Source organism: Sphaeramia orbicularis, chromosome 12 (assembly GCF_902148855.1).
Source record: "Sphaeramia orbicularis chromosome 12, fSphaOr1.1, whole genome shotgun sequence".
Classification (NCBI taxonomy): domain Eukaryota; kingdom Metazoa; phylum Chordata; class Actinopteri; order Kurtiformes; family Apogonidae; genus Sphaeramia; species Sphaeramia orbicularis.
In genome coordinates this window covers 41224208-41348492 of record NC_043968.1, presented here as the reverse complement: position 1 = coordinate 41348492, position 124285 = coordinate 41224208, and the positions used below count along the sequence as shown (strand labels likewise).

The following is a 124285-nucleotide window of genomic DNA, read 5'->3' as shown; positions in this document are numbered from 1 at the left end:
TACAAAAAATGTTTGCAATAACTGTGTAACAGCACAACAGAAAAGAGAAAAACTAAGGATCAGGCTCTGAGGTTCTGTGACACTGCGCTCTCATTGGCTGACGTTCTGTGACGCTACGCTCTGATCGGTTGATGTTCTGTGACGCTGCGCTCTCATTGGCTGGTGTTCTGTGACACTGCGCTCTGATTGGCTGACGTTCCGTGACACTGCACTCTTATTGGCTAGCATTCTGTGATGCTGCGCTCTGATTGGTTGATGTTCTGTGACGCTGCGATCTTATTGGCCGGCGTTCTGTGACGCAGCGCTCTCATTGGCCGGCATTCTGTGACGCTCCACTCTCATTGGCTGATGTTCTGTGACGCTGCGCTCTGATTGGCTGACATTCTGTGACGCAGCACTCTCATTTGTTGACGTTCTGTGACGCAGCGCTCTCATTGGCTGACGTTCTGTGACGCTGCGCTCTCATTGGCTGATGTTCTGTGACGCTCCGCTCTAATTGGCTGGCGTTCTGTGACACTGCGCTCTTATTGGCTGACGTTCTGTGACGCTACGCTCTTATTGGCTGGCGTTCTGTGACGCTGCGCTCTCATTGGCTGATGTTCTGTGACGCTCCACTCTCATTGGCTGGCGTTCTGTGACGCTGCACACTGATTGGCTGATATTCTGTGACGCTACGCTCTTATTGGCTGGCGTTCTGTGACACTCCGCTCTCATTGGCTGACACTCTGTGACGCAGCGCTCTCATTGGCTGATGTTCTGTGACGCTCCACTCTCATTGGCTGACGTTCTGTGACGCTGCGCTCTCATTGGCTTACGTTCTGTGACGCTGCGCTCTCATTGGCTGACGTTCTGTGACGCTCCGCTGTCATTGGCTGACATTCTGTGATGCTGCGCTCTCATTGGCTGACGTTCTGTAACTCTGCGCTCTGATTGGCTGGCGTTCTGTGACGCTGCGCTCTCATTGGCTGGTGTTCTGTGACGCTACGCTCTTATTGGCTGGCGTTCTGTGACGCTGCGCTCTCATTGGCTGACATTCTGTGACGCTCCGCTCTCATTGGCTGGCGTTCTGTGATGCTGCACACTGATTGGTTGATGTTCTGTGACGCTGCACTCTCATTGGCTGGCGTTCTGTAACGCTGCGCTCTCATTGGCTGATGTTCTGTGACGCTCCACTCTCCTTGGCTGGCATTCTGTGATGCTCCACTCGGATTGGCTGACGCTCTGTGACGCTCTGCTCTGATTGGCTGGCGTTCTGTGACGCAGCGCTCTCTTTGGCTGCTCAAAACAAATAAATGAATGAATGAAAAAAAGCCTGTTTTGTTTAAAAGCATGGCTTCCTGGTGCTTTTTAAGGTTAAAAGCTGTTCTGTTCTAGGTAATTTGCAAATGCCCATGTTCCTGTGACTTTAATAAAAGAAGCCTCAAATCATCACAACTTTCACCACAATTCTTTTGAAAAACTGCCACAAAATCAGGCATTTTAGGCCGCAACAATCCACAATAAAATCCCGTGAAATCCTGGAGGGACTGAGTATAAAATCGTACAGTACACAATAGTACATAATATAAAGGAGAATATATTTTAGAGCCAATTTTTTTCAATCTAGTTAGTCAAGTTAGTTAATATCAGAACGACTCATCTCAGAAAAATATTAATGAAACTTAGAAGAACACAATACTTTGTTATAGTATGCCATTCATACAACAAAAGAAACACAAGCTATTGTAGCAAAAGGAGTGGAATCTATGACTAAAGAAGCTGACTTTAATCTTGTCAATCATTATCAATTGTTTATGTTGAATTCATTTTCATTTGTGAAGTGGTATTTCACTGTTCATTGTACAAGAGACTGAGTTGTAAATCTTAAACAGCTTTTCCATATGAATTTTGATAAGATCTTAAAAGACCCATGAATAAGTAAAAATCCATTTTTATTTTTAGGACTGTGAAATTAGTGTTCCATTTTCAAGTTCACAATGTCATCCAAATAAATTTTAAAGTGTTCCTGTTTTGGCTGTAAACAGATAAGAGCAAAATACTTCTCCACAGGCCTGCATTCCTGGTTGGACTTATCTTATCAGCAGGGGCAATAGCAGAGACCCGAATGCCATCTTGTGGCCAGCATGATAGCCTGAATAATAACCTTGTCATTAAATGCACAGTAAAATAAGTATGTTTTGTGACTTTGAATACTGCAGTACTGAGGTGCATTATATATGTGAAGGAAGAAGAAGAAGAAGAAGAAGAAGAAGAAGAAGAAGAAGAAGACCTAAAAACAATAAGACAAAAACATTAATGCAAAAAAAAAATATCCAGGGCTTTTGAAGTCCATGGGATATATCTTGCATACATCTTTATTGAAAGTAAAAAAAACAAACAAACAAAAAAAAACTAATGTTTTTATGTTCATAAGGATCAGGTCTTTAAAAATTCCATAATTATTTAATTACGTAAAGTATCACATATCAATAAATGATGAATAAATAATTAATAAATGACTGAATATTCTAAAATGTCAGCTAGATAACAACCACTATCTAATTAGCTAAACAATAATAAAATGAGCTTATTCAAAACTTGTTTTGATTCTGTTCTTTTTATCAAGTTGAGATAATCATGACAGATATTTCTTTTCTGCCGATAAATCAAATTTTATAAGGAAAATAACAAATTGTATTTGTGTCAACTGAGTTACCTTTTACAAAAACGCCTCTCAACGAAGTGTGTTATTTCCAGATCACATGACCTGCTGAACATGATGTCATTTCCTCCTGAAGAAAACACTGGCAAGACTCCAAGACATGTTCCTTCTCCTCTTTCTTAGTTATTTAATATAAAGTAGTGTGTGAGTCAAGTGTGTATTTATCACACTCTTTTGCAAGATCTCGCAAAACTGTTTACATTAAGAGCAATGTTCTTGGGGTCATCCATGCTCAGAGCAGGAACAAAACAGACATGACAATAGAGTGGGAGAAGTTTATTGAGTTTTATTTGACCTGGGCCTAAAATACAAAGATATTAAAGCAGTGGCTGGCAGTAGACATGGGTTTGATGTTAGTGAGAGACATCTAAAAAGATTCTTCAGTGAGAGAGGACTGTCTCGCTGCAAAGTGCATTTGGATCTTGCGGTCCTGGTTGATTTCATTAAGAACCAAATGGACAGCTTCACGGGTATAGATGGATGTATGTGAAATGCAGAGAATGAGGACTATGGGTGAGGGAAGAGGATGTGACATTGGTATTAAAGGAACTGTACATCCATCTATACCCATGAAACTCCCAATCTATTGTCGTGTCTGTTTTGTTTCCGTTCTGAGCATGAATGACCCAGAAGAACATTGCTTTTAATGGGCCCTTTTCCACCGCAGGAACTTTTGCAGGAACTTTGAGCATTACCCTGAAATTTCAAAGACCCAGGTGCGTTTGCACCAACAATTACCCGGGTAAATAACTTTCCCCAGGCCCCCTACTTTCCCTGAAGAAGTTCTTGGTAGGGAGGTAGTACTTTCCAGATTACCAGGAGCTCTTAGGGGTGGGGCTGTGTGCTGCAGAACACTGAGTGGTGGACTACACTGACAGCGTTTCTGCATTCCATTCACCCACGCAATTTAATTCATTCATTTAATTTCCACAAGCTTTGTATTTTGATAATTTGTAAAAGTGACCAAAAGAAAAGCTACAACAAGTGGACGAACAACGAAGTCCAGGATCTTTTGAGCGTTTTTGCAGAGGAGGAAATTCAGACAGACTTTGAAACACAGACACGAAATGATTGAGGTTCGAGTAAAAGCTGTCGGAGCCAAATACATGTAAGACACAAGCCTAAAAGAAATATGAGAAAAGCCAAAGAAACTTATGCAGAATTAAAAGAAACTGAAGGACCACAACGGTCGCAGTGGATCCGACTGTCGAACAAACCAATGTTATGTGTATGACAGAAATATTCACTGTTTAGTTGGTTCCATGCTGTAACAGTAGTCAGCAGCACATCAGCTGTTTAGTCAAAAGTCCGGTTAACCTAATGCTAACTGGTCAACAGTCTGACACTAAACCTAAATCAGAGAACTGGATGTATTTGTGTTGTCGCTGTGAGCGGAACACTGATTTATTCTGTATGTTTGTGATTTCCACCTGAAATGGACTGGACGGACTCGCCTCTTTCTCCGAACCTGCGGCTCGTTTGTGTCCTGGTCCAACATCTACTGCTGTTTACAATGGTTCAGGAAAGACATTTGACATGTCACATCACGCTGGTAGGAATCTGTCATCATGTGTTCTATTGTTCATTTTTGCATTTTTATTACTTTTCATGTAGGAAAGTGAAAGAGGGAGCGGGACCATGGAGTTCCAGACCTGCTGTCCTGGACCAGCTGGTCCAGACCCTGGTGTAGAAGCCTGAACCTTTCACACGTTTATTTCCCTTTTAATCTCAAGGCACCTTGGTTTTTTAATTTTGCACCTTTTGCTTTGTTTCAATTTTTAATTAAAAAAAAAAAAAAAAAAAAATCTAACCTAATATTGTCTGTTCATTTACAAGGCATCAAAATATAAGTGGAGTATAAGTACTTTTAAAAGTAATATGCAGTCAAATTAAATGCAGGCATTTGAGTAAATCTGTCTGACTTTAGGGTTGAACCTGGACTATATCTGTAAAACAACAGAAATGAAACAGAACCATCCATCACACTTAAAGTTCGATGTGATTTAGTTTAAGGAATGAGAAGTTGAAAATATATGTTCTACCATTTTTAAATAGAAATTATTGATTCAACAACCAGTAAAATGTTAAACCCAAACCGTCCACTTACAGCACTGTGTCATTGTATTGAACTAGAGCTTAGTTTGTGAATGTACATGAACTGTCCTGCAGTTTCGTTTACTGCTCCCCCATACATCATCAACCTGATCTGAATAAATTACCCTGAACTTTGGGGTGTGATGGAAACGCAATTACCAGGAATTCTTTTACCCATATAAGTTCCTGGTAATAAAGTTCCTGGGCTTTTGGTGGAAAAGGGCCTAATGTAAACAGTTCCGCAAGATCTTGCAAAAGTTCGTCTTTTTTAAAATTTATTTATTTTTCCACTCGTCATTTTTTCCCCCTCCAATACCCCTTAGCTTACATGTGTCTGTGAGAGAAAACAGTCCATTTTTCAAAACAATAAAGTATGACATTAGATTGTGACATAGAGAACATTTCTCAGTTATGACTCAAAAGGTGACCTGTTTACCTTGATACACTGGTGTTGATGGACCACAGGAATGCGTGGGTTGTCCGTGTGTATATTAAGCATTGAACATAATTATAATCATATTATGGCGGCTTTGTTTATTACTTACAAGTCTGGCAAATCTTAAAATAAAACTGTCACTCTGATATTTAAGTATCTTGATATTTAGGTGTTACATGTAATTCCAGGACAAGCGTCCCCAGTAGGAAGATCATAAAGTTCCCTCTTTGTCCTGAAGGCAGCTGTAGTCTACACACACAAACACACAAAAACACTGAAGTCACATCCGTAAACAAAGACGTCCCACGTGAAGCCTTGGGGAGCGTACCATTTCAGAGAAGGGTAGTTACACTTAGAGTATCATTTTACAATACCATAATACCTTCTATTCGCCGAATGTTGCAATTCAGTAATTATACATATCTACTTAATATGAATAGGCTAGATTAAAAAAACTCTAATCCTTGATCGTAAAGCTGAACTGTGTGTTTGCACGGATGTCCTCCACCTCCTGCCGTGTGAAATAGTCTCGCCTGTGTCTCCTCTCAGAGCTCAGAGACGAAGGACCTTTAAACAGACTTACCAACACAGGACGGCAGCGGCGAACCTTCAGCCCATACCTGAGCTATTTTTGTCGTCAGTCTCCTTTACCGGAGACTCGAAAGAGGTAAAACACACCTTTGTTAGCATCTCACATCCCTTATGTATTTTGAAGTTATTCAGCTGGCTTTGTTGGTAACTTTATCGCAATTCATGTGTAGCTTTGTTGCGGAGCGGAAACTTCAGGTTAAGTGGTCGGATGTGGAAACGAGTATGACATTTGGAGCACAAATTCTCACAGTTCCGTAAAAACGACCAGTTAATGTTTTACTTTGTGGCTGCTGTATTTACATCGTTTGTTCATGTAACAAGGACGGCATGATCTTTAAATGTGTCAACAACGACAGAGGAGTCTGTGACAGCGAGGCTTAAACCACCTCTGCAAGTAGTAGAATATATACATGTGTTCAGTGAATTTGTTTTGTTTTGTGATCTGCATTTGACACAGGTGTTAAATGCACTGTCTTGCATTTGCACGGAGTTGTTGTTTTGGTCTGTACTGGTGCAGATCACGTGTACGTACTTCTTACGCGTGTGTGGATATTTTTTTATCCATGTGCACAGCCATGTAACCAAAGAGTTTCCATATAGGGATGACGGACAAGGAACTGCGACCAATAAGGATCGTCTCTGCGTGCTTAGTCCCACCTCCCTGATCCACTGCTTTGTTTACATTATACTGCAGTGAAATCTGGACATCAGACGGCTGTCTTTGTTCTGCAGAGTTATAGTATTATGATGTACAGTCTGTGTCCACTCAGTTTGTGGATTATGTTCACGTGTCATTCATCCTATGCATTCTCCTAAGAAATATGAAGACAAAATGCTAAAAATTCAGTTGCTGGTTGACATACTGGTTGTACAACAGAGACTGCATTTCAGATGAATGAAGCAAGGCATGCAGAATGTACACATCAGTGAAACTATCTATGTCATGTTGTCGTACCTTGGATTATAGGCCTGTTTTTAAAAATAGTACAGTACATTTTATTCTGCCTAACATTCTGACTGCTTAAAGAGGATTTCTTTCAATGAAGCGGCAGATGACAGAGTAGATTTAATCCGTAATCAGTTTTGTGGACTGCATTGCTCTAGATAATCTCTACAAATTGGCTGGCTGTGACCTAGCTGTGAAGTCTAGCAGATGATGTAATGAATGAAGTTCTATGGGCCCAGCAGGGGTACAGGAAGTCACACACTCTCTTTGTGCACCCTCACCCCCTGAGCTATCTTTAAACTGAAGGATCAGCAAGGGAGTGTGCATTCATTTTTGGCAGCAGATAAGTGAGACCAGGGACAGGAACACCCAAGGGTCATCCTGCCTGTACTGTATGTCTTAGATAATTTTAGAAAGGCAAGGCTTTTTTGGTAGTATGTTTTTACAGTTGTCAAGGTATGTTTCAGAGTTTTATCCAGATATGTGTGTGTTTGTAATTGACACTGTACACACATTTCTGAGTGACAGCTCCCTCAGTGTTTTTACCTTGAATTTCTGAAAACATTTAGTTAGATTTTCTGTGTTTGTATAACAGCTATGTATTTCTTTTCTTATGCTAATATATCATGTTTGCATTCAGAGATCGGTGTAACAGGATCGCACTGACAGTTGAGAAGCTGTCTGTTGTCCTTTGTTGCCCTGGAGACAATTGATCTCAGATAGGCCTGGACCCAGTGTCTCTTTTATCCTCAGAGAACACTAGATTTTTTGTTAATAACAGGTGTGAAGTAACTAAGTAGTAACCCTTTGTTACCGTACATGAGTACAGTTTTCAGGTATCTGCAGCTTAATCAGGTAAATAATGTGTGTACTTTTATACCTAAATATGGAAAAGGGTCTTTTCAACCTCTATACCAACAAACATGCACAGAACATAAAGGTCTTTTGCCAAAATAGTTCATGTACCTTCAGGAGTTTGATAAGATGTTGATACAATGTAGCAAGGCTGTTATCTTTGTTTCCATGGTGACTGACCCACCAGCTGTTGTGTGTGACTGGTGTTTTTGTTGCACTCTGTTAACTGCCTAAACAAGTGAATGAATGCCTTTTATCAGTCACTGGTGTCACATGTTCTTTCCTTCTGACTCACACATATGGAAAGTTGGTACTGCTTACCGCGATTCTGTGAAAGTCAAAAATACTAAACTAAAGAACTGATCAACATTTTTAATTTTTAAAAATGGTTTCTGTTTCCTAAAGGAGTAGTAAAATCCCTTTTACTCATTATTTTGCAACTTGTTGAACTGAATCATTGTGTCACAAAGGTGGTAAAAGGAGTGGACTCAAATGCACAGTGCTGAAGGGAAAAAACGGTTTTATTAACACAAATCAAAACTTAAACAAGGGATAAACAAAAAACCTGGGTTGTAGTTAGAGTCTGTAGGAGTGGGTTGAATGTCCAGGTTATGGTGCAGGTGAAGAGGACAGTGGACCAGTGCCGCATGACTGCAGGACCAAGCCTTAAATAAGATTAATGATGATGCTCTGCAGCCGTGTGGTGCACAACAAGTGGGTCTGATAATGGATGAAATGAGAGGGAGGAGTCGGTGGTAACACCGGCACAGACCGGGACAATCATCTATTATCTGAAGTATTTTATTCAGCACTGTAAGAATTTCCACTTTTCTTCTGCAGCTGAAATCCAAGATGCCTCAAAATGATGAGCGACCTGTGTCTACATCCAGTGGTGAAGACCAAGGCAGTGATGTGGAATCATCATCTGAGCGCTGTGATAGCATGACATCAACCAGTGACCTGGACTGCACCCGTGAAAGTTTCACCAGTGACTGCTCCAGCAAACATTGCACACCTTCCTGTGAGTTTTCCCTATTTACCCCTTTTCTGCTTTCTGTATACACCAACTAGATAACATTTGAGTTACTGCTCTCTTGTTTTTGTAGTATTTTCTGGTGTGTATATGCAGTAATACTGTTTAAAAGGGCAGCATTTGTGAAGTTATGCCATTAGTAGTATTTAGTTGTTTTACTTCAGCAATCCTGTCTTAATACAACCCTCCAGTCTAGTTTAAGCTCTTTCTTGTTTTCTTATGAAACAACTTTTTCAAAATATGATTCCCACAGCAAGCCCACCTAAAACCATAACCCTGGATGAAGTCATGGAATCTACCAGAGACCTATTCAATCTCAGCCTTGGGCACGAGATTACTGTGAATCCCAACCTCCGTTTTGAGCCACACAGCCCACCTCAGGGCAGGTAAAGCTGCACTATTTCCATACATCATGATAACACTCATTATTTCTCTGTTCAGCAAAATTTTTGTTGATTGTCAATGCATTTGAATTTGGTAGAAGGCTCCTTACAGTATTTTGACTTGTATGTATAGTACATCTATACATATACTTCATAAAAATAAATGAGCGGAAAAAAAAAAAACACAGTGATTTATGTACTTTTTTTCTCAGTTTATTTAAGGTAGTGAGAGATACCCTTCACAAAGCCTACTGGGATATCCTGGAGTCTGAACTGAACGATGACCCACCTGAATATGAACATGCCATCAAACTACTGGAGGAAATCAAAGAGGTCAGCTTTGCCAATCTCACTGTTTATTGCTTCTGTAAACGTGATTTCATTTGCGTAACCTTATAAAATAAAGCAATATTTTATTCATGTTTGTCTGTCTTGAATTTTTCTCACTGGACAGATTTTGCTGTCATTCCTCAACCCGGGTGCCAACCGGATGCGGACTCAGATCATGGAGGTGCTGGACATCGACCTAATTCGTCAGCAGGCTGACAATGATGCTGTAGACATACAAGGCCTTGCTTCATACATTATCAATACCATGGGCAAAATGTGTGCACCAGTAAGGGATGAGGAAATCAAGAATCTCCGGGAAAGCACAGATAACACGGTGACACTGTTCAGGTATGCTGATATGGCCTGCAGCAACTGTAAAATCTTTGGTTGTCTCTTCACAGCTTCTGTCTAATTATTACTTAGCAAGTCAACAGAAACATGTCTGTACATGTAGTTATCACGATGAGACCAAATCTGTATTACCACAGACAACATTATTGTAGCACTGACTGTGTTCAATAATGACAGTTTAAACTGTGTTCCCTGTAACAGAGAATAAATTAAGTTTATGAATTGTCTTTGTTAACTGTTAAATCAGTTCTCTTTTTCCTACACATCAGGGAGATCTTCCGTGTGCTGGACTTGATGAAGGCAGATGTGGTAAACTTCAAAATTGATCAAATGAGGACTGTAATGCAGAAGGAGGGTGTTGAGTATGAAAGGGCAACGTTCCAACGCATCCTGGACAGTACACCAGGTAAGTGAACAAGAACATGCTTTTCTGTGTCGTATTTGGTAGGTTTACCATTTTGGTGGTGTAGAGATCATTTCAAAATGCGTAATCTGCCACATTATAAAAGGCATAGTGAATATTTATCGTGAGAAATTTGTTGTTAAACCATATAACTGAAAATATTGTTGCATCATATATATATTCTTTCCTTATGAACAATTCATGACTTTAAATTTTTTTTTCTTCTGTCCACAAGAGCTCAACAGAGAATGGTTCAAAAACAGTTTTCTTTCCTAAAATTACATGTTGTATCTGTGTAGTATCAATAAACAACAACGATAACTTGCATTTCATAGGGTATCAGTGGGGTTTGTTTGTCTATGGCTTTCAAGTTTCATATTCAATCTTCTTCAGATGGTTTGAACAAGACCACCTCATGGATCAAATCAACAATAGAGGAGCTTCAGTCGGCTGCCATCCTCACAGAGCCGACTGAAGGTCAGGGGAAAGGACAACCAGCTGTGCTCGGGCCCTTTCAGATCCTAAATACTGCCTTCCTTCGTATCCTCACATGGGACTACAATAAAAACATACTACCTGAGGTAATTCTGTGTGTGTGTGTGTGTGTGTGTGTATTTCTCGCCTTTCCAAACTTCACTCCCAGAATATAGTAGGAAAGAAAATGTCCCTTAGTTCCAAAAATATTTTCTGTAAGTCTTTTGTCTTTTTTGTCATCTGTTAGACCCTGGCGACAGATGAGGCACGTTTTCAAGAGATTCAGGTGCAGCTCCAGAAGTGTCAGGCAGTGAATGAGGTGCTGCTCATTGTCTACAACACCGTTGGAGGACCTATCCAGGGTCTGGCTTCCCTGTCTGATCGTCTTAAGAGGATGACCACAGTGTTGCTGGATGGGATGCACAGACCGTGAGTTTTCTTTTCACAAGTTTATTTAAAACCCAATAGGTTATAGGCAGGGCCAGATTAACACGTAATTGTACCCTGGGCAACAATATTCAAGGGCCCCATCATCACAACCCCAGGATCCCTATAATCTGGCAAAATACAGAATAAGTTCCAGGAATATATGTAAATATACCCCATACTTCAATATCTAACTATCATCAAATGCATTTTGATGTACAAATGTGTAAATTCTCGTAGAACTACAAGTGCACCACTATAGCCTCTTGTCAAGGCCACTCACTTGCATATGATGATATAAAAACAAAACACATTAGCATCAGTATAATCTAAAATTTATCCACTACATTAGAAAGAGAGGGAAGTGTCCTCCATTTTCACAAAAAATAAATAAGAAACCATTTCCAAAGTATCCAGTATTTATTTAAGAACACTTTTTGCAGACAGTTTCATTTATAAGCAAAAGATAACCAGACATTTTTGTTATGCCCGAGCTACCCAGGGCCCTTCAGAGGTCGCGGGCCCCCGGGCAATTGCCCAGTTGCCCATATGGTTAATCCGGGCTTGGTTATAGGAGTACAGATATCCACATTTGTGCTGAGTTAGTACACATGTTCAGTATATTGTTATACCCTCCTGCGCCCCAGAAGGCGGGGATATAATGGTGATACCAGGAAGTCCATCCCTCCTTCCGTCTGGCTCTACAAGATTTTTGTCCATCCCATTTCTGACACTATTCACCCGATTCTTTTCAAATTTCACACACATGTTCTTTACATGTGCCTTTCTCTAATTATTGCATTTTGTATTTATTTTTGAAAAGTTTTTAAAAAGATTGAAAGTTAAATCTCAAAATGAATCTCTTGGAAGGCAGCATATCACTGAACAGGAGGGGCAAAGTGTTGTGCGACTGGGCGAAGGTATTAGTAAGCTCTGCTTACTTTTTCATTTGATATAGTTTTGAAATTACAGTTTTTCTTTTCAGTCTGTCAGTTTGGGTTTCTATTTCAGTTTAGTTTAAGTCTTGGGTGTACACATAAGTGGTTTTATTTTTGTTTTGAGAACTTGACTAGTTTTGACTAGATTTGTTTTTTGGTTTACTTCCTTCATTATTATGAGAAAAATCTTGATTCTTAGTCAAAACCATTGTTATTGATGGTTCCATACAGTGTAAACCCACTTGATTCTTGAAGACCATGAACCATTATCATTGCTCAATACAGAGCAGACTTTGGTAATAAGCTGCTGGAGATACCTCAAAAGCAAACCTGTAGTCTAAAATGAATAACACTTTAAACTGCTGTTTAGTTTTAATTGTGTTATAATGTTCCTTGTAGCTTTTATATACTCTTCATTATCTCAAAAACTTGCTTTTTCTATTCAGTTAATTAAATAGCTGCTCTTTTTTTTATTTTAGTCTTAGTTTTCATTAATAACAAATTAATCTGGGGACAAGAGCTAAAATTGGAAATGAACTTGATCTGTTTTTATTTTACCTAGGAACTTTAACCCACAAGAGGCACTAGAGGGCGTCAGTTCCCAGATCTGCTGTGAGCTCAACAAGTCTCTGACAGAGAGGAGCTACCCTCCGCTGACCCCGGCACTGCAGGGCACCCTTAAAGGCCAGATCACCAACATCACACGGAAGGACAATCCCATCCGCATTCTAGTTGGTAAGAAGACACAAGCAGGAATGACTCTGTTCTCATGTTTACTTGGATGAAGGATGTGCATTAGTGTAAGAAGACTGTTCACAATTTAAATCAAATGTAGAGGTGATTATGTATTTAAAAGCCTTCTAAGGATTCTTTTTTATTGACCCTTTTTTCATTCACTTAATTTCTTTGCAGAGGATCGTGTGCAGCAGTACTTCATGATGCTCATCAATGATCCCAAGCCCCAGACTAAACTTGAACATGTACCTGCTGGTCTGGCGATCATCAAGCATGAGCTTATGTTATTGGCTGAGAAGTTCCTGTCTCTGGTCAACTACAACAAGACTGTCTATGGACCTTTTTATGCCTCTATCATCAGGAAACTGATTTTTAGCAACAGCCCACCAGCAAAAAACCCTTCTCAGGACACCCCTCGGGACACTGTTGCCTCCAAATAAATCAAAATCCAACAATTATTATGTCTAAGGAGTTTTTGGCCACTGGACATTGGTGGACTTGAGGAACTATGAAAATAGCTTTGCAGTGCTACTGCTTTGCATAGCCACTATACTCTAGTAGTTGCAGTTGCATTGAACACATTACAAATGTAGTTTTTATGGCTACACTCAGCAGTAAAGTACATGCTGTCACAAGGCCCTATGCTCAGAACACGCATAGCTTTGAACCATCAAACCAGTGTTACAGTGATCTATTTCTTAACCTAATGGTGATCCTTACATTTTTAATGTTAAAACTATCAAACTTTGTAAAAAGGGCAAAAGGACAGAACATTGTGTCTTATGTGTGTATACAGAAAGCTTTTATGACAAAGAGGAAGATTACTCAACCCTATATATTTAGAATAGTGTTTCAGAGTCTTTGCATATTATTTATCTTCATTGAATGTGGAGTTTTATTCAGTTAACAACACCATTTAATTATTGTAAAACTGTACCAGTAGCAGTCATTATCTTTGAAACTAATGCAAAAAAAATGAGACAGTCCATTTCCTGTGGCATTTTAGTCTCTCCATTCCCTTTAACTTTTTCATCAGTAACGTTACAAATTTTTTTATTCTGACTGATATTGTTTAACAGAAAAATGGAAGTAAAAATAAAAGATCTGTTGTAGATTTTACTGGACTTGAAGACATAATGGTCATCTGCATGAGCAGTTTGTGGAGGTTTGTTGCTTTTAGTTTTTACTTGAGTAAGTTGTTGGAGTATTTGCTCCCATGTTGTATGTTTTATAAGTCTACTATTTTCTGCCAGTGGAATACTTGTTTATTAATTTAGTTTCTATGTTTGCTACATTGTGAGGTACTGTAATCTTTACAGTTTGGCTGTATGGGTTCAATCCATGAGAAAACAAAAGGTGCTCAACTGAAAAGATTTTGCTTATTTGTCCAAAATTTCCAGTGGACCCAAAGATGCACAAAAAGAAGCAGTTATGTACTTTGTCAAAGGTTTACACAAAATGTTGTATGCTGTTATACTAGTTTTATGTACTACCATTAATATAATAAAATTTGTAAAAAAAAAAAAAAAAAAAAAAAATTGCATAATTTAGAAGTTGTTGATTTATTGACTTATTGATTTATTCTTGAGGACAACTCATTTGACGTCCTAAAGAATGACATTTGGGTTATGTCGAAACACAGTATGCATTAGATCCTCAATACTAGAAACTATTTACACTATGTCTTCTTATACTTCATGTCGAATTGTAAAGCATGTTAAAGTACCTGTATAAGCAAAATCAGAGGAGCTGGGGAAAACACAGGTGGAGGGACACAGAGGCAAACCAAAAACAGTGGGCTGGAGTTCACAGTGACGAGATGCAAAGACGTCTGATTCGAGTAGTATCTCCTGGCAGATGGTGGTGGTCTGATCAGGCTTATATGGTGGAAGATGAGGACAAGTGGAGGCAGGTGTAGCTCATCAGCCTGCCTCCTCACACACTTGCAGGGGGAGAAATACAAAAGGAGGGGAAGGAAAGAAAATGGCAACATAGAAAACAGACCACCACAGACATTCTTTTCTTTTTTTTGGCATTATTTACTCGATAAAATTGATTTTTAAATAGTGCTATACAGTGATGTGAAGTATGCAGTTCTTTCAAATGCATATAGGAGGAACCCATACTGAGGTTAATGATCATTTATTTTTGTCCAAAGAATATTTAAATTATTTAATTTTTGTTTTGTATTTGCATATATTTGCAGATACGTTGCATTTAAAATTGTTAGATGGACTTTTTAAAAGCATTTGTGCAAGATATATTTACATTCATTTTTAACATTTTTAATAAAAATAAAAAAAGGCTAAGACGTACTTTAATTGTCAGCCTATTAGATTTTCCTTTTTGTCAAAAGAAACTGTGAATGGCTTGGACAAAGACAGAACAGATATGAGTTTTGTTTTGCAGACCAAAGGTTATCTAACTAATGCTACATCAGCAACCATGGCAAGGAAGACGATATGAAGCAAGTTTATTTGGTTATGTATTAGTTATAAGTTACTGATTAGTTGCAGAGTTAAAGGTTACTGAAGGAAGATGCAAGTGGCAAAATTCTCATGGATAGATTAATTTCAATCAATACATTTTGTTAGGTGTTTAAACAGTAATTTTATTTGGAAAGCTTGGAAACAGACACAGAGAGTTAAAGGAGGTATTTGCACAATGAACATATGCACAAGGTAAGATTATTGGAGGAAATCATTCTTCAGTACCTTTCTTAAGCAAAAAAGGAGCCAGAAAAACATATTTCCACAGTTGTTTGTGTTTACTTAGAGTTAGCCTCCATGTGTGGTTCCTAGAGGAGCTCTGGACAAAGTGCAGAGGGCTGTCTGTATGATGAACATCATCATCGCTGAAAACTGGGTTGATGTACACTAAACATGGTTTTATTTACTGGCATGTGCATGAGAAGATGGAGGAGGGTGTGAGTTCTTGGAGGCCCTGAGAGGACATGGCAACTCTGAGGAGGGTGAAGGAATGGACTGGTAGACATGAAATACATGCAGACAGCGAGCCACTCGTTAGAGCAGACACGGTTAATTACTGGATTCTGTAAACTTTCAGAACTGTTCAGTTATTAACTTTCTACTAAGAAGTAGGAATAGTAAATAGCTATCCAAAGCTATCCAAGCTATCTAAAGACACCTCTGGTTTCTAATGAATCACTACGTTTCCAGAGCTCTGTTTTCCAATGATAGTACTGTTTCATTAAAAGCAATATAGGCCTTTCAGGAGATGAATTGTCTACATTCAATACATTTAGATACAATGGTTGAGAAGTCTTGTGAATTCATTTTTCCTGATTGTCAGAGGGTATAACATTTTTTTTTTTTTTTTTTTGTTTTCAGATGTGTGAGTGTCAAAATCCTGCTGTGTAACTAATAGTCAACTTGGACTGGGTTATTTTAAGTTACAATGGTTGTTTGTGAAACTATTTACTACTACAGTAAGTAAAGTTGAAAAATCTTAAGACAGGCTGCCAAAACAAATTTTAAAGAAATATTAATGATGACAAGTTTTATTTATGAAAATATGGTAACACAAAATATTGGATGAAGAACTTAATTGCTAATATTTTTAAGTCAAAGAATTGATTATGAGCATCTCAATTTTCACTCAGTATCTTACATTTGTCATGTAAAATCAAAATGGTAATGGTGAAAATAAACTCAATCAAAACCATTTTAAAAGATTTTAACTTTAGGTTAACCTATTGTTTTTGGAGGCAGTCCCTTCACTTTCTAATGCTTTTAAGTGTGACTTTTACTTCATTTTGATGGAGAACAGATATTGTTTTTAACTAGGCAAGGAAGTTGAAATGTCAACAAAATGCTCAGGTGTTTAGTGCATTAAGTGTAGATCTATTTACAGCCAGTTATAATCGTATTATCAGCACATCACTGTAGTGTTTACTTGGCATGCTGTCATCGTTTGCTGTCACCAGGCAGTAATGCTGCCTTTACAGAAATCCAGAACGCGAACAACTATCATTTGCTAACAGGATAGAGAGTCGACATTTTTTGAAATAACATATATTTACCGAGACTTTGTTTCACACAGTTAAAATCTGACACAATGGTATCAGATTTGTTTTTCTTGTTTTTATGATTTAAGAATAATTGTCTGCAGGCGAAACTGACTTATTTACGTGCCGAAAATTAGTACTTGAACGTACCATCGGTTTGCCCAGTTACATCTATGACCTCATCAGTCACATGGTTTAAATCTCTCCACCCAATTGGCGGATTCACACCGGGGTAGTTGTTTTTGTTGTGAATCAGGAAGCTCCCTGTTTGAACATTGGGTGTGTAGTGTTACATTACGCGGAATAAATTGTGGTTTTATTCATTGGATTCTTTGTAAAAATTATTGCAACGCACAACGACAAAGAGTTCAACAAAGACGTTCTTCATAAAGGAAAAGGGGATATTTGTAAGTATATACTGGTGGTTCCTTTCTTTGTTTCACTATCAGTAAGTGAACTTGTCGAGGCTAGTACTGAGTACTGAAAGCCTCAGAATGACATTCTAGCGTTAAAAAAAAGGATAATAAAATACAGATACATTATATATGGAGCATATTATATAGGCTATATTCATGTCGTTTCTCGTCTGTACACATCTGTCAAGTGTAGTACTACTTGCAATCTATTTTGCTTACACTGCATGTTTTTGGTTTTTAGAAGAAAAAAAAAGGTGAACATGATCAACTCATCCAATCATCTAAAACAGACTTCAAAGCTATACTGTCTACTATAACTGCCTCTACTAATACAACTTTTACCCTACAGATCATCAATTAACTGTTAATAATAACATAGTGTTATTGAGACTGGTTGGATTGTTAGTTTGATTTTTATCACTTTATTCCTGTTCCTCTTCTTTTAGCAATTGCATAAGAGTTAGATGTGCATGACGTGTGTTTTGGGGTAATATTCATGTATTAACATGCTGTGCAATTTCCATTACTGCCCTCTTCAGGGAGGTTGACCTACCTTTCTCATGGTTATTAAATCTCCCATTGTCTTACAGTGTATCAGGATCCTGTATGGTTGGTTGGTGTCATGAGCAGAGATGGCACTGGAGGAAGGGGCCCGGAGTTGTTTGTTGCGCGTTCGCAACAGGCTGGAACAGGACATTAAGCCTAGTTATCTAATGGACCACATGATCAGTGATGGGGTATTGACAGTAGATGAGGAGGAGAAAATCAGAACTCAGGTGAACATGTGTGTTTTTGCATTGTTGAGTATGTACAGTAATATTTGAAATGTGTTTAAAATGAAACTGCCTGTTTCATTCTTTTATATATTCATATATATGCATCATATATACACATACAATACATATATATTAATTCTGGGTAATTGTTATAAATTACTTACATGTAGTACATAATATTTTTAAAAAAGACCAGTAGAACACCAGTGTTTAAAATTCACATAAACAAGTTTTCATGAATATCTCTCCCTAGTCAACCAGAAAAGATCAGGCTGTGGAATTGCTTGAGCTGTTGCTGAGGAAGGACAACCATGCCTACATATCATTTTACAATGCCTTGATTAAGGAGGCGTATGACGATTTAGCCAATCTGCTCCATGATGACTTACCGAACATCTCACCTAGTGTATACAAGAGCTTCCCTGATGGCTGCACACCTTATGGTAAGAAAAATGTGGAATGGGGGTTGATACAGTAGAAGTGGAAGGTTCTATTGTGCTGTGCATGTTGATGAAAGCTGAACAACTGTATTGTGCAGTTGCTGTTATATTTATATAACAACACCAGCATAAACATCCTCTTTTGAACACTAATTTTCTTTTCCTGATGTTTTTTTTTTTTTTCATGTTTGGAAGAGAGATTTATCCTCAGGGATTATAAAAAGATAAATACTAAATAAAAGACTTATAATGAATAAACAAGTAATGAACTCATTACACAGCAATACCCATAAAAATTAAAATAGCCACAAGATAATGTGAAAAAATTAACATAACACACTGGTTATGGAACAACACTCAGATGTGAAAACAACATCTGCAATAGCAGGGGATGTAAGCATGTACATGCAGTACATTTGCAGATTTCATTTTTATCAGTAATGAAAAACCAGGTTGTGATCATTTTGTTTGTAGCAGATGACACAGCTGTTTTTTATATTTTTATCCTGAACAGGGAAAAATATTATTGTTTTCATTTATAATCACTTTTATTTTTTTTTTATTAATTCTTTTATGTGTTTTTATTTGTATTTATGTCTGTGTACAGCACTTTGGCCAACTGTGTTGTTTTTAAAGTGCTTTATAAATAAAGTTGAGTTGAGAGAACAGTACATTTACATTTTTTTGTACGTGTCTATTGATGGTGACAAATGAAGCATTTTGTTTATCTAACAGTTCAGACGGTGCTGAGTGAAGGTGGTGTACCTCAGAGGCCTGTGGTGTTTGTTAGCAGACCAGAATTGGTCAACCGAATCCGAGAGAAGCTGTATCGACTCCAGAAGGAGCCTGGCTGGGTCACTGTCTTTGGAATGGCTGGCTCAGGCAAGTCTGTACTGGCTGCTGAGGCGGTTCGACACCATGGACTCATTGAAGGTGAATAAAATTTAGGACCATTGGTATGACATCATCCGTGCATCCCTGCCTTGCCTCACCTATGTAAAGTCACTTCTCTTTTCCTGCAATTCTCTACAGAGTGCTTTCCTGGAGGTGTCCATTGGCTGTCAATTGGCCAACTGGACAAACCAGACCTGCTGGCGAAGATCCAGTCATTGTGCTTCCGCTTGGAACAGAGCCTAGATTCCCAGTCCCTCCAACGACCACCAAACTCTCTGGATGAGGCCAAAGAGCGCCTGCGCTTCCTTATGCTCCGCAGATATCCAAGGTTGTCATCTTAAGATATATATAATTTTCTTCATACTTCTCAAAGAAGTGGCATCTAGATTGTACTAATATTTCAAGATAAAAGAATAAAATTAATAATTTAATCAAATTAAATTGAAACAGATAATTATGTGGTGGTGGTAGATGCTGACTAGGTCTTGTAGAAGTTATTTACTTACAATAAGAATAAGCACTTTGGCTGTTTTGAGGGTTAATAACTGCTGGAATGTTTGATGGTACATATCCATATTTCTCTCAGTGGTTACTGTGTGACTGATATTCTAAAACATTATAAAAAGAGTTGCAGCTTGATTATACGCATTGTGATAGTAATAGTGAGTAATAGTTCCTGTTCTTGTCTCTTAACTATTTCTGTCATTTAGATCTCTGCTGATTCTAGATGACATCTGGGACAGTACAGTACTGAAAGCACTTGATATCCATTGTCGAATACTGTTGACCACCAGAAATAGAAGCCTCACTGATTCAGTTAGTGGTAGGTTCCTCTCCTTTTTGTTTTACTTTTTCAACACTATTTTCCTCTGTAGTAGTTTTGCTCTTATATTGGAGTGATAATTTTAGAAATGCTGCAGCTGTTGACTTGTTTATATTTTAAAGGTGCAAAATATGAAGTGGAAGTAGAGAGTGGTCTTGAAGATAACAAGGGCCTGGAAATCCTTGCTTTGTACACCAAAACTAAACTTCAAGGACTACCTGAGGAGGCCCGCAGCATTGTCAGAGAATGCAAGGGTATGTTAATGCACACATAGGCATGTATTCAGTCTAAGTGAAAGCTGCTTCTCTGGTCTGTAAGGCAAGATTTAGTAACAAAACTGGTCAGCATAATAATAATAATAATAATAATAATAATAATAATAATAATAATAATAAACTTTATTTGTATAGCACCTTTCATACAGAAATTGTAGCCCAAAGTGCTTCACATTGATTGAAAAAAAAAAAAAAACAATATTAAAATACATTTAGATTTGATTAGAAATACAATAAAATAAAAATAAATATAAAAACAGCCCACATTAAAATATTTGATTATGCATAGAATTTTTGAAGTGCAAGAAATAAGATGAAATGTGAGAGAAATACAATAAAATAAAAATAAAAGCAGCGCACATTAAAATATTTGATTATACATAGAATTTTTGAAGTGCAAGAAATAAGATGAAATTTGAAATACAGTAAAATAAAAAATAAAAACAGAAATACAATAAAGTAAAATAAAAATGAAAAAACCGCACATTCCTGGTTCCTGAATTGTGACCCCATTTTTATCTCCTTTCAAAGGCTAATGAGAATAAAAATGTTTTTAATTTGGTTTTAAATATATTCAGTGAACTGGCTTCTCTAATGTCTTTTGGAATTGTATTCCATGACTTTGGTGCATAGTTAGTAAAGGCTGCGTCCCCCATTTTCTTTGTAATATTTCTGGGAGTCGCTAGTAACCCTGCGTTTGATGACCTCAGTGTTCTAGTTTGTACATAATTGATCAGTGAGTTTGCAATGTAACTTGGTCCGATTCCATTTAGAGCTTTATACGTGAGGAGTAGTATCTTAAAATCAATTCTGTAGGTTACCGGTAGCCAGTGCAGGGAAACCAGCACTGGAGTAATGTGCTCTCTCTTCTTGGTTTTGGTTAATAACCTAGCTGCAGAGTTCTGAATCAGCTGAAGTCTGTCTGTGCTGCTTTTTGGAAGACCTGTAAGGAGTGCATTACAGTAGTCCAGTCTGCTGGAGATAAAAGCATGGACCAGTTTTTCAGCATCCTTTCGATTTATAACCGGCATTACTTTGGCTATGTTTCTGAGGTGGAAGAATGACGTTTTAGTGACTTTCTTTATGTGGGACTTAAAGTTTAAGTCTGAGTCTATAATGACTCCCAGACTTGTCACTTCTGGTTTGATCCAGGAAGTGAGTTTGCCCATCCTACTCATCAGCATTTCCCTTTTTGCTTTTGGGCCAACAAGCAGGATTTCAGTTTTTTCCTCATTCAGTTTCAGAAAGTTCCTGCACATCCACTGATTCATTGCTGTGAGGCAGTTTGTAATGGAATGGATGGCTGTCACGTCATTGGGTTCTGCGGAGATGTATATTTGTGTGTCGTCCGCATAGCTATGGAAGCTAACATTATGTTTTCTGATGATATCTCCAAGTGGTAGCATATATAAGGAGAACAGTAGTGGACCCAGGCAGCTCCCTTGTGGAACCCCATAGCATGTATCATGTGTGTTTGACACGTGATCTCCAAGCCTGACGTAGTACTGTCTTCCCTTAATATACGTTTTGAACCACTGTAGTACACTGTCAGAGAAACCTACGAGCTTTTCTAGCCGATTAATCAGGATGTCATGATCAATTGTATCAAATGCTGCACTTAGGTCAAGGAGGACCAGGATTGAGACCTTGTTGGCATCAGAGTTGAGCCTGAGGTCACTGATTATTTTGGTGAGGGCGGTCTCAGTGCTATGACCAGCCCTGAAGCCTGATTGGAATTCCTCTAAGATGTTATTCTCTTTGAGATAGTGATTTATTTGAGCAGAGACTATCTTTTCCAGTACTTTGCCTATGAACGGGAGATTAGATATAGGACGAAAACTGGTCATGGCGTTACTGTCAAGGTTAGGTTTCTTTAGTAAGGGTTTGATAACAGCTGTTTTGAAGGCATCTGGAAAGATACCAGTATGAAGAGATTTGTTTATGATTTGGAGTAAATGATCTGAGACGCTGTCAAATATTCTCTTAAAGAATGCAGTGGGAATTGGATCGACACATGAGGTTGAGGAGTTACATTCCCTGACAGTTCGGTAGAGTTCTGCTGATGTTATGCAGGTGAATTTTCCCATGGTCACAGTACAGGGACTGCAGACAGCATCTGTTAATGTGGTGGAATTAATGCTGGGTCTGATTGAACTTATTCTGTCCTTGAAGAACACTGCAAGCTCCTCGCACTTGGATGTGGAGGGCTGTAGTGGGGTGGGGGGGGTGTTGAGCAGCTTGTCGATAGTGGAGAATAATATTTTGGAATTCCTTGCTTTGTACACCAAAACTAAACTTCAAGGACTACCTGAGGAGGCCCGCAGCATTGTCAGAGCATACAAATTAAAAGTTAGAAAAATGATCATTTGTGAATGTAACTATGTATTATATTGTGCAAACACTTGATTGTCCCCTATTTCACCCACTCAGGTTCACCTCTGGTGGTGTCCCTCATTGGGGCTTTGCTCAAAGATAAACCCAACCGTTGGCGTTATTACCTGTGCCAGCTGCAGCAGAAGCAGTTTAAACGTATAAGAAAGTCATCGTCATATGATTATGACGCTCTTGACCAGGCCATGGCTGCCAGTATTGAGGTATTACCTGATGAACATCGAGACCTCTACAAAGACCTCACTGTGCTGGAGAAGGACATCAAAATTCCTGCCAAGGTTTGGCTACACAACATGAATGAGTGTTCTATGGTTGTTAAGAAAACCAAACGGGTTTCACTCCGCTAATGTCCTCTCCCAGGTGCTGTCTGTCCTGTGGGACATGGAGCCGGAGGAGGTGGAGGACATTCTGGAGGAATTTGTCAACAAGTCTCTTCTTTATGTGGACTCGAACAACAAACCCTACCTTTATTATCTGCATGACCTCCAGCTGGACTTCCTGGTAGAGCAGAACCGGAATGAGCTTGAGGTCAGCTACACTGCAGTCAGTCTCACTCAAGTTTTTGAAGTGGATGGTTTTCTTATGCACAAAAACTTTATGTCAAAACATTACAAGTATAAAGATGTATTTGATTGTGTGCTACAAATGTTTATCGTCTTTTTCATTTGTTTGACTTTTCTTGTTATTTCCAACATTATATTCTATGCATGTGTGATACAGAGTCTTCACACTAAGGTGGTTCGTCAGTACCAGCAGCACTATAAAGATGGACATCCTACCTCGGGAGACGATGAGTGTCTCTACTGGATCAGATTCCTAACATATCACATGGCCAAGGCTAATCTTTCCCAGGTATTACACTCTCACAGTATTTTGATGAATTAAAATTATGTTGTTTAAGTTATTGACAGGGGGTATAGCATTAGTTGTAATATTTAAAAACCCTGGAGCTTATGGCAAATCACTCCCAGCTAAATTTGTTATGGTTATATTTATGTATCAATTACTGTAGTGTATAGTGATTCATATTTATCTACTTAAGCAGCTAGTACTTTGACTTAGGTCAAAATTTATCCAAATTCTAATAAAGTGAAAGCTGAAAGGCATGTTATATTTTAATTTCCAGCATGTATAATTTATTTTCATTGTCAAAACATTTGTGAAGAAGTGCGCATTTTTGATATTACTTAATTACTCAGCTGTCGACGTTCATCGGCTTTTGTGTCAGCCCCCCAGTTGATCTCCTGTGTATATGACAGAAAACTGAAACCATGGTGTTTTTTATTCTTTCTGTGTGTCTCTCTCTATCTGTCACTCTGTCCAGGAGCTCTATGCTTTAATGTTTTCTCTGGACTGGGTCAACATCAAAGCGCAGATCATGGGCCCAGCTCACCTCATCAATGACTATGTAGAATATGGACCTATTTTGGACAAAGAGGTATATCGGCAACAAAAACAAAGCACATTTAAATAATGCGTGTTAATGAATATAAAGGGTAAGCGTGTTGCTTAATTTACTTAAATTTGAGCAGTCTCACCAGTGTGTGGTGAATCTGCAGGAAACTGAAGGTTCAGAGGCTCATCAACCTACAAATGGGTTTTATTTGCACAGTTTCTTTTCCTAAGCATTTCTGACCAGCCAGTTTAGAATCATAGTGTTTTAAAACAAAGATTTTTTTCTGGCATTTGAAATCATTAATCTGTATTTAGCTGAGGGTTTTGTCTCTTCCTGTCCCCTCAGAACAGTGAGGTGCGCAGTCATTTCCAGGAGTTTCTGTCCCTGAATGGTCACCAGCTGGAGCAGCGTCCTTTCCCTGACGTGGTGCAGCTCGCTCTGTCTGAGCCCCACAACTCCGAAGTCTACAGACAGGCTCTGGTGAAGGCGCAGGAAGGGGCCAGCAGAGGAAAACTCTACATCGACTGGCTGTATGCAAGCAAGCATTTTTGTGTTTGGGTTTTTTAGATTAATTTTTCTAGATTAATATTGTCTAATGCAGTGGCCTATTCATCATCTATGAATCTGTAATTGTATGTCACCATTAATACATGTGCAAAAAAGATAATCTAATACTGCATCTACCTCTTGATTTTTCTTGTCTTGTGCTCAGAAATAAAAGCAGTGTAGAGAGTCTGTCCCTTCTGGTAATCCACCCTCATCAGGGTTCCATTTACTCTGCCTGCTTCTCCCATGATGGAACAAAGATTGCTTCCTGTGGAGCCAGCAAAATGCTAAAGGTACCAAAGCAAACATGTGCCTCTGAATTTAATTATTTAATTGTGTGTGTGTGTGTGTGTGTGTGTGTGTGTGTGTGTGTGTGTGTACAGTCATGAACAAAAAACAATTTCACCTGGGACGAAATACTTAATTGACATTTAATGACAAAATGAAAAGGTAAAAATGTGCTGTTGTTGTGCAACAAGGAGTCTTTACTTTGAATATTATGTCCTCTTTTGTAATTACTTTTCTCTGTGTCTTATCCTCAGAAATAGTAAGCATCAGTTAATCTTTAATGCGGGATATTTCTTTGAAATGCTTCAGATGTGGATTTTTAGGGAAAAGAGGATGTGGTCCTGATGGGTAATACCAGTATGAATTCTTATGTCACTGTTTTACTTTTGGGTTATTCTACTTGTGCACTCAGGTGTTTAAAAGCAAATCAGGTGAAAAGCTCATGGAGATTCAGGCCCATGATGAGGAGGTGCTCTGTTGTGCTTTCTCCCCTGACGACCGTTTGTTAGCTACCTGCTCAAGTGACAAGAAAGTGAAGGTGAGCAGATTAGATCTGTTATAACAAACTGAGTGACATTCAAGCAATAGTGTTTTTGTTTTTTTTTTTACATTTTATACTGTGCATGTCTTCAGGTGTGGAATGTGGAGCGAGCCATGCTTCTGAGGGTCTTTGAGGAGGAGCATGAAGAGCAGGTCAACCACTGTCAGTTCACTAACACAACACGGCGCCTCCTTCTGGCCACCTGCTCCAATGACAAGTTTTTAAATGTGAAGGTGGGCAGTGTATGACTTGTAAGCATATGCATGTGTTAATGTACTTATTTATACTCCTCTGTATGTCTCGGTTTCTAACAATAATTGACTATCCTGTGGCCATACATTGTAATAAAACTTTTTCAGTAGGGCATACAGATGTTATGTTTCATCTTTCTATGTCTTTGTTTCTTCTTTTACCAGCATTTTTCTCTTTATTTGTTTCTCTAGTTGTGGAACCTCAATAAGCCATCCTCCCAGAACACTGTGTTTGGCCACTTTGAGCCAGTCAACCACTGTTGTTTCTCTCCTGATGACAACTTTTTGTCCACTTCTTCCAATGACGGCACTGTTAAGGTGACATTAAACTGCTATTAAATTACATATGTCAAACTATACAAACTAATATGCAGTATAAGTACCTAACTTACTCCATAGTACATATTGCATTGATTTACCCAATGATTAAGTAAATGATCATTTATAAACTTTGCTATTGGTATGATAATTGTGTTATGTACCACACTGCCTTGACATAAACGAAAATAACAGAGTGTGCAGAAGGATTACTCTATGCTTTCTATTTTAATTAGCATTCTCACTATTTGTATTCATGTCAGATTTGACATTACTCCGTTACTTTATATTATTTGTGCAAATAAATGGATTACAATGGAAATTGATTATAAAACTCCTGCTGAGATCACATAAAACCCACATCTCTTCATTCTTGAAATTTTCTTAAAAAACCTGTATTTCCTGCAATGGCATACCTAATAATAAAAAGAGTTATTCCAGTATGATACTCCAGCCACTATGCTTTTGTGTTTTCTGCATCTCTGCAGCTGTTTCAGGTGTCATCTGCCAATGAATGGAAGACAATCAATGTGAGGGAAATGTTTACAGAGAGCGATGAAGAAGTGCTTGTCAAGTGCAGCACCTGGACTGCTGATGGCAAACGCATTATATGTGCTGCCAGAAATGATGTTTGGGTGAGACTTTTCTTTGTTTTATTTGTTTGTTTTCATATTTAAGTATTAACTATTAAAACTGTTTTGCTCTTGTTAGAGTCTACTGCAGAAAGTGTAATAAAGTGAGCATCACTGGTTTGGATCTGAATCTATCTTGTCATCAGTCTGTAGCTTGTTTGATTGAAATCCAACACCACATTCACATTGTCCTCCCTGCCCTTGTTATTAGTGTGTCATTTCATTGAAGGAGACAGGAAACGGAGGATGTTCATCTTGTAGAGAGTCCAAAGTGTGTGTGCCCTGGCTGTAAAGCAGAGCAGACCCCCCTCCCACTGTCTTTTGAGAAATCAAACAGTCTCGTCCAGTAATCAGTCTGTCTGTGTCCTCTACTTTTTCATTTGTTCCTGTTTTTGGAAACAAGCTGACCACTGCAGTGGTGTCTGAGCTTGTTTGTTTGACTTAAAGAATATGGAAAACAGAATTAAGCAATGACTGTTTGCAGTAGATTTCAATTTATGCAGATAATATAATGCAGAATCATTTGTACTAAATACTACATAATATTTTATTATTGAAAATACCTAGCTCATTATTTAAAATGCTAAGCATTATTATGACTGTGAGCAATTTAAATATACCTGAAAAAGGAAAATATTGCAGACTGTTAAGTGTTATCTGTTGCTCTTTCTCAGGTTTTTGATGTAGAGACGTCAGACATGCTGTTGGAGATCAGAACCAATCGGCTGAGTATGGTCCAATACTGTCATGCCTGTCCGACCAGTAACCTGCTCGCTATAGCATATTCAAACTACGCTGTGGAGGTACAATACAGATTTGCACACAATCCACTGTTTGTATATTTTCTGGTTAATAATGCCTACATGGTGATCCTTGATTTTAGAGAAAATCTACAAGAATCTTTAATTTTATAAATTGTAGGCCATATTTTCCTTAATATAAGTCAAATCACTTATGTATCTCCTGTTTTAGATGTTGCTTTGGTCTCCTTGTGAAGTCCTCAGGTGTCAGGATATTAATTTGTTTTATTTATTCATTTATTTATCAAGGACAATACCGTGAAATATAGTGGACATATAGAAAATAGAAGTGGTGTTCTGCACAAAGTGTATATGATGTAGTATATATTTTTAAAGCCATGTATGTAGTACAATAGTCAGTGTGGGTTTTCTCCAGCTGTGGGATCTGGGATCCAATAAGAAGATGGCGGACTGCAGTGGCCACCTGAGTTGGGTCCAGCGTGTCCAGTTCTCCCCTGATGGCTCACAGTTACTCTCCTGCTCCGATGACCAGACTGTCAGGGTAAGATTGTATTTGGCTTCTGTCAATAGAGTTCTAATTATTATTTCTGACTCTAAATTCAAAGACATGTAAAAAAAATTCTCATTTTAAGCTAAGTTATTTTATTATCTTTCATTTTTTTATTCTGCAGAAATGCAATTCTTGTAAATATAAACAAAGCGATAAAAACTGAATGTATCTCAGCTTTAATATACTGTACGTATGTGATAAAGCTTAAAGCTGGAGTTTTACTTATTTACAGTTGTGGCATTAACTTGCTTCAAGCCTGTTCCTATTATTGAAGTGAGATAAACATGGATTGTTTACTGATATGTCCTCAGGCTGTCATAAACCTAATAATATTTACCATAAATGGCCTGAAAATAAAGTCATTACATAAAATGTCACTGCTTTAGCCTTCCAGGATTGACTGTAAAACAATTCTGTGATGTTAATGTGGTAAAAACAGTGCATTTATTTGGACAATAAAAACTGAAGGCTGTAAGTGCACAAAAAGATCCCATTTAAGATTGCAAGGAAACATTTTATCGTTGTTATTTTAGTGGTATGAAGTCACTCTCCTAGTGCTGCAACAAAATTTTATGTGGACATGTCAGGAAGCCATTACGCTGCCCTGGCATTTCACTGCAAAAAAGTTTAATCAGACCTTGTTTGAAAAGTGAGTTTATTTTTTGCTGATAAGAATAGGAGAATAAGAGCATTTATCCTCACTTTGGCTTTGCTCTGCACTGCCAAATAAGCAAAGGAGAGATAATTCCTCTTAGTTTTTTGTGTCTTTTAATCGAATTCAGGTATTAAAGCTATCAGCAAAAATCATGAGTGAGACTTTGTACTCGCTGAAGTCTGTGTTCCACTTAATGCTGTTTCTTTATATGTACATTTTATTATCTAGTTATGGGAGACAAAGAAGGTGCACACCTCCTCGGCTGTCTGCCTGAAGAGAGACTCTGATGTTCTTTTCACTGACGAAGAAATCATTGTGTCGGCGGCAGACAACTGCAACAGACTGCAGGTAAGCTGAGAGAAAATGGAGAACAGCGTGTTTATGAGGAGGTGGATTGGCATTATTTATTGGAACAGGCACAGACTGCTAATCTCCACAAAACATAGGCAAATTCAATTTAATATATTTCGTAGGACATACTACACTCTTGAAAGGTTACATAAAATCGACAGCAACATTTTCTCTGGATGTCAGAGATGTAAAGGGATCGATGCAGATCTTCTACACATGCTATGGAATTGCCCAATGATAGAAGAATTTCAGAAACGTGCCTTTGAATTAACCTCAAGGGTAATAGAAATTCAAATTGAAAAGGATCCCAAACTGTGGATTCTGGGGGACACAAGCTCTTTTAATGTGACCTATTGTGAGAAATACTTTATTTTACTTGTAAGCACTACAGTGAAAAAAATTATTTTAATTAACTGGAAATCTGAAAATTCCCCATCAATAAGACACTGGATTAATGAGCTTGTGTCTTACTGCACACCTGAAAAGATATTATATAATGTGAAAGGGAAGCCTGCATCCTTTGGGAAAATCTGGGGCCCCTTCATAGACATTCTGCCCTCTCTGGACTTGGTTGCCCATAGTGGTGTGAGCCTTCCTGGACCGGCTTCAAATTATCCCCCTGTAGGCTCTTCTTGTATAACTTCCTCAATGATATATTTGTTGTGAGTAATGTGTTGATTATATACATATGAATGTGTACAGATGGGTGTAAGTATAAACTATGTACATAGACTGTGTAGGTATATAAATGAAAGGATGAAGAGCCATACGAGGGGGGGGTTGGAAACAAGTTGATGTAATATTTTTGTTGTGTTTTGATTAAAAAAAAATTTTTTTCTTCTTTTCTCTTCTGATGTGGTGCATCTGTTAGTGTATAAATTTATGTATGTTCCTTCTGTAAAATGCGCTTTATCTCACTGTAACAAACTGTAGATGTTTGCTAAACACCATAAACATCCTGTAAGAGCTTCTGTTAATGAACACGAATCTTTATAAAAAAAAATAAAAAAAAAAGGAAATGGAGAATAGTGGAATGAATAAAAGAAGGCTGGCTGGGTGGTTAAAGCAGGAGTGTAGAGTGAAGCTGAAATGTTCAGCTGAAGTATTACTGCTTTGTACATATCGATCTACCACGAAAACAATGTGTGTGTTTGTGTGTGTCAGGTGCGCGATGGCAGGAAAGGATCAGTGATGTTCCAGTCGGAGGAGAAGTCGTCCCGGATCCGTTGCACCTGTATGTGCAGGCAGCTCTCGGCTGTGGTCCTGGGTCAGGAGGACGGCACTGTACAGGTAGAAAACACATGGAAGTGCAGCACATACTGTGTGTTTGGTTGTGTGAATGTGTCACGGAGCTGTAAACACAATTAGACAATTCCGTCAGGGGTTTAAGTGATGAATGAAGTTTTTTTTAGTCAGTGTAAATGTAATACCTTTGTGAACTGTTAAAAAAGGGAAACATTTTTGAACATTACCATGTACTTTAGAAAGTTATTACAGGCATTTCTCTTTATTATTTCACAGTTTTGGAACAGCCAGTCAATTCATTAAAAAAAACAAACAAAATTCCAGCAACAATAAACTTATTTTAGACCTATATCACTACACATCATATTTTTACTGGTAGTATAAAAAATAATTTAATTTGTCTATAAATATGAGCATTTTTGCAGCAATTTTTTTTACTCGGCTGCTTTAACAAATTCTAAATAATAATAAAAGCTTCAACTGTATGGGTGTGAAAAGTACATTACACCAAACAAATAACATTTCTTTTTAGCATCAGCAACTTTAAATTCCTATATTGATGCCTGTGTATTTAGATAGCAGGTCTGTTTTGTCTATATGAGGCCTCCCTCTAGGTATATGTATACAAGCAAGGAAGGGATGAACATGTGAATATAAAGTTTGAGATGGTTACTTAAACACAAGCTGTAATTAAAAATAAAGTTGTCTTCTGAAGAGGGGGAGTGGTGGCGGGTTAAAGAAAAAAAGGAAAGATAGTAGGTCTGTGTGTATTTGTTTAAATCTCTGCTCTATGTTGCTGTTGGAGGTGTTTTTCAGACCACGTCAAGTCATGAGATCTGACATTAGCACTGTCACCCTTTTGTTTTTCTTCAAATCCATCCCTTCAGCTGTACATGAGGTCAACCCTGCCTGTCTTTTTCCCTGTGGTTTATATAATCCACAGTGCTCTGTCCGCTCTATCACATACAACTCACTTTATTTTATTCCCTCTTTTTTTCTACTTTTATTGCATTTGTCCCCATACTCTCCTTGCTCCACTGCTCTTTGTCTTGGTGATAAATTGTTGTTTGCAGGTAGACAATGAGCTCTGCTTTGTGGCAAGTGTGTGTTTCTATTTGGTTATAAACGTGTTTATTGCATGTTATGTACACAGTGGACATCCTCAGTAGTTTTTGTCCTATATTACATCACAGACGCACACCCAAACTCAGTCCCCAGACACGTCGGTGCTGTGTCTAGGTCACTCCCCCACAGCAGAGAGGAACTCTAATGAATTAAAAGGTCCTGCAGACTTAATGAATACGGCTGTTAATGATTTTAATTACAGCTCTTCTCTGGTTCTTCATGTGCCTCTCATCTTGTGTTCTGACTCCAGAGATATGAGAGGGATGTGAGGATTTAAAGAATTATGTTTAATCACCAATTTGAATTTGAGATCAAACCTACAGAGAAGGTCCCCGTAATTGAGTTAATCCTTAAAAAAAAGAAAAGCAGAAAAAACAGAAAAACTAGCTTCACACTTAAAATTCATCTACATTCCCTTTATTATATATTGCTGCTATAGAGTTAGTGGAGTTCCCCTAATGATGCATATTTGTTTATATTCTTATTGGCACACTGCTATATTTTATGGAAAACAATAAATCACTGTACATCTTAAAAATCATTTTACATCTGTTTTCCCATATTTGCAAAGCAGTGTTTTACTACTAGTAGTAATCTATTCACAGTTATTGCATGCAGTCATTTACAGATACATCTCAAGTGTTTCAATAGTAACTCTTACCACTTTTTATTCTTGCATATCCCCAAGTTAACACCGGGGGGAGCCCTGGTGTTAAGTCCTGTTGCCAGTAACTGCAGTGGAAGGCAATCATTTCCTCCTCCATCATCAGGACTTATTAATAATTAGTTTACTGGAGGAACATGCAGGTATAATCCAGTTTTATTAAAGAGAAAGTGATCCTGTTTTTATGGTAAAAGTATAGTGTGTGTGTGTGTGTGTGTGTGTGTGTGTGTGTGTGTGTGTTTCGTGCCAGGCAGCAGGGCTGACAGCTAGTCAGGTACTGAGGACAGTTGGCTGCAGGATCCGACGACTGCTGACCTCCTACAGGGGGTTGGTGTTGGCAGTCGGATTTTGCAAAGGGAGCGTGCAGGTAAATTAGGGACAGTGTAATGTATGTGTGTTTGGCACTGGAATTAGCTTTTATTATGTGTATTTGTTCCTCTGCTGTTTGTTTTCTTCTCATAAGTCAGAGTACATTATTCACTTAATAATACATGAAAGTTCTAAATACTGACTATCTTTTTTTCTGCACCATTTTCGTCTGTTTGGATTCCACATAAGTTATGCAGTCTGATGTTACAGCTTAAATATCTTGTTTACTCCATCTGCACTATTTAAAACAATTGAGCCTCATCTTTTGCTCTTCCATTAGCCTTCCTTTGTGTTTGTTTATTTTATTTTTTTAATACTTAGCACCTTCAGGCGTTTTCCTTTACGCACCATCCTAGCCTCCTTGAGCTGAATGTGTGAATCTCACCATCGTCTCTCAGGCTTTAAAACGTGTGTCCCAGTACACAGAGGTTGACAAACATGTTCATGGTGGCCTGAGGCTTGCTCTGCTTCGACATTTCAACCCCATCTTCATAGACATAAATATTTTAGTAGCCTGGTAAAATCCAAAGGGCCATGGGCCTTTTAATGTATACTTTAAAATTACAGGTACTAAATATTTTTAACATTTGTTCAATGTGTTTCACTGCTTTCTTCTCTGCTTTAATTTAAACCTGTATGGACCAATGATTTATTGCCTAGAAAAGTCAATTAGGTTTATCCAGTGAAAAAAAGCCTGTCTAAGGGATAATTAGGAAAACTGAGGCTTCTTAAATACCACAACAGATATGCCATTGTAAGCCTAGCCTTGTGGAACTTCATGATTTAGTCACTAGCTGACTTTATACTGTTAGTAGATGAGACATTTTCTAACAATAAATGTCCTTTTGCTCTCCTAATTTTTGTTGATCTTTCTGAGGACACTGACAGAATTTTCCATTTCTGTCAAAACGAACATTTCTTACTCAGTTAAAGTTTCCGTCTCATGGGTGTTGACATTATAGCTGGTGTAACCGCGTTTTATTCACTATCGGTGATCCAGTGATCGACCAAGATCTTTTGAGCATCAAAGTTTTTCTGTTCTCTGACTCCATCCGCAACGTCTGGAGAGTTGTCAGACCCTTGGCTGGCCACTGCGGTCTTGGCCAGACTGAGTGGTCGCACTCAAAGCTCACATCCCCCAACCCCCTCCCATTCCTCTTTTGATGTGCTTATCACCATCAGGCCAGCAGCAGCACTTCACCACCCTGCTTCACAACTACTCCCTCAGACTTTTGTCAAGAATTTTAGGAAACTTTATGGGACACTTAATAAAAACACTTGGGGATTCTAATTTTGTTTAACTTTGTGGTAGTTATTGATCAAAATGGTTTGTTTTTCATTGATATTCATTTAGTTGAGAGCAATTAAGAAGACCAACAATGAATATTTGGTTAAACGGATTACCATTTATAGTAACATCTTATTGTGATCGTTTACTGTAACTTCAACACAAATCTTTGCTGAAATGTGTTTTAGCGTTATATCAAATAAAGAAAGTGCAATTCAGTAAATTTTAAACAATATTTGTTGTCAGTTTTCACACTGAACTGGAGGTATTAGTGGTAAGTCAGTAAATAACTAAAGGTTGTTTCCTCATTTCAGTGTTGATAAGCTGTTAAACTCCTGTTACGGCACTAGATGAGGTTTCAGATCACTACAGAAAAAAGTGGCTGAAATATAGTACATGAAACATAGTACATTTTAAAATGAATTTAGTCTTATTTAATCAAATACAGATACAGCTCATGATAAAAATGTAATGAATATCAGATCCAATTATTGGTCATGTCCAAAAATCAGTTAATACAATTAGTCCCCACTTCTTAGTGCAGGGTGCCTGTGCAGGTCTTGAAAGTCTTAAAAAGTATGGATTTTTGAAACACTGTTTTCCAGACCAGAGAATAGTCTGGAATTTTGTGTGAAAGTCTTAATAAAGTATGGAAAAAAGTTTCTCTCATAGTTGAATTTAGCTCAAAGGCACATAATCTTGTAAGATCAGAAATACATGAGGATATAAAAAAAACTTATGATTTCACTAACTGGTCGGTACTGGAATGATTCTAGTGAAACTTGTTTGTGTAATATTCATGCACTTTTATTGATTTTCATATGTTTTGAATAGAGCTGCAACCAATTAATCGACTCAAAGTGATCCAAAAAAATCATTCAACCACAATTCTCCTGAATCAAGCTTTGTTTCCTTCATTTCTCTACTGTTAAACTTTGGTTCCACTGTTGTGTTTCACACGGACGCTTATTGTGATGCACAAAGAAGCTTCAATTCAAGAAAACTGCAATAGAATATCTCCCTTCAATCAATTCGAGTCGATTAGTCGAATTGGGACATTTTGCGTTGACTTCAAGCCCCTAGTTGATTAATCGGTTGCAGCTCTAGTTTTGAAAACACATTTCTGTCAGTAAATATAGTTTACTGCGAATTATGCATTCATAGATTTATTAAAATTAACTTTTCTACTACACACAACAGGTACAATCTCAACCAAAGAAGTCTGCACGCAAGTATAAAAGTACATAAAGTCAAGGTCTTGGGGGAAAAAAAAAGCAGTTTTGAAAAAGTCTGGAATTTTTATTTGGATAAAGAGCAAGCACCCTGTACCAGTACAGAGGTCTCAATAAATACACATAAATACATCATGTACACTGTTTATTGTTTAGGTAGACGTTTGTGGTGCTAATATTTCTCTGTATTCTCCTTCCAGGTGTTGGAGGTTCCCTCTGGGAGGCTCCTGGCTACTCTGCTGGGACACACCAAGACAGTGCTGCACTGCCAGTTCAGCCAGAACGGCCAGACGCTCATCACATCCTCTGAGGACACCACCATCCGGGTTAGCTGGACCCCTCTCCCCGTTTGCTGCTCTTATCTTCTCGTTGAAGCTTTTCTTTTTCTGCTTGATATTTCTGTTTGTCTTGCTCCCATTAATCACTCCCTCCCTCAACTTCACCTTTTTCTCTTGCCTAATGCATGGTGGTGTTCTTTCACCTCCTCCCTCAACCTGCTTCACATTTTTCTTCTCTGCTATTGATTACCCCCTCCATCCCTATTCCTCACCTTGACAAAAAGTGCCTGCTATGCTGAATCGCTCATCCACACAGTATTTGAGGTCTATGTGGTGCTTTCACCTTCCCCCTACCTGTTACACTCTACCAGCTTTTGTGTCAGCCTCTTCACCTCTCCATTCCTAATCTCCCCTTTTGCTTCTTCTCTTGCTGTCTCTCTACTTTTGTCTACACTGCTCTGTATAACACTTTATCTCTTTTCCGCTCTTGTGTTGATTGTGTGTAACTATCTGTGTGTGTGAGTGTGTGTTTGTGTGTATTTTAGGCCGTTATGCTTCACCAACCACCGTCGTTCATGCTCTGTTGCTTGTTTCCCCTTTCCTCTCCTCCTGTCTCATCTTCTCCTCCTCCATCTTTTCTTTTTGAGAGACCTGTCCACTGCAGCACTTCCTTTCTCTCTGACAGTGCAGTGTCTTGCTCTGTATTCATGCAGCTGCTCCCTGTATCATCACTATTCTCTGACGGTATTCAGATGCATGCTATTTGACATGTGCTCTCAAGGAGATGGAAGTATGTATTTAGATTTTAATGCAGATGCCGAGTGAATGTAGAGAAAAGTAATGATGCTGATGTTAAGTGATGGATTCTAACCTTTGGAGCTATGACAGATTTTCATATAGAAGGAGAGAGCGTGCAACAGTGCCCACAAGTGCATGATTGATAGGATGATCTGGATGATTCTGACTTTCTTGGCCTCATCTTTAAGCTCAGTTGAATTCCTGTCTCTACTCATTTACTTTACTTCACTCAGCAATAAAACAAACACTCTAGACAGATACACAGCCCCAACATTTTAACTCACCAGTAGCATAAGCAAAAAGTGAGCATATGTAAGCATGGATATATAAATATGCAAAAACCTGACACACAGAAGAGCATGAAATACCGTGGCTCATTTACAGTGTTGTACAGTTGTGTGTGTGTGTGGGGGGGGTGTTCTTTAAAAAAAAAAAAATCAATAATTTATTGAAAAAAAAATTACCAGATCATCATCATCATCATATTTTTGCACAAAAATTTGGAAAAGCTGGAGAAGATTATAAGTTAACATCCAAAATGTTGATTTAAATAATGTGGTTCCAAAATGTCTTTGCTACTTTATCTATATACATACAGTATATAATAGTAAGGAAAAACCTTGAATACTGATAATTGCATCCCTCTACATTTTAATGGCTCAGAAGGCTATTCTAAATACTCCACTGGCTCCATCTGAGTTCAGTGAAATGAAAATAATAAAAACTTAAATCCATTTTTTTTTTTCAGCATTATAGACAATTCATGTAACACTGTATTACCTATAACTACCTCTGTTTGGCATCATTATATTGTTGTCAGTGGCTGCTGAGGTACTTGTTAAGCTTGTTGTTGATCAGCCAAGCTCACACATGCAGGTGTCTCCAAATAAAAGCTGACTGCAATAATTACGGTGTAATTACATCGATACATTCACTATACCTCCACTTGTCTTTTATTTGTATAATGTTATATGTTGCTGTCTTTCTGTCCTTTACTTTCAGCAGATCTTATGCACAGACCGAAATAGCTTCACTGTGAAATCAAAAGTGACAATAACTGTCATCCACAAAGTCAGGAAAAAAAGAAATTGTTTCCTCTACCGTAGCTCAGAGAACTAAAAATGCACAGACTTTACCTTATGGGCATAATTAGATACACTGTATAAGTCAAGAAATGTTTCATGTGGAATGTAGCAGCAAACCAAGAGACATTTCACTGGTCTACATATTTCACTTGGCACTATAAAATCAGAATGCACTAGTCACTGAAAATGTCCCTTTCCCTGTTTGTCTCTGTATGGATCTGTGTAGGTGTGGAGGTGGCAGTCAGGCGAGTGTAAAGTACTACAGGGCCATAAGGAGCAGGTCAGATGCTTCTCTTTGCTTTCCAAGTCACCTACTGAAACAACACTGCTGTCCTGGTCCTTTGATGGCACAGTGAAGGTAGCACTCACTCATATGCATATTCACAGAACAGTTAACATCAGAATTACACACTGAATAATTTTGTTGTATTCTTGTTCATTTAAAGGTGTGGGACATTGACAGTGGAGAGAAGCTGCAGGACATAGAGGCTCACCGTGAAGCCATTCTGTCTTGTCATGTCTCACCAGACGGATGCTTCTTCGCCACCACCTCTGCTGACAAGATGATTAAGGTTCAGCACTCACCCAAACACGCACACGTGCATAGTCATGGATGAGACATTTCTGTTCATCCGCCAGTAACAATGTGGCCTATTACACATCAGTGTTTTCCCCCAAACCTCTTTACAAACTACTTTGAGTATACACATGGATGCATTGCTCTAAGTGATACTGGAGGCTTAGTTTCTGCAGCAGAGAAGTGAGGGCCCTCAGAGATTAGCACACAGCAGATGGCCCCAGGCCTGGTGAGTTAGCTGCAGGTCAGTCTGTCCTCGTACGCCCACGCCCAGTGATCATTTACTTTGACTGCAGCCTGTGGACCTACTGACCCACCAGCCTGGCAGGCTGGCTAGCCCACAACGCACCCACCTCCCTGTCTGACCGTAGTTTTTGCCAGGCTCCCGTTTACTAACAGCGCTGTGCTCGACTTTGGCCTGACTTTGACTTACTCAGTGGGCTGCGGATGTGGATTTCAACCTTTTCCGACAGCAGCTTTAAAATTATTGCTTTTTCTCATCACCTATAAAGAAGTGAGCTGCACTGCTACTGCATGCTGAACTGTACTAAGACTGCATACGCTTTTGACATTGGCCCTCTCTCTTTCATTTTCTTTGATTGGAAATTATTGGTTTGGGGTGACAGTTTGATGTTTATGCTTTTCCATCCAATATACATCCATGGATGACAACTGGTGTTTCTGAGGGTCCAGCATTAGAGGCAAAGAAAAGCCTCTTTCTCGGGCATTTGTTAAAGCAGTTGATCTAAAGCCACTGCCACCAAGTTTCACACGGGAATTTGGATTTGGTCAGTGCTTACTGTAGAGAATGACCACTGGGTTGGCAGCCAAGCTGGCTTTAGTCAGTGGATGGCAGTGAGGGGAATGTGTGTTTTATGGATTTGGCAAAGATGATAATTGAGGTGTGTGTGCTATGGAGTTGGTTAGCAGTCAAGCACATAGTCCTTGCTCTCCAGACCAAGTAGAGGCTTTGGTTGCCCTCGACAAACAGTGCAGACAGTCCCTGCTCTCCATCAATTTGGATGTTAAACCTAAAGCAGAGCCATAAGTGTCTTTGTTGATGACCACAAAAAAGATGAAGGAGGGTGTTTGACCATGCTCACTCCATTCCTTCATCGTTCCTTCTCTGTTCCTGCTCTTTGTTTTTCTTTGTTTTGCTCCTGACATTTAGATGAATGGGACTCTGTGGGCAGACATATTTAGCTGCCTGCCAAATGAAGTGTCTAATTATGAGCTGTGTTATTTTCTGTGCAGCACAGGATGCAACCGGGGGTAAAGCAGGGACACACTGAGTATAAGAGAAGAGGAATTAAAAAAAAAAAAAAAAAAAAGAATGGAAGAGAGTAATAAAAAGAGAACAATGGATAAGAGACAGACACTAGCGGGAAAAAAATAAATAAAAGATGTGAAAAAACAAAATGGAGTGAGATAGCACTCATTAACCGTTGCATCAGTCTGATCCAGTGCTGTTAACAACATTAGCTCTGCATTTGGCATAATGTTTGTCCTCATAAGACCTACCACTGCTCTGATGATTGTTGTAATTACATTTCATCTACATACACACTGTCCAAAGGGAGTTCACATTCTGCATAGTGTTACAGAAACACTTATCTAAGTCTTGTTCTAAAACAGGTTACTCTTGAGAATGTAGGTGTTATTTACACATTTTAATTCAACTTTACAGCGACAATGATTGCAACAATTCCACTACATGCAAACATATGCACTGCTTCCAGTTTTTGTGTGTTTATCAGCCAATCAATTTTCTTTCCTAGCTCTGGTGCTGCAAGTCCTGGCAGTGCATCTACACACTGAGTGGTCACCAAGACTGTGTCAGAAGCTGCCGATTCTCCTGGGACAGTCAACGCCTCGCTACAGGAGATGACAACGGACAGATCAGGGTAAATACTCAACATTTGTGTGATCTGGGCTTTTGCTCGCTAATATGGGAATTCAGATTTATTGAGGCATACTCTGCTCTTTCACTATTAAAAGTCAGTCTCAGGATTACAGGATAAAGTGTAGATATTCATCTTGAAATGTTGGGGGAAAGATGATGGGAAAGAGCAAGGGGGAGGAATGGATAGAGGCAACCTGGAAAGAAAGAACAGAGCCTAGAGATGAAATATGAGGCAAAACCCTTTTTAAACAGTTAATGCTGAGGGTTGTCCATTGACAGCTGTGTCAGAGTACCAAGTTTTCTGTTTTTGTTAATTCCCAATAAGGAAAATTAATGAACTATTGTCTGCTTCACCAGCAGTTTTACACTAACACAATCAGAATGAGGCTCACGCTGACAGGGGCCAACAGTAAGGGTATGTCCCCGAAATCCCCCCAGTCCTATGCTATATAATAAAGCAAAGGGGGATAGGTATCACTTTCACATGAAGGATATCTGGCCTAAATATTCATTAATTTATTCATTTTCTGAACCTGCTTTATCCTCACTAGGGTCACGGGGCCGGCCTGAATAATGTCAGAAAATTATTTGCTGAATAATGTCAGAAAGGGTATTAGATAGTTGTTGGATGATCAATATGAACCAAGTTTGAACTTGACTGGCCTACTATTTCCTTAAGAATGTCCAAAAAAACCCTGATTTTTCAACAGAAGCTCCCCCAAACATTTGGAAAAAACACACTACCTGGTGTCAAAATATGACATCATGTAAACTAAGGGTAGTGGCATGAAGAAAGGTCATTGTTAGACAATCGATATGAACTCAATTTAAGCTAAGTCGACCTGATAGTGCCAGAATAATGGTCAGAGAATCAGTTTTTCCACCTAGTGAATGAAAATGACTCCATATGAACTCTGGATGGTAGCGAGAAAATAGACATTTGTATGGTGATCCATATTGCTTGATTTATGTCTAAAAAACTGATTTTCAACTAAAGCGCCCTTATTTGGATGACTTATAATACTCATAGAGAAGCTGAAATCGATAGGGTTCTTCCACTAGGGGTCCCTTATGTTGGTTATCATGGGATAAGAAATCCAACCAAATCTGTCCTAGTTATCACATTCACACAAAGGATATCCAGAGGTGGCGTGTGGGGTAAAGCAATTATACCACTGAAACTCCATTCGAGGATATAATAATGATTTGCCACCAATATTCTGTGAACCAAGATCAGCAAAGTAATGTTTTTTTAACATCCATTGGTTTGGAATTCACATGCACAGGTTGAAGATGGAGTTTGTGATCTTCTGCTTTTACTAGAATTTTGAGCAAGCAAACTTTGACTGCTGAATGAACTCGGTCACTTAAAAGTGGCCAATGTTTTCTTCTTGGTCATCTTCAGTCTCAGCTGAATCCAACTGGGATTCAGATTCATTTTGGTCTGTATTTGTTTTTTTTTCTTGTAACCCTAGTTCTCTGCTGTCTGGCATGGAGTGAGGAACTGGCTTACTCTCTTGGCATATGAGATTATGTCATTTGCTATTTTTTTTTGTCTGAAACGGAGGGAATTTAAGTTGCAAAGCAGTAAAATACTTCAGAATAAACATACCTCAGGAAAAATCCAGTTCCTAATGAATACTCAAAAGCTATCATCATATGAAAATAGTTATTTGTTACCTCAATCCCCGGCCACTGACTGATGCTATGTTACTAGTATGAGAAGTGAAGCATAAATGTACCATCAGCAACCCAAAATGAGATGGGGCCATAATTACCCCTCGTCACTCATTTCGATAAAATGCTTACTAATACCCTATGATCGCTGAAGGGTACAGAGGAGGGATGAGATAAAAGGAAGCAGGGCGGGTCCTTCTCAGGAGGGGTGCAGGAGCTGCAGGTTGTGTGAGGAGTTCAACTGAAAAGAGCAGGAAGAGGAGGAGATGTCTGACAGTGGGAGGTGAAGGAGAGGACTCAGACTGCCAAATTGGATCCCATAGGCTTTGAAACTGCACCGCCCCTACACAAACTCACACATATAAAGTACATGAAAAGTTAGAGCAGGTGAAGAGGCAAATGGAAGATGTGGAAAAGTCAGCCTGCAGCAACAAATGGCTGAGTGCCACCAGTCAACAAAGGGTTAATGCCCTCTGGTGGTCTCTGAGCTGAACTGCTACATTATCCATAAATGGCCGAATCCATCAGATCCAATTACATAAACCACAATGAAATCTCACCCCTGTTTCTATGGAAACAAATGTGAGTCATACAGGACAAAGCATGCCAAGTGTTAAATATAGCTGTACATGTAATGTGTCATTGTCGAGTAAACATGGCATGTGAACAGTTGCATAACAGCTGCATTAAATATGAGGTGTAATGGTGGACTTGATGGAACCCAATCAGCATTAACTGTGCATCTCACAATACTTTTAATTTAGCTTGAAATTAATAATTTAACACTTTAAAAAATGTAATACTTAACTTTTTGACCTGTTGCATTACTAAGGGTTGCCTGTGCAAACCAACCACAAGATATTCACTATTAATATAAAATCTATAATATTCGATAAGGAAGATGAGAGTTTTATCTGTTATGCCAGGTGTTATTATTTCTATGTATTTACTTTACATAATGAATGATTTACAATGCCTGGCTTTTTCATCACAGCTCTGGAGTGTTAAGGACGGCTCTTTACTGAAGATTTGTTCGCGTGATGGTAAAGATGGTATGGACTCACTTCATGGAGGCTGGGTGACTGACCTCCACTTCTCCCCTGATGACTCTCTTCTGGTCTCAACTGGAGGCTACATCAAGGTATGACCACTGGTGCTCTGTGTCAAAACTCATATAAATCACATGGGGAGAAATTCTACTTTTTAGCAGAAAAAATATTTAACATGCATAACAAGTTCATCCAAAGTGATTTTTCAAAATGACACCTTAAAGCCTCTAATGTAAGTGTAAAAACAACCACATCAATTTTATACAGTATGTTTTGATTTATCTGCTTGTGTTTTGCACAACATTTCCAGCAATGTCCAAATTCAACACACTTTTTTAGACAGAACTATGCTAAACAATGAATAAAATATCATCTGAAAATCATCTACTGAAAAGTTCAGCAGTTCAGCAATACTTGCGCTAGCATTTCTTTTGACTGTTTAGAATTAAATGATACTACATACAATGTGAATAAAACTCACACATTCATATCTATAAACGTGATTTCTGATTCATGTCAAATAGATTTAATCTGCAGTAACTGAAAATAACTTCCAGAATCCCACACTATGTCACAACATCATCTATTACTATGTCTTTTGTTATTGTTTTGATGGAGTGATCCAAGCAGCAGAAATTCTATACTGTGTTTAATATTTTCTGCTTGGTAGAACTGCTTTGTAGTGTTTTATAGCATGTTTCAAGGTGAAGGCAAAAGCACACTGGTCGTTCACTGCAAATTATTTGGTTCTTACTGAGATTTAAAAAAAAAAAAAAAAAAAGAAGCTTAGATTTAGAAGTGTTAGTTAATTTATTTTGTTTTAAGAGTTAATTTCTTATTTGAAGTGTTCAGCTTTACACTATAATCGTAAGTCAAGCACAACCTTATCTTTTTTGTCTCAAATAGGGGGAAAATCTTAAAATGAGGTAAATAACTGTTAAAATAAAAGATATTACATCTCTCCCCTAAAGTCTCATCAAAATAAATCTTGTTTTAAGATTCACAAACAAAGTCAAGTTGCTAGATGCAAGTCACACAAAAAGCATCTGAAAGAAACAGAGTTCATTTTTGCACTGTAAAAAATGAATCTGAAGAAATGACAGCAACTAACTTAAAAAAACCTATTTATTCTTATTTATAGGCTTAAAATATGACAAAAATTGTAACAGTTTAACATGACCCTTCACTAATTTGAAATGACTGAAAATTTCCTATGGCCAGTAGGAATGTCGAAGAGGCATGAAACCAAAGCCAAATTTTTTGTCTCATTCACTTCCATGTTAAATTTCTGTCACTAACATGTTTGACAAACTCTACATTCCCACAATCACTGCTTATTCAGTTCTGAGTTTTTTCCACATATTATACATTGATGCGTTCACAAGAGTCACCACAAGTCTTTTGTACAAGAATTTTGGAGATAGGATGTACGGTTATGGATTAATAGCAGTTTGTTTAAGAGGTAGTTTCTTAGTTAATTTAACATGGACGCCCATGTCTCCTCCATAACGAGTAGCAAATTGGTTGCCTGTCAGCACTGTGGACGTTTAGAACAGTAGGTAAGGCATGGCGCTCAAATGCAGTAGACCAGGGTTCAATTCCCAGTTAAAGGGGTCATTTTCAGCTGAATCAAACATTTATTTTAATAATTTTTTTGTACTTGTTACTCTTATTTTAAGACTTAAATTCTTATAGCCAGCTCAGTCAGTTTATATTTAGTATATTTCACTTATTTTGTGGCTGTAAAAAGTTAAATTTTAAGTAATCTCATCTTAAAACCAGCATTTTCTGCTTATTTTAATCCGTCTAAATACAGATGTAGACATGCTTATTTCTAGATTTAACATCTTAATTCAAGAAATCTTGTCAAGTGAGATTGTCTTGCTGCATGGACAGATACTTTCACTTGTTTTGAGTACCTTTTTCCTCAGATTTAGTGTTTTTATCTTGTTTTTAGACACCCTTTTTTGCAGTGTTGGCATCACAAAGCAGTATGCCACTTCTTGCCCACACATAGCTCAAGTACATTTGTACATGTAGAGACACTCCATAAAGGTACACAACACAGTTCCTCCATTCCTCAGACTTTTTGCACAAGTATTAGCTGATTGAGCTTTGTGTCATAGTTGAAACAATAGGTGTCCCCAGCATGCACCCGCATTGTAGCTTTATATCAAATTCTTCCATGGCTACCTTGATGATGTGACCAGAACAGTGTGTGATTGTGTGTGTCCGCAGCTCTTTCTTATTGCCTTTATTTTCACCAGAGATGGGGTCACAGAGCGGACAGTCTGAACTGGGCTCTGATTGGCTGCTTACTGGGCAATGATGTAATCCACCAGGGAGAGCAGATGTGATCGATGAGCCTTTATATCTCACATTACTCCTAACACTGTGTGGGGTTGGGCTGTGTGCATGAATATGTGCATGCGCTCCTTTGTTTGTACCTGCCTGTGTGGGTCGACACTGATGCTGCTCTTGAAGGCACTGGTTGCTGTAACTCAGGGTTTTTATAGACAGATGGCTGAAAACACCAAAATCCCTTTTACATAATACTCTTTTACAGCCGATAAGATCATAAAGCCTGGAAATTAGCTCAAAGGCCAGGCCTGCATTATATAACTGCTGTACTCTGTAATATCATTTTAGGGTTGTCAGAGTCTTTTTAGTAAACTCTTAATGCTCCGTTTTTTTGTTTTGTTATGTTTTGTTTTTGACAAAGCACACACAGCACCTGCAGTTTAAGGTCAAAATAAAATCCCTCAGTTTGCTATTAAAGAGAAAAAAGAGTGTTTCAACATGATAATAATTTATATCAGTTTATAAATATATATATATATATATATATATATATATATATATATATATATATACCCAGAACAGAACAACACAGACTGATCATTTATATTTTATTTTTCAATATAATCTCCATTTACAGCAATGCACTTGGTCCATCGATGTTCAAGCATCACTTTCCCATCACGAAAGAATGTAACATCCTGTATTATAACAACCAGTAATTCTGGGTGAGGCCATGAACTTATTGAACAGCCCTCGTGTATATATATATATATATATATATATATATATATATATATATATATATATATATATATATATATATATATATATATATATATACACACACACACACAGGGTGGGGAAGCAAAATTTACAATGAACATTTAGTTGTTTTTTTCTCAGCAGGCACTACGTCAATTGTTTTGAAACCAAACATATATTGATGTCATAATCATACCTAACACTATTATCCATACCTTTTCAGAAATTTTTGCCCATATGAGTAATCAGGAAATCAAACGTCAAAGACTGTGTGATTTGCTGAATGCACTCGTCACACCAAAGGAGATTTCAAAAATAGTTGGAGTGTCCATAAAGACTGTTTATAATGTAAAGAAGAGAATGACTATGAGCAAAACTATTACGAGAAAGTCTGGAAGATACTATTAAAGAAGAATGGGAGAAGTTGTCACCCGAATATTTGAGGAACACTTGCGCAAGTTTCAGGAACCGTGTGAAGGCAGTTATTGAGAAAGAAGGAGGACACATAGAATAAAAACATTTTCTATTATGTAAATTTTCTTGTGACAAATAAATTCTCATTACTTTCAATAAACTAACTGGTCATACACTGTCTTTTAGTCCCTGCCTCAAAATATTGTAAATTTTGCTTCCCCACCCTGTGTGTGTGTGTGTGTGTGTGTATATGTATATATATATATATATATATATATTCATTCTTTATATTACACTTAATTAAAAATATGTTCACATAGAGCTTAAGACATAGTGAGTTGCCAATACGGCTGCAGCATTAGTTAAAATAAAAGCTTGTTTCTGTTTGTGGGTTTTTACTTTCATGGATCTTTTTTCTTTCTACAAATATACAGTAAATTTTCTATATTTCCTGACATTCCTTTTAACAAATTAATACAGTTAGTTGTGTTTTCTCTTCCATCATGATATGTTTTACAAATTTGGCCGTACTTTCTTATTTCATTCTTTCTTTGTTTATTCCAATTATGGAAATATGGGGTATTTATAAGCCCTTTCATGATAATTTTTAGAATATTTGCTTCAGTTTGTTTATTTGTCAGCTTCACATGCGACTCTCTAATGTAAAATCTCTAAAATAAACTTCATCAGCTTTATCTTCTGTTGCTTCATGATGACATTTACAAATATTCTGAGAATCAGCGACTAGATCACTCCTCTGCTCCATTTCATGTTTTTTTCCCCCCCTCTGTCTCCGACGTCTTGAACAAGGCGTGTTGAGATGACAGATGAGGATGAGGATGTGAGGAGCAGTGATGGATTATTATGCCTGTCTTAATGGGTGAACCTCCTGCGTCTTGAGCTTTGATTGATTAATCGTACTGTGTGTCAGCTGGTCAGCTCTGAGAGGCCATCCTGTCTATCATTGTAATTACCATGACAGAGTGTGTACCTCTTATGACGAATAATATAGTTTGCAGCCTGAGGAAGCCTGATAGTAATCTCACTGTCTATCTCTTTTAATGACTATTACCATGTCTCAATGTTGGCCTGTTTTGTAATCACCAAATGTGTTGAAGCAAAAACTTGGCAATTACACCTAAGCACTTTAAACAGACTTGATAATTGAATGTTTCATAACGTTCTTTCACACCTTGGCTGTTATGTTTGAGAATGGAAGAATTGTCAATTAAAAAAGACTGTCATTTCCATATAAAATATCAACAAGCCAAAATAGTGTACATCTAAATTATTTACAGATATCATCAGAAAAACAAGGAAAGCTGTATTGTAATTACTTTTCTCACTCTGTCAGTCATAGAGAAAGGCTTTGGCAATCATCTGAATGTCTTCATGAGGGTATTTGGTTTGCAGTTATGCTCAGCTGGTGTAAGAGCGAGATTTCATTATTGAGGATCAATGGGATTGTATAAAATGTGTGTTTGGATCATAGCTGTAGACTGATTGATATTGAAGTTTGGCTTTTTGTGGTTTTGGAAGGTAGAGTGTCTAAATTTGGTCACCATGTACTCTATGTATATATAAAATACTGTATTGTGCAAAACTTCCAGGCTAATATTAGATTTGTTGGTTTAGTGAAGTTCTAATGACCACATATATGCATTTCGGTCTCTGTATTAAGATCCAATTTATTTGTGTGAAGTATGTACATCAGGAGAAACCAAGGTCTCAGGGGAAAAAACAGCTTCTATAAACCAAAGTGGTAGTATTTAGTGTGACCTCCCCTTACATCGAACATGCCTTTAACCCTTTTGTTCAGACAATATGAGATTTATTGCATTAATTTTCTGATGTTTTATGCCAGGTTTCATTCATCACATTTCAGATGTTTCTGTTTGTCTTCTCATGGGGTCAGGGGTCACTAAATAGTGGCTTTAACCTGTAGAATCCATTTAGGTTAGTTTTTTAATCTTTTAAGGCTGTGCACATATTTCCTGTATTTTTTGGTTGTGTCTGAAGAGAAGAGAGTGAGAAATACATATGTACACTCATTTCAACCCTGAAAAAACAACAAAGCCAAAGGTGGCCTAAGATGTTTGCAAAGTACTGTATCAGCTGTACAGTCCTGCATAATATCATAATAGATCATACAGGACATAAGTGTAAAATATGCACACAGCATGTTTAGCTTTTTGTCATGACTTCATATGCTACCTCTAGTCATATCTTGGATGAATATCTATGTTTGTATAATACTTTTCTTATATTTTATGGTATTTTTTGTAGTTTGTAGCAACAAGCAATATGTATACTACATAACTAACCTAGAATTTTGATAGATAATTAATGATGAGCTGGCCATTGCACAATAAAAACAGTGAATATTGGACTTATATATTTTATTTTATATGTATGATGTTTACATAATTAACATTTGGCTCTTACTCATATCAGTGGTGTGTGCTAGCCCTCTTTAATGGCAGTGTATATATAAATAATAAGTTCTCTAAGCACCATTTAAGTACTAAACAGATCTAAATAGTTTTGTTTAACTAGACGGTGGCAAATCCTTTTTAGTGGCTATTTGTAAATACCAGCAGGATTATATTATTTGGATTATGTGTTTAACATAAACACAACCCCTTTAAGTGTTGTTTGTTTAATTTACTATAATAATTATTTGACTGATTATAATTTAGATACCTTGGACTTCTCCCACAGTATTCAGAGGAGGTGCTATAATGTTCTATTGGGATCCTCACACAGATTGAAGCAGATTTGGTTTAATGATAGTGAAACAAGGACATAAAAGACCAAAATGTGTCTTTACTCATATACAAACTGCGCTCTGTGTTCTGATCATTGTTGCTGTGTGTACTCCCAGAAGACAAGTGCTTGAAAAACACATGAAAATAAGCAGAGCCATGAAGACCATGTTTCTCTTATCAAGATGTGCTTCGGCGGAGGGTTATCAGCCATCAGATCCTCTCTGAGCATCACAGGCTTTTCTACAGTGCAACGCAGTATGTTGCTGTCGCTGCTTAACCGGATAATGTTGTTATTGGTCGGATGAGAGCAGAAGAAGTGACAGCGGGTGATGTCTCCCATGGTTCTCACTCTGAAACGGGTTGATACGATGCAATGTGAGTTGTGTGGTGTTTGCCTCAACTCCCAGTGTAGAACGAGGTGTTGTGTTTTGTCCCAATGGTTTATACTCGTTTGATTTGTTAATCGTCTCTCAAGATGGCCTTTTATTATTTGTCTCTGCCTGTCATGTTGTCTCTGTGTTTTTATCATCTCTCCCTCCCCCTCCTTATGGTTCAGTGAATGGTGTGAGTGTAATTAAAAGCAGCAGGCGACTGTGTGGGGGTATATGCATGTCCACTCTCCTGTTGTGGGTACGAACTGTACCTGTGCAGAGTGTTTAATTAAACATATCTTACGCTCCTGATCACCTGGAGGAGCATTAGGTATGTTCACCAAAACATAGGATGCCCTGCTGCATTTGCTTTCAATAATGTAAGCTGACTGTTTTTTTAATTTAACCACAGTGTGTGTTTCTATGTGTCAGAGTGTGATGAAGTGGTGCAGTCCAGCCCTCTGAGAGAGGCTGTTACATCCTACACTGACTCCCATCAGTCCTCCTTCCTTCTGCTCCAGGTCCTGCCAGGAAACACTGTACCTGTCTCACACCTGGCCCTGACACACACACACACACACACACACACACACACACACACACACACACACACACACGGAACACCAATGAGACGATCTGTCACGGTGCCATGATCCAAGAGGGAGGTGGCAGGTGTGAAAAGGCTCATCCTCACTGCACGGACACACACACACACAGCAGCCCAGATAATTCATGCAAAGCCATCGTATTGCTAAAATATAAACCAACCCTTAAATATTCCCACAGATCTCTCAAACTCTGCCAGTTTCTCAGATTCGGAAGTGTCTTTACCAACTAGAGCAAAGACATGAGTGGCTTGTCCGATTCAGCCTAAATCAATACCTCTGGGTGCTCTTTGTCTTTTTCACTAAGCCAGCTGTCAGAGGCCAGGCCGAGGTGCCATCTCATCAGCAGGAAGGTTGGATCATTTCTGTTCTGTTAATCCTGCTATTTCATTTGGATTGACTCACTGATGAAACCACTGACGCTGCCACTGAATTAAAAAACAAAAGTTAATCACCGGTGAGTGAAGTTGACGTTGCAGAGATGAATATTTAACCATCTCTGCAGAAGAAAGTATTAACCTATGATTCTTTGAAACACATGAGAAGATTGCAATGACAATCAAGTTTCCCCTCCCTGCCTTCTTGTACTTTGCTTTTTCTGAAGAGAACAAGGACTTCATTGGTCTTGAAGTAATCCAGCAGATTTTCATTAAAATTAAGATTTCATGAAACCATCACTCTATATGCAGTGAATAGCAGTACACATCACATTAAAGGCACTTATAAAAGCCTCTGCCTCAGTGACATTAGTAACAAAATGATCACAATGGCTTTTTGAGGGAATTTTTAAATGGGTGTGACATAGTGTGAATATACATCCCAAATTATAATGTGAATACAACTTTAATACATTATGGTGTTTGTAAACATTATTTCTGCCGTAGACATGTCAAATCTATTTTCATTTGTATTGGTGGGGACACAACTCTGTGATCCCACTCTAATTTACAGCATCGTTTACTACTACCCTAATGTTTTAATAGACCCTTACTGTCAAAAATTACATACTTTGTGACAGTACAAGTTGTTTTTGCAATAAAATTCACAACTTCCACTAGTGCAACATTTGTGTTTTTGAGGAAGTCTGCACCAAGCTTTTTTTTTTTTTTTTTTTTCAGTCAGCTCAGATGTACCAAACTTAGAAAATATGTGGTTCTGAGCCTCCCAAGGGTTGTGTAGTGGAATATTTTTTATTGGGAATATGTGCTGAATTACTTTCACATCTGTATTTTCTGCTGTCTTGCAACCCCAAGGGGGACCCCAGCACTTCATTTCTAAGCATAAAAATACAAACAGCATGAAATGTGTTGCATTGTGAAGCGGGACAGGTGTGACCTACGAGATGATCAACAGCAGAGCTCATGTGGAGTCTCTTTATAAAAGAAACAGAAGTTACTGTGAGTTAACTCCAGTTCTTTGAGACTGATTGTAGGGCCAGTTGTTCTCCAGCCACAAGAAAACACAACTACATTTTGAACCATAAAAACTCTAGAACAAACCTTTCAGATACTATAGGTATGAGAGTCCAGATGACAAGACGTTTTCTCATGTTTTTCTCTTTTTTCTGTCGTCCAGATTCTTATACACATAGTTCCACACATTGTCACACAAACATACACACCCACATGTTCACACACTGACATCTTTAATACACCCCCCCACACACACACAGTGAATCCCTAGATGGATGGGGGTGTTGTAGATGACTATTCTTCCCTGCCACCAGTGTTGTCACACATCACTTATCAGCCAAGCCTGAGATGGAGGAGGAACAGAGAAACACAATTTCACCTTATCTCACCTTCTTACACTTTCCCTTGTTTTCATTCTCTCTTTCTCTGTCTCTTAGTTCCCGCCAGGCCTGCTCCTCCTCTGTCTCTTCCAGTACTATTTCTCTCTTTCACACCTTCATTTATTTTCTTCTCAGTGCTGTCACTTCTTTGTCTGTCCACTTCGGTGGCCTGATGTTCAAAAGCATCCACCCTCACCTGAAGGTAACACTTCTGCACTCCTTATGTGATGCTTGTGTGGAGTAAGTTTCTCACAACCATCCACCAGGAAAACATTGATGTTGTAGGTTTATACAGAACTAGTGTACTATTTCAATGTTTCCAAAAAAAAGTTTCATATCAATATTCAGGGTTCATACAGATCCTAAGTATGTCTTGCATTTCATTTTGTGAACATTTCCAGATAAATGTACATCAAGGTTATTGTGTTTTTATAGCTTGTGGCACTTTTCATTTGTGTTTCAGAAATAACCTTCATATGGGACTATTTTAAGCCCCTTTTCCACAGCACTTCTGTTGCGGGAATATTTTGCCTTTATTCCGGAATGACGTCTGTGTAAACAAAATGGTGGATCATTTGGTCCCACCTCTGTAACACCTCTGGAGGTAGTAACAGAGATGTGATAAAGGTGGAATCATGATTCCGGAACGCTACGAAAAAGGAAAACCTCTTGTTCCGCAACCAAGGTGTCATTTTGATGACTTATTGCGTGTGCAACGCCTGCACCGTGGGGATGTGAAAATGAGCGTGGGCCGTGTACAGTAAACAAACATATCAACACGACCAGAAAGATGTTGAACTGGGGAGACTCCAAGGTCCAAGAGCTCTTGTCACTTCGGGTGGCGGACTCTATCCATGCTAACATTTGCGGAACAGTGAAAGAGTCTCTGACTCTGGAGAGGTTAGCAACACTGCTAGGCTCAGGGTATTTCCGATGTGGAAATGATACATCACACTATGCGCTGTGCCACCACCCTTTTGATTCCGGAATGCAGGTCCGCTGTGTAAAAGTCCAGCCTATCTCACCTCTGTTACTCCTCTGGCTTGAGTCAGTGGGGAAAAAAGGTGGGATCACCATCTCACCTTCTTTCCAGGATCTCTTTGTAAAAGTGGCTTTCGTGTTAGTTTTAGGTACTAACAGCATGTTGGGCTAGGGAAAGGTAACAAGGGTTTGTTTATCACAGAAGAAATGCAATCTGATTAAAGTCATGTTTCTGGACTTTGGTGGTAAAATCTTTGGCTAAATTAACCCTCTGAGTGAAGTAAAAAAAAAAAAAAATAGTTGTGAAACATTATTCATATTCTGGTGACAGGTTTGATCTGCTTTCTAAACATGAGCCGCCATCCCAGATAACTGTGTCTTAAAGAGGCTTCAGCAGCCAATGAAGGTCTTGTTATAGCCAATCATCAGCCTTGAGCAAGATTTGAAGTGTTGCAGGGAAGGAGAGAAGGGAGATGTGATGAAATTAAGGAGTGAAGGTTGCACTGACCTTCCCTCAATAGACACATGATGGACAGAGAATCTGTCAAAGATTAAGAAGCTCTTGCTTAGCAGAGAGCAAGGAGAGACTGAGACTAAAGGACAGAGGGAAGAATAAATGCTGTCACCTCTCAGGGATGAATGTGTTATCCAGCAGTCAAGATTCATGTAATGAGATTGACTAAGTAAATGTGTCAATTTCCCTCCCTGGCAGAGCAGACCTTAGCGCTTTCTCTCAAGGCTAAACATCCGGCAGCCAGAGTATTCATTTTTCTTTTTTAAGTGAGAGGTATGTTGCCTTCAGTTGCATCCTTTAGTTCAAAGATCCTGGGTTTTTTGTTGCAGAAGTCAGAAAAAAAAAAAACTTGCATGAAGCGTGTTTGGTTGGAAATATCTATGTGGCCAACATGAACACAAGATATTCATGTTGAAACCAAGTTATTTGTGATATAGGACATTCTTACCGTAGTAAAAAGCAAATCTAGTAATTTAGGATTTAATTAAGACTATTTTTACAGAATGGCACAATGTATTGGATCAGAAGGGTAAAATCTCAAAAAAGATAATCCATTATTGGTCCCACAACAGGGAATTTTGCAGTGTTACAGCAGCAGAGGGATAGTAATATTTAAAGTAAGGATTGAGAGAAATATGGAAAGTATAAAAATATAAAATATAAAGTGAAAGTATATAAGATAGAATTCAGTACAAATAGTGATATTAACCCGAACCACCATTTGTCAAATTAGAAGTAATACTTGCAATTTTGCTTTGTTTCTTTTTTTCTGATCATAAAATCATCACTTATGCCAACTGGAACTCATAAGTGAGTGCACATTCCAGAAAAATCCAAATAAATGTGTTCACTTGTCACAATCCCCCTGCGTTAAGAAAAATGCCAGTTCTGGACTCCCACTGTAACGCTGCACAGACAACCTTTCATTGCTACAGCTCAGGCTGTATGTCAAGACACTTCCAAGCCTGTACTTTAACAAGACTCACATTTGGACCCAAGTGGTTTAAGGAAATTCATGGCAGCCTTTCAAAGTCAGCAGTAGTGTAAAACTGACACATTTTCTGACTGAATGGGACTCAGCACAGTTCACCTTTCAAGGCACTGTCACAATTTAACAGTGTGGCTGACTGAGTGCCTGCCATCTGTATTTTTATCCTCTTGGGTCTAAATGTTACAGTGTTGTGAGTAAAGACTTTTACAGCAGTTTTGACTTGTGTAGAAATGAAAGATGAACTGCAGTGTCCGGTTTAGTGTTTCTGAAACATCGTAAAAAAGGACACATTATGAACAGTCTATTAATATATTGTAGTTTTATTTATAGCTGCATCTTCCTCTTGGAGCAACGAGGGAGGTATTCTACTTTCTTGTCTTGTTTTTTGTAGTTCTAATATTTTATTTTTGCTTTGAAGAAAACTCTCTGAACTTATTTACAACTTATTCTCACCAGGTTAATCAAGTGCTGCACTTGTCAATGTATTTTACATCTGTATTTCAAAATAGGAATCTCTCTTGGACGTTAGTGTTATGTTAACAGGCAAGTTGCACCCCTTGGCTTTTACTTTGATCCCTGCACTCGACCGGCTTCAAAATCAGTGCAGAGATGGAAATAAAACAGTTCAATGATTGCTGTGTTCTAAAAAGACATGCAAATGAGACAGTGTAACAGGCCATCATGTCGGTTCAGGCAGTGTTGGCGGTTTCATTCAATGCTTTATTTTCACCACGCCGTTACAGAAGTAAGCACCCCGCAGTGCTGCTCCAGTGAAGAAGCAGACCTGCCTCTAAAAATACCTACACACACTCACCACATGCAAAACGGCTCCTCAAAGTGCATCCTTTTTTCACCCAGAATCTATTGTTCTAAGGTTTTCATCATTTTTTTCCTTTTTCCATAATCCAGAAATGGATCCAAAAGGCCCAGTTCGAGATGCACACGTTCTTTTTTCTCATGTGGTCACATTGGAAACAGTGTTGATATATTTTCCCTTAAGTCCTCGACTCCCTGCATTTGCATCCTGAGAGAAGAACTTTGAAAGAGTTAAGTTTGGAACGAGTGTGGCCTGGTTTCTGTGCTCTTGTTGTTGTCAGGCTTGGGGTATAAACACAGGCTGGTGAAATATTTATCTGGCTCTGGGAGGCAGTTGTTTCCCCTGCATTGCTCATTAAACCAGGGTTAATTGTCTCTGGCTGGAGAAGAAGGGCCTTTTGTATGCGCAAATCACACTGCAACTAAATGAGGCACAGTGGAGATGAGAGATCAGTGATGGAGGATGAGGTGGAGAGAGATGTTGATTGTGTAGACTTTTACAGATACACACCATCACCGTCTCCTCCTTTAGTTGGTCGTTTTGCATTCTTTTTATTCAGGCTGTGGAAGACACACCGGGTTTATCAGGGTCTTCAACCTTAACCTTTCAGCCTTTCAAAACTCTCATGTCGGCTTTTATTTTTGCTACAGTTGCTCTGTTCTGTGGTGCATTTTTATGTGAAGTGCAGCTATTTACTGCTGCTGCCAGAAAATGAGGATGTATAGAGTATGTGCACAGATGTTAGAGTAATTTTAGTACATTATTGTATATTTTGTCAGGCTGCTGACCGTCCTAGGTGCTGTGAGAGGATTTTTTTAGAATAATATTTGACTATAATTACAATATCTATAAAAATATATACTATACAATTAGACATTATTAATGTGAGAGAAAAAATAAACAAATATGCTCATGAATAAAGAACAGCTGGAATAACTGGAATCATGGTTTATCAAATCTGACATTACCATTAAATTATTGATATATGTATGTAACATTAGTTTCACGTTGTCCAGTCAGTAGACTAATCATGTCAGTAAAGATGAGAACCTATACATGAAGAGGCTAACATGGTTATAATGCAGAGCTGTTGATTTATTTATTGCTTGGATAGTTACTGTCAGCTTATACTTGTGATGAAGCTCTGCCGTGATGTAAAATGTAGATGTAAAAAATAGTACGTCCTCATACAACATCATGTAAATGAATTGTATATAAGATGAATAATGATGAACTCAAATACATGCACATACAAATGGCCGATGACAGGAAATGTCTGTATTACGCCACCATTTACATGTAAGATATTACTCTGTTAAATTTTAAAGAAAGTTGCAGTTTGTTGAACAATCAGACTGTGAAAATATATAAACAGAAAGACTGAACACCTTATTACAAGTTCAGGGGTGATCGTGTCTTTGCTGCATCAGCTCCTAAACTTTGGAACGATCTGCCTCTCCATATCAGACAGGCCTCTTCTCTGTCTGTTTTTAAATCCCTTATTTTTATTCGATTGTTTTATTTGGTATTGGTTTATTGTTCTTATTTGTTGTTGATTTTACTTGTACAGCTTTTTATGTTTTAATCTATTCTTGTATTTTCTTCTTTTATTTAGGTTTTATCTATTCTTCTATATTTTTATTTATTTATGTATTTATTAATTTATTAATTTTTATTTTATTTTTAGGTATTCTATGTCCTTTAATCTATTCTTGTATTTTACTCTGTTATTTTGTTTTTTATTCATTCTTCTGTACAACACTTTGGTCCAATGTGGTTGTTTTAAAGTGCTTTACAAATAAAGTTGGATTGGATTGGATATTACCCAATTACTGCTGTTCATACTTTTATCAATATCAAAATTTCATGTATAGGGGGTAGAGCCTCTCAAGCACGACTCAAGGACGACTTTCTTTTATTGATTTCTTTCTTTTCACAAATCAATGATCAATAGACATTGCACTGTTTTGTGTCCCCTGATTTGCAAATACTTCCTGCATTCAAGTTCAAGGATGGGGAAGTGACACATGTACACAGAAGGAAACGTCACTACGGCTATAATATAAAAAACAAACACATAGCATTAAAGTTATACTGAAAAAATGACTTTGGACCCTGTGATGCTCTCACCACAGGTTGGAGGTTAAAAAAAAAAAGGCTCAGGAAAAACACTGAAGCTATCCAACTATTTTCCAAACCCATCCCTGAGTCCATCTAAGCTGCTTGAGCCCAAGTACCCTTACACTGTATTTTTCACCTTCATCTTTTTGCAGCCCTCTCTAGTCCCATCTCACATTCTCACATAGGATTTTTTTCCCCACTTTTGTATTTCTGTTTCTGTTTTTCTTACTCTTTAACTCTTCTTTAGCCCACTAGCTAAATGCTTTCTTTCTCTTTTGATGTCTCTCTCTGTAACATTTTCTTTTTATGGCTCTGTTTCTGTGATATAGACTGACAGGAATGAGAAGTATGTCAGAGAGAGAAGGATAAAAGCCCCGTTCTGAATTTTACATTATCTTTCTGTTCATCTCAGATTTTCAGTTAATACATATTTTTTATTCTTTTCCATCTGTGTTGAACAAAGAGTCGCCAGAGGAAGTAAAAGAAGTATAAGATGGAGGGATGTATAGAGGGGAAGAGTGAATTGTCTGAGCATCAATATTTCAGGGGATGAAACCTTGGATGAATAATTCAGCCTCGGTGTCACACTGGTTCCTTCTCTGCAGGTCTATTGGCCTGAGCACACACTCTCACTAAATCCCTCGCCTTCTCTGTCTTAAATAAAAGTGGCCTCGCAGAATCTCCTGAATCTGCTCCAGCTGGTATCTTCTTTTGTCTTTTAATCTCCCTCCATTGTGTGCATCCTGCTGGCTCGTGGAGTCCTTTTTTTTTTTTTTTTTAATATAGAGTAGAAACTGTACCTATTCCCAGCTGACTCCATATCAGAGCTATTTATGTGAGAGGAAGATGAATTACTTCCCTCCACCTCCTCTGAAAGACACAACTACACACCGGCTCACACCTAAGCATTGCCCGGGCCCTCTGAAGGGATACATGGATATTTCAGTTATGTAAGTGATGCCGACGCTCCCTCAGGTAGCCTGAATAAGCAGACCTATTTAGACGGGGCTAACGGTGAGGTCCCATCTGAGAAGATCAGATGCTACTATGCTGTTAGTGGAAATAAATCATGGTTATTCAGAGTCGCATGGTGGCTATCCCTAATTTTGACCCTTGTGTTTGTGACTGAGACAGAGCTTATCTGAACATGCAGAATGGTGTGGCTTTACTGATAAGCACTGAGTGGCTCCTATTCTTTTCTATCATGTTTCCACTAAAGACCTTGATGTATTTTACCCACAGTGGGCCTTTTTACCCAGTCAGTGTGTCAGTTGTCTCAAAGCCATTTTAAGTCAGGGGTTGGAGAACTGTGGTGAAAATCAGTTTAAGTGAAATATTACTGCTCCATTTTATATTTTATATCCATAATGCAGTGCAATATAGATAGAGACAAGCAGAAAAGTCAACAGTGTTAGTTGGCTGTAGTTTTCAAGATGTATAATTGAGTTAAAATGTTCAATTTTATGATTTAATTAAGTGAATGGGTTTTACTGAAGAAGTGTTCACCAGTTCTACTATAAAACACATGAGAATACTATAATTATTCACATTTCTTTTACCAAGATATTTATACATCTGTTACATAAATGCACATACATCTATGGATTTGTGTAACATTTTATTATATGTCATGAAAACATTAGCCCACCAGGCTAACAGTCTGTCTTATGAAAGCATGTAAGATTTAACACATTTTATGTCTGCAGTAGAACATTTCCAAAAAACCGTAGACCAGTGGGATATTCAACCATCCCACCTGTCTGAAAACATTTCTGATAAGCCAGAAACCTACACCATCTATATTATAAAAGTCAAGTGGCCCCTGTGTGTGTGTGTGTGTGTGTGTGTGTGTGTGTGTGTCCACGGATTGACACAAAATCTGGAAAGAGCTGACTTCTGCAGTTTGCCATACTTATGTATTTTTGATCAAGGAATAGACTAGCAAAAACAGCAAGTTGATAGGGCCAATATTTTGGGAGATATTGGTATTTTGGAATTCAATAGCCTTACAATGACATTGCTATGGCGGTGACTGCTGGACAAATGCAGTACAGCATGCACAAATACACAATAGCATAAAAACTACCACATCTAGAACCTGTGGATCCACGGGTCAGTGCGCTAGTAGAGTATATTTTCTACAACCTGAAAACACTGGGAAGGAGTAGATATGGAAGTCTCATGTCCTCTCAGATCACTAGAATTACAATGTGCTGAAACGTGGTTTTCTCCCCCCTATGGCACTATTGCCCTGTTTCCACTATGTGGTACCGACTCGGCTCGACTCCACCTTTTTGCTTTTCCGTTATGCAAAAGTACCTGGAATCTGGTACCCGGTACTAGTTTTTTAATATTTGCTCGGCCGAGGTTCCAAAACAGGTGAAGAGATACTAAAATGTGACGTTTAAACACTGCAGACCACTGATTGGTCAGAGAGTTGTCTCTACATCATTGCATCATCACGAACCGCCATTTAAAAAAAAAAACAGATTCTGAAGTTTACAGTAAATATACAGGTAGGCTAATCCATGATAACAGCCCGCAAAACAACACTGTGGTCAGTCGAGGAGGTTCAGACATTTCTGTCCTTGGTGGCTGACGAAAAGATTCAGCATGAGCTTGACGGGGCAACACGCAACGAGTTTATCAGCAACTCTCATGGCAGATGACAAAACACAGAATGACGTCACGGAAGTTATGTGCAGCATCGCTATGACGACCAGGTACTCTGAAGTCAGTAGTATCCTGTAATGGAAACGGTCTCCAGGAATAGTGCTTGGTATCTGAGTCAAATCGAGTCGAGCCGTGCCGGTACCATGTAGTGGAAACGCAGCATAAAACAACTAACACTGACGCTTTTTATTATTTGTTAAAGATGGGGACAGTAAGGAAAAAATACCTGAAGTCTCTGATTTCTCTTATTTTCATTTTATTTTTCATTGTTTTAATTTAATGATTTTTAATGAGTTAATTGTTCTTTATAGTCATAACGTGACAGATAGTAAAGAGCATTTTAGAGATCTAGAAGTAGAATATTCAAAACAGCTGTAATGATAAAAATAGTTACAGAAAAATGAACTGAAACTTTGAAATGTGTTTTATTTGTATAAAATAAATTACCCTCAAGACAAAAAGATTTATATCGCATTAATGATGATAACCACCATATAAAGTTTTATCACGACTTTCCGTTTTGCTGTCAAGAAAAAATTATCCTAATATAATTTAAAATGCCATCATTATTTTATGGCCCAGCCCTTCCTCCTCTTGTTTCTTCGGTAGTATTTATGTCAATATGAGAAAAAACAAGGAAGAGGGTCTGTTCTAAGGAGTAAATTTCATCAAATGTATAAGCTTTTTCAGAGTGTGTGTCTTTTTCATGCTAATAGCATCCTCTTTTTCAATATTTTTCCTTTCTGTCTTTAAGGCATTAGTAGTCATATAATGTACAGCTGAACATGGTAGAAAACCAATTTTCCAAGCTTCTTTCCAGTTAATTTCAGCAGCGTCAGCGTAGAGAAGGAAGAGGCGATGCTGTTCTGCATCTTTGAAATGAATTGCAGCCACAGTAAAGACAAGCCAACACAGTCAGACATATACACATATCTCTCCAGCAAACACACCTGGGGGGTGTTGTCCACTCACCAGCACATAAGAAACACACAAATAGAGTAATTTAGTATCTATCAGTTGCTCCCATGAATCAATGGTCCCTCAGTGACGATGTTGATATCAGCACATCAGCCATCTGCTGTGAGGATACATGCACCCACAGTCAACCACACACACACAACACTGCTGTGTATTCCCATAAGAGAGAACAAAACCTTATGGAAGGAGGCTCATCCTGTTTGTCGCTGTTGTTATGATAAATGTGTTCTTCTGTTTACAGCATCTTTAATCTGCACACACTCCTTTTGTTTAATGCACCCTGCTCTGTCTGTTCTGTCTCTTACCTTTTCCCCATGTGCACCCTCTGTGTCTCCAGTCAAAGAACGCTCATTGTTTCTTCTTTTCTTTCTTTTCTTATTTCCGTCTCCTACTCAGGCAAATGCATAAATATGCATGCAGTGTAGTCTAGTAGTCACTGTTCTCTGTGGTAAATGATTCAACATAGTGGTTTTTTGGCCTCTTTCTCCTCATACTAAATGTAGTCTGAGTTGAAGCGAACATCATTTTCACACTTTTGCACACCGCTCCCTCCATCCCAGCATTTACGCCACAGGACTCTTTTAAACATTTATTTTACTCCAGCTCTTTTCTCCATACATTACATCTCTTGGCTAATCCTTTTTTTATAACCAGCTGGAGTCATGGAGTATTTTTCACCCTCTTATTCTCTATTCCGTTATGCTGTTTCACCATTCATCTGTTGCCCTTGTTTATTGTGGGATGCAGTCTTGTTGTTCTTCGACTCTGCTTGTTCTCTGTGCTTGTCTGTTCGGCTGTTTTCTGTATCAGAGTATTATGTCTTTGTTTGAGCTGTCAGTGCTTTGGCAGCCGGCAGCCATCTTTCCCTCCATACAGACGCAATTACACTTTAACTCAGAGTCTCATTCCCTGCTCGTATATCTGCTCCACCTTTGTATCGATCCCACCTGTAACTTTCTTCTTTGAGCAACACATCTCTCGCTCTCTCTCCTCATTTATAATAACAGATCAGTGCATTAAAGAGTACATGATGCACCTATAGATGTCTTATGTTATTAACCTTTCTTTCACAGATATCACTCATTTTTATATGACCAACACAAGTAAAACACAGTTACATTCAGTTCAGTACAGACATGATGACATGATATCCTTGATGACTTTCTTATCCACAGGATGACACATACCATAGCTATTTCTTCTTTTATTTTTAGACCATCCGGTTGAGAAATGATTCATCAAGTGCCTTTAGTTTAATACGTTTTCTATTTGATTTAAATGATGACTTCCTTCAGATCCTGCCACATACAGTGCACACATGCTGTACATATTACACATGTATAATTTCTGAGACTATGCAGGTAAAATATGTGATGCTAAAGCTGTTACTTCACCACATATGAACACAAGACTTCTTATGCAACTGTTTTATTTTGGGGGGGGGGGGGGGGGGGGGGTTGTTTTTTTTTTCATTATGCTTGATAAAACAGCCTATACTGTTAAGTATCTTTGGAGCACTATCCTAAATAATATTGATGATACTCTGGAATGGAAATCAGTCTGTTAAAACAATATGTTACATTCTCTTTTTACTCCTTGGTGACTCATGGGTTAGGGGTCAGAGAGCACAAACTGATGTCCTAAGAGAGCAGCAGTTATTTCCTCACAGTGAATTATTAAACTGTGGGATAGCAGGGCTCTAACTCTAAAGCCTTTACGCTGAACATTTTACAGGTTTATTCCCTGGTGTGACCTGTGTAAAGATGTCGAACAGGATAGTGGACATGAGTTCTCACCTAATGATTTACAAAAACAACTAAACTAAGAGCTATTTCTGTGCTATTTGTGTATCTGTGGGATTAGATTAGATTAGATTAGATTAGATTAGACTTTATTGATCCCATAACGGGGAAATTCAGTGGCTAAAGCAGCAACAGAATAAAGTGCAAGAAAAAGTGTGCATGCATAAAGATAGTGCAAAAAACAAAACAAAGTAAAAAAAAAAAAAAAAAAAAAAAAAAAGTAATAATAATAATAATAGTAATAAAACCTATACAGATTACATTCGTGGAAAAAAATTATTAGGCCATCTTTTTTTCTTCAATTTCTTGGTTATTTTAATGCCTGGTACAACCAAAGGTACATGTGTTTGGACAAATATAATGATAACAACAAAAATAGCTCATAAGAGTTTAATTTCAGAGCTGATATCTATCCATTTTCCATGGTTTTCTTGATAATAACCAAAATCACTTCAGCTCTTACATCGATATCTATGGCATTGTACTGACAAAAACAGTGCTTTTAGGCATTTCATGTTTTCTTTTCTGTCTGTTTTAGTCACATGATACACACAAGAGTTAGTACTTGATTGCATAACCATTGTTTTTGATGACTTTTGATGGTCTAATAATTTTTTCAGCGACTGTATATACATATTTTTTAACAGAGTGGAATTGCAAAATGTCAGACAGTCAAGTATCTCCCAACAAACTCTTCACACCATGTGCATGAAGTTTACCTCCGGGTTGGTTTATCAGAAGGAATCTGGAAGGTGAAAGAGAAAATCAGTACAAGTTTAATGCTGATCAGTGGAATTACGATAATGAGAGTTATTATTAGAGAGGAAAATGGAAAAACAAAGCACAGCACTGCTGAAATGTCGAATATGATGAATGTATAGCTTATTTTTGTGGTAATTAGCTTGAACTACTTTTTCGGTGATTTCCTTAAAGTTTGTGCAGTCTGTTTTGCATTTTTCTTCATGTACTTACTGTCACCACCTTGACGATAAATGAGGAAATATACAGATTGTTCCTGACATTGTGGTTCAGTATTACTGTGGTAAAATGTCTTTCACTGTTCGACATTCACCAAAACATAAAATCGATGTGAGGAGTATTATTTTCTAACTCATACCAAAGTGTTTTTGTGTGTTTTGAGGAGGAAAAAAGAGGCCAAAATGAACTGAGCAGTTTATATAATTGACCAATTTTAGATTCAGTCTCGTACTACGGACTATTTATTACCATGTCAGATTTTTATGAGTGAATTCTTCATAGTGAATATCTGCTGTGACAAGACCAGCCTATGAAACCAGCCGTATTTTATGCTCATGATGTGTTTTAATGACTGCAGTGGTTTCAGCAAACACACACTGCATTTAACATAGACGATAAAGTAAAACCAAGACCTACAGCGCACTAACACAGAACAGACAGCATGCCATTTGATGCCATTTTGGGAATATGCAAATGAGCTCCTCTTTATGCAGCTGAAGGTTGCGTGATTAATGGACTGTTTGCGTGTTTGCGTGTGCGTACTGGGATCGTTCTGTAAGTTGGACATCTGTTGTCGCCACCCTTTCTGTTGCAGTCTGTCTGTCTGTCCGTGGAGAGATGGAGGGTTGGCCTGGTTTCTATTCCACAAACATTAACACACACGCACACACACACACACACACACACACACACAAACAAAACCTCCAGTTTATCTGTGAAAATGCTACTAAAGCTTTTGCCTATGGATTTGTTTTTCATGTCAGGTTTTTGTTTGGATACGAAGTTCTCGTGGTTATTGTTGCCAACTGTTTATGAGCAGACACACACTCAGTCACACAGACGCACGTCCATGCCAGGCTATAAATGATTGACTTGATGTGTCTTTGATGATTCATCCCACTGAGATGGAGCTTCAATATAAAATGTCAACTTTAAACTAAGATTAAATGGAATCACTCACGAAGGCTGCTGGGGGTTGTGTGTTCGTGTGTAGCAGTGTGTAAAAGTGAGCCTGTGGGTGATGGCGAGTTTGAGTGGGAGGGTTTTTAAGACAAGGTTTGTTTGTGTGAACATCAGTGAGGTTCTGTTCTACTAATAAATGTGTCATATTGGTCTAAGCACCTAACATACACCCATCATCCATAACATTCTGACCACTGACAGGAGAGGTGGGATTATATTGATTATTTCATGACAATGGCACCTTTCACTAGGTTGGATATATTAGGCAGCAAGTCCTTGAAGCAGGTGTGTTAGAAACAGCAAAATCAGCAACATAAGGAACTGAGTGACTTTGACCAGATCCATATTGTAACGGTGATGACTGGGTCAGAGCATCTCCACACCTGCAGGTTTGTTGACTGTTCCTGCTCTGCAGTGGTTAGTATCGACCAAAAATGGACTAAGGAAGGACATCCCAATCTCAGGACCATTGATCATCCATGGGAGGGGTTGGAAAAATAAATCTGATTCATGTAGGTCCGCCTCTACTTTCAGGACTTCATGGATCTTCTGCTAACGTCTTGGTCTAGATACCACAGTACATGTTCAGAGGTCTGGTGGAGTCTAGGCCTTGGGTCAGAGCTGGTTTTGTGGAAAAAGGGGAACCTACACAATATTAGACAGGTGGTAATAATGTTCAGCTCCCATTGATGCACAATTCGTTGAGATCTGGTTGCTGTTCTTTAAATACTTTTGCTTGGTTCTAACCACTTTACTTTGGGAGTGAACAACAGGATCTGGAGATGCTTTGACCCAGTGATATGACCATCACTATTTCATCCTTTTTAACCCTGTAAAGCCTGAACCATTAAATCATTGACAGAACATTCCAGTTCTTTGAAACTGGAGCCTTTATTGGTCCTTCTGAACAACCAAAAAATATTTCTTCAAATATCAATTTCCATGTATGAGTTTCAATTTTGTATCATATTTGATACATTGGTTCTCAATGCTCAAATATTATTATTTTTAAACAAACAAAAACATAATATAACACAAGCATGTCTAATAAATTGGTAATTCCTTTTCAAAACTGGCAAAGTGCTGCCTCCTTCCTCATTAATGACAATCATGTAGTGTCACTGGAAAGGCCTCTGGTGAACAAATTCCTCCCCCTGGTAGATCATCCATCTATTGCATGTATCTAATTGTGTACATCAGGTTTTTCAAGAAAAAATATCACACTGATCATGTAGAGGGCTTTAAAACTCATGTATCAAATATGATACATTTGGCGTTATAGGGATAAAGTTGCTCAGATCCAGACTATTGCCCATGTTGTTGTTTCTAACACATCAACTGCGAAGGCTAAATGTTCACTGGTGGTCTGATATATCCAACCCACCTACAGGTGCCATTGTAATGAGATATTTGACTTTACCTGTTCGTGGTCATAAAGTTATTGGCTGATCAGTGTAAATCTCCTTCTGTGTGTGTCTCTCGTCATCACTGTTATTTAGTCTAACTCAGAAAAACTGAAGTGCATATAAAATTAGTGTTATTGTGATTTACCTGTCATACCGATCTGTGGTCTGAGAGAGCATCATCCGTGAAACCTAGACTGGTGTCAGTTTAGGATTACAGTAATATGTGTGCTAAGCATTATAGAAGGCTCATTTTGTGTCTTTTTCTGTCTGTGTCTCAGTGGTGGAACGTGGACAAAGGCGAGGCGCTGCAGACCTTCTTTCCAACAGGAAGTGCACTGAAGAAGATCCACGTGTCTCCTGATTTCTCCACCTTTGTGACCATTGACAACATTGGCATCCTCTATATCCTTCAAAGGCTCATGTGAGGTGCTGCTGCTGCAGAGATTGGCTCAAGTTAAAAAAAACAAAGCAAAAACACCAAAAAAAAAATCCCACTACAAGTCCAGCAAATGCTAGATGCTTTTAGCCAGACTGTTTGCATTAAGAGAATTTGCACAAACTAAACACACCTGGGTCTGTCTCTTCACTTATACTGAGAGTACTTATAGCATCTCAGTTACTTTCTTGACTTGACCTGTTTACCTGTGTGACTCAGATGAAACCACTCAAGTGACAATCAGCTTTCCACCAGTTTGAGTGTTGATGCAATAGTCTGCTTCAATCTCTCATAAAAACAGCCTATGTGGAAACAGGTGTTTTGCTGATGAAATTGAACAGATTCTTCTCAAGCAGACTGAATCATTAACACCTAACGCAGAGATAATACCAGCGAACTGAAACATATGTGATCTTGCATCAGTTTAAGTGTGAATAATAAATGTCATTCTATTTTGCATTAAGGCTGCATGTGATGTGAGAGGTTTTGTACTCCACTGCAGTCAACATAAGCTATCGTGTGCATTTGCTGATTTATTCAAAGTCATGAAATGAATCTAATGTCTCAATGCTGTGATACTTTTTGAACCATAATTTATCTTTTTGTGTTTAATGTGGGATGATGGGATTTTTTTCAATGTAAAAGCATGTTCTTCTTGTCAAAATCCAGTCATTAGTATGAACAGTTCTGAGCTTTTTTTACAGCCTTACTCTGTATACTGTAGGTGCAGGTATATATGGATATTCTCAGAAATCTTTGCCTTCCAAATCCACCAGCATGACTTGTACATCTTGTGCACTTTGATAGCCATAAATAATTTGTGGTTAGGTACAATTTTAAGCATTCAAGATCAATTCCAAAAACCTTCTGAAAGCCTGTGAACCTATTTGTACAAAAGAAATGTTTGTACTTTTGAACTTGGATCAAGTATAAGTGTTTTTCTACAAAACATGTTGTATATGATTTATAATTTATAATTAAATTTCCACTTGCTGAAGTTAAAAGGGACTTAGTGCTCTGCTAATACTCTTTTTTCTTAAATCTTTTGAAACTGTATCACTTTTCCATACTTTTTTTATCTTCATGTCTTACAACTGAGTCAGTTTCTGTTGAAAGCACTTTGAAGCAGGAGATACAATCTTTCACATGAAAATGTTCTTAATGTACAAACAAATTAGTCTTTGTTTTAATCTGTGGTTTTTGTGGTCCTTGGAGCTCAGAGAGGAGTAATCATCATATAAAGACAATAAATTAATACACTTAACCCTATAACACTAGACGTATTATATTTGATACATGAGTTTTGAAGCCCTCTACATGATCAGTGTGATATTTTTGTTCTTGAAAAACCTGATGTATACAATTAGATACATGCAATACATGGATAATCCACTGGGGGGAGGAATTCGTTCACCAGAGGCCTTTCCAGTGACACTACAAGATTGTCATTAATGAGGAAGGAGGCAGAACTTTGCCAATTTTGAAAAGGAATTACCAATTTGTTAGACATGTTTGTGTTATGTTTTTGTTCATTCAAAAATAATAATATTTGAGCATTGAGACCCGATGTATCAAATATAATACAAAATTGAAACTCATACATGGAAACTGATATTTGAAAAAATATTTTTTGGGTTGTTCAGAAGGACCAATAAAGGCTCCAGTTTCAAAGAACTGGAATTTTCTGTCAATGATTTAATGGTTCAGGCTGTACAGGGTTAAGGATGTATTTCAGCAGTTTTGAATACAGCCGTTATTTTCACTTTGTGCTGTCCTCCAATGGTGCTTTAAAGATGCTATAAATTCAATTAACCAATTTCTTCTTTTGCCTTTCTAAAACAAAATTGTTAAAATATTGATGTCTGCCCAGATAAAGTGACGCTATTATGTGGTGCTGTTCAATGTGAGCGAGATTTATGGCAAATTAAATGATGTATGGTTTAAGTTGTGTGCCTGTCTTGATTTAGTGACTCGTCAAACACTGTTTGTGTAGCAATTTAGTTCAAGTCTTTATTATAATGCTGTGTGTAATGAACTGATCAGCCATCCATTCTGTGAACAGTCTCCCTTTAAGTACATGTACAGTATGTTGTTGTGCAGCTTCCCACAGGAGGGCGCTGCTGCACAGACACAATGACTGATTAACATAAGGTGGAGAGTTTTAATGTTGTAGAAGATGGCAGGTGGCTACTTCTAACATCAAGTGCAGTCAAGTGGACATTTTACAAAAATACAAGAAAGTGATTTAAGTTGTCATTGCAGAGGGGTTGCAACTTGAGAAATAATACCCATATGAAGATGAATAAAATAGTAACTGAATTTCATATAGATGCAATACATAGACTAATAGCAAAGACTAACAAAGCTAAAGCCACATCTGGTCAAACACTGCTGTCCTTTAATCTTCACATAGACTTGTGTTTGACATGTGTTTGACGGTAGTTTGCATTATAGTTCTAAGCTTTGCTTTGTTTTTACACATAAAAATAATGACAGTAAAATCACAAATCACCTCCATTTCCATATGGTTCATGTCAGTAGCTGCAACAAAAGTCCATTTTGACTTTTTTCAACAACTTCAGAGCTGTTACAGTTTAGTCTGAACAGTGTATTAACAAATGTGACATTTGGCAAATCTGTTAACATGGCAAATATTGTACATTTTTGCCTTCATAAGCTTTATAGTAAGAAGAAATGCTACAATTTCATCATCAAACTCTGTTCTTCTCATGTAGAGTTGTGTCCTCTGGTGAAAACAACAACAGCGCTACTGGCTTCTATTACTTTGTAAATTTCTCTAGCTCTAAAAGCTGTTTCTTTTTGATTTGGTTATTTCTCATCACTTTCTAGTGGTCAAAGGTCTCATGGATAGACTAACAGAGTGACTCACTACTCCCTCTAGTGGTCATATAAATCCCCCTCGACGCTGATATGAATAGATTGAGTTAATATCTCTACAATCCAATACTTCAGCATCTTTGACATAACTTCAGAACTCTTCGTTCTCAACACATCAGGTAATTTGTTAATATTTTAAAATATAAATACTTCAGTTAGGTCCTTGAAGATAAAATCCTATCTGACTGCCTTCACTGTTAGTTTCATGGTTTTTATTCTGATGGTGACAGATCCTTTAATCGGGGCTGTCAAAGGGTTTAGGTGTCCTCTAGTTCAGGGTTTGAAATGATTCAAAAGAGGTTATTTTAATTGTTTTCATATTTTTTTTTACCTTTATCCTCACCATATTGTGAAAGAAATCTGGCAAAACCTGTATGTAACAATCTATTTATAGTCGCATCCACATTTTCCTTTTTATTTTACATTTATGCATTATAAACAATAAATGATATGTGATATAATATGCTCCGCACTGATTTGATGTTGACGTGGCTCAGGTGGTGTCCAGAATGACATAGGGGGTTAGGGGGTGATGCATCTAAACCTTCATTTCAGGTTTGATTAGTCTAGCAGCAGATGGATTGATTTTCTTTGGAAATTGGAATATTTTCTAGTGGAATAAAAGTGACATTGATGGAAGGAATTGAAATGTAAAATGTAGAAGCTTGATTTCAGGCCACTTTTACAGAATTGAATGGTTTTTGTTTTTTTTTATTTGGTTATTTAGGTTGAAAATATGCTCGTAAAATACAATATTGCTGCAATAAATTCAGTAAGGAACCTATATAAAACATTTGAACCATTGACTAAAATAAGAACCATCAAGATGCTGCATAGTCTGAGTTACATAAAAAAAAAAGGTCTGGAGCCGACACTGGTGTTGACATTTAAATGAGAGCAGAATTTCTAACTTTACTTGTAAGCTTAGAAGCACCAGGTGCAGCTCTTAGTTCATGTACTGTGTATACACACTGACATCAGACTCCTGAATTATCCATGGAGCAGAGGACTGGCTAGACGGTGCATAATAACAAGTGTTCACTTTACTACCGTAACATAGATGATGTATGATGTCAACACTTCAATGTCATCAAATGTGAGGGCAGTGATTGATAGTGTCAATATTATTATTATTATTATCAGAGCAGACATGGGATGTGTGGACAATCATCTGACATAAACCACAGATATAACTGTAGTCTGCTGAGGATAGAGGGGATAATAGTAAGGCTGGGCCATTAAAGGATAATTAATATAAACATGAGGATTTTTTATATTCTGATGTTCGTATCTCTTGCAATATAGATTCTCCTGTTGTTCTTGGGTTTATTTTGTTCACATTCTCAGTCAAAACATTTTCACGTTTCATTGATCTGTTTTACTTAAAACCGACTGTTTCCAAACCCCCAGCAGTTTTCTATTGAAATAATTTATTTAATTATATAGACTGGAAAAACACATGGATCTTAACAAGACAATTTCTCATTACAAATAAGGTAAGAGAGGTTACCTTTAAAATACTCTGTAAGTGCTATCCAGTCAAAACCAATCTCATAAAATATAAAATAAATGTAGACACTCTTTGCTCTTTTTTTTTTTTAAACTTTATTTATAGAACTTTTCAACAGTTATAGAACTTTTTATTCAACAAGTATAACATTTATGATTTTAAGCAATGTATTCATGATACAGAGATTGGCACTGGACATGATAAACAAACAGAACCCAAGGGGAAAAAAAAAAAAAAAAGCAACACAAACAAGACACGCATATAGACAGTCAAGACAGTGCGTTCTGGTTCCGTTAAAGGAGGAAAGAAAATAAATAAATTAACAAAACAGGTCAATAACAATATAAGCACCTAAAATGTTAGTAAACTTTCAGGCCAGGTAACATATTCACGCAGTGTAAAAGAGGCTCCCATATTTTGTAAAACTCTTTGCTCTTTTTGTGGAAATGCAGAGGAAACAATATCAACTCACATATTTTGTATTGATCTTAATAATTTTTTTGAATATCAAAGCTGACTCTTCACTTCAATTAAATATCCAACATGTATTTGGTTTGTCAAAAAAAAAAAAAAAAAGCCTGGACAAGACATATGTAATCAACCGTCTCTTAATTATAGCCAAATTCCATCTTCACTGTTCGAAATTTGCTAAACAAGGACCAAACATTATTGTTTTTAAAGCTGTCCTGCTGTCTCATTTAGAAAGCATCAAGCAAAGTTTAAATCCCAAAGCAATCAAAACAAGGAGTCTGTGTGAAAAGTACAATGTTTCATGAACTCTAATTAACCTCGAGCTTCTTTACTTTGTTTTTGATTCTTTGTCGTATCTTTGTTGTGATATAAATGTTATAATTGCATTCCATCCTGAAATGTTTGTACACTTGTGTATATATTTCGTCAATATGAAAAAAAAAAACAACTGGGTGCGACCAGGCTTAAGAGGCTACATTATATCATTTTGATGATTAATGAACAGTTTATTATTACGATTATTAAATATTCTACTTCCAGTTTTCTGAAATGTTCTGCTGTTTGTTCTTTTCGTTTCTTCATTTTTGCTGCATATTGTGTCTTTTATGAATAACTTTAAACCACAAATAACCATCTGGTTACTTCAGATTTCATTTGAGACCAAAAATCCCATTTTAAACTAAAAAAAAAATTATTTAACATTTTATTGTAATGATTATGGATATCTATTGTTATGAAAATGTTTATTGTGATAACATTTTGAGCCATATTGCCTAGATTTATGTTTAGGTGCTTGTTGCAATAAGGCACAGAAATAGAGTAGTGCAGTATATAGCAAATAAGAAGCTTTTCTGTGTTGAATATGACTACCATGGATCCCATTTGTTTCTTTTTTGAGAGCCAGTTCTTTTGAGAACTTGTGGAAAATCTGTCCCTTATGTAAATTTAGAATAATGATGAGCTGTGGCATCCACAAGAGGCCTTGTTATCTGGCCAAAACAGGGCGACATTACCTACTTATCCACTGACTGTAAACTTGAAACCATTTGTCTTGGGGTCTTTAGACATTCTGGGCACTGCAGAGCATCATGGCTGCCAGTCAGATTTGGGAACCAGTCCAATCATGTTGCAAGACTTAGACTAACCATATGACATTCTAAAGTAGAGCTGCCAGCTGTCTGTCAGAGTTCAATGAAGTGGTCTATTTATATTCCAACCTTTGGTGGGTAACGTGGAGGAGCCTCAAGCCTCTGTTTTGGGATCTCACTGATGTCTGAACTGATACATCCGTAATGTGAAAGTGTTGTTAAAAGAGGAAAGACAAAATACAGCCAAATTTTAGGTGTTTTCTTTCACAAACATTTAGTGGGTTGAATGAGTGGGTTTTTTAGTAATGTTCCAGCTATGATTGCTCACATTTGCATAAGAGTAAAAGAAGCTTAGCTGCCTGATTTTAGCATGCAGTTAGCCACGGGCTCCGTACTGTGTAAGGAAAGAGCGTCAGAAATTGTTGCTGATATCACCTTTTTTTTCCTGCTTATGGTGGGACTGCCCTGCCAAGTTCAGATAATCAACTGTGATTCTTTCGCCTGCGAGTCTAAATTAAACATGTGTGATACTTTCAGCCCTTGAAGATGGGGATTAGTTTTACATATCTAGTTTTAAACAGAGAAGATTTGACTGGCTTTATATCAAGTCATTTTTCTTCGTGTATATTTGTGTGCACCAACATCTCTGGTGGTATTTCTCCTGTCTTCTGTGTGTCCATCTACATACTTGGTTGAATTTACACACTCTGCAGTCTCCGCAGGAACGGTGTGAAGTTTTTAAAGTGTGCTTGAGGTGTGCACTAACCTCATTAATTCTGCTCTCTCCTGCTTAATTAATCTTTGTCTGCTGCTGAAGTAATTACAGCTATCTGGCTGTCTGAGTGTCTACACACTGACACTAACTTCCCCTCTCGGTTGCGGCAGGGGCAGGGTTTCCTTTCTGTATTCTCTGATCCCTGTCATACTGTAAGCACTAATTCACAGCACAGGAAAATTGAGCTGAGGCCTTGACTTTCAATCCCAGGACAAGTGTTCTGCTATTGCACTTAGCAAAATGGGTCCAATTTCTCAGAAGTATTTCACTTTGTTCTGTGGTTTCAGGATCATTTTTGATTTCATTGGAGGCCAGATGAAGGACACAGAGCTGTGGTTGATTCATCAAGTGTGAATTGTTTTGATGGATAAAAAAAACTCTAAAAAAAAAAAAAAAAGGAAGAGATTAAATCAGGAAATGACTTTGAATATTCAGATGGAAAATTGCACCACGGATAAGAGCATCAGCTTTGAAAAGTCATTTAAAATGTAAAGTCCAAAGGCCTTGCAGCCTAATTAGCCCATTTTAAAGGCAGTGTGCTTTTCAGAGTGTGGGCTAATGTGAGGCTGAGATTTCAACCTTTATAGTTCTCAGTGAGAGGGCTGCAGTCGCACGTGGACTCCCAGGAGGTTTAAAAAGGTTCAGTTTCAAAAGAACTAAGCTCCCCTCCGGCTTTCCGTCTGCTGTCTAAGACTTGCATTTTGTTTTCATCCTCCTGCTGTCTTCATTCTCTCCCTCTTTCCTCTCATTAATTTTTCACTGCTTGCTATTTTTTAAGCTCGTGGCTATGCAAAGTGCAATTGTGCATGCAGATTTTTGGGGTTGACAGCCAGACACACAGATCCATACGAGAACCGAAGGGACAGTGAACCAAAGTGCTATTACATGTGTGCATAGGTGTGAGGCTCATGATGTGATCATCATATTATGACTGCGATATAAGTTGACATTACTAATGGGTTCAAAGCCAGCATAGTGATGCAGTGGTTAGTTAGCGCTGTCACCTCACAACAAGAAGGTCCTGGTGGGGACTTTCCTGTGTGGAGTTCTGTGCATGTTTGGGCTGTTTCTGCGTGGGTTCTCTCTGTGAACTCCAGCTTCTTCCCACCATCCAAAAACATGCACCCTAATAATTTAATTCTCTAAAAGTGTGAATGTTTGTCTGTTTGTGTCAGCCCTGTATTATACATACATAACGTGAGGGTTCGTTGGTGGTTAATGGTTCACTCTTTATACAATGAGACAGATTTCTTCTTGAACAGTGCTTTACTTTTCACACATACATCCTCACATGACTAAACTAACCAATCAGGAGCTAGCAGTATTTAGATCAGTAACTGTAAGTGATTTAGAAAGGCAGATTGAACAGATTACCTTAGCTGCTTGTATACTACAAATGAGAATATTTAAATGTGTAAATAATAATTCTGCAAACATAAATGTAAATAGTTAATTGAGTAAACACTGTCAATATATTTTTAACAAATACATGAATTGACTTATTCCCTGTAATACGAATTTACTTCACTGGTAAACCTTACATTTCTTCAACGTAAATTACTTTAACTTCTGAGCCGTACACACATGCATGTATATTGATTCTGTTTGTGCATGTGGGTTGTGTGTGTGTGTGTGTGTGTGTGTGCGTGTGTGTGTGTGTGTGTGTGTGTGTGTGTGTATTTGGTCCTCAGCGTGTGTATAGAAAATAACTAGAGAGAACAGAAAAAATGGAAGTCCCCTAATGAGGGGCTAATAAAGGTTATTTCTTTTTTTCTTATTCGTCTAAAAAAAAAAATGATTGTGATCATTGCTGTGGGCTGTACAAAAGAGAATCTGATTTATAGATATTATGATTTGTTGCATCTTGTTTCTTTGCTGCAAATAATCATCAATACTACTTCATCCCACTTCTTATTGAATACGTAATCGGATCTGGATGAGTAATGTTATTTTTTCTTTGCCCATTTTGCTTCATTTACATGTTCAAAAAAAAGGACAAATCATTCATTCTGTCATTTCTGTGAAAGAATATTGTAACAAATGGTATTGTAACATTTTAGCCCATTTGTATATGTAGTCACATGTTTCCCCTACAGTGCACAGCAGTTTTTTCCTACATTTCCACAGCCCTATATCCATATTTAATGCATCTGAGAAATGAACTCTGGCCCAAACTCCAGTGGCAGGTGATGGTAATGGTAAAGAACTTCTTAAAACAGCCTATCGCTGCATATTAATATAAATGAGGTTATTAAGTATTAATGGAAGCAGTAAATACATGACTAACTAAAAATCAACATCTGATAACTACTGTATTCGTGTATCCACTGGGACTAAACATACTGAATGTGGAGACAGGAGACTCTGAATGAACTGTGTGTGTTTATGTATATGTGGAGGTCTGCTGACTTGTGCCAACAATAGCAGCTACACTGATTAAACAGCCATCACACACACAGCGAACACACACAAGTGTTGTCCTCCTGCTCTCTGACCATGTCCAACACCCCTGGGTATTCAGGTCACCACATTATCATTCCCCTGTGTCTTTTGACCCTGTTTCCTTGCTTCATCCTCTCGCTGTGTGTGTGCTCTGTTCCCCCTGACCTTGGCCAAACATTGGTTCCTGTTCCTGTCAGCTGTTGGCTCAGCTGCGTGCCACCCTTATTGCTTTCTCTCGGTGAGCCAGAGGGCTCGGAGCCAGAGCTCGTTCCGTGTTGGTCCACTTCCCATTTAACTGCTTCGACTTACCCATCAGCCCAGATGGTTTGAGCTGATTAAGGTAACACAGCAGTGGCTACGTCATATAGAGTAGGACTGAGGGATGGCACAGGTCTGGGGTGGGACCAGCTACTGCCAGGCAAACCAGTCAGGTAGTCATACAAAGGAATGTAGAGGAGATTCGAAATGGAACGCAGCCCGAGAAGAGCAGATGCTGTGGTCACCCATGCCTCACCTCATCTTGTAACTCACCCACCCAGACCAGTAGCACCCATGCTGACAGACCACAGGAATGAGAAGGGAAAAGGGGAAAGGAGATGGATTCCAGTTCTTTATCCGTCCAGCTGGAAACCATGAAGATCAATCACACCAACAAAAATATTCAGTTACATTTTGGCTCAAATACCAGCCCATAAAATATTTTCTCTTAAAATAATTGAGGATATGCCATTGTGTGTGAATACATAACAGTATTCTGTCTGGCAGTATTTGCAGATGATTAAATCATACTGTTGCTCTACATTATTACATTAATTTTCAGTCATATTAGTGTTTTATGTTTTAGACATTATGAATTTGTATTTTGTAAGATGATCAAGCTTCCTAAGATTAATGTAATGCATATGAGTAGAAAAGAAACAGTGATGATGTTCTCTCTAGTGCACAGGTGTCAAACATGTGGCCCGGGGGCCAAATCCGGCCCACCAAAGGGTCCAGTCCGGCCCTTGGGATGAATTTGTGAAATGCAAAAATGACACTAAAATATTAACAATCCTTTTAGTTCAGGTTCCACATCAGAACAATTCAATCTCAAGTGGGTCAGATCAGTAAAATACTATCATAATAACATATAAATAATGACAACTTCAAATGTTTCTCTGTGTAAATGTAAATATTTTCATGTATTTACACTAAACAAAGTATAATTTTGCAAAAAATGTGAATAACCTGAAATATCTTAAGATAAGTAAGTACAATTTTAACAATATTCTGCCTGTTACTCAATGTTTTGTGTGTTTGTAGATCCACTGTTTATCTGTAAGTTATAATGTACATGTGTAAATGATAAACTGAGGCAGAATATTGTTAAAATTACACTTATTTTTTCAGTTTGTTCATGTTATTCACATCTTTTGAAAGGATAGTTTGTAGATGTAAACCTTTTCATAATTTAAATTAACTTTCTTCACTCTAAAACAGAGAAAAGTTTGGAGTTGAAATTATTTATATATTATAATGTTATTATTTTACTGGTCCGGCCCACTTCAGATCAAATTTAGCTGAATCTGGCCCATAAGCTAAAATGAGTTTGACACCCCTACTCTAATGGATGGATACATTTGTGCAGCCTCTTAACATTAACAAATTATGTTTGGTGAGCTTTACAAATGTTCTTTTATCATCCATTATCTCTGCCTGGGATCATTTTTCATGTGGTTTGATTGAGTTCATGGACTGTGGTTCTTGGGGGTCTCTAAGTATACATACTTACCCAGAGGGCCCAGGCTCATTGTCTTGATCTTCCACCTGCTTCGTGATGATGTTTTTGCACATATTGGTAAGGTGAAAACATCTGCTTAGAAAACACCATATAGCCACCCTGCAGTCACACACTACACAACAAGCTTCTAAATCAGAAAATCAAACTTGTGGACAACTCGTTTGTCCATTTCTATCCCTACTGCCTCTTCAGTCTAACTGAGATGTGTTCAGGAACTTTTAGGCTTTTAGGTACAGCAGCAGTTTGTAAGGTATAGGAAGGTGCTGCTCCCACATACACAGTACTCCAGACAGACAGAGCTTTATGCTGTTTTTTTTTTTTTTTTTCAACTTAAGATTTGTGGTAGCAGGGAAAGTGCAAGTTCAGCAGCAATTTTAAAAGCCTCTTAGAGCTGAATGGAGTGACAGTGAGTTTTATCTTGCCAGCGTTATGGCCTTGATATGCATATTGTCTGCCGATCAGATTATAAGGTCCCAAGATGCAGTTTGTAATGTTTTACAGGATGTGTTAGTTCTTAGGGAGGGATGACTAAAACCCTGCACTTCAATATCTCAGCTTTTCTCCGTCATAGCATCATAAAGAGCTTTTATGGGATAAATGAAAACATCTTCTATCTAAAAGTGGATGTTTTTAAGTTCACAGGGGTCACATTCATCATCAGAGGAAATTTAACGGACAGGCATGTGACAAGTCAAATCATGAACAGCAAACAAATATGAACAGTGAAAATGACTGAAAAAGGGCTTTTCATCTCTGTGCAGCTGATGCATTTGTTTGTATTTGCAGGGATTGTACACAACACTATACACTGGTATAAATGAGTTTGCCAAAAGGCTCATTTTCATCCTTCATCCATGGATACAGACCGATGCATCACAAGTGCCCAGCACAGATGGACGCATAGCCTTTTCTGGGGGGAATTGTTTTTTTCCTTTTTAGTGCAAATAGTTTAATAAAGAATGCCTGCACAAATAGTGGATTTTTTTTTCATTTCAGAATAAAACCTCATATGGTATTCTATTGTCAAGGGACATTTAATTCTAATTATTTAGAAAGCTCAAGTTAGTGGAGCCAAGCTTCTGTTCACAGAGCCATAAGAGGCTTGAACTGGAGAAACTCTACTGACTGCAGGCAAACTGGCAGCCTTCATGTGGATTTTCTGTGAATCTCTGGTTTAAATAGTAGAATAAGTTTTTTTCTGTGTTGTGTGAGGGTGAAACAATCAAGTCATAAAAGCAAAATTAGTTTTATTTCTTGGTGACATTACAGACTTGACTCTGGCTTTTTGTGGTTTAAAGCTGTAAGAGTGCAATTATGTGAAACTGTGGTTGAACAGGCATTTTGGACGTCTAATGTAACATAAATCATCAGCTTTATTTTACGAGCTGGTAATGCTCTAGTCTTCTGAGTCGAATTCAAGGGACATGGAAGAAGTGAAGGCAATGTGGAAGCATCTTAAAGTGTAATACTGCTGGTTTGAGCTAGATGCTGGTGCAAAACAGACTATATACAGCTCTGGAAAAAAATAAGAGACCACTGCAAAATCATCACTTTCTCTGATTTTACCCTTTATAGGTATGTGTTCGAGTAAAATGAACATTTTTGTTTTATTCTCTAAACAGACATTTCTCCCAAATTCCAAATAAAAATATTATTATTTAGAGCATGTATTTGCAGAATACGACACATGGTCAAAATAACAAAAAATGCAGGTGTTTTCAGACCTCAAATAATGCAAAGAAAACCAGTTCATATTAATTTCTAAACCACACAATACTAATGTAACTTGGGTAAAGTTCAGACATCAATATTTGGTGGAATAACGCTGATTTTCAATGACAGCTTTCACATGTCTTGGCTCTCCTCCATTGCTGTTGGATGACTTTATGCAGCTCCTGGCAGAGAAATTCAAGAAGCTCAGCAATGTTCCATGGTTTGGGACCATCCATCTTCCTCTTGATTATATTCCAGAAGTTTTCAAAGTGGGTTCAGGGGTGCAGATTGGACTGGCCATGACAGGGTCTTCATCTGGTGGTCTGTCATCCACACCTTTATTGACCTAGCTGAGGCCAGGAGCATTGTCCTGATAGAAGAACCAGTCTTCAGAGTTTGGGAACAACATTTTCAAAAGTTTTTTTTTTTTTTTTAATTCCAATTACTTTTGCAGTAGTTATAGCACTGTTTTTGTCTATTGTAAAAAGATAGTGATGTCCACAGTAGTGGTTTTTATACTTCTCCTTCTTAAATAAGACATGGATCAGGTGTTAATTCAGTAGAATAAGGTGTGTTTGGGTTGGAATTCAACAGACACAGGAATGGAATGGCTGTGCAATCAGCATGCACACATGCTGATTTCACAGGAAATTGCAGTGGTCTCTTGATTTTTCCCAGAGCTGTATTTAAAGTCAACTTCTCTCTAAAAAAAAAAGTACTAAGCAAGTGTTTTTTTATCCAGGACTCCTTTTAGTCTCATTTATTTCATTTAGATGCTCTAATAAGTGTTCAGTCATCTATCTTTCTACTGTAGGTGAATAAAAGCCTGTACTCTCTGCTGTGTCAGCTCCTGAAAACAGATTAACTGTAGTTACATTTAGTGAGTTGCACTTATGCAAGTGTTAATGACATTTACTGTTTTGCCAGTGAGTTAGCATTTGGCAGAGCTCATACATGAGCCCTTGCTGATAGCTCTAACCTTTTGCACTCCTGCTCTTCCACCGCTTGTGTCCAAACATGGTCCCTTCTGCCTCCAAAGAGCCAACATGGCAACAGATCCTTCTAAGGTCTGAGTCCTACCTTGGGAGAAATTTCAAGGGTGCATCTGTGGATCCTAAGCATCCTTGGTACCATTTAACCACCAAAAATCCTCTGCACAAATCTTTTAAAAAGGTGCTAAAAGAACTACAATGACTACAATAACAAATAAATCCTCAAAGAAGTAGATCAGTGATGATAATTGCTTCACCAGTGCAAAATGTATCTAAACATAATTATCAGGTGATCTGATGCGACAGGTTTATTTACTTTACATGGAACAAGGCAGCTCACTCTGATGATTGATAAATAAATAAATAAATAAATAAATGGAAACTCCAGAGGAAAAGTATAATCCTATAAAAATATATTGACAAAGGAAGCACAGAATAGATTAAATCATAACATAGAGTAATATAATAAAAAAATCTAAACTGATGAACAGAAGGAACAGTCCTCCTGAATGTAATGTAAGTCATACAGTGAAAGAAGTAGAAAGAGTTTAGTCAGACACATGAGAAATTAAATATATTTCTTTGAAAATATCAACCACTGGAATACATTTGTTTAACTCTGATGCAGCAGAACAGATAAACACTGCTTCACCTTCATTATTCTCCTGTATTTCTTGTTTTTCTGTTAAATTCTGTTAAGTCATGTGTGTTTGTTTGTTCCTGATTCACTGATCCGAGGGCAGGACCTTTTCTGCACTTGTTTGATTGTTGATTTTTGAGGGAACTGATCAGAAAGAAGGATTCTTGTCTGGTCTTCGAAGGAAATGACAACTGAGGACGGATCCCTGAGATTGAGAAATGACCCATAGTTTATAAATGAACGGATGACACAGAAAAGCTTCTTAAATACAGTCTATGGTTTACAGTCTCAGCTCCATAAATGTTGGCTGCTGCCATTATATTCACGATGTCTTTTTTTCTTCTTAAAAATTATGCAGTTTCTCAGTTGAAATATTTGATATGTTGTCTATGTTCTGTTGTGAATAAAACAGGAGTTTGATGAGATCTTCACTGTTTACATTAGCCCAGCTTTTTGAGGACTGTAATTATCTGACAAACTGGATGACAAGTCAAATTCAGACAAAATCATTCTTTGGGTGTTAATTCCCTAACAAAACAAAAATGACAATACATCTTATGAAAGTATTGGCAGTTGATGCCGAAATCTGTCTTTTCTTTATATAATTTGACCAGGCAACAAACAATCACTTTTACCATGGTTTTGCGAGGAGGCCATTATCATATTTACTTGTGCCAGTTGTTCTTGCGCCATTTAGCATTAAACATGGGTTGTCCCAGACAATTAGTGCTGCTGCTGCTGATGTGGAATGAAGGCAGACAGATCTGGAGCAGAGCGACTGCAGAGGCTGATGAGCTGTGTGGGTTTGTCGTCTGTCTAGCCTCAGGAAACTTCTGTGTCTGTGTGTTTGTGCAGTTTATCTGCTTATCGCTCATGCACTTTTAAAAAAAACCCAAAACATTTGTTCACTTCATTGAGGTGCAGCTTAAAACAGTGACATGTACACAGTAAGTAAACTTCATGCTGCGTCTGGCTTGGAGGGGAAAATGAAATGAAAGTGTGTGATCGTTCTTCAATCGGTTAATAATCTTGTGATTCGATTTAACAATTTATGACAACAGATGGCTTAATGCAGCTTAATGGGTCTGTTCTAAAAGCCTATTCATGCACACTTACTGGAGAAAGTTGGTCTTAAAATAGCTTGACTTAATGGGTTGGCGAGTCTGAAAACAGTAGGTAGTGTTGTTCCTGCTGACTGTTTGTGTGGTAGTAGTGGTGGTAGTGATTAGAGTAAGTGTTAGGATTAGTGTCTGCAGTGGCTGATTACCTCTACTACAGCTACAGAGGAGCAAACCACACACTCTATGTTATTTCAGATAGAGGGCAGGGCTACTTTTTATAGTTACAATCAGAAACCTCGCTATTTTTATCATTTCTAGTCAAAATATCTCATCACACTTAAAATAAGACATAATCACCTAAAGAGTAACTTGTAAGTGAGATATAAGAACTTATTTTTAGAGAATAAATCTTGAAAATCTTATTTCAAGAAATCTTACCAATAATAATTCAATTAAGCAAAAAAAAAAAAAATCTTGAATTATGCAAAAAAAAAAAAAAAAAAAAAAAATCTGCCAATGGAACAAGTGGAAATGATCTCGGTAAGATTTCTTGAAATAAGATTTTCAAGATCTATTGTCTAAAAATAAGTTCTTATATCTCACTTACAAGTTACTCTTTAGGTGATTCTATCTTATTTAAAGTGTGATGAGATATTTTGACTAGAAATGAGAAAAATACACTTGGTAAGATTTTCATTTTTGCAGTGCTTTGAATCAGAATGTTAGGGACCAAGCAGCAAGGTGACTAGGAGACAGGACTAAAGTTTCAAAAAATGGGGGTTTTTTTTACCCAAAGTTATTCAACAAAAAAGTTACAACGGATAATTTTAACAAATACATATATAAAAGAGGTCAACATAACAAACTGTGCTAAAAAATAACAGCAACTAAGGCTAGGAACACAAAATGACAAAAACTGACCCCATAAAATGAAACAAAGGGGAACATATATAGTGGTTTGGCCAAACCAAGAAACAAACAGAGGGGAGAACAAAATGAATACCAACTATAACTAAATACAACTGAAACCCTGACAATACTAAACCCCCCCTATGCCACCACAGCCCATGGTTTCCTCCAATGAGGTGGCTGCAGTATATATGTCCGCTCCGCCCTTATCCATACCTTTTCTTCTCCGGATGTGCCAGGACACGCCACACAGTAACTCAAACAGAATCAAAAATTAATATAACAAAACAAATAACTTAATTGTTACCCTACATTGTCAATATATGTGCACCTATATTGCAAATGTAAGATTAAAAAATAAAGATATACAAAATAAACTAAACTGTGTATGTTAAATGACTGGCTGCAAATAAACCATGCACTGCAAACCAAACTTATACAAAATAATATGACATGAAACTAATATGATGATGTGTTGGTGAGGATATTAACCTTGTGTGGCTGTGTACATCACACAGAACAACTGTGTGACTTGATTTTGTGTGAAGAACCATCACATGAAGAATGTAGCTGTGGAATATCAGTCTGAAATATGGGATTGGAACTGTTATTCCCATCACATGTTCAGATGTGATGAACTCAGACCCTCTACCTGCCAAAAACCATTATTGAAAAAGTCTGTACCTTTAAATAAACCTGCTGTTGGTCAATGTAAACTTTAACTGGAAGCTGAAGTCTTCACTAAAAACCAATACCTTAAAGCACACATGTCGAACATGCGGCCCGGGGGCCAAAACCGGCCCGCCAAAGGGTCCAATCCGGCCCGTGGGATGAATTTGCAAAGTGCAGGTTAGGGCATCAAACTCAAAAATAATATAATAACCTACAAATAATAACTCCAAATTGTTTTAGTGCAAAAAATAATCTTCAATTATGAAAAGTTTACATTTACAAACTATCCATACAAAAAGGATGTGAATAACATGAAAAAAACAGAATTTGTTAAGAAATGTAAGTGCAATTTTAACAATTTTCTGCCTGTTACTAAATGTTTTGTGCATATGTATTAATGATAAGTCGAGGCATAATATTGGTAAAATTTTACTTATATTTCCTCACAAATTCTGTTTTTTTTTCAGGTTATTCACATCCTTTTTGTTTGGACAGTTTGTAAATGTAAATATTGGCATAACTGAACATAATTTTTTGCACTAAAACAATTTGGAGTTGTCATTATTTATTGGTTAGTGTAGCGGCTGTACACGTGCGTTGTGAATGATTTTCCAACACGATCCTTTTTCTTTCGTTGCCTTTTATTCTGGCACAAAAAAAATTTATATGTCTCATGAAAACCATGCAGTCCGTTCTATCAGGCAGGAGAAAAGGATAGCAAAACTGTTCTTTTTCTCAAACAACAAAGTAAATATAAAGTAAATAAAATACATACCTGGCACAAAAAAATATATATGTCTCATGAAAACCATGCAGTCCGTTCTATCAGGCTAAAAATTGAAAAAAAAAAATCCCTGTTAGCTAACACCACAATCATATCACGAACATACATAAAGAACATTGCCATTCAAAAAACATACTCAACCAACAGAGAGCCAATCATGACACTAACACAACGGTACATAACAATCATTCAAATATGACATAAAGAAAATAAAAAAATGTAAAATAATGATGGGACCAACATGCGCATACTCACCAGGAGAAAAGGATAGCAAAACTACAGCTATCTAGTGATGTGACGTTCACGAATGAATCAAATCTTTTGAACGGCTCTTTGAAGTGAATGATGGGAACTGAGTCTTTGTAAAGAGCCGTTCATTTTTTTTTTTATTTTCATTTTTTTTAAGGAGGGAGTGTCTGATTACCTGTCACTTTACCAACATACTGTTCTTGTTCTGAGGATTGCGCTATAGTTCAGGTATTTAAGTAACTGCAGTGATTAATAGTGATGGGACTTTTGGCTCTTTGAATGGAGCCATTCAATCAGGAGCCGTTTACTGAAAAGAGTCGTTCAAAAGACTGTCTCTTTCATGTTTTTTGCATTATTTTGAAACACCAATGTTTTAATGACTAAATAGGCTACATGTGATGATTGACATTACATTTTAAAGGTGTTTAATTGGCGCGGCAGTAAATATTATCTTACCGTAAAACAGAATAGTTAGTCCAAATGTATGGGCTAAATACATGACATGAGAGGTGACATTAGGCAAATGCTGGAATTGGACCAAAAACATCCCGGTACATTATGTGGACTAGTCTGTAGCCTAAAAATGAAGAAGAAAATAAAACATTTTCTCATCAAATTACATTTTATTCTCCTCAAAACAAGAACAATAAATGTGTGTAAACATACGGAAAAAACTGCACAAAACACAACAGTGATTAATCATTGCAATTACTTAAATACCTGAACTATAGTGCAATTCTCAGAACAAGAACAGTATGTTGGTAAATTGACAGGCAATCGGACACTCCCTCCTTAAAAAAAATGAAAAAAATAAAAAATAAAAAAAAATGAACAACTCTATACAAAGACTCGGTTCCCATCGGTCATTTCAAAGAGCCATTTAAAAGATTCGATTCGTTCGTGAACGTCACATCACTAGTGATTAATCACTGTTGTGTTTTGTGCAATTTTTTCCATATGTTTACACACATTTATTGTTCTTGTTTTGAGGAGAATAAAATGTTATTTCATAAGAAAATGTTTTATTTTCTTCTTCATTTTTAGGCTACAGACTAGTCCACATAATGTACCGGGATGTTTTTGGTCCAATTCCAGCATTTGCCTAATGTCACCTCTCATGTCATGTATTTAGCCCACACATTTGGACTAACTATTCTTTTTTACGGTAAGATAATATTTACTGCCGCGCCAATTAAACACCTTTAAAATGTAATGTCAGTCATCACATGTAGCCTATTTAGTCATTAAAACATTGGTGTTTCAAAATAATGCAAAAAACATGAAAGAGCCAGTCTTTTGAACGGCTCTTTTCAGTGAACGGCTCCTGATTGAATGGCTCCCTTCAAAGAGCCAAAAGTCCCATCACTACTGCTATCTCCCTGGGGTGCCTGAACCTAGTTTGCAGGGGTGTGGTGTTGAATGTCCCCAAAATAAAATTGTAATTAACACAACAAAACAGTCTGCGATGGCAAGTGGAATCCTACACTATATACATTAACTCCGTTACATCAGCATGCTAGTATTTTACTGGTCCGGCCCACTTCAGATTAAATTGGGCTGAATGTGGCCCCCGGAAGAAAATGAGTTGGACACCCCTGCCTTAAATTGTGATGTAGTGATCAGCTATGATGTCTTATTTCTTCATAGAATTCAGTGTGATTCGGCATGTGAAAGGAGAGAAAACGTCATCCAAACAAACAGCAAACAATGAAAACCCTTCAGATCACACTGGTGACTCCCTTCATATCGAGGCGGCTCTGTCGGAGCCAAAGTAACACATTGGGTAAAACATGTTGAGACAATAATTGTGATAACAGGAATATGAAATACTGATAATTATTTGTAACTGATCATCTATTTAATGTTATTTTGTTGAACTGCACCACTGCTGTTTCATCTCTTGCAGTGTCATCCTGCGATTATGGCTAAAAACAGGAGGTTGAACATCTTTTCTACAGCTGCTTGTGCTCGTTTTCTTTCTACTATTAACATCTGACGTCATGCTTTTCTAAATTTGCTATTGCGTCAAAGATATGTTTGTGATCTCTGTTCTTTTGACTCTTTGTACCACAAACGTGACATAAGCAGCTTTACGCGGTGGTTTGGCTTCTCCCCCGTCAGATTTCTTTCATGCTGGGAGATGACTCGCTTTTAAGCCTACAGCTCCATCTTAGCTTTAGGTGTTTTGGGAGCAAACTCAGCTCAAATATGCCCAAGCATGATGTCTAGTGAGAACCCGTCAGCTCTTATCACAGTCATGCCAATTGTGGTTTTTTGTGTTCTCCAGGTCAGATCAACATGCAGCTCTCCCACATGCTTTAACACCACCTACCTTACATGAAACATTTCCATTCTGCAGGCAGCCATACAAAATGGAGCAATTTGTCCTTACGTAAAATACTTCCTCTCGAGCTTTTGCAGTGCTGTCAAATCTCATTTGACTGTAGCACTTAACCTACATGCTTATCCTCTGCCCATTTGGCACTCTAAGCATGGTCGAGTTAGCAAACATACATATGAATTCTTTTGCACAGACAAATGTGCAAATTAAGAGAGTAAAAACTTCGGGCACATCTAAGGTGATTTTCTGTCTTCACCACCAACTTCGGGATGTGTTCCAACTCTATTTTGACCAGTTGCTTGGTTTGAAACGTGGCCAGAAACAATGGTTGTTGTTATGTAAACCCTTCGAGTCCTGGAGCTGCAGCCACAGTTTCAGTCCACGCACAGAGGTACAGGGCCATTTCCTGGAGGCTGTTGGCTTTAACTCAGGGTACACACTGATAGAAATGTGTCTTCCAGACAGAGCTGTCCTCTTCTCCATACCGACAAAAACACAAGCAGCAGCTCAGCTCAGGTGTGTGTTAGTGAATGTCTCTTTTGGTGTTCAGTAGAAGGTTATTTTGTCCATGTTGTTTCTTTGTACCCAGCAGAGATAAAGTCTGCAGTGACTGCGTCTGAAAGAGCCTTTTATTTCCTAGGCTTACTGGTCCATCTTTATCAGAGTGCACATCACGAACCGAGCCTAGCAGGGTGTGTATCTGTGTATGCTTACCATTTGTTTTTCTTTTGCAAATACAGTGTATTCTTCTGTTACCCACCATCCAGCCAGTCAGCATCCTTTTGGTTTATTTTAGTCCATCATGATAATGTGTGTATTGTTGCAACCAGCCTGATCCCAATCAAGGTGTACAAGTATATTTGCATCAGTTATTAATCAGTATTGCAAAAAGATACCCCCAAAACCATTCCCAAAATGTTTCTTTGGCCATCTTATTACTAGATCTTGCAATCCTCCAAATTTGAAGAAAATCGGATAAAAATTGATAAAAAGGCGACCCAATGAGCGTGAAAACGTGCATAACTTTGTTGTTATAAGAGAGCAAAATTATTGTACATAATGTTTTGTAACACAATAAATAATTACTACTCAACTCCTGTGTCTTTTTTATTACAAAATACACACATCACATTGCTTTTCATTTATTGATCATTTTTGTTGAACAGCTGTTTGATTACACTGGTCTACAAAGAAAATGCTTCCAGAATAAAAGTAATGAAATTTTACCATGTGAGAGTCACTGATAAAGAAAAATCAAGTCAAAAATGCTGGTTGGCTGAACTTTCCAAGATACAGCCTTGGGTCAAAATGTGAAATTCAAGAATTAACGAGAGAATGGGTTTGACTCAAAAGGAATATTTGTCTCAGAGCTACAAGATCTACTTCAAAACACATTAGAATACATTCACTTTACAGGTTCTATTTAGTGGAAGATTTATAAAACTATTATATAAATGTACATAAACCAATATATATGTGTAATAACACTTAATCATATACCTTGAAAACATCAGCAAACCGGCACTTTTGTCATTTATTTTCCAATTAATCTTATTAAAATACGTAACATTTAGAACATTTAATCTCTGAAGCAAATCATTTCTAAAAAATTGTAGACCAGTGTTATCAATTCTTATTTTCAGTATTAAGACAATCAACCATTTTGTTCTGAAAACCCTTCTTTTACAGCCCTTTAATTGTAATAATAGAATGAGAACCTGTTATTTAAGTATTATTATGACTAAATATGCACAACTAGACAGATTTTGGTATGCTCCCTGGCTGCAAAAAATTTGGTAACAATGTGTCAAACGGATGTTTACGTCGAACCGCATGTTTTCAATGGCGCGTTGTTCACCAAAATTCATGTAGTGTCCGTACACCAATATACTTCCATCAACAATATCGCGTATATGCCTTATAGATATATTGTTATAACTTGTTCATAAATGTTTATTTCCTCCTGTACCAGGAAGACTTAGTTACAGATCTAACAGAGGTGCGACCATGTGGTAAACCAGATTTCAGTTCCAATCTTGTAGAGTCCGTACACCAAGTAGTGTCTGTACACCATTTCAAAATATGTGGGTCTAATTTTATTGTTTCTGTCAAAATATGGAATTTTTCAGCACGCATGCTTTGGACACAGCATCTATGCAATAAACAATGCATGATTATCCTGAGGGCTGAAACATTTGTATATCTTTGTAGGCATTAAATATGGAGGCTATTAGGCTGTAGTGTCCGTACTCCGAATAATTTCTGATTTGACAGGGGCAGGCCTGCAAAATTTTTAGTAGACACCATAATACAAAAATATTTTGGACTTCAAAAGAGAAATATCAGACAAATAAAATGGCCTGTCTGATTTTTTGATAGAGCATTATTATTTTTTATCTATATATGCACCCTTTCTGGTACTCTTGATTGTGATCAGGCCATAGCACATCTGCCATTTTGGGCAGTTATTTACTAAATACTGTGTTTCTTTGCCTGTGGGTTTGGGGGGCTGTGTGCGTATTAGCGGTACATTCCTGTAGACATGAGGGATAAACAGTGTGAATCAGAATCTAAATATGATTAAAGTCCTGCATTCCTTCTCGGGGGTTCATTATTTTGTGGCTCTCTGGTTGAGGCCACATATTACTGTGGCTGTTACATGATCAGTTTTACATAGCTGTTCATTTAGTCTGTGGCCGTGGGCAGGACATACCATCTGGAACCTGTCTCACAGTCTCACACAGACTGTGAAACAAAGCACTTGTCTGTCCCTGTCTTACACTTCGCTACAGACACTAGAAATCTGAGAAAACAGTCAATAATCCAATATCTTGCCATTATCAGTCATTTTCTTCTCACAGTGCAGGAAAACTGCTGTGCTTAATACTTGCTGTCTCCGGCCATTACTCATCCCTGGTTGTCGCTCTTTCTGCTCAGTTATAAGCCCTGTGCTGCCTTCCACCTCTGCCGACAGCAGCAGAGGTACAAATGGAGCTGTTGGATCTCCTGTAAGTGTAAATACAGCAGTTGCACCGCTCTCCACTCACCATCCAACCTTCCAGAAATAATGCCTTGAATTACCTCCTACTCACATCCTGCAGTGGTTTGCTCTTATAAACAGTAAAATGTTTTGTCAGTTTTCAACAGAATGCAGCAAATTGCAGATTGGCAGTACATCTTATGCCGCAGTCCCAGTCCTCACAAAATGGTCTAGTGGTCACCTCAGTGGGCTGCAGATTGGAACTGTCTGATCTGGATACAGATAGGAAGCCTGTTCATCCTGGAGTTTATAGCTTATGACAAATGCTTGTTCAGCCTTTTGGAGACTCGCTGTAAATATCAATGAAGTGAAGTTTAATACATTCAACCTTAGTCCCCTGCTTGTTCTTCCACATCTCTTTTTCTTTATTTTTTATGAAAATTAACCCTTTGTGTAAGACAGTAGCAGTTTGGTACATTTTGCTACTTTAACCCTTTCATGTGTAAGTCACTCCAGTGGACAGTTATTCTCCAGCTGTTCTCTTGTAAACTAATGGGTTTTGTTGTTTTAGTTCCATATCAGCCAACACAGTGAACACTTGCGCACCGTCTCATACCCTGACATTCATACCATTACAGTAACTTTGCTGTTCTTGATAAACCTGATCTGCAGTGACATGTATTAGTGTAAATCAATTGTTATTTGTTAGACAAAAAGTTTTTTTTTGCATATTATCTCCATGAAGTGAGTAATTACTAGCATTAGAATATGTTAAAATGTGAGAAGACATCAGATTAGCAGCATTAAAAATGTTTTTATTTCATTGTTTTCATATCACTTTCTGATATCGGATTTTAAACACGTTTGTTTACTTCAAAAATTAAATGCATTGTAACTTTATAGAGAAAGAAAACCTCAATCACATTGTTTTTTTTTTAATGCCTAAGGAGGAATAAAAACACTCAAGAAAAAAAAATCTTGACTAAGGTTCTCATAATTCATGCATGAAAGGGTTAACTATACTAGACAATGAAGACACGAAAAATAAATCCAGTTTCTAATGAATCCAATTTCTACACTAACATTAGACAGACATTATCCAACTTGACATTTCTAAACCCTGGTGTGGTGTTCATATTTTTGTTATACAGCCAGTGTTTGTGGGTCTGGTGGACTCGCTGCATTTGTGGGTTTTTAAGCCTTTCATGCATAGTGGTCACTACAGTGGACAGCTGTTCTCTTGTATACTCATGGATTTTGTTGTTTTAGTTGCATATCAGCGAACACAGTGGACGTTCACACAGCAGAAATCTAAATCTTACCAAGTGTATTTTTTTATTTGTTGTCCAAATATCTCGTCACACTTACAATAAGACAGAATCACCTAAAGAGGAACTTTTCAGTGAGATAGAAGAACTGATTTATAGACAATAGATCTGCAAAATCTGATTTCAAGTAATCTTACCAAGATAATTTTCACTTGTCCCACTGGCAGATTGTTTTTGCTTGAATTAAGCAAAAAAAAAAAAAAAAAAAAAAAAAAAAAAAAAGTTACTCTTTAGGTGACTATGTCTTATTTTAAAACACACTTGGTAAGATTTAGATTTTTGCAGTGCATGCACCATCCCAAACACTGCAGTTCATACTGTTACTGTAACTTTACTGTTCTTGATAAACTTGATCTGCAGTAACATGTTTGAGTGAAAATCAATTGCTAGTTATTGTTATTAAACTGTAATTAACAAGGTTTTTTTTTTTAACCTTTTTTTTTTTTTGCATATCACCTCCATGAAGTGAGAAATGACTAGTATTAGTGTATGTTAAAATGTGAGAAAACATCAGATTATCTGCATTAAAAATGTTTTCATCTCATAGTTTTCACAAAGTTTATCAGTAAATACGTTTCTTTGCTTCAAAAATTTAAAGCATGGCATCCAGCTGAGTGGACATTTTTGCAACTCCATGAATAATGGTTCATAAAAGCAACTTCTATCGCATTGTTTTTTTTAATGCCTCGAGGAATAAAAACACTCAGGAAAAAAAATCTTGATTATAATTTTGATTGCACAATTCATGCATGAAAGGGTTAATTCAACATAATCAAATAATTTTATGTTAAAATACTCAACAGATGTTTACTTTATCCAAATTACAAGCAACATCAAAAGCATTTACGTTTAATATTTGCTTTTTGCTTTTGCTAGATCACATTTATGAACTGAAGTGCTACCCATTTTTAGTTTGTTTTTTTTAAATAAAATGTGATATAATCAAGATATGAGAGGAAAAAATTCATGAAAAAATAAGTACTCATCATTTTTCTTTTAATAAAAATTTAAAAAGGGTCCCACAGACCCAAACACCATACCAGGGTTAAACAGGCTGTAAGTGACCCATATGGGTTGCAATAGTAAAAATGAAAAACATATTATTTACAGTAGTGATACGAAAATGGAAACACCACATCTACTACAATGGAGAGACAAGCAATCAACCCTTGGATGAATGAATTAAGAGGTCCTTAGTCAAGATTTTTTTTCTGAGTGTTTTTATTCCTCTTTAGGCATGAAAAAAACAATGTGATTGAAATTTTTTATGAACCTGTTTTTTATAGAGTTACAAAAATGCCTACTCAGCTGGACACCATGTGTTTAATTTAAAAAAAAAAAAAAGAAAAAGAAACATGTATTTAAAATGCAATATCAGAAAGTGATATACTGTGTGAAAACTATGAAATATTTTTTTTTAAAGCAGCTAATCTGATGTTTTCTCACATTTTAGCATACTTTAATACTAGTTATTACTCACTTCATCTAGATAATGTGAAAAAAAAAACTTTTTAAGAAAACTGTTAATTACAGTCTAATAACAAATGGCAATTGATTTACTCTCAAACATGTTACTGCAGATCAGGTTTATCAAGAACAACAAAGTTATCTGATATGCAACTAAAACAACAAAATCCATGAACATACGAGAGAACAGCTGTAGAATAACTGTCCACTGTAGTGATTGCTATGCATGAAAGGGTTAAAATAGTTAGGAGTGTTTTTTTCTGAAGAAGCATTGAACTCAAAAACCTACACTTAACATTATAATATTCAGTGTAAATCCTACAGTTTAAAATTACACCACAAGCAAATCAGTTTCTATTTTGTCTGTAGTCATTTAGGTTAGAAGGTATACTTTAATATATTTAACTTAAAAATCCATGCATTACTTGGGTGTTGTAGTCAGATTTGCTTGAAACTGTAAAAACAGACCAAAAAAAAAAAAAAAAGGTGGGCGTGATATGACTGGAACCCTTCTACATGATGTGCTCTGACCCTGAAGCGTCAGCAGCTTTGGCGACGACAACTTACCTTTACCTCTTGTGAGTGTAAATCCCTTCAAAGCGGTTAAAGCGAAACAAACACTGGTTAATTTCCTGGCTGTAACTTGTGATAGTCAAATCCAGAAGGGCTGTGTGGTGAGAACAGCCAGAGGGGCTCCAGCTCCTAAACCCTGCCAGCCTCTTCATGTTTGTTTAATTCAATCCCACATCACAAAGCTTTGTTTGATAGTTTTCATTGCATAAACAGCTCTCCTCAAGTTTGCTCATGTTTGTTAATGACTGATTAAATGTTCATATGTGAGCTGCCATCTAAAATTTAAATCACTCTAATAACTTGGTGCTGGGACTCTTACTTATTTTGCGGTTGTGATTTACAATGAATAAATCAGACATGTGATGGAGTTCATTCTTTGATGATATGCTAAATGTGCTGTTGGGGTATGTACATGCTGATAATCAGGTTATGATGGGCTGTTCTGCTGTGGGCTATGTACTAGACTTGGTAATCTCTCTGCCGCTGCATTTTGCACATTACAGCAAAAAAAATTACTGTAACTCCAGAACTGTTTCACAAAATTCAAACAGCATCGGAAAGCTGAGATCCTGAGCTTTACCACATTTTATAACACTTCATGGCAGCAATGTGGGACCCTATTACAAGTAGAAAGGAGCTGTTTCAGAGACTTCCACACAGGCTAAAAAAACACCTGGAAATAACAAAAAATCCATAATATGGATACTGAATGTTCAAGACCAAAAAGCCTGTTTGAGCAGATGTAAAATAGTTGAAAGCTTATTTCTGCAATCTCAAAAAGTTTCATTATGGACACTTACAGTTGTTTTTGATAATAAATATTCTAAAAACTTCTTTTTTTTTTTTTTTTTAACTGAAACACACCGTTTTAAGCATTTATTATTTATAATAATGATAATTACCCTAATGGCCAGATATTGAAAGTTAAGTTCTTCCTGAAAACAAAGGTGCAAAGGAATTGGCAAAAAAGACATTTTCTGACACTTTTTATTGCAAAAAAAAAAAAAAAAAAGAAGACTCTGTAGTTTTCACAACAGCTTGTAGTCTCATAGGTTTGTCACTGATGACTCTCACATTACTGCTTTATGAACTCAGCCACACACACATTGTGCAGGTGTATTTCCCCACAGGGGCTTAGTGTGTAAGACTGTCTAACGGCAAAAATAAACTCAGGACAAAATAAGCAGGGCAACAACTCGACTTCCTGTGTATTTATTAACCCAGCTGCAAACAGTCCTTAAGCAATTTCTGTGAGATCATTTGTACAGACTTAGTCTCAAGAGTCAACATGTGAAGCAGCTTAGTTTTTAATTGAAAGAGGTACTGTTCACTCTTTTTGGCTGCAAAATGAGTTTTATGTGAGGATGCGGTGATGATACCACTGTGTTGTATTGTTCAGGTCAAATGCTGTTTTGTCAGTTTTATAGTTATTGTCAAAACATTTGACTAATTTAATTGGTGAGAACTGAGAAGGTGTAGTTTGGCCCTTTCATCATTTGAATATTCTGTCGGAAACCCATTTACCTCAAGGTTGAATGTGATACTTCAGTTTTTGCTTTTGAATAAATTCGCAAAAATATCTAAAATTGTATTTTCACTTATTCATGTTATTGTGGGGTACTGAATGAAGATTCATGTGCAAAAAACCTAAATTGTAGAATCAGGCTGCAACATACCAAAAGTGTAAAAAAGTAAAGGGTCGGAATACTTTGTGAATGCACTGCTTAATACAAATTCAGCTGTCATGAGTTGTACTTTGCTGATCTCACACTGTGGAGGAAACAGTCCTTCATGTAGTGGTAGAGGAAAGGAAATAACTTATGACAACTCTGTCCCAAGGATAAATAATGGTTGTACAAGTCATATTTTATTCCATGTGCTTTACAAGGATATAAATAATGGCCAAAATTACAAAAATCAGTGTGCTGGAAGCCCAAGCCTATGTACATTAGTTGGTCAGCAGTGATGTCAGCAAATAACCCATTTCAATGTTCACTCAAAATACAATCTCTACAATCTACCATTAGTTTTTTCATCTTCAGCCTTTATTTTGGTACCTTGTTTCCAGTGCTATATACTGCAAATCCTTTTTTCTTTTCCTTTACATTACATGTATGAACAATGAGTTGGCAAAATATCTATGTACATTTTATAATTGGATAACATCTCATCCAAATAATACAGTAATACTGCGTTTAAAATAGTACATCTGCTAGTTAAGAGTAGAGCCCCATGAGAAATGATGGAGGGTTGACCTGACAAGAGTTAGCTAGCCACCGGCAACATTCACTCTCTGTGTACAATATGATCATCTATTTTCAGATTTTTTTAAAGGATGGCCATCATTCTCAAGCCCAAGGTTTTCATTTCAGCATATCATAGAAAAATAATGTAACATTAAGACAACAGTAGACAAGAATTGCACAAGAATAATCATAATCATCATGGTAATATAATACTCTCATATTAAACATTAAAATGTCGGGCAATACGAAGAGAATACTTTTTTAACGCCAGATGCTGTTTTGTTCATATCGGTTTGTTCTGTGCTGCAAAAATGACACATCTCATCAGGACACACCCGTTGTATCTTGAGTGTGTTGCAGCGAGTCCAATCACATTTACACATTTGTGCATATATCTCTATTTTCTGACCTTAAAAGAAATGTAAAATAAAGACCCAAAGAGCCAGCGAGATGTCCTCCAACCCATGCCCATTCCAACAGACACATGCCTAGTGGTGCCTTCCGTGGGCTCATTGTCTGCTACCAACATATTCCCAGTGACCATGCTTGTCGCCTGTGACCTCCCAAAAGTTCAAAGGTCACGCCTCACAGTTGGGTGAATAAAACAGGTCCTGTGGCTGCCGAAAGTTGAGGCTGCTTTCAAAGTGTACATTCAGTGCAGACCATCGTCTGTCAAGATGCAGTCCTGGTAGTGTGTGTGTGTTTACTGTGTCAAGCATCATGTGCGTGAATGATGTCACAATTTTGTAGTCAACCTTAAACACTGTGGTGTTGTGTCCATGTTTGTAGTCCTTTGAAAAGTGAGCAAGAGGGTCCATTGTAGTCCATTTTGCATTGTATGTGTGTCCGTGTTTAGGGCTGGCTACATTCTTTGCATTCCACAGTAATAGACATGAGCGTCCGGCATTGCCCTGCAAATGAGATGACATCACTTATCGAAAGAGCCCTCACACCCCGCCTCTCCACCGGCCCCCCTGCTCAGCAAATCCAAAATGGCCACCATGCGTCTCACAAGCCACATGCTAAACTGTTTACATACAAGATTTTTCAAACCCCCCCCCTCCCCCCCAGGTCAAATAATTTATGGCCAGGAAAAATAAAAATTAAGAAAAACTGAATGTTGTTAAAATAATTGTGTATGTGTATACACACGTACTAAAAAAAGCTATAAAATCAAAAACATAAACTACATCTTCCTGTCACAGGTCATGTTCCGAACATACTTTCTCAAAAAAATCCCAAATTTAAAGAATCAAAAAGCTGACATCCGTTCTCATCTGCTGGATGAACCAGTTTGAGTCACAATTAGACCGTGCTACATCACCTCTCCTGTAATTCTGCTCTCCTCTTCGATAAAAAAGGTTTAAAAAATCTGCACTGCCCTCCAGTTGTCACATCTAGACAACAACCCTCCTCACTGTCAGCTTCAAGAGTGGGCTCAACAGACAGCTAAAACACTGTTTTGGCTCTTAGCGGTTTACTGGATTCAAATCTCATTCACGTTGTCAGGACAGTTGGACAGAGGGGCTGAAATGAAGAGGAAAGCGAGTTATGGAGGCAGTCGGAGGAGAGAGACTAAGCCAAACGGTTGCATCCATCAACAGGTAGAAAAAAAAAACGAACAACAAAATACAAAAAAGAAGCTGAAAGCAGAACAACCAATTGTTTGACCAGTGACTGACCCACAAACAGGAAGTGGAAAAAACGGAGCTGACCATTCCCCCTACAGGTGGAGACAGAGAAGTGCACCACAGCCCTGGGTTCAGAGGTCATGCGCCAGCCCTGCAGGCAGGAGGACGGGGCCAGGGCCAATAAAGGGGAGAGCAGAAACGAAAGAGAGAGAAGAAGAGACAAGGAGAAAGAGAGAGACAGCGCAGCGCCAAACGTCATCATGCAGTGGACAGGCTCGGCTAACGGGGGCGGGATGTTTTGTTTTGTTTTTTCGGCCGGTGAGGTGACGCGGCGGCGTGCGTCGCTCGTGCCCAACTCCGGGGCGGGGCCCCGGTACAGGACAACCTCTGAAAGGCACACACACACAGGAGTGGACAAGGCGGGTGTATGTTAGAAAATAGTGGTCTCGTACTTGGTGTTGACTCCTCTTTTGGCTTCCTGACCCGGCTCCACAATCCATGGTACATTGGCATGGCCCTTCTGGTCCATGGACGGCTGATCCATCTGACACAGAAAGAGATGTAGAAGGAGGAAAAAAGAGACAAGAACATTACAACAAAAGAAACCAAGAATGGAGAGAGAAGGACAAAACATGCACCTTCTGTTTATTCTCTATCCATTCTGAAACCAGAAGTTTAATAAGTAAACTGTGATTTTTTTCCCCCCACATATAATTCAAGTTTATAATGAGAAGAGCTGAATTTGTGATTTATGAGATGAAAGCCTTTTTTCATTTGTCTGTCCTTGAATGAAAATTGTCTGGTCTTACTTTGCTCTGGGAGTTTTGACCTTCTGAGAGATAGTTTTATTTTTAATAGATGTTGATGAAAATTAGTAATGTTTCTTTCAATGATGAGCAGTGTTGATCACAACAGTGTTCAGACTTTTCATTTCTTCTGCAGAGCCCTAAACAAGGTCATGCACAGCACAAGGGGTGTAACGGTGCACTCATTTGTACCAAACCGTTTTGGTTCTGGGCCTTCGATACAATGCGGAGGTGTACTGAACAAATACATGTAGCCCTTGTGAAGAACGCAAACACTTGGGAAGCAGGGTGGCCGCAAGCAGAACCCATGTGCAGGGTTTCCTCTATATACAAAGAGGAAACCCTATATGCATACTGTTAAGTTTCACTTTTGAATTTTCAATAGTTAAGGTAACCCTCCCACTTCACTGGTCTCCTTCACTGAGTCTCCTTCACTGTACTGAAAACATTTCAAAAATGTACTGAACCAACATTTTTCTGTAGCATTACACCCCTAGACAGCACTGATCATCAGCATTAATAAAGTTACTTAAATACTATGAGATAACTAATTTGACAATCAAACTGTCAAATCACATCTGTCAGATCCCAGAGTTATGCCAAACCAGACACAACGGAGCCTCTACTGTGAAAATCAGGAGCTACGTATTCACACCTGGCTTGGCAACTTCCATTTAAAAACAGTAATTTAAGAGAAACATTCATCTGTTAAATCGCTTTTTCTTCATTAATTCCTCCTTCCAAAACAGACACGGGCTGAATAATGGGGACATCGATTGCTTAAGAGTGAAACTCGTAACAGTTCAGCAGCTTTCACTTTCCTGCTTTTGTCAACCAATATTTAACAGTGTTGTTATCAGTATTGGGGCTATTTTCTCGGACAATTTCACGATAATAAAGTCAGCGAAAACAGAGACAATGAGATGATTTGGAGGATGCGCTGCTTACAGTGGAAGGTAATAGAATATAACAACACAAATGGAAGAAGGAGATGAGATACAAATAAGGTGATAGATGGAAAAGCAGAACAGAGAGTAGTGGAATGATTTCACTGTCTGTCATAAAAACAAACATATACTGTACATTATCCTTCGATTTATAAATATAAGATCCTGCTGCTCCTGTACCATTACAGTTTTCATGTGCTGCTCATTGCACATGCATCGATGCTTTCCTGTACATCCTAGTAATTTCAAGCAGAAGATTTTATGTTTGTTTCTATCAGTGTGAAGCTACTGTGACTTCAAAGCTGAGAAAGAAACCAAACAAACCTACACTGCTTTCAAAAATAACCCCACGGCAACCAATCAAATGGCCGTGTTGTTGCTGAGAGCGATTTTCTTCCAATCTATTGGTTGTTTTCAGATGATTTAGGGGGAAGGGAGCCTCGACTATGAGCTCTGCAGACAGTAGCTGAATGAATTCATCCTCAGACCTTCTGTCGTTTTAAATTCTAATTATATCTATGAGCAATATATTGGACACAATCAAACTGTGTTATGGTTTATATAACAAAAAAATAAATAAAAAATTAAAGGCTACTTCTCTGGGTGTTTGAGTGCTGCTGGAGAGGACAGGGTTAATCTCACAGTAGTCTAGATTCTCTTATCTTCTTTCAGCACACTGCGACTGAGGCTAGTGTTAATGGTATTCCAGTTCTTTAGCTTCTCCCTCACACATACAACCACATCTGAACCTTTAAATCTTGTAAAGAGGCTATGGTTGTTCTCAGAGCACCATCCACACCACTGTTACACACCCATATAACATATAACTAAACCATACATGTCTACATATAGAGGAAGCATATGTGTGATTTGATGACAACTTCAGTCACCAAAACGATGCCAAATGGACGTAAGGCAGATAAAATTATTCTACTACTGCACTTGAATAATTTCCTGGCGTTTGTCTGCAGTCCTCTTTTAATGACCATTTAGAAATTCAACTGTGTCCAAGATGGAAATGTGGATGTGTAGAAAGAGTGTGGGTCACAGCAAAAAAAAAAAAAAAAAACACCAAATGCAGAGAAGCTCATTTCAAGCATTCATGGGGGATTTAATAGAGTTTCACTAGCGTGGAGGCTCGATTATTGCTCCAAACACAGTTTATTTACACATTTACAGGCTCAAATGTGCCTGTTCAAGAAGACAGTGTATTCCCATATACTGAAAGGGAGCAGAGGGGCACTTGATAACCGTCTGAAGTGTTAAAGTGAGTGATTTAGATTAGAAATGAATGAAGTGAGTGGGCTTTGAAACATTTAGCAGCTTACAATTCATTAATTATTATTGCTGAGATTGAGGTAGTAATTGAGTGACACACAACAAACTCACCACAAAAGTGACATACAAAAATGCAGTCAGTTGTGTAAAAGCCAGAGATGAAAGCACTTACAGATGCCGAGTTCTCCTGGACTAAAGAAAACCATGTGGAAATAAAGAATAAGAGAAGGAAAAGGGTGGAGGACCTGTGACTGAGCTTTGAGAGGAAGATGGAAGAGTCGAGGGGGAGGAAGAGGAGGGTGGAGAGGAGGCCGGTGAGGGGTGTAAATGTGGCCCAGTGACCAGCGGCTGGAAGGGGGCATGATGACCTACAGGGGCAAAGGTCATACACAGGTCAAAGTGCACCTGCTCTGCAACAACACCCGGAAAACAACACAACGGCAATGCAAAAAAAAAACAACAAAAAACACGGCGATGACACAGGCTGAAGCTGCATGGCAACAGGGAAAGGCAACAACAATCCAAAACCGAAGCAAAACCATGGCAACAACATGGCAGCAAAGTCATCGCCCTGGCAACAGCAACATCACTGCAACACAGCAAAACTGAAACAAGAATAGGCCACATTATGGCACATTTATATAGCAACTCCTGCACGGCAACACCACTCCAAGCACGACGAATACCGAACAAAGCATCACTCGACAAAAGCATCTTCACAAGCCGATGTTACTTTGTTTTTCCATCCGAACCTCAAAAACATCTGACTGTGAAGTGAGAAAGCTTCGAGTAATGGGTCTAGTTAGTGTTTAAATAAAGTGTACATTTAGGTGCGAACGTTAAATTCTCCGTGACTACCGAGATAATAAACACCTGCTGGTAAACAAACCATGTTAACACCGCTAACAGGCATCTCAGGTCAGTCACACAAGATTATGGCGGTGCATTTTGATTCCCGATTTGAAGCTACACTCAGATTACAGTAACGTGTTAATGCCGATCAAGATAACAAAGACAAATCAGACGTGCTCGGCTAGAATGGGGTGAGTGAAATAGCTGGTGAGGCAGACTGCTCACACTTTGGACACACCAGGTCATGATGTGTTTTACGAGCAGAGAAACAAAGGAACAGTATTTTAAATCACAGGGGCTTTGTGAGGTGCTGCAGGATGAGATTATGGCTGGCAGGTGGCGGGAATATTAAGTGAATCCTGCAGTATCTTTGCCTTGCTGCACACCACAAACCATTAACCACACCACATACACGCATACATGAGCACAGAGAAGAAAAAGGCAATTAATGGTTAATGTAACAGTAGCCGACTCAGCAGATTGTGTGTACACATGCCATCGTCCATCATCTCTGCAGGCACAGGACCACACACAAGCTTTGCAAACACACCCACCCACACCCACCCACATACACACACCCACATACACACACCCACACACACACACACACACACACACACACACACACACACACACAAGAGAGAGAGAACACAAATACTGCACACGTCCTCTTTCTGCCGATGAAAGATGGCTTCTTTCCTCATCGCCTCTAACTTTAGCAAGTGAGACCATTCCTCAGAAGTGACCAATTCGCTTCTGTCACCACGTCTTCAATGCCTCACAGTATGTAAGTGGACTTAAATCTGGTAAGGACACATTGATACGGCAGCCACCGTAACTCTACACTGTTGCTGTGCTGGCCAATATTTGGCGGCAGAGGAGGGAAGTGCATTTGGGGAGTGGGTCAGCATGACTAATTCAAAGCTCTGTCAAGGCTTAATAGCAGGCTGACAGGTTTACAGACACACTAGACTTTGTGACGCTTCAGTCGGAGGAGGCATAAAGAAAGGCCACACATATTCAAACATAAACACACACTGAAATGCATGATAGAATGTAGGACACAAATATCTAATTTCACATCGGCTCAGGATGGGTAGTGCATTGTACTAGCTGACTTAGAGGGTCTAGGCTTATTAAGTTATTCAGTTTACGGTTTTTAATCAAAGTGGTTACAGCTCTAGATGATAACTGTGCTCATTTCAATCAGCCTTGCTATTTTGGGTGTTCACACTGATAATTATGGCAAAATACAGTGTCCTGTAAGTACCTGGGTAATGTACTCATAAAGGTCACACAGGTGAGTGTGGAATATTGGACACTGGCCACACTCAATGGTTAGCAGAAGGAAGGAGGAAAATAATGGCAGGATGCTTGAATTTCTATTAATTTTATTTCAGCAATGACATGGCGTGGCTTCATGTTGAGTGAAATTAAAAGCATATTTTTGTCAAGTGAGCAAACAAGAAATTTACAATCACAGGTAAATGTTGCAGATATTGGTCCAACTGGTTGTGATTGACCATCAACAACATGAAGCACAGGAACGTTGATAGTCAGTCTGGTAAATGTAGAACAATTGTGATTAATTCGAGACAAACCTGCTCTGTGGAAATTCACACCCTGCACAGGTAATAACAGAATGTACTGTATGAAAAAGTACTGACAAAGGCATCTGAACTGAACTATGGAAGTGCAGTGTATTTGCAGTACGTGCAGGGCTGCAAAGTTCAGAAACAGTAAAACAATTGAGATTGAAATATTGCAACTAGTGTTGATTTTAGGTTTCTGGATACATAGTACTGCGAGAATGAAAATATAATTCAAGATGCAACCTGCTGCCAGCAAGTTAAAGTATGCCGCACTGAGGTTACAGATAGGGCTGTAGGAGAAGTGCTGCCTGTATTGGTTTTAAAAAGTTTAGAAAACTTAAAAATAGGTAGAAAAGCAACTACATATCTCTAGATCCAGAATATGTAGGTTTGTTTTTAAGGGGTTTAAACGCACCTTGAGTTATGAATGTTCTTGTACAATTAGCAGAACAATGTTTCCTCTAATATCATAATGTATTTGGCTTTTACTAACAGCATTAATACACAACAGCCCTATAACATGGCGCATGCACTAGAAATCCCCAGGAATATCTGCCCTACATAAAGCAGAGTAGTAAACATGAGCATAAAGGACAAGGTTATAGATATTCACACTATTGTCTAGGAAAGGTATGTTCACTGAGGCACATCCCCAAACTCCATGAGAGACCCCTGCACACTGCAGCATTTCTGATGAGGCTCTGATGGACTGAAATGTCAATACATTCATTCTACATCTTAGGCTGCAGTGTGTAGGAGTCTTCCACATGAGGATTCTTTATATTCTTACACACACACAGTGAGGAGGTGAGCCAAGCCAACCTCCCCGGAGCCCAATGCAAACAGGCCTCATCAATCAGCTTAGTGTGTAAGAGACTGCAGGGACAGCAAGACTGAATGGACGCTTAACAGATCAAATATCCACCTACACCTCTGCCATAGCCTCCACTGGGCCAAGACCTGCACACACAACACAAGCATTCCAGCAGAATACCAACGTGAGAGTTGAAAACAGTGTTAATGAGCAGGGGAAAGACACTGGGATAGAAATTATGGACAGACAGTGTAAGAGGGACAGAGGGTTAATGCGATGCTGGTTAGGATGGATTAGAAGCAGATATTAAATGACCAGATTTGAGTTCAAGAGTTGAAAGGTGAGAGGTATCAGATTTGAAAATCCATCCTAAAACACATTCCTGACATGTGACCCATGAGTTTATGGGAAAGATGTAGAGAATCCATTTCATGAAAATGATGTATGGTCTGCAAGGCGGGCCCCTGCTTATCTTTGCTTTAAATCAAAATCCAAACCAAGAATTACCACCGGAGTCTCCGATTAGGATGGATTTTCATGGCAGAGTCTAATGCGGAAAGATGCTTACAGTTTTGCGGATGTTGACACGAGGTTTGGGAACAGGTTTGCTGGGCTTGCTGTCAAAGCTCTCGGGCAGTGTAGATGATCCGTGGCCGCTCTTCCTGGCCTGCAGGGCTAGCTGGTAGGCCACCTCAAAGGCCTGGCCCAGTGTCAGGATGATCTCATATGCCAGGTTCTGATGAGAGTGACAAGATAAACAACCATGAGGAAACGTTTTCACAAGCACAAAAAATATCAGATCGCAGACATAAAGATGTTGTTTCAATACTGACCACATCGAAAGCAGTGAAGACATGGCAGTAGTGGTGACTTGACTTGAGGTCTTTGGTGATGTAGGCAAATGTGGACAGATCCTCCGGATCCTGAGCTGCACATGAGATGTTACGAATCTCATGCTCTGCTATGATGTTCTACAGAGACCGAAACAGGTACGCAGGGAGAGAGAGACAATAGAAAGAAAGAAAGAAAGAAAGGATGAGAAAAAACATAATCAGAAAGATAAAGAGGTGCAGAAAGAGGTGCTTTTTTCAACTAAAATTGTTGATTATCTGTAATAATCCACTTCGTGGAAAAACAAATGTGATTTATTATTCATTTCACACATCTCAAAACCATAATCACTGTTTCATAATTTTGGTTTGAGAGAGTTTTGGAGTCACTGAGTTGTAATTTGTCCTCGGGTAATGTCACAGGAGAATGCTTTGTGTTAATTGAAGCACAACTCGGTGCTCTGAATTCTACATCATTAAAGTCTTTAAAAAAGGTTTTGCAAATGCAAACAAGACAAAATCATTACATGTAAATTGAAGTATTGCTTTTCTCCACATAAAAATATTAGTAACATTTTTACTGCAAACACTTTTCTGCTTTATCTTCTCATTTTCTTTCATAATATGTACAAGAAAATGTATTTTATTTTGCAATTTCATGCACATGTAGGAAACTACTGTTCTACATAAAAGCACCCACACACTAGTGACCCACTCTGTCATTCACAAAGTGGAGAAAATAGGTGGTGGCTGATCGTTTCCATAACAACTAGCATTTTTAACCTGCACAAAGTGGGGGAGGAGAGTCACTCCCTGATTTAGTGGTCTGATAGTTGTGATATTGATTTAGTTTAACATACACCTAATCTATTTCACACTGATTATTACCAGTTTGTGTTTAGCTGTCTTTCACACCCTATTGATTTTTGTGGCTTAGAGTTTTAAAACACCCAGGCTGCAGCAGATGCACACATTAACACAGCGGTGCAGAGCAGACCTGCCACATATAAATGACACTCAGAGCCCCAGATTTCATGCCTCATGTGAGCGGTACCTTATTTGTGGCATCGATGAACTTGACTCCTTTGTAGGAAACAGAGAGAACGATGGTCGGTACTTTCTTCATCTGTTCTGTCGACTTCTTAGAGAGCACAGAAAAGGAAAGGTATAGCATATGAAAAGGTAGAGAAAAGGCAGCAGTTACTTAAGAGGAATCCCATATCAGCTACATGTGATCATTTAAAACGATCTTCATCTTGGAGCATTGATAAATGAATATTATAATTGTTTCTACATTAATGAATTTCTATCTGTGAACTTCTACAATGAGATGATTTTTTTTTTCATCTAAAACCATTTTCAATGTCTGAGAGGCTGCGCCCATATATAAAAAATAACAAAAATACACTATGTTACATTATAAATGAAGATAGTACAAGGTGACAGAGATAAAAACACTCTATTGATGACCATTAAATCATTTCCAAAGGTCAAAGGCTTGCTAAGTGGCTCATAATAATCAATCTAAAAACAAAAAACACTGCTGTTAAAACACCCAATTGAGCCCGGTGTCCAAAATCCAGTAAGTTTGTTAGCTTTTAAGCATATCAAGTAGTCACTTCTTTTTATTACGTACTGCAATCCACGCATCTCCTGTACCAGTTAGAGGTGTATCTGAATTCATTATGCAGTAAAGTGCTTTGTGCCGGAGAACCGTGTGATTTACACTGACGTCAGTGTCACCCTCTTAGCTGTCAAAACCTTGAAAATATTCCAAGAGATAGACGTAAAGTGGGTCCCTTTCTGGTGTTCCCAGTATCACTTCTTGCCTTTCATCACATGCCAGTATCTGTATTTCCATCACACTTCGTCCTTTCTTTACCCCGTTGTCAAATGCAGTTACTGTCTTCCTTCCCTTATCAGTTTCTTTTCTTTGTTCTGTTTTTTCCCTGCTCACAGTGTGTTGCTGCTGTGGTTCAGGCCTGTCAGGATCAGGTATTGGTGAAAAGCTGACAAAGGCAGCACTGCCTGACTTCTCTGGCAGATACCCAGGTAGAGGCTGTGAAGTTGGGATTTAAACATCCACATCTACCTCCACAGTGGATGGATGGAGGAAAAGATGAAAGGACGGATGCAGGGAAAAGCAGGAATAGAACAGGTAAAGGAGAGAGGTACACACTAACAAAACAGGCATGATGTGATGTGTATCTTATTGCACTTATTCACAGCCTTGGTGTGCCGCAAAGGTGTGTCAAACTAAAGGAGGATAGAAGTGGAGGGAAGACAGATGCCCTCTGATGTGGCAACATAAATAAAGAAAAAAGGAGGAAAGATTGGAGAGAACAGAGCTCATGAATATTACAATTCATTCTCACACTGCAGCAGCTCTTGAGAGAGAGGGGGCAAGTCAACGCTCCAGTCAGTAAAATATGAAGAAAATGAAACATCAGGAAGAATTGAACAGTAGGAGACTGCAGGGAAAAAGAGGGGAAGAGGAAAAGGAGAGAGGAAAGCAACTAGACAGGGGCAAGAGGAAGGCATGAGGTGATTTTAGGTAAAAGGGGGCTCCTGAGCTATCGAGCCACCCAGGCAAGGATATTAAAAATAAATCCCTCAATGCATTTAATCCACCGTCATGATATCTCAAGTTTGTTTAAGTTCCAGTGTGAATGTGCAGGCACTCAAACTAGGAGACTGTGTCCCAGATTTAAAGGTCCATTTAGGCATAAAGAGAGTGAAGGAAGAAAAATACATTTCTCTGCTTATTCCTCATTGTTCAGTCATCTTTTGCTCCATGACAAACTCGTCAAAAATGGTATATTTTGGAATATATTTGTGTAAGAAAACAGCCTCGCCTTTTGTTAAATTTGGTTAATACTTTTTAAGCAGCCTTATGAGCTGGAATAGGATTTATGGTGACAAGTTAAAGGCAAAGTATATACATTTTCCAAAGCATGTAACATTATACACAGACTCATACAATAACATTGCCTCCAAATCCTAACTTTTAGCCTTCTGTCAGTGTGTGGTGGCGTATTTACATGCAGTGAACCTGCCCTTTGGCTGTATTTTCTATTTTTCTCTTGTTTTGTTCTGTTCAGGTCCTGTGTCGGGGGTGTGGACCTTTGGCAGCAAGTTTGTACCAATAACAGTATCACACAGCATGTGTGAGCAGAACAATACAGAAATAAAGTTACTGCTCTCACTTTACTACTGTTACAGGTACTGCAGTTCTGTCTGAGAGACGAAACTCAGGGCAAAGTAAACACACAAACCCCTGCCTTTAGCCTTTCACACAGAGCAGGAAGCTCAGAAAATTGTCACAGTTTCAGAAAATTACCATTTATTTTTCAATTGGACAGCTTTTTTCTTGCTATCTTTGCTCACTCCCTCTACCTCTCTCTCTCAGTCTGATAAATGGTACATACTTTGCCTTTAAAGGGACTATACATACGAAAAGTTGCAATTGTTTTCATCCACAACTTCTTTTAAGTAACAAGAATTATATGTGACATAATCATGGTACTATTTGAAATATTCTAAAACCTACAAAACAGGCTCAAATGTATCCACCAGAATGAGCCTTTAAATCATGTTTATGTTTTTAGGTTTGTGTATTGGACAGTGGTTTACCCTCATCTTGGCACAGGCGTCTTGTGTGGACTCTGTCCCTCTCAGCTCCTTCACCAGCATGGAGCCCAGGTACTGTGGAAAAAACACACAACACATGCTGTTTACTTACTTACTTTATTGTTATTACTGTTTACACCTCATCTCATAACTCAGATCTGTTACTGTCTGAACATGTGTCCACTTCTAAAACCTGTATTTGTTCTGTCCTCATTTTATCTTTAGTTGACAATTCAAAGTAGGACAAAAATATCTCATATACTGATACTGGTCATTTCTTATTCCAACAAAGATGCAAATGCAGTTTCAATTAATCAAAACTGCTGACATGGAAAGATTAATTTGTTATTAAATTGTTTCCTTATATTTCCTCATATTTGATCTTTTTTTTTTGCCTTTATTTAGATTTCTTGTGCAAAAATTCAGCTAAGCCTGGAACAAATATAAGAGATAAATGTATAAAAATGTTCTTTAGCACCTCTCTTGTTGACCTTTTCTCTGCTCTGTGTTAGTTACATGGTTGTTTCTGTTGCCTTCAAGCAAATTTCATGGCTGCAGCCGAGCACAAAACATCACTTCACATGACAAAAAAAATACCGCCATGAAGAAAGAGGAGTGTGATTTATCACACACTGAACTAAACAAACAGAATATGAAACAACAGAGTTTTTTAATCATCACACAGTATATACCATTTTACTGTCAAGCTGAATTTTATTCTAGAATTTCCAGATGCATCATGCTGCCTATGTATCTGACCACTACAAGGCTTAATGGCCAGACCTCATCCTGTGCAGGTCCAGACCGAGGACAGCTGCTCCACCACCGCCCCAGATTGTAGCAGCTCTGACCCAACGTCAACCTTTAATTATAATGAAGTGTTCCAGGCGTCTTAACAAATGAACAGCACAAACTCTGTGCAGCTGAATGATGTGCTCACTCATTGCTGAGGATTACGCTGACGTTTCCACCAGCGCTGCCTCTTCCAACATGACGTGTCACAGCTGTTCCGCACATTGGGCTGGTAATGAGCAAGACCAGAGACCCCAAATCCACCATCACAAGTCATTGTGACAATTAATGCAATTACTCCACACCAAAATGGAAAAACTACTTCCTTCCTCCCTTTCTTCCTTGCCAGACCTGTCTAGTAAACACAATAAACTCAGTCCAAAACCAGCTTAATCTGGGTCAACAACAGTGACTTTATCTTCCAAAGTTTCACCACAAACTCAAGCCTCTCCCAAGAACATGATCAGCACAATGACTTTTTAAGGATATAACGGATTTATTTGGTCTTCTTCTGATTTCTCCTAAAAAACTAATAAAGAATTTACAGTAAAATGTAGTTGCTTATGTAGTTTACCAGACTAATTTCAGAGTGTACACACTTCTGTTAGATATAGCCCATTATTCGTTATAATGCAACTTACTTATGCATGCTGTGTTTACCCTTAGCTGTACTTCAATTATTTTTCATTACACAAAAACACATTTATGAAGAGACACAGCAGTGATTACTTCAACCTTGAGAGGCTCCAAGAGGGACATTAATGTGGTTTTCTGGCAGAAACTGTCTTGACATAACTTTGTGCTTGGACATTCTGCACACGTAGCGTCTGATTTAATAAAGAAGCGACTAATGGTGACAGTGTTTTGCAGGGACAGTGTTTATGTCGGCATTAGAGCACTTAATGGGTGTGACATTCACCACCTTGCATTGCCCTCCTGGTGTACAGAAGGAGCCTTATTCCCTAAAGTGGGACCCTAACAAGGCTTTTAGTGGATTAGAAGAGAAATATTTACAGCTTTTGTTACCTCATGTCTTTGACTGTACAGTAAATTTCTGTAAAAACACAGACCGAGTATTGAATCTGCACCTCACAGGAGTGTGCATCTCATACACACTGAAACACAGGGATGTATTTGATTAGGGAGGCAACAACCTTTGGGGAAATTGCGTTATGTGATGAGTTACTTTCAGAGTAGTGCAGACTGTGACTCATTAGTTATGTTTAAAGCTTACGAGTCTGGTCCTGGGAGGTTCAGAGGGAGGTTGTCTGGGCATTTTAATGCTTCGTATTAAGTTGAGCTAACAATGTTAAATCATTATTATGGATAAGTATCTCAGTGTTATCCTAGGAGCTACAATACAGTTACGTACATGACCGGCTGCCCTGTGGCTGTTATATGTACGAGTTATAGTCTTATAACAGCAAAGAAAAAAATTTATGAATCTTTTTAACATAGAAAAGCTGTTTTATACTGTCAAATGTTAGGTTTGTATCTATGGGTGGGGCAAACTTTTGTTACAGGAATATTATATATTGCTTCCTTCTGCACTGCATTTCATTTAAGTTAAATTATTTGAAATTTAAACCATACAGCAGTTTCTTATTCAGTCACATAGAAAATATGATTTATCAAGCACTGCAGAATCACTGTATTAGACGCTATATTTACTGTGGGCAACATATCATGACAGTCAGGCTGGATGATAATATGGTATGACTGCTGTTTTGATACTGAATTTGGTATCTAAGTTGATATTTTATATTAGATTGTATTGATTTTTCTAAACAGACCAGTGGCTATGATGATCAAAATGTAATTTTGTAGTAATTTTACATCAGAAAAATTATAAAACTTTTTTTGGATTGTTTACATTGTCAAATAAAATAGAAAGTGTTTGGTTTGGTTTACATAACTTCACTCATTCATGTTTTGATGCTTTATCATTTTAACTGTTTTGAATGTTTTACCTCTAGATTTAACAGCTTTCACTAAGGACTAAAAATGAGCCTTTCAGCTAAAAAATAATGATTTAATGTGGTAATTATCTACACATACAGATGAAGACATTTTTATCATGGTGTTTTGGCCACATTGCCTGGCCCTCGATTCCCACATGTATTAATATCTGCTTCCATTACCACGTTTCTAGTGTACAAAGACATGATTGATGATGTTTTGAGGATTTTAATTAAAAGCCTGTTCAATTCAGTCACCTGTTTTGTATATTTTGTATGTATGGTTTAACTACACACGCTTTCAGATTAATGGGGAAGAGCACACAGAGTCAGTGTCAAGACATCATTGGCTATTAATGATGTTATGTCTGCAGGGTGTTACTGCAAATGGATTTGTAATAACTTCAGATAATATTTTCAGATTCTAGGTTGTAAAACGGATATAATGAAGTTTAGATGCCATCTGACGTTCTGCTGAAATGCAATGAAAATGGGGACAGTGCTGAGGCATTGTTTATTCTGTACTTCTGGCTTATTATCATCCTGCTTTCTCTATTAACTCCACACAATGCAGTCCTCTTCTCTTCCCGCTCTTGCTCTCATCACTGATATATCCATCTAATTTATTCTTATTCACTCTCCGTCTCCCTTTAGCTTGCCAATATTCATACTGTTTGTGCTTTCAGCCTTCCCCTCTGTTGTGGCTCCCTCTCATTTATCTCACTTTCTAAGCTTTCTGGAGGCCATTGTCCCAGGACACTAGAGTATTAGAAGTGTTGTCATAAACAGCTCGGTGAAAGTACCACCACGTTTTCTCCTGGTGGCCCTCCTGTAGTGCGTTCTCCCATCTGCCCATACACACCGTTGGCATCTGTGTTGTACATCTGTCGAAAACCTAATGATCCACATAGTTGCCATCTATCTACTAAGGTGAGGAAATGAAGAAGGGGAGATATTTTGACTGAGGGAAGAAGCGTTCTTAGGAAAACTTATCCGCTGCCTCAGACTCATCTTTTGCTTTCATTTATATTTGACTTCTGCATCGTACATCATGTCTAATCTTTGTGTCCTACTTGGTCAAACTGGGATTTTCAATCTATTTCCAACTTTTTCATCTCTATAACCTACATACTCTTACCTAATCACTTTGCTTCTACCTACTCCATGTCTTCTCAACATCAGCCAGAATGACTTTTCATGTGAGAGACAGTAAGTATCTCATGAGTGTGTCAAATGTTTCTGCTTATATTTGTCTGCTTATAGAGTCAGCTGCATCTCCTCTGCTTAGATGAGCATATCATTGCTTTTTGTTTAACCTGCTCAAAGGAAGCAATCATTGTAGTCTGGCTACCAGTTTAGGGCTGTATGTGTGGTAACATGGATATATAACATCCATTATGTAACCTGAAAAAAGTCTAAATTTACCAGTGTTCAGAGTAAGTAAATGCAGTATTGACTGAAAGGTTGTGGAAGTTCAACGTCATTGATCTTTATTATTATTACTTTCACCGTATCAATATTATGGAGGCAGACCACACACCTTTTTTATACACTTAAGGGACTTTGCATTGATGCAAATGATGTAACATTTTTGGACACCTACCTAACATTAACCACAACCATTATACAAACCTAAATGCTGGTCTGGCTGGCATGGTTGGAAAAATCCTGCCATTGGGTGACTGTTTCAGCTGACACTCTCTTCCCTTCTGCTGTTCACATATTACTCTTTTCAAAGCCTTTCTTGCAATGTCAAAAAACAACAATCTCTGAGGCAGCACCTACACAGTAGTATGCAGTACAGTAGTTTTAATACCATGGTTTATTTCTTCACATGCACCAGAAGAGCTTTTCCATAACTTTGCTAAAGAACATCACTGAATCATGAGCATAGTGTTGTCCAACCCTAACTCTAACCTTAGTCCAACCTTAAACCAAGCCTTGACACTCACATTTACATTATTTACATTGTAAGGACCTGCTTCCTGTCCCCACATTATGAGCAAACTAATCGGGTTTACATCCCCTTAATGCAGATAAAATGGCTGCACACACACAAAAGTGATTAAACACTGAGGTCAAGGGGTTAGACTTACATAGGCTTCATAGTCACAGGACTGAAAGATGAGCTTCTCCGGGTGATGCTGCCAGTACTGCACTGGAGTAGACGAGGTGGCCTCGTTGGGCGGACGCAACGTGATTGGCTCGCACCACTCGCCTGCCTGAAATGACAACCAATTGCATGTCAGTGTACAAAGTGGATCAAACAAGATTACAAGATGGGACATGACATCAAGGCTTGGGTTGTGTATCCCATATTGACACAAGTTGTTGGCCTCATATGTTCATATCAGCTTTCCTGTCTGAACATGTTTTTAAAAGGAAACACCTCAGTAAACATCTGAGTGGAAATTAAACTGTAAATGTTCCAGTTCCCTTACTTTTACCCATTTAAGACTGCTTTCACCCAGTAAGCTTTCACCTCTGAAACAAGCCTCAAAATCGTATCTGCATACTTCTTAAATGCTTGTGGATAACAATTAGGGTTATTTTATGGTCTTGCATTCTTTGATAAACAAAACCAGATGCCTTTCTAGCATGTGAAAGGTATGCAAGCTGAGCCGAAGAATGTGTGTGTGTTTGTGGTGAACACTGGTGTGTTTTGTGTGTAATCCCTTTCAGAAAGATGGTGAACGACCGCATGCAAGATTTGGATGCAAAGATGTTGAATAAACAGCTTGGGGAAAAGCCTCTGGAAATGAGCATCGGCCAAATCTAGGCTGAACGCAACGAGCTAACAATGCTACACCCTCTCTTCCCACACTCTTTGACCCCTCTGAGGCACTGGTTGGAAACCTTCAGTCACTAAAAGTTTGCAATGTGCTACCTCAAAGGCCAAAAATGAGTCAAGGAAGAAGTTAGCTGATTCCCTTGGACTGTTTTCTAATAATAATAACTTTATTTATATAGCACCTTTAAAAAACTGAGTTTACAAAGTGCTTTGACAGACAAAGCCGAAGGGCACAACGGCAGAATACAAGATGCAAGCAAAGACACTAAAACAGAAAACAAAACAATAAAAGAGATATGTACAGCAAACGCGAAAACATGACACTGAAAAAAATTGAGTGAATCGGAGTTTAGAGGGCAGAGATAATGAAACATGATGCTGTCAAATCAATGCAAAAATGAAGAGGTGAGATAAAACCACATCATGTATGAGAATATAAATTAATTACCAAACAGGGTAAAATTAAATATTCAACATTAAAAAGGGACAACATCACATAAAGGCAAGTCTATAAAAATGTGTTTTAAGAAGTGATTTAAAAGATGTTACTGATTCCACAAGCCTTATCTCCTCAGGCGGACCGTTCCAAAGTCGAGGGGACCTGATGGAAAAGGTGCGGTCAACTTTTGATTTAAGCCTCGACTTTGGAACAGCCAGGAGCCCTCCACTCGAGGATCTAAGGCTGTGTACTGGCTCATAATTAACTACCATGTCAGCTATATAGCTAGGGGCCAGGCCAATTCAGGCTTTAAAAGTGATCAGTAAAATCTTAAAATCAATTCTAAAATACACAGGAAGCCAATGGAGTGAAGCCAAGATAGGGGTAATGTGATGTGGTCTGTTAAAACCAGTGAGAAGCCTAGCTGTTACATGATGAAATGAGAATTTAACGACCAGAGATGGAGGCAGACTCAAGAAAAACAGACGCAGATACATGTGAAGTAACCAGTCATACATAATATGACAGAGGACAGTTTGAAAGAGACAGAGAAACAAAGACTGAAGATCTTCCCTGTTTTCTGTAATTGCTACCCTAATCTGCTGGCGCTAACTCATCACTGCCACCTTGGAGCCTTTCTAGAAAAACGGGTGCATCGCTGTGAGGTTCACACTCTATGAGATTCAGCAGAATAGCCATAAGTGTGTGTTGGTCGGCTCTGATAAGCTCTGTGATTCACACAGAGACACATAAAAACCCTAATCATACTGAATCAAAACACAGCTGCTGCCTCAGATCTGTGTGCACGTGCAAATGTGTGTAACTGTGTGTTTGAGTCACTGTCGCAGAGCTGATTGGAAGTCAGAGTTCTAATTTTGTATTTGGAATGTGAATTGGCTGCAGAAATAAGAAGCTTAGAATTATGTGTCTTGTTTGTGCAAAACTATATCATTTGATCGAGAGGATGAAAATGAATGTTTTCATTCTCCACATCCTCCTTGAATGAAGCAGCAGACTATGCTTTAAAACATGTAAAATAAGTAATTGCACATTGTCTACTGACTTCTGGGAATATTTGATCATGTTATCATTTTGTAACAAAGTTTCAGGCATAAATCTAAAGTCTCTGTATTTGTTAAGTTGATGTAAACTCTAAAAAGGAGAGATGGGGTCAGATGATCTGCTTTGCTGTGGAATATTAATTTTCAGGAAACTAATGGTCAGATAAAATACTTCTGACTTACATCTTGTATCTGTTTAATGAGAGGGACGCTTCATTTTGTTTTAAAATACACTACACCCTACAGAATAGAAACACTACTAAATTACTAATTAATGTTATTCTAAAAAAATGTAATCTGGATGCTTCAGCAATAAGTAACCACAGGCCCATATCAAACCTTCCATTTTTGGAAACAATCATTGAAAGGGTTGTTTCTCAGCAAATTCATGCTTTTTTTGGTGCAAAACAATCTTCTTAACAAATTTCGGTCTGGATTTTGAGCACGCCATAGCACTGAGACTGCACTTATTAAAGTTTTAAATGATATACATCTGCATCCAGAACCTCTGTCTTGGTATTACTGGACCTCAGTCTTGGATTTGATACAGTTGACCACAACATACTGCTCGACAGACTGGAAAAGTGGGTGGGACTTACTGGCACTGTGTTGAACTGGTTCAAATCTTACTTGCAAGGTAGGGACTACTTTGTCTCAGTTGTTAATTACGAGTCGGAGAGAACAAAGGTGACATGTGGGGTTCCCCAAGGGTCCATTCTTGGACCGCTTCTGTTCAACATCTACATGCTACCCCTGGCTCAGATCATAGAGCATTTCAACATTTCCTACCACACCTATGCAGATGACACACAACTTTATATTTCAGTCTCATCACATGACTACAGTCCTTTACTTTCACTGAGTAAATGTATTCATCAAATCAACGAGTGGATGTGCCAGAACTTTCTCCAGCTCAATGCAGACAAGACAAAAGTGATTGTTTTTGGACCAAAAAAGAAAGGTCAAAGGTCAGTGCTCACCTTGACTCCATGTCACTGAATTCTACAAACCAAGCCAGACATCTTAAAGTAATTATTGACTCAGACCTGAATTTTAACAACCATTTAAAAGCTATTACAAAGTCTGCCTATTACCACCTGAAGAACATCACTAGAATCAAGGGTTTTCTGTCCAAACAAGACAGAAAAACTTGTTCCTGCATTCATTTTCAGTAGGTTAGATTATTGTAATTGTGTCTTCACAGGTCTAAACAAAAAATCAATCAGGCAGCTGCAGCTGATCCAGAATGCTGCTGCCAGAGTCCTGACTAAAACCAAGAAACTGGACCACATCACACTGGTCCTCAAATCGCTACATTGGCTTCCTGTGAGTCAAAAGATAGAGTTCAAAATCTTACTCCAGGTCTACAAAGCACTGAATGGCCTTGGACCCAAATACATCCTAGACTTGTTAGTTCCCTATGAAGCATCCAGACCCCTGAGGTCATCAGGGACAGGTTTACTATGTGTTCCCAAAATCAGAACCAAACAAAGAGAAGCAGCATTCAGTTATTCTGCTCCTCAGCTGTGGAACAAACTTCCTGAGGTCTGCTCAAACTGTCAGCTCATTTAAATCAAGCCTGAAAACATTATTGTTTACTGCAGCATTCTCTTAAACTCTTAAATAATGTCTTTTAAATGAACTTTAAAATCACATTTTTATCGCTGATGATTTAAATGTCTATTTTAATTTTAATGGTAATGTTTTTATATTTTAACTTTCTCTCATCTTAAATGTATTTTTATTCCTCTCCTGTGATGCTTTCATGTTTTACATGAAGCACTTTGAATTGTCCTGTACATGAAATGTGCCATACAAATAAATTTGCCTTGCCTTGTCTTTTAACATTAAAATTGCAATATTTAGAAATTTACTTGCATTTATTGCTTTTTGAAATTCCTAATATATGAACAGATCCTAGTGTACCTCATTTTATGATTTCTGTGATGCTGATTCAGAACGAGCTTCTCAGTTCACTACTGCTTTTTTGCTCCTCAACAGAAACAAACCGTATTCAACACTACAGACTCTAGACAAACTTCGCATAAGCACAAAAGCCATGGAAATCTTATATATTCAAGCTCAATGGCTATAATGGCTATATTTCAACATATCACTAAATTTTTAAAAACAATTTGATGACAGGTTTCTCTTTGTTTATACTTTTTTTTTTTTTTTGCATTTTCCTTCTATAGGCATCATTGTTTTATCTGTGACTGGGACCATTCATAACATAGTCTCCATCCATCTCCCTGCCTCCATTCATCCCTCCATCTTCTCCTCCATTCCTCACCATGCTGACTTGGGCCATCTGTCGCTCCAGCTTGGATCGCGGCACGTCCTCGAAGTAGTTGTCATTGCTGCGCTGCCTGCGCCGAGCGTCCGCCTGCATGATGAGGTGCTGCACGTCCAGAGATCCACCCGGGACCCCCGCCGTGTACGCTGCCTGTCCCACTGACGGGCTGAGCTGAGGAGGAGTGTGGTTCCCTCCGGGCTCCTGGGACACAAGAAAAGACTGGAATGTAAGAAAGATGCAAGACAGAGTTCATTCATCATATCATAATGTGCTGTGTCACTGCTGCAAGTGCAATAAGTAGGGCAATGGCATTCATTGTGTGCTGTCATATTTCATATTTCAGCTACTCTGTTGCTACGCTGCTGCACACTTTTATCTTGAAATGCTTTGTACAATAACTTTATAATTAAGTCTCCAACGGGGACAAAGACACTGTCCTGAAACTAGAAGCACTGAGCACGTCCATGAGAGATCTTAAGAGAAACTCCGTCATTGAGTCTGCAGAGCTCAGTGCAAGTCACTTTGAGTAAACCACTCCTAAAGTGGAGAGGGATGATCATTCAAGAGGTTTCTCAAGCAGAGCAGAACCTAAATCTCCCAAATGATTTAGCGCTCTGAAAGTTATAATGCTCTAATGGTCCTATAGACTAGAAGGTCAGTTGTTTCTCCTCAGAGGTTATTCACTTTCAGTCGATTAAATGTGAGAAGACATAATAGAATGAGCTATTTCTGCAGATTTTTTCAGTTTTTCTGACAACCTGTGACCATTTCTAGTCCCAAAACAGTCATATTGCCCTTGGTAGTACTGTATTACAAAGCATGACTCAGTTCAGAAAAAGGAAAAAAGAGTCATCTCAACACATTTTAACCCACGCTAACCCTTGCAGTTATTCTTTTTTTTTTTTTTATCTACAAGTAGCATTTACATGTCAATCCATGGATTTGCCAGGAATGAAAATGAATTGCCAACAGTTTTTGACAATCTATTGGTCATTCTGGTAAAACAGTGTATGGCAGTATTGAATTGCTTTTCAGACAATGCATTTGCATCAGTGATATTTTCTCACTTATTTTGGAGCCTAGTAAAAAATGCACTTCTAAAACAAATATACTGATGCTCGGTGGACAGTTTTGGAGGCACGCACATGTAAAAAAGCCCCAGAAGCACAGGGCCTCCCTTGGCTGAGCAGCACAAAGAGCAAAAGACTATTATAAGGACATTAGACTGTAGCCCCGATGGGAGAGGGAAAGCCAGTTCCTTGTGATTAGTATCCAGGACAAGCTAGAAGCTAAGAAACTGCAGTGGGTCGGCCATTTTGTGCCTGCCTGAGAGATTTGGGTAATCAGTTAGGTGTGAGCAGCAGCAGCACCAGGGAGGCTGTAGGTCCCTTAGTGAAATACATAGCCATCTGGGACAGAACCAGCATTTTCTCTCTGATGATGAATAATATATGCTTTGTTTAAATTCATGTTCATTCAGAAATTGCAGAGAGTTCCTGCACATCATGCTACATACAGTCTGTTCATTAAGCCCACTTACCCTTAGGGAAATGGCCCGTGGGGGTTTCTGTGGAATGTCTTCGTGTAACCGGTCCCCCAATGAGGCCAGGATCCGTTTTCTGTGTCCAATAAGGCTGATCTTTAATACCTGAGGCAATGCACAGATGGAAAAGATATTAATCAATTTTTGCTAAAAATAAAAGACTGGTAATAAATAAAGGATCAGTATATAAGAATAAAATCTGCTGGTGAAAGCTCCTGCACCAGCAAAAAAAGACCCCTCATTTTTATTCACATAGTTTTAAATAGTATTAATAGAGTAAGAGATCAAAGTCTATGAGCAGCTACAAAAAATGGTAAAAATGTTACAAATTATCAGCATAATCATCATTATTAAATGTAGGATTCAGGCTGAATTCCCGGGAAAAAATGCCAGTTCACTGCAGCATGGCTACAACTGTAGAAAAGTACTAATTAGTGCATAATGAAAGAAAATGCCCTGAAGCAGATACATACATCACATCATTATTATTATTACATAACCAACATAGTTTAGACCATCATGCCAGTGCTGTTACTCTGTTCTCTGAATAAGATCAGATATGTGTATATAGCATTCATCCATACATAAACCACACATACCAGAACATCTGAGGTTTACTGTATGAGAAACACACACATATGCCTATTAAAGGGCTGGACTTCAAAAGACTGATTAAATTAATTGGTCCTTCTGTTGTAATTTACTACTCTGTTTTTTCTTTCAACCAAATTAATATTACATTTAAAATCCCTTAGACAGCAAAGTATTTGGATTAATCAGAGCTGAAGACTTGGGACACTGACTCAAACCTAAGCCACAAAAATGAGGTCTACGGACGACCTGCCCCAAGATCGGACTCAAGACCAAGGACATTTTAATCAGCGGATGAAATGCTGAACTGAGTTCACCTCACAGAGAAAAATCTAAGAGCTTTTGGTTGTTTGCCGTGGTTGGTGTTTCTCTATAACAGATTTCACAATTGTTCAAATCCATTATACTAAGAGAAGAAAAAGTGAAAAAGTGCATTCAGCCCAACTGAAGAATGTATGGATGAAAACATAACACAAGATATAAATGAACATCGTCATTCTTACCAAATTATTTTGCTAAAATACAAAAAAAAAAAAAAAAAATCAGTCAAAGTGAGGTTAATGGAAACTGTGAAGATGAGGTGCTGTGTTGTGGCTTTATTCATGGCTGACAGCCATAAGATGTAAATTCAACAATATGAGATTGTGGCAGTATTGTAATAGTCTATTGATTTTCCCCAGGCGCTCATTACACAGGCACAAACACAGACAGTTACACACACACTTGGACTCATATGAAAGCATTCATTCTTTCTCTGGTCACCAGGCGTCCACTGACTGTGCCAGTTACCGGGTTTTCTAAAGAGATGAGCTGGAACATGGCAGCTTTCTGCAGGATGTTCTTTGCACTGTTTGCACCCTCTGGCACCAATACTTCAGTATACAACTAAACTGTTTTATGAGGCTGCCTCTGGAGGTCTTCCAGCAAAGGTATATGTAAGTCTGGATGAATGTGTGTGTGTCTGTGAGTGTGTCTTTGGGGCAAAAGGTGGTAATTAGCCTCAATGCGAGTGCCTTGCTGTGAATCTAATGATTCTCCCAACAGTCCTGCTTTGAGTCAGCATAACTTACAGACACACACGGACACACAGACAAACCCACACAGACACACACACACTCTATCAGCTGCTCTCTCACCAATCGCTGCCTTACAACTGTTACATAAACATAAAAATGCAACAAGAACAGCAGTATGTGATATACACATTTAGATTTTATGTATGTGTGCACAAGCCCATAAATATAAACAGAATATGAATAAACTACTCCCATGCATATTGATGAGTATATATAAGCAAACTGCATGTTAACACATGATGCTGAATATATTAAGAACATCTAAAATGCTTAACACATCCTCTTTATGTTTTCTTTTTGAAATTAGCCTTCAGTATAATTTAGTATGACTCTCCTTGTGATTATGCACAGAAAATACTTAAAAGAATAGCTTGAATAATGACGTATTAGGAAAAACATCACAGCTACAAACAGGTTAAACCACATTGCTGTTCTTTTCATAGAAACAATGTATTATAATTGTTAAAATTAGCCGGATCAAAGTAAAACTGTACACAGAGCTAGGACCTTCAGGTGGTGAGACTAATTGGTGCAGTATAGCTGCCTCGTGCCCTCTTCACCACTTTCTCTCACTCCTCTTTCCAGTGCTCTTCTCCATCTACTCTTGACTTTAGCAGGTCACCCTCTCTTGCACTGGCCTCTATGGCGATGCAGTAACACTGCCAGAAGCACTGCAGCACTTCTTCAATTTTGTGTGTTTGTTCAATTAAAATGCTACAGCTAATTTTGTTGCCTCCTATCATTTTTAGAAAGGCTCCTGCTCAATGCAGTTTGATATATTTTGAGTGATCTTACACAATGTAAATTTATCTTGAAATATAACCTACTGCCAAGTCAATTCCTGAATCAGGTGAAAGTAGGCATTAGATCTTACTAGAGTTTTACTAGAATATGTTAAAGGCAAAAATTAAGATGAGATATTTTATGGCTGAGCTATAAAATGACCTAGATGAAGGTTTTTTTTTGCATTATGCAGTGAAGTTTATGAAATATTCAGTCTTACAGTTCTATGTCTTTTCCTGTCAGTCCCCTGAGGCATGATAGCGTGATGCCAGTGCTGCTTCATCATATATAAACACACATACACTTGAGTAAGAGCACAGTAATTACTTTATCATGTGTATCTGTGTGTATCTGTGTAACACTTTCCCTTACGCAACAGCATCTACTTCATCTACAGTAGAAGCCTCAACCTCAGCCTGAGGTTCAACTGTCACCATGGCAACACAGAGGCACAGCAGTAGTCACCCACACACACTCATCCCTAAAAGAAAAAATAAAAGAAAAAAGAAAAAAAATCACACGCACGTGGTGGGTATATACACACACACACAAACAGCTCAAACAGCTGTTTTCGGAGACTGAGGAAGAAGATTATATTGTTATCCCTGAATGGAGGAGAATTTGAATGCAACCCGACCATTATTGTTAAAACACACTCTCACTCTTTCCGTGATGCTTGACTGCAGCATAGCCACATTTGCATTTAAATTATATTCATAGCAGCTGTATATGGTGACAGGGGAGGTGTTGAGCCACATTCACTCCCATGCATCCTATTCCCCTGTTTCCATCCATTGCTTCTCTGCTCTCCATGCATTCATTCCAGCTCAGTTCTATTCAAATCGCCTCAGAAAGCTCTGATGACGTAACCTTGATAACACAGCACTTGTATGTTCTGGGTCAACAGCACTTACACATTGTCAGCTCGAAAAAAAATTTGCTGGAGTGACTATAACAACATTCCTGTGACTGTGCAATTGTAGCAAACTTCTAATGGACACTGTGTATGAAAAGGTAACTCCACCAACACTGAGCCCATTAGGGGAGCAAGAAAATATATGGATCCACTAGAGTATTGCGGCTGGATAGTAATGCTGTCATCTATCTTCAAATATTTCATTATTCAGCTTCAACATAACAAGGTAAGTTGAGACGGGAGGTAGTGTGAAGCACTAACTGCTCCTAATGCACAACACAGTTAACGTAACGTAACGTAACGTAACATAACAAACGTAACGGACAGTGATGTGTTCTTTTCCTTTTTTCAGAATTAGACTACTAAAATTGCTTTACGTATTATAATAAACTGAATCATATCCCTTGTATCGTGGCCTCTCAGGACTCTATTGTTATTACTATTACTCTTTTTTACAATACTCTATTTTTTACAAATGTGTATCTGAGCTGTATGTGCAATAACTGTTTTTTTTTGTATGTTTTAGCTGTGTTTATGTATTTGTATCTGTCTGTTTTTGTCATATCTTTACTTTTTCCTCAAGCTCCCTTTTCTGACTCAGGGAAACGCACAAGAATTCCAATGCGCCTATACTGCTATGTATCTGTGCAAATGGCAAATAAAGTCTATTCTATTCTACATATATTGCATCACCAGATTCTTGCCAATGTACAGTCCTAGAGCTCATCTCAGTGCTTTCCAACTCATCTGGTCCTCCTGAGGACAAAAAAACTAAAAAGAAAACACAAGTCTGTAGTTATATTGTAATAATTTGGATTAATGTACCTAAAAAGACTGCTTTATAGGTAAAGTGATACACTGAAAAGAACTCTACTGCATACTTTTCTGTATGAATATATCTCATCATGTTGACCCTCTGAACAGCATAATGAATATGGCATTAGGTATTAACTGTATGTATATAAAAGCAGCTGTTACTGCTGTATTCTGACCTGATCTTATAATGTGTCTCTATTACTTTCTGGCCTTCTTCATATCTCTCTCTACAGTCTAACTAATGATGGTGCCACTGAGCAGCTCAAGCGTCCAATAAGGGTTACTTACCCTCCGGTCTTGATTTTATTACCATGGTATGAAGTGATTTGGGGCTGGTATCAGGCTGAGCCGCCATGTTTGTGTCTTCTATGTGTGTGTTGATCAATGTACTAATCCTGTTAACAGTCCCGTTAGCCCAGATTGAACAGGCTTGATTAACGGATTAGCTGCTACACATACAGTTAATGGAGCCATGCTTTCTCACAGTCATCTCCTCTTTGCTGCCTGAAGGACACACTGTCACAACAACAATTTAACTCCAAATGATAATCTCCTGTTTTTTAAATATTTGTGTTTGCATGTAAACTCTTCCAACTTCAAGTTATTTAACTTAGAAATGACTCATAAAACATGCAAAAGCAAAACATCTCTCAGGGGGGACTGGAATTATTACACTTTTCTATGCAAATTAAATCATTTGTATAGAGAGAAGGTGTTACTTCTCTGCACAAGCTGGAATTTGTTTGAAGTTTTAAGAAAATTACACGAACGTTCTGGTGGAGAAAAAAAATAACATAACACATCATTTATGAAGGCAGATCCTGAGTCAAAATGAGATTTTGCAAAGAACCTGATGTAGCTGTAAAGAGGTCAGTGGAAATTGTCAGTGATTGGGGACATTAACAACGACCTCCCTCATTCAGGACGTTGCAGACAAAAAGCCTTTTCTGTGACGCCGACTGGAGGGGAGGTTGGAAGCTGGTCGGTTCACTGGAGCATAAAACCCAGCGAGGGAACCAACAGGCCAGTCACTGTCTGTGCTCAAGCTACCACATAGTTTTAATGATGGAGAAGAGAAGGGAGTGAAAACGCTTTCATCAGCCTCTCCACAAACTGTTTAATCTGCATGGACTCTCCTGGCCATCCCGCTCATCGCTCCTCCTTTTCCTTTCCTCCCTTTTCATTCTCCGTCCACGATTTGGTTCTGTTGACCTCAAACTACCTCTCATCATCTGCACTCACGCATCTCTTTGTTCTTGTCCACTTTGTCCTTATTTTCACTTCACTCCCCTCTTACTGTGTACATATAATAAAAGAAGAGATAAGTAGTTCAAAAGGGTTTTAAATAATCTTCTCTCACACATTTCTTTGTTTTTGTCCACACTGTCTTTATTTTTACTCCTCTATCGCTGTGTACAGATAATAAAAGGGATGAGGTAAATAGCATAAAAGGGATTTTCAATAGTTTCATGTGTTGATTCTGTATAAAAGAATTAACAATACTGTTCAGCCTTGGCAAGTGCATGGATTAGTTCACCTTTGTTAGGTTTCATTGTGTGTTTCTGCTTTTTCCAAGCACATGTCAATATGAGGGATCACCTTCCCCCTCTTATAGACTAAGGTTGTGGCCTGTGTGATATCACCAGACCTCTGCAGCCCCTCCAGACATCCTCTCCTAATGGTGCAACTGGGGTTCAACATCATGCACCTCCTCAGCCCTCTGAAGAATCCCATATTGACTTTAACAGATCAAAGAATCAGTGGAGTAGGGTTACTTAAATTGCCAGGTCAGGATACATTACGTATCCACTGAATGGTGATATCGATCTGCAAATAGTCTATGTCTGTCGTTTCATCACTGAACAGGTTGAGCACTATGATTAATGCAGTCATATTAAGTGAAATGGTAATTTGAGACTGAACGTCAGCGAATG

At 38.1% G+C, this 124285-nt stretch overlaps 3 protein-coding genes and 1 long non-coding RNA gene across 9 annotated transcripts in view; 3 read left to right on the top strand and 1 right to left on the bottom strand.

Annotated features, from left to right (window-relative positions):
- Positions 1-5772: 5772 nt before the first annotated feature.
- On the top strand, positions 5773-14209 carry tcp11l2 (t-complex 11, testis-specific-like 2). Its single transcript, XM_030149344.1, has 10 exons — positions 5773-5898; positions 8464-8644; positions 8910-9042; positions 9252-9372; positions 9494-9717; positions 9990-10126; positions 10517-10704; positions 10845-11026; positions 12524-12696; positions 12874-14209. Exons 2-10 carry the CDS (start codon positions 8476-8478, stop codon positions 13134-13136), a joined length of 1590 nt encoding a protein of 529 aa, XP_030005204.1. The 5' UTR covers positions 5773-5898; positions 8464-8475; the 3' UTR covers positions 13137-14209.
- Positions 14210-16947: 2738 nt separating this feature from the next.
- On the top strand, positions 16948-66984 carry apaf1 (apoptotic peptidase activating factor 1). The gene is made up of 27 exons (XM_030149822.1): positions 16948-17130; positions 17730-17915; positions 18169-18358; positions 19091-19288; positions 19388-19577; positions 19960-20072; positions 20195-20326; positions 22778-23016; positions 23099-23266; positions 23459-23590; positions 24063-24176; positions 24480-24664; positions 24847-24973; positions 25381-25506; positions 25602-25742; positions 25953-26078; positions 26567-26713; positions 27385-27513; positions 27887-28012; positions 28905-29024; positions 30192-30317; positions 35151-35276; positions 37338-37469; positions 37558-37683; positions 39467-39592; positions 42263-42409; positions 65833-66984. Exons 2-27 carry the CDS (start codon positions 17772-17774, stop codon positions 65977-65979), a joined length of 3777 nt encoding a protein of 1258 aa, XP_030005682.1. The 5' UTR covers positions 16948-17130; positions 17730-17771; the 3' UTR covers positions 65980-66984.
- A 24930-nt stretch (positions 66985-91914) lies between these two features.
- The window catches only part of anks1b (ankyrin repeat and sterile alpha motif domain containing 1B), a 258313-nt gene continuing 225942 nt past the window's right edge, over positions 91915-124285 (bottom strand). For 2 of the 6 annotated variants that reach the window (XM_030148434.1, XM_030148438.1), the window contains 9 exons: positions 118167-118274; positions 116624-116845; positions 112136-112261; positions 107293-107364; positions 104714-104800; positions 103663-103800; positions 103398-103565; positions 96993-97084; positions 94509-95820 (listed from right to left, as the gene is read on the bottom strand). In XM_030148434.1, coding sequence (XP_030004294.1) covers positions 95772-95820; positions 96993-97084; positions 103398-103565; positions 103663-103800; positions 104714-104800; positions 107293-107364; positions 112136-112261; positions 116624-116845; positions 118167-118274 — 1062 coding nt within the window. In that variant the 3' untranslated portion in view covers positions 94509-95771. Of the gene's footprint in view, positions 91927-93929; positions 93933-94508; positions 95821-96132; positions 97085-103397; positions 103566-103662; positions 103801-104713; positions 104801-107292; positions 107365-112135; positions 112262-116623; positions 116846-118166; positions 118275-124285 lie in introns of those variants that run through there. The other 4 variants (XR_003936737.1, XM_030148435.1, XM_030148436.1 and 1 more) reach the window with 4 other exon arrangements.
- Positions 121626-124285, top strand: part of LOC115429181 (uncharacterized) — a 3641-nt gene continuing 981 nt past the window's right edge. Inside the window, exons 1-2 of the long non-coding RNA XR_003936738.1 lie at positions 121626-121761; positions 123275-124138. This is a non-coding gene — a long non-coding RNA (uncharacterized LOC115429181). The remainder of the gene's footprint in view (positions 121762-123274; positions 124139-124285) is intronic.

Excerpts from the sequence above, each read along its gene's own strand:
- tcp11l2 (XM_030149344.1), top strand. The coding sequence starts at position 8,476 with ATGCCTCAAAATGATGAGCGACCTGTGTCTACATCCAGTGGTGAAGAC. Across the intron at positions 10,127-10,516 it reads CATCCTGGACAGTACACCAG|ATGGTTTGAACAAGACCACC; the intron begins GTAAGTGAACAA and ends AATCTTCTTCAG. Across the intron at positions 11,027-12,523 it reads CTGGATGGGATGCACAGACC|GAACTTTAACCCACAAGAGG; the intron begins GTGAGTTTTCTT and ends TATTTTACCTAG.
- apaf1 (XM_030149822.1), top strand. The coding sequence starts at position 17,772 with ATGGCACTGGAGGAAGGGGCCCGGAGTTGTTTGTTGCGCGTTCGCAAC. Across the intron at positions 23,017-23,098 it reads ACATCAAAATTCCTGCCAAG|GTGCTGTCTGTCCTGTGGGA; the intron begins GTTTGGCTACAC and ends GTCCTCTCCCAG. Across the intron at positions 24,665-24,846 it reads AAACTCTACATCGACTGGCT|AAATAAAAGCAGTGTAGAGA; the intron begins GTATGCAAGCAA and ends TCTTGTGCTCAG.